This window comes from Bos javanicus, chromosome 21, assembly GCF_032452875.1.
Source record: "Bos javanicus breed banteng chromosome 21, ARS-OSU_banteng_1.0, whole genome shotgun sequence".
In the NCBI taxonomy this organism is placed as follows: domain Eukaryota; kingdom Metazoa; phylum Chordata; class Mammalia; order Artiodactyla; family Bovidae; genus Bos; species Bos javanicus.
The window spans coordinates 55,979,930-56,110,494 of record NC_083888.1 but is presented as its reverse complement, the minus strand read 5'-3'; the positions used below and the strand labels follow the sequence as shown (position 1 = coordinate 56,110,494).

Genomic DNA, 130,565 nt, shown 5'->3' with positions numbered 1-130,565 from the left:
TATGCATCAGTGGGCTCGTGGTTTTTCTGCAAAATGATCGGCTATGTACTCAGTTTTTCTTAGATGTGGAACTTGGTTTTTTGGTTCGTTTGGTTTTTTGGCTGCACTTTGTAACTAGCAGGATCCTAGTTCCTTGACCAGGGATTGAACCCCTGCCCCTTCTGTTGGCAGCTTGGAGTCTTAACCATTAGACCACCAAGGAAGTCCCAGAACTTGTATATTTTTAACTATTCATGTGGTAGGATTGGAAGGAACATGAGTTTTAAAGTTGAGAGATGGATTGGAGTACAGATTTTGAACCTTTCTGTGTGACCTGTAACAAACTACTTTCACTGTGTAACTGATTTTTCTTGTCTCTAAAATAATGCCCACTATTCAACTTAAGGGGTTATAAGGAGCAAATGACCTGTTCATTCATTTCCTGTTGTTCAGTCACCAAGTCATGTCTGACTCTGCGACCCCATAGACTACAGCACACCAGGTTCCTGTGTCCTTCACTGTCTCTGAGTTCGCTCAAATTCATGCCCATTGAGTCAGTCAGTCAATAATTGAGTTACCTAACAAACTCATCCCCTGCCTCCCCCTCCTCCTTTTGCCTTCAGTCTTTCCCAGCATCAGAGTCTTTACCAATGAGTCGACTCTTGGCATCAGGTGGCCGAAGTAGTGGAGGTTCAGCAATAGTCCTTCCAATGAATATTCTGCGTTGATTTCCTTTAGGATTGACTGGTTTGATCTCTTTGCAGTCCAAGGAACTCTCAAGAGTCTTCTCCAGCACCACAATTTGAAAGCATCAATTCTTTGGAGCTCAGCCGTCTTTATGGTCCAACTCTCGCATCTGTACGTAACTACTGAAAAAAACCATAAGCTTTGACTATACACATCTTTGTTGGCAAAGTGATGTCTGTGCTTTTCAATATGATGCCTAGGATTTGTCATAGCTTTTCTTCCAGGGAGCAGGCATCTTAATTTCATGGCTTCAGTTCCCATCCACTGTGATTTTGGAGCCCAAGAAAAGAAAATATGTCACTGCTTCCACTTTTCCCCCTTCTATTTACCATGAAGTGACAGGATCAGATGCTATGATCTTAGTTGTTTGTTTGTTTGTTTTTTATGTTGAGTTTCAAGCCAACTTTTTCAGTCCCCTCTTTCACCTTCATCAAGAGGTTCTTTAGTTCCTCTTCACTTTCTGCGATTAGAGTGGTATCATCTGCATATCTGAAGTTGATATTTCTCCCAGTAATCTTGATTCCAGCTTGTGATTCATCCAGCCCAGCATTTTGCATGATGTACTGTGCATATATGTTAAGGAGGGTGGAGTATACAGCCTTGTCATACTCCTTTCCCAGTTGGGAATGAGCCATTCTATGCCTCGTTCTATCTGTTGCTTCTTGACCTGGGTACAAATTTCTCAGGAGACAGGTAAGGTGGTCTTGGTACTCCCATCTCTTTAAAACTTTTCCAGTTTATTGTGACCTGTACACTAAAGTCAAAGGCTTTAGTGTAGTCAATGAAGCAGACACAGATGTTTTTCTGGAATTCCCTTGCTTTTTCTCTGATCCAACAGATGTTCACAATTTGATTTCTGGTTCCTCGGCCTCTTTGAAAGCCAGCTTGTACATCTGAAAGTTCTCCTTTCATTTACTGCTGAAGCCTAGTTTGAAGGATTTTGAGCATAACCTTGCTAGCATGTGAAATGAGCCCAATTGTATGGTAGTTTGAATATTCTTTGGTATTGCCCTTCTCTGGGATTGGAATGAAAACTGACCTTTTCCAATCCTATGGCCACTGCTGAGTTTTCCAAATTTGCTGGCATATTGAGTGCAGCACTTTCACAGCATCATCATTTTAGGATGTGAAATAGCTCAGCTGGAATTCCATCACCTCCACTAGTTTTCGTAGTGATGCTTCCTAAGGCCCACTTGACTTCACACTCTAGGATGTCTGGCTCTAGGTGAGTGACTGCACCATCATGGTTGCTTGAGTCATTAAGACTTTTTTTGTGTAGTTCTATGTATTCCTGCCACCTCTTTTTAATCTCTTCTGCTTCTGTTACCTCCTTACCATTTCTGTCTTTTATCCTGCCCATCCTTGCATGAAATGTTCCCTTGATATCTCCCATTGAAGCGATCTCTAGTCTTTCCCATTCTATTGTTTTCCTCTATTTCTTTGCATTGTTCATTTAAGAAGGGTTTCTTATTTCCCCTCGCTATTCTTTGGAAGTTGGCATTCAGTTTGGTATCCTTCCCTTTCTTCCTTGCCTTTCACCTCTCTTCTTTTCTCAGCTATTTGTAAGGCCTCCTTAGACAACCACTTTGCCTTCTTGCATTTCTTTTTCTTTGGGATGATGAGGTCACTGCCTCCTGTAAAGTGCTACGAATCTCTGTCTGTAGTTCTTCAGGCACTGTCTACCAGATCTAATCCCTTGAATCTATTCATCACCTCTACCGTATAATCATAAGGGATTTGATTTAGGTCATACCTGAATGGCCTAGTGGTTTTCCCTACTTTCTTCAATTTAAGTCTGAATTTTGCAATAAGGAGCTCATGATCTGAGCCACAATCAACTCCGGGTCTTGTTTTTGCTGACTCTCTAGAACTTCTTCACCTTTGGCTACAAAGAATATAATCAGTCTAATTTCAGTATTGACCATCTGGTGATGTGCATGTATGGAGTTGTTGTGTTGTTGGAAGAGGGTGTGTGCTATGACCAGTGGGTTCTCTTAACAAAACTCTGTTAGCCTTTGCCCTGGTTCATTTTATACTCCCAAGGCCAATCTTGCCTGTTACTTCAGGTATCTTGACTTCTTACTTTTGTATTCCAATCCCCTGTGATGAAAAGGACATCTTTTTTTGGTGTTAGTTCTGAAAGGTCTTATAGGTCTTCATAGAACTGGTCAACTTAAGCTTCTTCAGCATCAGTGGTTGGGGCATAGACTTGGATTACTGTGATGTTGAGTGGTTTGCCTTGGAAACAAACTGAGATGCTATATTTCATAAAATTACAGTACTTGAACAGCTTCATCTTTTAAGATTTTAAATAGCTCAACAGGAATTCTGTGACCTCCACTAGCTTTCTTCATAGTAATGCTTCCTAAGGCCCAGTTGACTTCACAATCCAGCATGTTCATTCATAATATTTATTAAATGAATAAATGTATCACTAGTGGAAATGCCTACTAAAGTCTGTAGTTCTACACAGATGTTAGAAGTTGTGATAATCACTGCCAAAAAGTGGATAAGAATGTCAGGGATGGGGGTGTTACTAAATCCAAGTGTTGTTTCTAGAAGGTAAGGAGAGGTGAAAAGCGTGAAGTGCTTGTTGCTCTGATGGGATACGTTGTAAGAAGAATCAGATTTAGGAACTGGCTCAGGAAGTTGTTGGTTTTGACTTAGAGACGTGATGGTGGAATGGTGGGAACAAAAGCCATGTTAAGTAGGTTGAGTATGTGCTGAGCAAGTGATAATGGTGTTTATAGGCAACTCTTCTGAGAAATCAGGTTAGGAAAGGGGATAATGGGAGAGGAAAGTAGGGTGGAGGGAGTTGTTAGTTGGGAGATTTGAACATCTGTCAGTGCTTTTGGGAAGGACACATAGATAAAAAACAGTTCTTGCCCAAACCCATTCTACTGGAATACCAATTATTACTAACTTGAACCTTGTTTTCCTATCCTTGGGATTTAGGTCACGGGAATATATATCATATATATGAGAGTTTTATGGCATGTTATTATTATAATTTAATACATCCAGTAAATTATTAGTCCATTATAATTACAACAATATTTGTTTTGGAGATAGAGAAAAATTCAAGAATGCTCATAAATGCATCCCCCCTTAAGGCAAATATTTGAACCCTTAGTTGGTTTTCTGCCTTGGCTATTGCTGTGTATCTGCCTTTTAGCCCTTCTTGGGTTGAGAAATTAATACTTTGCACTATAAAGATATTTTGACTGTGATCATTTTCAGCTGTGACTTTTTTTTTTTTTACAAACATACTCTCCTTTTCACCTCTGATATTCTTAGACTTGAGTGAACTGTTTTTGACGCTCAAGAATTAAATCTCAGTGATTGAAAATACTTGTGAACATAATGTAACTTAAGAGTTTGGTAAAGTTGTTTTCTAGATATACTTGGACTGTTAAAAATGTAAGACACATTATTTTATCTTGTAAACTATGAGGCATTTTAGATGTTGAAGGACATTATATTGTGAGAAGCTTCCCTCCAACAATGGTGAATCAGTCTCAAGCCCTCTGGACCCATGGGTAAATGGATATGTATTTGAAGGGCATTCATATGCCAGAGCAAGGAGCATCCCAGGTGTTGCAGGGAAATATGATTTCATTTAAGGAAGAGTTGGGGGACTTCCTAGGTGGTCCACTGGCTAAGACTCCACACTCCCAATGCAGGGGGCCTGGGTTTGATCCCTGGTCAGGGAACTAGATCCCACATGCCACAACCAGGAGTTTGTATGCTCCAACTAAAAAAGATCCCATATGCCAAACTAAAGGATCTCACTGGTGCAACCAAATACATAAAGTAAATGTTAAAAAAGAAAGAAGAAAGTTGGAAAGACAGTAACAAATTTGCTCAGGTTTCCTATGCAGCTCCTTCCGTTTAGCTGTATTTAAAGAATCACCATGTCATCTAGGAGTTAACACATTAATCCCTTTATAAAAGGATTTTCAGGCACTCTCTGTGAATAAAAAGGGGATAGTGGTGATAAAGTTACAAGTTGCAGACTAATGAGGTAATTTTTTATTTTTGAAAACTCATATGGAATGTATAGTCTTTGAAAAATGTTGGAAGCATTTCAAAGTCATTTCTCTAAGGCATTTGCAGGGCCTCATGCAAATTTACTACTAGGATAGTCTGGATACAGGCATTCAAACTGTGTAGTTCCCTTTAGGACCGCACTTGCCAACTGTAGCTCCTGTGTTGAAAAATATTGATGATGGTAAACATCAATTCTCCACAGAATTGCTACTTGAAGAAATTAATACTTCCATTTTTAGAACTCTTTTTACTTTTGGTGTTTTCCCTTCAGACATTAGTTTTACATGGTGAAAAGTAATTTTACCCCTGCTGTCATCCTTTAATTTGTATCTCTGTATGTGTGAAATATTCTAAACATTTAAGAAGAGACAACAAGGATATTAGGAGGGATGTCTGGGCAGGGCAGTGTGAAGATGTCAGCCAATCCTCCCTACAAAAAACAAATATAAAACTAAAATGGTCGAAAACAACCATCTAGGGGCTCTGGTAATCGACCAACGGCAGACAAGAAATTGAAAAATATTGATATTTGAAAAACCTCTAGAGCTACAGGTTAAGAACACTGACATCTGTAGCTTTCCTGCCTGCAGCTTCCCCACTCACCAGACCTCCCAGTGTCTCTAGTACCAATGAGCTATGGAAACCAGTGGTCCAAGGGGGTGAACTCAATGACGGGGGCCGGGGGTGGGGATGGAGGCTGCAAAAAATATGACTTTGTCACTCACGGGTGGTGAATGGGGAAGGAAACGTGGCGAAGACCCAGTGTTGCTAGCCTGAGGTTTCCCTTTACACAGGGCAAAGTGGCCCATCAGTAGGAATTTAATGGGGAGTCCCAGGAACTGAGGAAGCCATGGAAGGGCCCTGGCTGATGGGAACCAGGAGAGCCTGGTGGGAAGAAAAGCCTTAAGCCATCGTGAGACTGGCCTTTGAGAGTTTCTCAGTCCACACGCAGATCCACTGCCATGGACGGAAACAATTCGGGCTCGAGGAATTTAACGAGCACAGCCTCTACTGACCACTGAGCCATGCGGGAGCACCCTCTGGGAAGCCAGAGTAAAAAGAGGAAAACAGCAGTGCTTTTTTGGGCTCCGTGCTCTGTTGCATGTGGGATCTTAGTTCCCCAATCAGGGATTGAACCCTTGCCCCCTACATTGGAAGCACAGAGTCTTAACCACTGGATCACCAGGGAAGCTCCCCTAAAAGATAAAAATAATATAAAAACAGCAGAGCCATCAGCAGTTGCAATCTCTCCTGAGGGACACGGATTTCTCAGCTTAAATCCAATCAAGTTTTTAAAAATCAGAAAAATATCAGAATCATTAGCACAACAAGTATAATCTAAATTGTCCAGATTTCAGCCAAAAATTAGGAGTGAAGCAAAGAAGAAAGTGTGACCCATACATAGGAAAAAAGCAGTTAGGAGAAACTGTGTGGGTCTAAGTTTTGAATTTAGCCCACAAAAACTTGAAAGCAGTGATTGTAAATGCAAAAATTAAAGGAAAGTGTGTTTAAAGGATACAGAATAAATACTTGCATACTCATTACCCAGCTTTATCAAATCTTAACATTATGCCATATTTTCTAAAGAATTTTAAAAACTTTTTATTAACATTTTGGATGTAGACACAAAAGTAGAGAGAGAAGCATAATGAACCTGTATATCCATCACCAGCTTCAATGATTATCAATTCAAGATTGACTTTCAACTCTCATTTCACTTACTTCCCTTTTTCAGTTTGAAAGCATTTTCACATACCATGTCTTAAAACTGTAATAACTAAAGAGCCAGTCTTGCTCCTTTTAGTAGAACAATAGACGGTCAAATAATGTATGCCTCTCCTGTTCAAGAATTCTCTGGGAGTGTTGTTAAAATTTGACATTCCATCTGCATCCATAGAGAAGTTTCCACAGTCTCTCCTACTTTTGGTGTTAAAAGTCCATTCTTTTGTATAACATGGGGACATGATATAGTTGTATACATTTTTTATTTTATTTGGCAATTAAAAGCTGACAGCATAATAATATTCTCTCTAATTTGGGAAGGGGTTGATTTTACTGGTCTGGTAAATTCAAGAATCTAAGAGTCACTTGTTTTGTGTAGACCGTAAATAGGAAATGAGATAATTTGGACATCATTCTATTATAAAGTTATATTTAAAATATTAAGTTTGCCCCAAACCTCAATCCATTATGTGTCGGGAAGCAAACAGGCCCAAAGGAAACAGAGATGACAAATTAGCAGAACGCTATTAGCTATATTTTTTGTGTGTTGCTCTGGTGGGGCCCCATGGCAAAGAGTGTGCTTACCTAAAATCTTTTTGTAAAGATCTCATATTTTATACTTGGTTATATGTTAAAACCACAATCAGTTAAAACAATCCATGAGAAAAGTCCAAGTATTTTCACGATTTGCTGAATTTCCTGAGAATTTCAAGTATGTGCAAAAAATCCTGACATCCTCGAAAAGTTGGTTACATTAAAGTACACGAGACCACACGTATCAGGAGAAGAAATCTGGGAGCAAAAGTTCAGAACCCTGTGTTCCAGTCCCTATTCTGCTTCTAATGATATGAACTTGGGTAAAATTGGATCAATTCATCTCTCTGGGCCTTAGTTTTCACGTTTTTAAAATTAGGGGGTTACAGTAAACGAGTTATAAGGTTCAGGACTTGGTTCCCTCCTTGAGACAATGTTCTTTTTTAACATTCTCAAGACTGGTAGGGGTTAGTACTTGCACTGCTGACCAATCAGTGCCTCATGGGAAAGAGAAAGAGGGAGAGAGGAGGAGAGAGAGAAAGAACTAACCTTTTCTGAGGGCCTACTGTGCCTCGGCATCTGCTAGGTGCTTTATGAACACTATCTCCTTTACAGTACCGTGATATATTTTTGCTCCCTGCCCCTTTTTTTTTTCATTGCCCTGTGAGGCATGTGGGATCTGAGTTCATGACCAGGGAATCACCCATGCCCCCTGCTTTGGAAGTGTTGGATCTTAACCACCGGGCCCATTTTACAGCTGACAACTTGAAGCTCAGCAAGGTTAAAAGCTTTAGCTTAGAGTCCTGTATTTGTCCAGCCTCTCCAGAGAAACAGAACCAATACTTTTAAAGGTCATTGTGTGTTTAACATAAGCATGTCAAGGAGGGCAGAAACCATGAAGGATGGGATGAAGTCATCTAAATACTTAAAAATGCAAAAAGTTTTGCAAAAATATCATAAAGAAGATTAAAAGGCAAAAGACAAACTGAGGAAAATATTTGCACTACAACCTGTAGAGCATAATATGAGAACATGTGTCATTTTATTAGCAAACATAATATTGAGCTATTTCTATTAAGAAGAAAAAGAAATCACAAACCACCACTCTTCAAAGTGAAGTGAAGTGAAAGTTGTTCAGTCATGTCCGACTCTTTGCGACCCCATGGAATTTTCCAGGCCAGAATGCTGGAGTGGGTAGCCATTCCCCCCAAACCAAAAACCACCACTAGGGTGGAATCATTTTAATTTTTTTATTAGTTCATGGAAGTAAACTAATACGTGCCTGATAAGACAGGAGATGTGTCCACTAAGTCAGGAGTAGAAATGGATTGGGGGAAATACTCCACAAGTAGTTGAACATTTGGGTCTGCAGAGCAAGACACAAGTCAGGGATGTGAGAGGAATTTATTTAGAGTTGTGTGTAAAATGCTGACAGTTTATGAGACCTAGGTCCTGTAGTAGCTATGGGACCAGTGATCCCAGGACAAGAGGGTAGTACGAAAGAGTAGAGAGGCTGGATCTAACTTTGTGGAACTCTTTGCTTATTAGGGAGGAGGAGATAAAAGGGGCTGTGTCTGGAGAAAGTGTAGTCAGGGTCACATGAGGAAAACCAGGGTAACTTAGAGTCGTGGACACAAGAGAGAAGATGGGTCATCAACGGTCAAACACTTCAAAGTGAGACAGGAAAGGGGCACATCCTTTAAAAGAATGACATAGCCCAAGGACATGACATAAACTGATTAAAGCCAACTAGGTCCAAGATGGCGGGCGAGTTGTCTTTCACTAGACTTTGAGCCTCATTATACGCTCACTGTAACACATCAGCATGCTCAATGACACACCCACAGGCACTCGGACTGTACAGGTCAAAAAGTTCACTCCCGTGAACTAATAAAATTCCTGGAAATCCCCACCCCATCCCTCAAAACAGCTGGAATACTCATCCCACTCATTAGCCTATGTAATTACCCATCCCTATAAAACTTGACAACCCCATACCCTGGTGCTTCCTTTACCCTCCGAGATGCCCCACACTCTGTTTATGGAGTGTGTTTCCTCAGAGTAGACCTTCTTCGGCTTTACTGTGGCTCTTTCTTGAACTCTTTCCTTCCAGAAGCCAAGAACCTACACTCGGTGGCAGTCCCAGGGACTCAGACGTCACCTGGGAAGGGACCATTCTCTCATGCCCCATTCTCTTTCCTGCAACAAAAGAGACAAAGGAATATTAGAACGGAGTAAAGGTCATTGTTTCGGCCGTGAGATCACTAGGAGACTTAGGGAGCACCATTTGGGAGAATTGGCGGGACATGGTGAGATTTCAGAGGGTTAAGTCGGGCCTAGCTGGTGAGGAGGTGACTGACTGAGAAGTCTGCTGGAGGGAGGAGGAGAGCGGAAGCCACTGGGGCATCAGGACAACAACTTCCCGCCTCCCAGGGTAGGAGGACCTGTGCAGTGGAGCTGCTGCCTGATGCTATTCTTCAACACTGGCTGTCATTTTAGTTTTTGTGCTGTTTGGGGCCAAGTTTGGACAATATGAGAAGAAAAGACTATTTTGGTGCTAAGAAAATAGAAACAGATAGTAATGATAGAAGAGCCCCGGGAGTTCCGGGGTGTTCCTGAGGAGCTAGGGCGAAGGGTAGGAACCAGCTGTATAAGAGCAAAGTCGGGGAAGCAAGGCTTGGTCAGCTGGAGCCAATGTTGGTTCTAGAACCACCTGGCTTGATTTTGGCTTGAATCTGGACTCTTTAGTGTCTGTGTGGCTCTGATCTCTCTGGGTTTGTTTTTCCTTCTGCAAAAAGAAGAGTTTTCCTATTTGACAGAGTTATTGTGGGAGTCAAAGGAGAGGGTGTGTGGAGAGCCTAGCACAACAGTGGACATTTAATATTACCCCCTTCTCCACTTTGAATTTGTTTCTATAAAGATATTGCAATGTAGTTATTTTTTGACAGTGAAAAAATAAACAATTTAGTATTAATCATCAAAATCTATCATTGTCTAATTTTGTGAATCCCCAGCCACCAATTTGAAGCATTATCTTTTTTCAAAAAAAACAAAAACAAACCTTTTTTTGATGTGGACTGTTTTTAAAGTCTATATTGAATTTGTTACAATATATTGTTTCTGTTTTACTTTTTGTGGTCATGAAGCATGTGGGATCTTATCTCCCTGACCAGGGATCGAACCTGCACCCCCTGCATTGGAAGGTGAAGTCTTAACCACTGGACTGCCAGGAAAATCCTAAAGTATTATCTTAAAAAAAAAAAAAAAGTCCATCTGTCTTCCAACCCATGGCCTTGTGAACAAATTGAGCTCCACTGGAGCCAGGAAAGTTCCATTCAGCAGGTGATAACCATTTACATTTATACTACAGTTTACATGTTGTATGCTGTTCTGTAGTTATGATGTATTTGATTCTGATGATGGGAGGTGGGGCAGAGGTTCGGATCCTTATTTTGTAATGAAAAACCAAAAACAAAGAACTCTTAGGAAAAGAAGTTCTGAGAAACCGACCACAATCACTTGGCAGTTCATGCTCAACAAATCTCATTTTCTTTTTTAAAATAGAATTGCTAAATCAGGAAATGTGATTAAAAAAAAGTGAATTTTGATGTTAGCAGGACATCTGACAAAGTCTCTCTCACCCAGTCTCTGTGGACAGGTTGCAGAAATGTAAGCTGAGTGAGAGGAGTTGGTGGCACCCCAAAGTAGACAATCAGCAGTGGCCCCAAAATGTTGACAAAATAAGTGGATCTGTGCCAACCTGGACTGAGGGCTTCACTCCAGCACCTGTCCCAGTAAATTTTTCATTGATAATTCTGATAAAGTTATGACAGTCAAGATCAACATATCTGTAGTTGTTAAAGCTGAGAGTGATACTTAATACTTTAGACAGGAGAAGTCATCTTGAAAAAAGATCCTGAACAATGGATGAAAACTTAATAGAGATGTGTGCAGAGCTTGTCTCCCTTAAAAAAAATTAGCAACCCAAGTGTGGGATGGAGGAGACGGTGTTGAACAGTCTGTGGACTGCAGGTTATTTCACTGGTGCAAGTTCAGTGTGAACCAAGAGGCAATGCAGCCCAGGGAGGAGACAGACTCAGCTGCTGCAGGGTCATGTGACATGGGCAGGGTTGGTGGGGAGGGTGTTGTTCAGCCTGGGGAAGAAGATACCAGTAGGGGCAAGGGGCAGAACTGTTTTCACGAAAAGGAAGTTGATTACATAGAAGAGGGAATAGCCCATGACTGCAGAGGGAAGAATTATTAATAGAATCCATGGAAGATAGTAACCCATTGCTGTTGTTCAGTCTTTCGACTCTTTGCAACCCTGAACTGCAGCACACCCGGCTTCCCTGTCCTCCACTATCTCCTAGAGTTTGCTCAAACTCATGTCCACTGAGTTGGTGATGCCATCCAACCATCTTGTCCTCTGCCACGCCCTTTTCTCCCTGCCCTCAGTCTTTCCCAGCATCAGGGTCTTTTCCAGATTTGGGTTCAATGCAAGACAGAACTTTCTAGCAATTTGACCTGTTCAACAGTGAGTGGGGCTGTTTCACCCATGGAAGTGGATAATTTACTAGTTATTAAAGGTATTTTGGAGAGCAGTGTGTATGGGTGGGAATTTAGATACAGTGACATCATGAGGGTAAAGGGCTTCCCTCGTCACTTAGTCCGTAAAGAATCTGCCTGCAGTGAAAGAGACCAGGTTCGATCCCTGGGTTGGGAAGATCTCCTGGAGAAGGAAATGGCAACCCACTCCAGTATTCTTGCCTGGAAAATCCCATGGACAGAGGAGCCTGGTGGGCTGCCGTCCATGGGGTCACAAAGAGTAGGGCACAATTGAGTGACTAACTCTTTCTTTCATTCCCACAGCCACCGAGACATAAATAGTATCTCCATTTTACAGGTGAGGAAACTGAGATGTTAAGTGACTTGTCCAAGGTCACCCATCAGATAATCGGCAAAAATCAAGACTCAGACTTTCATTGGAATGCTTATTCTCTCCTCTATTCCAATCCCACAGTTTTAAGGCGGGAAGGATCTCTGGTCCAAGATGGATCTCTGGGCGGTTTTGCCTTCAAGACTCCTTTTGCTCATGCAGAAAGCAGTCATATTGATTTCCTCTCTCCCCTTATCCTTCAGAAGGGCTGACAATAGAACTGAGGTAACGGACTAAGTCATTTAAACCTCTTTCTACCCCACCAAAAGCTGTACACAAATACCGTATACTATTAAATTAGCCTCATATTTTAAATAGGTACAATATGGTACATGGTACACAATTCAAATTATAGCAAAAGGTAAGCAGGAAGGGGCTAATTCTTCTCTTATATCTCCTTCCCATCTGCCTACACAATTTCCTTCCTAGGAGACAAAAAACGCTAACAGTTCTTCCCATATCCTTCTAGAGTAGTCTTTTCTATACATATGCAAGCTAGAACTTGTGCCTATACATTTTTCTCAAATGGTGACATGCTTTACACACAGTTCTACAATGTATTGATACACTTATTAATATATTAGTTTGATCTATGTGAAATTACTGATATTCTTCCATTTTGATCTACAAAATTTATTAGAAACCTTTCATTATTAGTCCATAATGACTCACAGTTCCATAAGGAACTGTTTCAGTCTTTTTTAAAATAAAGTGCAACATACATAAGACTTCACAGATCTTTTTTTCTTTTCTTTTTTAATATTAATGAACCTTACAAATCAAAGATTTCACAAATCTGAAGTGTACCCACTCCTGTGGAGCCAGCATCTAGACGACTAATTAAAATATTACCAGCGTGGAGTAGTTCCCTTGTGCCCGCTCCCAGTTACTGCCTTATTTTGAATTCCATGTTAAAGTTGTCATCCAGTATGTACTCTTATATGTCCACTTTTTTCTATTGGTTTCTATTTTTTCTATCGGTTGCACATTATTTAACCCTATTGATACCTAATTGATTGATGATATGTCTCTTTATACTTTTTGCTATTCCAAGCAATGAACAACCTTGTAAATATATTTTAAAAATACTTTACTATGGGAAATGTCCAACACATATAAAGTAAATAGAATAGTATAATGGACACTCAGCTTCAACAACCATCAACATTTTGCCTTTCTTGTCAAATGTATTTTCATGAGGAGGACTCCATTTACTAACCAAAAAAAAGCCCTTTAAAAAGGCTAAGTATGCAGTCTTTGGAGTCTCAGTGGTATCAATAGCTGTGTTATCATGGGGAGTAAACTAACCTCTCTTAACCGCCTCCAACACAGTGGAGATAATAGTTCCTATGTGCAGACTTATAAAGAGAAAAAAGAATCTCATCAGTGCTTTCTCAGCTGGAGGTAGGGCTGTGTTGAGGGGCCCAAGGGAAGATGCAGGTGGGGAAGGAGGGGCTTGGACTACTACCAATCCATTTTCATCTTTTAAAGTATAGAGACTGAGACTTCCTGGTGGTCCAGTGGTTGAGACTCCATGCTACCAATGCAGGGGATTCAAATTCTATCCCTGATTGGGGAACTAAGATCCCACATGCCATATGGTATGGCAAAAGAAAGAAAAGAAAAGAATAGGGTCTTTAGTAAAATTTCATTTGATAAAAAAGGATCTAGTGCTTAAAAAGGAATTCCCAGGTGGCATAGTTGGTAAAGAACCCGCCTGCCAATGCAGGAGACATAAGACATGCAGTTCGATTCCTGGGTCATAAAGATCCCCTGGAGGAAGAAATGGCAACCCACTCCAGTATTCTTGCCTGGGGAATCTCATGGACAGAGGAATGGGGTTGAAAAAGAGTCGGACACAACTGAGGGCACAGATCCACAGACAATGCTTAAAAAACAAAGGAAAAGAAAGAAAAAGAAATAGTATGAAACCACCAATGTAACGGATGTAAAGGACTCAGAGTAGTGCTTTTATTATTATTATTGGCCGTCATTCTGCTTTACCCTGACTTTCTCTTCAAATCACCTGGTTACTTGTTAAAATCACTTTCAAGCCAAGGGACACCTTTTTTCAATTAAAAATGTTTTCCCAGATTTATTGAGATGTACTTGATATACAACGCTGTGTTCCTTTAAGGTGTCCAAATCATTGATTTGGTACAGGGACAAATTTTGATTCAAGCAAGAACATGGCCCTGAGAATCCCAGGATGAGGCCGGGCCTGAGCGTGTCCTCTCCGATCTGCATTGCACAAGCTGACGTCTGGAGTTCGTGTCAGCCAGTTTCCATCCTCCTCCTCTCTCCCACTCCCTCAAGCTCCCCACCCCTTCTGGAAAATCGTTGAGTCTCCCGCGGCTTACCCCAAGCCTCTGCTTCGATGGGTCTGGTTTCCCAATAAATCAAAAGACTCTAGTCCCTGTCGCTGTTTGTCACGAGTTCGAGTCAGTCTTTTCCCAGGGTGGGAGTTACTTTCCCGGGTGTCCCGACGGCTCGGCGAAGTGCTGATGCTCTAGATCGTCGCCCCCGCCTCGGCCCACGACTGCCCAGCCACGGGGACCTCCTCCCCGGGTGGGAAGTAAAGGGTCAACGGGCCCTCCCAGCCACCCGCCCACCCACCGCCCCGCACCCCACCCTCCTGCACTTGCCCGCCAATCGCCTCCATAGAGATGCTGGGAGCCCAAGCGAGGGCGACTGCTCCGCCGGGAAAGGGCTCTCCTCCCAGCGCTGAGCACTTGGTCCTGGCAGACGCCCCAAGATTGTTGTGAGGAGTCTAGCCAGTTGGTGAGCGCTGTAATCTGAACCAGCTGTGTCCAGACTGAGGCCCCATTTGCATTGTTTAACATACTTAGAAAATGAAGTGTTCATTTTTAACATTCCTCCTCCAATTGGTTTAATGCTGAATTACTGAAGAGGGCTAAGCAAAACCAGGTGCTTTCTCTGTAGGCTCTCCAGTGGCTCGGAGGACCCAGGCTCTCCCCTTGTTCCTCTCCACGCCTCGGCTCGGCCCCCCTGGAATAAAAGTCTCGGCGAGCCCCACAGGCCCAGAGGAGGCCGAAGTTCAGGAACTGCTCCTCCGGGGTCCCGTGGCGCTGAGAGCTCTTCCTCTTTTTCCCCACCAGCTGCTTCTCCTGCCCACGCATCTTGGACATGCCAGGATTCAAAAGGTACGTTCTCTGCTCCGGACTTTTTTTTTCCCTCCAGGGTCTGGAAACCTTACTCAAAACCCGATGGGTGGAAAATGGCTATGGCCGTGATTCAGGCTGTGTCAGGATATTGGAAAAGGCATTAGCTAGTGATGCAATGATATTGTTAATTATAAAAAGCTGCGCCTCTGTAATTTCCATCTTGAAGTCTTCTTTTGGGAGTGGGTATTTTATAAGACAGTTTCAGAAGCCAGCATCCGACAGAGCACAGCAAAAATCTCAGAGCTTGGTTTTCCTCTTTCTTTTCCGAAAGGGCCGCAGATTTGTGTGCCGTTTTTTTTGTTCTTTTTTTAATTTAAAAAAAGAAAAAAAATTTTTTTCTTAATTTGAGAGATCAGTTACTAGTTCACTAGCAGTTATTTTGCTGCATCGGCTGTTGGACCAGCGAACAAGCTAGCTGCACCTCCCAGGGCTGGATTTGCTCTATGTCTGTGTGGGATTCACAAAGGGCATGCGACCCAGAAGTCTCGAGCCAATGAAAAGTGGGGACTGCAGACAGAAACGCATGTAAGCAAACATTTTGATATTCTTTAAGGAAATTGCAGTTCCAGTCAAGTGATCCTTCAGACTTGAAGAACTTTATCTGGATTACATCTGCAGTTTTTATCCAGGGAACTCTTGAGAACGTAACTTCTTTAGACAGATTTTGTGTGTGTGTGTGTGTGTGTGTGTGTGTGTGCTGAAAATGGAGCTGTAATCCTGTCATCCTGGATCGGGGACCAGAATTTCTCTGACAGACAGTCCTGAGATTTGAGATCTGGTTGGTCCCTCTTGGTTTTCCTCCCAGTTGAGGATGGAACACAAAATAGGTGGACCCACCTGTTTTTGAAAGTCCCGGGGACCAGTTATGAACATCAGAGGATCCCCAGGGTTCCTGTAGTTAATTTATCTTGGAGTTTTCTGAAGTTTTTCATGACAAACGTAACTGTTTGTGACACTGTCAGAGCAGGGATGCTTGGATGTTATTTCATTTTTGGAAAACTGTCTCATTTAGCCTGGAGCTTACTTGGCCCCCAGGCCCCAGCTGGGGCTCTTCCAGGAGGCTGGGCTTGGGGCGGGATCTCTCAGGGGAGACCTGTCCTGGGACTGCCCTCTGGCCAAAGGGAGCGGGGGAGTCAGGGGTAGGGGAGACGTGGGGTTAGCATGCCTTTTCTACTAGGTCTTGAAGTCCACTATGTGCAGTCAGCCTGTTCTGTCTCCAACAAAAATGAGACAGGGTTTTATAACCAACCGAAAGGAAACTTCATGTGAAGAAACAGGAAAACATTGAAATTCATAATATACAGCCTGGAAAATAAATTTGTTATTGTTCTTTCATTCCTTCCAGATATAAATCTGGCCTTTGCAAATATCAAAAAGCCCTGGGATTTGGCTCTGCACTTTATAAGGTCAGAGCTGTCTCCGGCGTTCTAGAACCTGTCTCGTGCAGGCGCTGAGATGAAACGAAAGCTTGTGGACTCTTAGGGTCATTATTCTTCAGGTCGAGGATTAGATGAAGGGAGTGGGCTTGCCTCTCCTAGCACCACATCAGGGTCCTGTTTCCTCTGAACCTCACCTTAATTCTGGGGCTCTCCAAGTAGCCCAGCGTTGCTCGTTCCTATGAACCTTGTGTCATGGATTGAGTGAGCTTTGTAGTCTTTTGAACTCTCTTTTTCTAAAGGGAGGGATTGTAAAGTGAAGGTGTATATTGATCGTAACAGGTCACTAAATTCAAACAGGTCCCAGGTCCACTGCTTTACTGAAGAAGCCTTTGAGGTCACCTCCTCCAGGAAGTCTTCCCTGACCTTCTCTAGCCCCAGCCTGGCTCTCCTGGTGCTCATTGGGTGTTTCTATCCATGCCCTAACCAAAGTGTCTAGACGTTATTGTTTCAGATGGCCCCTCAACCCGCTCTCCAGAGCAGCGTCTGTGCCAGTTTTGTAGTTTTTCTGCCTGCAAGTAGTAGTTGCTCAGATAAACCCTCTATTGAACTCAGTAATAATAGCACCAAATAAAGCTCTGTATTTGCATAGATTATTTTAAAAACCATTTTAACGATTTTTAAGTGTCCAGTTCAATAGTGTTAAGTACATTCACACTGTTGTGCAATCAATCTCCAGAACTCTTTCCATCTTGCAAAACTGAAATTCTATACCCACAAACAACAACTCCCTAATCCCTCCTCCCTCCAGCCCCTGACGCCCACCATTCTGCTTTCTGTCTATGATTTTGATTGCTCTCGGTCCCTCATATAAATGGAATCAAACAGTATTTGTCTGTCTGTGACTGGCTTGTTTCACCTAGCATAAGATCCTTGAGATTCATCCGTATTGTAGCACTTGTCAGAATTCCTTTTTAAGGCTGATAGTATTCCATTTATGTGTGTAACACACTGTTTATTCATCTGGTGATGGACACTTGGGTTGCTTCCACCTTTTGGCTGTTGTGAATAATGCTGCTGTGAACAGCGGTGTACAAAAGTCTCTTTGAGCTTGTGTTTTCAGTTCTTTTGTGTGTATACCCAGACGTGGGATTGCTGGATCATATAGTGTTTCATTTTTAATTTTTTGAGGAACATCTAGACTGCTTTCCATAGTGGTTGCATCAGCATACCTTCTCAGCAACAGTGCACAAGTGCTCTAGTTTCTCCACAGCCTTACTAGCTTTGAGCTTTTTTGGCTATAGCCACCTGATGGATATAAAGTGGATGCACAGTTTCTTGGCACCTCCTTCTAAGTGTCCACTGTGTTCCTTTTTCTTGGGGCTGCCTGGGTCCTCATGTCCTGTCCTCCATCTGGGTCTGTGTGAGGTGCACTCTGGGAGCGTGTGTCTTCCCTGTGACACCTCCATTCCAGGGAACTCACATGCTTCACATTTGTACTTTCATCATCCGGGGGCACAACGGCTCCTTCACGCTGTAGTCATTTCAGAGTGAAGATGTTCAAAATGCAGGCAAGTCCCCTTGGGTCAGGAGTGAAGGTCAAGCAGTGGTGAATACATTATTAATACCACAGTGGTGGGTGTTAGGTTTGTTCTTTGAAGCAGTCAAACTGTTTATTTTTAAAGTGAAGTGAGAGTTGCTCAGTTGTATCCGACTCTTTGCGACCCCATGGACTATATAGTCCATGGAATTCTCCAGGCCAGAATACTGGAGTGGGTAGCCTTTCCCTTCTCCAGGGGATCTTCCCAACCCAGGACTGAACCCAAGTCTCCTGCATTGCAGGTGGATTCTTTACCAGCTGAGCCACAAGGGAAGCCCAAGAATACTGGAGTGGGTAGCCTATTCCTTCTCTAGCAGATCTTCCTGACCCAGGTATCAAACTGGGGTCTCTTGCATTGCAGGCAAATTCTTTACCAACTGAGCTATCAGGGAAGCCCTGATTTTTTTGTTTGTTTGTTTTTAATGCCACCTGAAGTCATACACTGTGGCAAACAAACAAAAAAACCCAAGGTCCTAGTGTATAGCACAGGGAGCTATATTCAATATCTGGTGATAAACTATAATCGAAAAGAATATGAAAAAGAACATATGTATATAATTGAATCACTTTGCTACACAGCAGAAATTAACACAATGTTGTAAATCAATCATGTCATTAAAATTTTTTTCAATTATTTAAAAAATGCCATCTAACACATTATGTTGTGTTGATATGTTGATATGAAACCAGTGGAAGGGGCGTAGTTCTCTTCGGGATGGTTGGGACATCTGGCATGTCCCCGGCTACTCGAGCACGCCCCTCACCCTCCAAATACAAGCACAAGGTGGGGTCACCATTGTAAACACACGGGCAGCACAAGATGCAGATATAACCCCAGACCCGGGCGCTGGAAGTGTCTTGGGCGTTTACGTCAACTTCTTACTTCCCACAGGATACTCACCGTGACCGTTCTGGCTCTCTGTCTTCCAACTCCTGGGAATGCACAGGTAAGATTTTTATTTTGTTACTTGTCGTGAAGTATGTTAAAAAACAGGCTGAGGGTGTCCAGCCATGCATTTTAGAATCCTAGGATCGTGTCGTTTACCTGAGCCTAGCTCTTCATTGTACAGAGGTTAAGGCTGGGGCTCAGGGAAGCTGAGACTTGCCCCAGCTGGTGCAGTTTATAAGTGGCAGGGCTGGGACCTTGGTGTCCTGATTTGCCATCCAAGGCTCTTATAATCAGATCATGCTGCCTCATTTGTGTTCGTTGGGTAAGTGCTAAAAACTCAAGCATGTTCTAGTGTTTCTGGGCAGTGGTGCCTCTCTATTCTCCCCGTGTTGCCCGTGTGTGTGTATGTGTCCTAACTGGAGGAGGTGGGCAGAGGAAGGGTGACTCAGCTCCCAACCAGTGAAGACCCGGCTCTGGCCCAGACCCCTGGGAAGAGTGTGAAGGGGGATCTTAAGCTCCTGCGGGGCTATGTGGAGAAGCCTGCAGTATCCCTGACTTTACAAAAGTGATGTTTGTGTCAGCTCTTGAGAAATGTGGCAGATCCCTCCTAAGGAGCTCAGGGCAGCCTTTCTGCATCTCCAGCTCAGAAATGAGAGAAGCCCCACCTCTGAGCAGGGCTGAGGGGCCACGTAGTCAAATGGAAATGCACATGCATGTACATGAACATATAGAAGTCAGGACAAAATCACCAACACAGCCCCTCCAACTGTTGGTTTCAGCTGTGTACACCAGAGCCCTGAAACAGGACCAACCAAACACTCAATGCTCTCCCAAACTTTCAGGGTCTAGGAAGGAGATCTTAGAATTTTAATTCACATTTGTTTTGATCACATCTTTTAAATGTTTTTTCAAAATTAAGAATTTTGAAATAGATTTCATTGGTGGTGGAAAGAATCTTGAGAAAAGTAGCAAAGATTTAATTTTTTGATGTGGGCCATTTTTTTAGTCTTTATTGGATTTGTTATAGTATTGTTTCTGTTTTACATTTCATTTTTTTCGGCCACAAGGCATATGGGAACTTGGCTCCCTGACCAGGAAATAAACCCACACCGCCTGCCTTGGAAGGCAAAGCCCCAACCACTGGACCACCAGGGAAGTCCCACCAAAGACTTTTAGGCCTTGGAAAGGTCTTTGCATTCTCCATTATAGCTCTGTGGTGACAGTTGGCATCTAGATCCAGAGAGGGCTGTTTTTATAATATAGTGTTTATTGCATTATAGGCATGTTAGGCACATTAACAATTTAGTCCTTACAACCACTCAGATGTAAGTACTATCATCCCCATTTTACAGATGAGAAAACCGAGGCATAGAAAAGTTATGCAGTGAGTGGGGGCTGGAGTGAGAGTTGGAAGCCAGTCAGTAGACTTGAACCCACACCTGCACTTAGCAAACGAAGGTTGAGACTTACCACATATACTGGTTTTCTGAACTTTATGGCACAGCCTCCTGGCTCATTCATTCCATTTCTTTTGCCCCAAGGCCCTAAGATACCTGAATCTACTCCCAGGAATGCAGCTGAATCTACCATCTCCACATATCAACCCATAGCTCAGGGAAGTTTAACTCCCCCCAAACCATAGGGAAAGCCAGGCAAAACCACACCTCCTTGACTTATTCCTGTAACATGTCAGCTCTAGAGGTTGATTGTTGAGCCCATGAGATTTTTCTAAATGCATGAAGTTGTAACTCAAGTTGTATGGGAAGCCTGCAACCCTCGGGAGCTGTTGAGACCTGGCTATCTCTGGAAGCATCTTTGTGTAATTGTCTTCCTGAGGTTAAAACGGAAGAACTTCCCCAATTCTGTTTCTCTTAGAAAACTGACTACATCACTGTGTAGATTTATTTTATACACAGACCCTGTAATCAGGTACAAGATTTCAGAGGGGCCAAAGAACTCATGCTGGGCACTGGAAAGGAGTTAAATAGCCCCCAAAGAAAGAGAGTAGTTGACCTTAAAGCAATAATATTCTCTCCCAGGAAGGGGTGAGTACAGGGCAAGCCTCGCTGGGCACATCAGATGTGATTAGTATTGCTCTTCAGAACTAGAGCAGGAAAAGGCCCCAGTAACCATTTGCTAAAACTGGGCATTTTGATACAATGATGCGGGAGTTTAAAAAGTGATGCTAGGTGTAAAATGATTGTAAAAAAAATACCTAAGTTATAACACAGATGTTGGTGTTACAAATGCCTTGTTTCTTTACCCATTTCCTGTACTTTCTGTGATGCAGTTAGAATGCTTCTGTAGTAAAAAAAAAAAAAAAGTAAGTAAAATGACCTCTCCTTTTTCTCTTCCTTCCTGCAGCAACAGTGTACTAACGGCTTTGACCTGGACCGCTCGTCAGGACAGTGTTTAGGTATGAGGCCCTGAAGGTCCTTCTCAGGGCGGGGGTGCAGCCACAGCGCCATCGCAGGGCCGTTTCTCTCTCAGCTGGTGTTCAGTATTGTCAAGTCTGTACCAGCCTTGCCCACAGAAATGGGCAGAAACAGTGCCACGGGATGGTTGAAATCAATGAACTCTTCCGCTGGTCACCTTCTTTGTGCCCAGCACTGGTAAGCCCTGTGCGACAGGGCGAAGATGAGGAAGGCTTGATCGCCGCCATCAAGGAGCTCCCCATCTGCGTCAGTTTCCTAGGACTGCCTTCACAAATTGCCACAAACTTAGGGGCTTACACAGTACAACTATATGATCTTATAGATATACAGGTCAGAAGCCTGATGGGGGTTCTACCAGGCTAACACTGAAGTGTTGGCAGGGCCTTGTTCCTTTCTGGAGACTGGAGGGAAGAATCCATTTTCTTGCTCATGATGGTGCTGGCAGAATTCAGTTTCTTTTTTCTTGTATTTTGATTGCGATATAATTGACATACGATGGTGTCCAAGTTTAAGGTGTACAGTGTGTTGACTCGATCCACTTATGTATTCCAGTGTGACGACCATCATAGCTTAGAGCTCACACCTCCCTCCTGTCACATAATTACCTTTTTTTTTTTTTTTTTGTGGTGAGAACATTCAGGATTTATTTTCAGCATTTTTCAAGTACACAATAGGTATTGTTCATAATACTCACAATACTGTGCATTAGTTCCTTAGAACTTATCTTCTAGCTGGAAGTTTGTACCATTTTACATCTCCTCATCTCTCCCACCCCCAAGCCCCTGATGACAACCATTCTACTCTCTGTTTCTTTAAGTTTGGCTTTTCTGGATTCTACATATGTGATATCTTGTAGCATTTGTCTTTCTCTGTTTGCCTAAACTCATAAATTCTGTTTGCATAATGCCCTCAAGGTTTATCCATGTTGTTGCAAATGGCAGCTTTTCCTTCTTCCTCATGACTGAATAATAGTCATATGATTATTATTAATATTATATTATTCATATGATGATGATATTAATTGATAATAATATCACATCTATCATTATGAACTTTATCCATTGATGTGCATTTTGGATATTTCCATAATTTGGCTAGCCTGAATAAATGCTTCAGTCAACATAGCAGTATAGATATCTCTTTAAGATTCTATTTTCATTTCCTTTGGATATATACCCCAAATTGGAATTGCTGGATTGTATGGTATTTCTAGTTCTAACTTTTGGAGGGACCTCCACACTGTATTCTGTAGTGGCTACACTGATTTACATTCCACAGAATTCAGTTTCTCGCGGTTGTAGGACTGATGGCCCTGTTTCCTTGCTGGCTGTCAGCTGAAGGCCTTTCTCAGTTTCTAGAGGCCACCTTCTTCCTTGGCCTCTTCCTTGGTCTTCCGCCTGCAGAGCCAACAAGTTAAGTCCCTCACATGTTTCTAATCACATCTTTTTCTGTTGCCTCATCTCGCTGACCAATCCTTCGCCTCTTCTTCCACTTTTAAGGATTTGTATGATTTCCCTGGGCCCACCCAGATAATCCCAGATAATCCTCTCATCTCAAGGTCTTCTGATTAGCTTTAAATCCATTCTGTGAGTGCATGCATGCTCAGTCACTCAGTTGTGTCTGACTCCTTGGAATTGCAGCTCTGTGGACTGTAGCCCTCCAGGTTCCTCTATCCATGGAATTTTCCAGGCAAGAATACTGGAATAGATTGCCATTTCCTCCTCCAGGGGATCCTTACGACCCAGGGATTGCACCCACATCTTCTGCATCTCCTGCATTAACAGGCAGATTCTTTTACCATTGAGCCACCTGGGAAACCCTTAAATTCACTCCATCCATGCCTAATTCCTCTTTGTCTTGTAACCTAATGTAGTCACAGGTTCCAAGTGAGTGAGTGAAATTTGCTCAGTTGTGTCTGACTCTTTGCAACCCCATGGACTGTACAGTCCATGGAATTCTCTAGACCAGAATACTGGAGTGGGTAGCCTTTCCCTTCTCCAGGTTATCTTCCCAACCCAGGGATCAAACCCAGGTCTCCTGAATTGCAGGCAGATTCTTTACCAGCTGAGCCAGCAGCAGGGATGCAGGTTCCAAGGAGGACAATTTAGGGCTCTTCTCCTAGCACGCCATCTAGTGGGGGTGGTAGACCTAGGCGGAGTGAGCTGTACAGAGTGGAATAAAGTCATTGCCAAGATGAGGTGATGTCCCCTCGAGAAGTAAGGGAGAGAGTGATGCCTTCTGTCTGAGGTCAATAAAGAAAGCCTTCATGGAGGTCACATTTGAGTTGGGTGTTGAAGGATGAATAAGATCCCGAGAAATAGCATCCCAAGTGGTAAGAACAGCATCAGCAAAGACCAGGAAGGCAATCGAGTATAGAATAGTGTGCTGTGGATGAAGCATAGAGTTGGGTGTTGAAGGATGAATAAGATCCTGAGAAATAGCATCCCAAGTGGTAGGAACAGCATCAGCAAAGACCAGAGAGACAATCAGAGTATAGAATAGCGTGCTGTGGACGAAGCATAGAGTATAGAAAAAGAATACGGCTCCCATCTTGGGAATATATTTATCTTTTAAATTATATTTGATTTAGGCCAAATCATTTGTAATCTCTGAGCTTAGGGTTGAAAAGAATGATGGGTAGTGAGGAACAAAACCATGACTTGGAAGCTCCAGGCTCCTGCTTTGACTCAAGGTGAAGGGGCGTGAGGATGTGCCAGTGGATGCAGAGAAGGATGACAGCCGTCTTCCCTGGCCCCCCAGTTTTAATGATGACTTCAGGCTTACAGCTAGAAAATGGAGCTCCATGTTTCCCTTTGCTGAGGGGGGAGTTGGCACGAGTCTCTCAGAGGAGGTGGCGGGGTGAGCTGTCAGGATTCAGGGCCCTCTCCCCCAGCCTCTGGTCCCACGGAGAACAGACCCCCCAAGGTTGGTGAGAGGGTCAGGTCAGCTGCTCCTGCTGGCAACCCAGTCCGGGCCTCCTCTGTTCCCCGCCCAGCAAGGCTGATTTTCTAGAGAACTTACCCCCACCCCCAAACCCCACCCCCAACTCTAGACACAACAGACTGAGCACCAGCCTGGCTGGAAGCGGGCCCTGTTTGTTGGCATCGTGTGAGCTGACTCTCAAGTAAGTCTCCACTTTCCTAACAAGTAACTCACTCTTGGCCAAGCCTTGTCTTTCTGGACACAAGGGACTTTTTCTCCCTGCCTAGCTGTTATTTGGAATAGAATTGAGTACAATGATGAGAACCATCCCAGTGTTTCCTGAGTGTCGTATGGACACACAAGAGTACCTGAGATGCTTTTGGGTGATACATCCACAGAAAAACACTCTTTATTTTAATAGTTTTATATTTTATTTTTACTTTTACCTTCTATTTTTCACAATTGATAGTGTTTTTTTTTCATTTGCTATCATCATGTAAGATGAAAAAATATGCACACTTGGGTTTACAATGTGGATTCATTTAGAGAAAAGTGCTAAGTATGTGGGGCTTCCCTGATGACTCAGTCAGTAAGGAATCTGCCTGCAGTGCGGGAGATGCAGGAGATGTGGGTTCGATCCCTGGGTGGGGAAGATGCCCTGGAGGAGGAAATGGCAACCCACTCTGGTATTCTTGCCTGGGACATCCCATGGACGGAGGAGCCTGGTGGTTTACAGTCCATGGGGTTGCAAAGAGTTGGACAGGACCAAACACATGATGGATTGGTTAATTGGATTAAGCATGTGACAGTCCAGGGTAGCGGGTATTTGATGACTTGTCAATTTGATTCAGTTCAGCTAATATTTGGGTAGTACCAGATGGTGATGGGCCAGGTACTGCCTTACGTATTTGGGAGCAGATGCTGGTAAATCATGGTTGGGGTCCTTCCTGGTGCTGTCAGCACAGAGCTCTGCTTCAGTTTGCACCATGTGGCTGAGGGGCTGCTAACACCTGTCCTTTCTGTGGCCTTGCAGATGTTGATGAATGCCGGACCATCCCTGAGGCCTGCCGAGGAGACATGATGTGTGTCAACCAAAACGGCGGGTATTTGTGCATCCCCCGAACGAACCCCGTGTACCGAGGGCCCTACTCCAACCCCTACTCCAACCCCTACTCAGCTTCTTACCCAGCAGCTGCACCCCCGCTGTCAGCTCCAAACTACCCCACCATCTCCAGGCCTCTCATATGCCGCTTTGGATACCAGATGGATGAAAGCAACCAGTGTGTGGGTGAGTAGCCCAGCGTCCTAGGCTTCCTCTAGGCTGGCAAAGCCACGTTCCTGTCCAGCAGGTCCAGCCCAAGGTCGTCTCCAGAAAGCCACTTTGTCTTCGCTTTCTTTTCATCTATATATTCACCTATCTATCTTATCTATCATCTACGTATTTATTATCTACCTACCTGTCTTTCAATTGTATCTATCATCCATCTATTTGAAGACCAAGCTCATGTTTTTTCTCTGTTCAATAACAAATATATTTGGTCAAACATACTAACTGAATCCCAGAGAGAGGATCTAAAGATCTAAAAGGGACCAGCTTTCTAGAGCCTTCAACATCACACACCCTTGAATGGAATGTTTGCTCCTGAAAGAAAAGAAGCCTTGAGGGACAAGGCCAATTGTTCTGGAAAGAAAGTGGGTTCCTTGGCTGGGGACCAGTCTTTTGACCAAGCGGAACCTTGTAGATGGGAGTGCATAGTGTGAGTGGATCTTGGGGAAGAAGGAGATGCCATATGCCATTAGGTCCCCAGGCTGTTGGCAAGTGTTGTGATGGTGCCTGGGGGAGTGCTGGAGCTCTGTGGGCCAGTGTGGCTTTCGTGGAGGGTTACCCAGTATCCCCCCTCGTTGCTTAAGCTTTGGTTGGACCAAAACTTTGCAACTGTTTCCAACATTGGAAGGTGGGTCTAGAGTGATGATCGCTCCAAAGTTTTTTGATCATACGCTCCATCTGCAAAATCTTTTTGAACCTGGACCCTTATTACATGCATGTTTATAAATTACATACATATCCTGTTAGCCTCATATGGTTTGAGGAGTGTAAAGCATATGTGAGACGTAGAAAATTTTAAAGAATGTGATCAAAATAAAATATGAATTGAAATTCTAATATTTCCTTCCTGTGCCCTGGAAGTTTGCAAGACCATCAGGGTACTTAATGAGATTGATGTTGGTCCCATTCCAGGGCTCTGAAGGTGGCGTTGTAACCTACTGCTGGGGAGGTGTGTTGGTGATTTTGTCATGTCTTCTATATGACCATGCAAATGAGTGTGCATTTTCATTTGACTACATGGAAATAATATGCAAACAAAGTGTCTTTCAGAGCAAAAGGGAAAATTGGATACGCCTTGTCCAAACTTCTCTATTCTTACTGATCTCAAAATATGTGTGTGTGTGTGTGAGAGAGAGAGGGACAAGGAGCTGAGTGATGGTCACGTTGAATATAGATGAGTGTTCAAGGAAAAAGAATACAGGACCCAATCAAGTCACGGACTGAAGTGCTGGTGGGGAAGATAGTAATGCACTTCCTTATGACCACTAGGACAATAGGCCAGTGTAACTGAAAGGGACTTTAACAGTCTTTAACCACAGCCTCTTCATTCTATAAAAACGGGGATGTGGACTCCACCAAGAAAGGTAATTACAAGGGTAGGATGGGGGTCCTGCTCTGCTGACAGCAGCCTACGTTTTCCTCACTCGTCTACGTGACTGCTCTCATTTGGTAGAAAAGGAATAATCTGGAAGAAAAGGCAGAGAAAGAGAGTTGGGGAGTGGGGAGCTGCTCTTCAGGATGTCCTGTGGGGCTGGAGAAGCCGAGTGACCACGTGCACATCTTGAAGTGAGGAAGGGGTTGTCAGGACCCTGTGAGTCACTCCAGGATTTCAGCGGGGGCGGGTCTCGGTGGCCGTGAGGCAGTCCCGCAGACCCCTTCTGGGGGACAGCTGGGAACTCCAATGCGACCCCTCCCCTGAAGCCCTCTTCCCAGGATCCCAGCACTGGAGAATAAGCACGCGGCTGGGAACCCTATTCATCTCCCGGTCCCTGTGACGTCAGCACTTTTACGGCCTCCAACCTGTCTCACGGGAGATGCGGAGCCTCATAATGGCCCTTTTGTAAGGAGAATACAATCCAGGAACCCTAGCGAGGACTGGCACCGGGCCGTCCACTTCCGAAAAGTTCAGCCTTATGTATTTATAAGTCCCGGGTTCCTCCCCGCCTCCCTTCACCCCACCCCGCCTTTCCTGGTTTACACTGGTTCTTCTGGGCATTGTGAGAGGGGACGTCAGAGGGAGGAGGCCCCAGGAGGAATGAGAGAGGCGGGGCCTGGGAACAGGCCACGGGGAAGCAAGGCTGGGGCGGGGGTGGGGGGTGGGGGGTGGGGGGTGGGGGGTGGGGGGTGGGGGGTGGGGGGTGGGGGGTGGGGGGTGGGGGGAAGGTGGGGAGGAACCGAAGGAACCCAGAGGGGGATATTGCTGGGAAAAGAGGAGGTGAGGGGGTGAACGTAGGTCTGATCCTGTGGAGGAAGCTAGAGCAAGTGGCGTGTGATGTGGAGAATTGAAAAGTGTTTCTGAAACTTGGGTATTCTTTTTTTTTTTTTTAATGTATTTATTTCTTTGGCTTAGCAGTGTCTTAATTGCAGCAAGCAGGAACTTTAAGCTGCGGCATGCAAACTCTTAGTTGTGGCATGTGGTATCTAGTTCCTTGACCAGGAATGGAACTTGGTCCCCCTACATTGCGAGCAGAGTCTTAGCCACTGGACCACCAAGGAATCCCTCTTTTTTCTTAAGCTTTTATATTGGATTATAGTTGATTAACCATGTTGTGATAGTTTCAGGTGTACAGCAAAGTGATTCTGTTGTACATATGCATGTATCTATTGTTTTTCAAACTTGGATGTTGTGGGAGAGGAGGACCACATGTCCAAGGGGCCTCTCCTCCTCCTCTTCAACACAGAAAATGCTCAACAACAGGAACAGCAGCAGCAGTAGTAATAATAGCAAGCACATGGTGCTGTGTGCTGGGATGCTTACCTGAATGAACATGTTGAATCCTCACCACAAGCCTATACAGCAGGCCTGTTGTTATTCTCTTTGGCCCTGAAGCACAAAGAGGTTAAGAATCTGTCTAAGTACATACAGCAGGTGGGGGCTGACCCAGGGTTTGAATCCATTCAGGCTCTGGATGAGGAAGCTGAGGCTGAACAAGGTCAAGGTTCAAGCCTCACAGGAGTCAGTCCTGGATCCCTGATGAAAAACTAGGGCTTTCTCTTGCCTTTTTTTTTTTTTTTTTTGGTAAATAAATTTTTGTTCTGTAAAACTTTGAACCTAGACAAAAGCAGAAGAAACAAAGTGAACACTTACCTACTTGTCACCCAGTTTGGTAATTGTCAATATAGACCCACTCTTGTTTCTTCTTTACCCTGACCCAGTGGATCAATTTAAAGCAAATATCAGGAATCGAATCGTTATATCCTTAAATACTTCAAAATGTATCTGTCTCTAAGAGATAAAGCTTCTTTAAAAAAATAATAGCCACAATACCATTGTCAAACCTATAAAAATTAACAATAATTCCTTTTTATCATTTAATATCCAGATAAAGTTCAGATTTCTATTATTCTTTCATAAATGTCCTTTTTTTCTTTTTTTTTTTAGAATCAGATCCAAGTAAGGTCTACAAATTACATTTGATCAACAAGTCTCTTAACAGCTTCTTAATCTTTTTTGACTCTTTCGCACTTATTTGTTGAAGAGGCTGAGTTGTCTGTCCTGTAGAATTTCCTACATTTGATATCTTGCTTGCTGTGTTCTTGGAGTGGATTTAGCGTATTTCTTCATCCTATCTATTTTTCTGTAAACTGGTAATAGTTAGATCTAGAGACTTGATCCAATTTAAGTTTAAATTTGGGGCCAGTTGTTTTCTAGGTAGTGTCCTTGTTCTTCTTTGCATGTCCGGTTTCTGCATATCAACTGTAAGTAAGTCCAGCTTAAAGAAGCAAGTGGACACTTTCACTGAGGTTTGCTCCTTCTGGGTTTTGTACCCACTTCCAAGACAGCAATTTCCTTCCTTGTCCTCTGTCTCTGCAGGCTGGGCAGGGCCAGACTCAGAGCCCAGGTCCCCTGAGCCTCTGAGCTTCCTTCTTGACCTCTCTGTTTTCGGTTCTACTTGGGAGATCCGTAGACCCTGCTCCTTCTGGAACAAAGTTTGGCCTCAGGTTTGAGTCCACAAACCCCTAGATGTAAACCTGGATCACTCAGGACCTCTGCAGGCTTAGTGAACAGTGACACAAGAATTACATGAACTAAGAAAGTTTTGTGTCATCAAGAAAACCGGCATCTTGGCTTGGGGATGTTCAGCACCAGGGCAACCTCTGTGAGGGTAGTGGGACCCATGGCTGGTTAAAGTGTGTCCCTTGGATCCTGGCCCCTTGGGAGAGCTGATGGTCAGCATCTCAGAGATTGGAGAACCAGATGGACTTGGTTAATTGGCAAGGAGGATGGAACTGGTACCTAAAAGGCAGGATGCTGTGGGGCTAACAGGGTTGATGCTGAGGACTCAGGGAGGGGTGAGCTAAGCTGAGTGGTTGAGGCATTCAGAATATGAACCCCTACTCAGGAACCTTTCTACCATCACACTGCCTCTGAGAACAGGACTTTGGCTAAGGTTCCTCATGTTGATGCCACTCTTTTAGGCTTGTCTGTTTCCTTTGTGGCTTAACTTGTCACCTCTCTGGGTGGACATTCTTCATTCTGGCTTTGCTAATCAATTTGGCTCTGTGGCCAAACTAGGGACTCCACCAATAACTAATGCTCATGAGACGTTTCACAATTGAGAAAGCAGCCTTTTACTAGAACCACACTGCCCCAGGGACTACAGGAATTCCTCTGGTCATTTGTGAAGTTACAAGCAATATCTTTATTCTTCCTTCTGGCCCAGGGTTTTCTCATTGATCAAAGCGCCTGAGCAGGCAGAGAGGAACACATATGGATCCTTTTGGAAGATGAATGGCATTGGCCTGAAGCATTCTCTTGAGTTATTTTTCCTGAAAGTCAGCCAACATGTAGTCAATCCCTGTTTATAGAGCACCTCGTTGGTGCCAGGCTCTGGCTTAGGCGCTGAGGGGGGCAGGGAGTCTGGGCACAGCCATGGGACTGTCTTCAGAGCTTACCGTCAAGGAAGGGCGATTAGTCATGGAACAAGCAACTGAAATACTTGGCGGCCTCTGATAGGTTCCTGAGATTTTTCGAAGAGAAGGCAGACAGGAAAAGGCTCTGTTTCCTGGAGTGAAGAGGGCTGGGCTTAGAAGCCAGTCAGGCCTTGATATTCACCTTGGTTTGGCTACTTCCTAGGTATGAGACTGGGGCCTCAGTTTCTTCATCAGTAAAATGGGTACAACAATGCGTATTTCACAGATAACATGTGAAAATATCTCACCCAGTGTCTGCATAGGGTATCACTAGGTAAATGTTAATTGAGAAAAGAAAGATTCTCAGGTCTTGAGATGATAACTTGTAGAGAGTCATCAAGTCTGAAAATGTATTAAGTGCCTTAATTTTTTTTTTAATTGATATCTGGTCTTCTTTTTTCTTTTGCAAGGAAGCTTTAATCTTTATAACTTAATTTATTTAATGTCTTAGGCCAGGCTGTGTGTGGCATGCAGGATCTTAGCTCCCCGACTAGGGATTGAATCTGTACTCAGTGGTTAAGGGAGAAGTCTTAACCACTGGACCACCAGGGAAGACCCAAGGTCCTAATTCTTGAAAACCTTTAAAATGACCTAAAACTGAACTTGGTACTCACTCACCTTGCAGACCTTGTTGGGCTTTGCCCAGTTTAGTACTTTATGAGACTTCAGTCAGGTTGTGCTTTGAGATGCTGGTGAACCCTGAATTTATTTAATTGTGAAATAAAACAAACTACCCAGCTGATAAGACAAGGGCAGGAGTGCTTGGATGGGGCAGCTCCTGCAGGCTTTTCTTCATATTTTTTAAAATACAGGTTTGAAACCAAGTCCTCAGGATGAGACCAGGAGGGAAGCACAGGAAGCTGAGACACTGGGCTGTTTAGCTGCTGAATTGGGACCAGACCAGGCAGGCCCAGGGAGGAGGGGACCCAGGTGGAGGCAGGATACAGATTTGTTCAGATGTCCCTGTGAACTGGGCCTTAGGAAGCCTGATCATGTGCAGTGCCCGCACTCAGGTTGTCCCATCTTGCTTCAGATCTTTCCTAGTCACTGGCTGGGATAGTGAGCAAACATTTTCACTTCTCTGAACCTCAGTTTTTCCATCTGTAAACCGGGATGACAGTATCAATTATTAGTATAGGATATTTGTGAGATTTCACTGAGATAGTTCACATAACTTGTCTAGCATGGAGGCTGGCTTTCTGTAAGGGTTAATAGTTGTTATACTGTTTTGGGTGTGTCAGATCTTATCATTCTGTGATGAATTCTGCTACTCCGTATTCCTAGTCTTGTTATTCTGCTATTGTTTATTCTTTCCTCTGGGAGTTAGACTTAAGAGCAGGAATAGAGATGCAGATGTAAAGAATGGGCATGTGAACGGAGGGGAAGGAAAGGGTGGGATGAATTGGGAGAGTAGCGTTGACATTTATACCCTACCAAGCAGAAAATATATAGCTAGTGGGGAGCTGTTGCATAGCACAGAGAGGTCAGCTTGGTGCTCTGTGATGACCTAGAGGGGTGAGATGGGAGAGTGGTGGTGGAAGGGAGGCTCAAGAGGGAAGGGACATGTGTACATGCAGAGCGGATTCACTTTGTTATGCAGCAGAAACAGCAACAACAAGAAGAGAGTACAGGCCTTTTAGAGAATGGAGGGTTGAATTCTTACCACTTTTGGTGGCAGGAATTGGCATTACTTGTGCTTCCAAGGGGAACTCAGCAGAGAAGGGACTCCAGGAGGGTGTCCAGGACAGCTCTTCTCACATACGAATGTGCCCCAAAGTCACCTGTGGGGAAGATCTGACTTGGCATGTCTGCTGTGGGGCCTGAGGCTCCACATTTTGCAGAAGCTCCTGGATGATGAGATGCTGCTGGTCCAGGGAAGCTACCATCCCATCTATCTACCCTTAGATAGGCCTGTATTTGAAGAAAGGTAGAAACTTTATTTTTAATGTAATTCCCATATTGTTCAAATTTGTTAGAAGAATGTTTTATTTTTGTTGAAAAACAAAAACAAAAAGCCCCAAAGAAATGTTTTTAAAGCCTAAATTGAAGCATCATGCTGTAGCGGTAAAGTTAGGACATCAGTAAGAAATGTTCTCTGATTCCCAGATTAGCTAGTGATATTAAGAAAGTCACTTGGCTTCTCTGACCTAAGGTTTATTATCTGTAAAAAGCAGGGATTAGAGGTCTTACTATGGGATCTGTGGATAGAATTTAGCAGATCGGTTTTCATCTTTTTTTCCCTACTAACTTCTAATGAAATTTAACATTATCTGCCTTTATATAGGCAATAAACCACAGGACGCTTAGCAATACCTGTGGCAGTATTGACAAGAGAAGCACAGATATTTATACATCACATTAGAGCTGTACCAGTTATTCTGACACACTTTGAAGATCTTGATGTATTTTGAAATAGTCCCACTTGCCATCACTGCAAAATTGTGGGAGATACTAGACCTACTACTCAACCTTGTCATTTCTAAGATATATTATACATTTGTTTAAAAAATATTTTGATAACTTCCAGTATTATTGGTTTCTTTCGTAATCCTATGAATATAATTTATGCAATTAAAAGCATTACTCTGAGAAACAGGTCCATGGCTTCACTGGTCTGCAAAACACATGCCCTAGACCAGATGATTTCTTCAATCCCTGGTCCTTGGGGAAGATGATGGTTGTGTCCAGGCAGCCTGGGTTTTCTGTTAACTTCTTCCCACCTGGATTGCTTGTAATGTGGTCCTTCTCTACTTGTGTGTTTCAACCAGCCCACGTACTCAGTGACATCTTCTGCTGGGACCATGCCAGTCCTCCACTTATGAGGAAGCCCGACCTACCCACAGCTGTAGCTGGCTGCAGGGATTGGCCTAGGTGAGGCCTAGGTGACCTCACCCTGACCGCGGTGAGGTCAGGGCACTGGCTGGCCTTGGGGCTGAACGGGAACTCTCTGGGCCTTTGTGTGTGTGGTAGGCACTTCCCTGCTGCCTAGCATGGCCATTTTCTCAATGAACCACAACTTTTTCTTGGCTCTCACCTTATGTTCCTTGGTCTGGTCATGTTTCTTTTCATCATGTTCCATTCTGGGATTAGCCAGTTGTGTGTGAAGAGCAAGCGGTATTGCAGGAGGATGGGGAAACGTGGACTCTGAGCCGCGGCAGCTCCAGCCCTGCTGTGGTTGTTTCTGGCGAAAGCGAGTGTCAGGCCAGGTCTCCAGCAAGCCCTGCTGCAGGGCAGGAGGGCACGAGGTTGCTGTCACCTTCTGGGGCCAGGGCTGAGTGGACCATTGCAGCCTGTTTAGCTACATGTGTTTGAAATTAGTGGTAGGTGCCTGGTACTGTGGTTCTCAAAGATGTTCAGTGGTTCCCGATATGTAGGAAGATGATTGTACCTCCTCTTTCATCGTTGAGGCAGGTTGTAGATTTCTTTTCAAAGATCCCTCTGATGAAGTGGGGTGAGCACACCACTGGACACCCGGGAGCAGAGCTGCTTGCAGAGGTTTTCTGCCCACCTCGCAGCTTCTGCCGGAGCTCCATGTGGCTCTGATCTGCGTGTGTGGGCGGGGTCCACAAGGCATGTGTGCGGCTCCTACACCCAGTGTGATGCAAGAAACAGTGATCTGGGAATTCTTTGTGCTGTTAGGAATGGATTAGATGAAATAAAGAAGTAAAAATGCCATATGAAAGCAAAGTGTTAGTGTTGTGGAGAGTGTATGCATGTGTACAAGGAAACTGATTCAAGCCATAAATGAGGAATCACGTTTAATGCTGCTGATAACAACATCCTCATGTAAATACCATCTGATAGGCCCGAGGTATATCTGCTGTTATGCCAAGAAAGGGGATCTTTGTGTTCTCAAAGGCCTGGAGCGACTGGGTGACAGGCTGGGGAGTGGTGGAGGGCAGTGTGATGTGTGGGGAAAGCGTGGGCTTTCGATTCAGAGATGCTGGAGTTCAAATGCCACCCCCAGCACAGGTGCCTGGCTCCAAGCTATAAACCCTTTGAGAGACCTCTCTTCCAGATGGGATGGTTTTGCTTACCCTTTGGAGTTGGTTTTAGCAAAGGATGTGCTGTCTACACCCCCCAAACAATTGCTGCTGTCTATCACTCCCACCACCCTCTCCACAGATGAGCAGTGCCTCTGTCACATCACATTTAGCCAATCCCTGCCCAGCACAGGGACAGACAAGTGGCAGCTGCTCACTGGCAGCTTATCCCAGGTGGGCAGCTGTCAGGAGGGAAGGGGATTTGTAACCATGTGCTGATGCTTCTTCCCAGCTCCACTTTGATCCCTGCTCAGCCAAAGAGGCTGCCTTTGAGTCATTCTCTGGGCTCTCTTACCTCTGGGGGTGCCGAGGAGCCAGATGGGTATACTTGTTCTCTTTCTTCGGCTGCCAGCCTCTCTGGACACGTGGACACGCCGACAGAAAGACAGACTCCAGACCACATTGCCCCAGGAGGTGGTGACTAGGAAGTGCTGGTGGGCTGGGCTGACCCATCATCTAGAGACCCCTGAGTCAGATGATCTTCGAGCAGGCTGGGTGGTCACCTGCTTAAGGGCAGAAAGGCTAGGCTTCTTGGCAGCCTCCAGGTATATGACAGAGGGCAGGCAGGAGTCCACGTGCTCTCACCAGGACATGGGTGCTAGGAGTTGAGACAGTGTCGGGGCTTCCTTGGATGCAGCTGCTGCTCCAGCATCCACTGTTTACCCTCAGCATCTGGCAGTGTGAATTCTCAACAAGCTGTGCTGTGCTTAGTCACTCAGTCATGTCTGACCCTTTGCGACCTCATGGACTGTAGCCCGCCAGGCTCTTCTGTCCATGGGGATTCTCCAGGCAAGAACACTGGAGTAGGTTACCATGCCCTCCTCTCTCAACAAGCTATTGGCAACTAATGAATGGATGAGTGACGGGATGAATAGAAGGAAAGCATGGGCACCGTTCAACCCAGGTGGCTGGGGGTACCTTCTCTCACTTCCACATTTGGTCTCTCATCATCCCCTCAAAGCATGCCCCTTGAATGGCTCCCACTGTGCTGGATGCCAAAGGGGAACCAAGATGACCAAGCATCTCTGTCCCTTGAGTGCCAGCACCGTGTTCATGGTGTGTGCCTGCACCCAACATGCTTCATTGGACCACTGGCACTTGGCAAGCATTGAACTGAATTGAATTTACACTGTAGCTGAGGGGCTGATGGGAAAAGATGCTTGTGAAGAATCATCTGCTCAGATTAACTTACCAAGAGACCTTACCTCCACCATCCTTTCTGCCCTGGGCTCTGCTAGGAAAAATCTGTGATAAGCTGTGTTCTCCTTGGAACCAGGGCTTTGTTTCTCTGCCCTGGGAGGGACTGGCTGTCAGGGATCCGCCTGTAGCCAGGGTCAGCTCCTCGCACAACTCCAAGGGGTGCCATTCAATTGTGCGGCCCTGCCATTGGCATCCTCTGGAGCCCAACAAGCAGCAGGAGGCTCCTATTTGTCTTGGAAACAGAGGTGCATGCTTGGGGAAGGGTCCCCGGGCCATCTCCTTGGGGGCTGGCAGGGAAAGGACATTCACAGGATTCCTTCCCTCCAGAGGGCCTCAGACATCAGACTGGATGTTAAGGACTGACCTCCCATTCCCCTCGGCTTGTCGGAGCTGGGCCAGAGGGGAGATGGGGACAGCCAGTGCTGGGCCCTGCCCCAGGCAGCCAGCATCGACAGGCTCCAGGGGACGGCGGGCGGGTCGAGGCTGGGAGGCGGTGAGGCGTGGGGGACTTGTCAGTGTGAACTGACTTTCCTTCAAACTAAAACGTTTGCAGAAACCCAGCCAGAGTTGATTTATGAGCCCCACATATTTCATAGGTCTTAACACATCCCCCAGGAATCAATGAGGTCAGACAGAACAGACTTTGCATCCGGAATCAGTATGAAATTGGCATCTTCAACAGTTCCCGTGGGAAGCAGGGGATAATAATTTAAGGGAGATTATATTAATAATGCAAAGGCACAAAAATCCCAGACTCAGCTTCATTCCCATTGGGGAGAAAGACAAATCATCTGTTTTCTGCATCTGAGCTGGGTGAGGGGTGGCCACCTCTGCTGGGGCCACTGTGAGCAAAGTGAAGCATGATGGGATGCCGGCGCCATGGCGGACGATGAACTCAGTGCCAACAGCAGTGACCACAGCCTCCCGCACTGTGTCTGGTGCGTGCTCCATAACTGTGATAAATAGATATTTGTGATTATGTATTTAACATCTCTATGTCGAGCAGGAACTTTCTGTCCTGTTCACCTTGTATTTTTAGTGCTTGATAAATATTTGCTTAAAACTCAACATTCAAAAACCTAAGATTGTGGCGTCTGGTCCCATCACTTCATGGCAAATAGAAGGGGAAAAAGTAGAAGCAGTGACTGATTTTATTTTCTTAGGCTCCAAAATCACTGCGGAATGGTGGCTGCAGTCATGAAATTAAAAGACGCTTGCTCCTTGGAAGGAAAGCTGTGACAAACCTAGATAACGTATTAAAAAGTAAAAGCATCACATTACTTACACAGGTCCGTGTAGTCAAAACTATGGTTTTTCTGGTAATCATGTATAGATATGAGAGTTGGACCATAAGGAAGGCTGAGCACTGAAGAACTGATGCTTTTGAACTGTGGTGCTGGAGAAGACTCTTGAGAGTTTCTTCAACTGCAAGGAGATCAAACCAGTCATTCCTAAAGGAGATCAACCCTGAATATTCATTGGGAGGACTGATGTTGAAGCTGAAGCTGCAAGACTTGGCCACCTGATGCAAAGAGCCAACTCATTGGAAAAGACCCTGATGCTGGGAAAGATTGAAGGCAAAAGGAGAAGAGGGCACCAGAGGATGAGATGGCTAGATAGCATCACAACTCAATGAACATAAATTTGAGCAAATTCCAGGAGATAGTGAAGGATAGAGGAACCTGGCATGCTGCAGTCCATGGGGTCTGAAAGAGTCAGACACAACTTAGTGACTGAACAATAGCAACAAAATATTTGTTTAATAAGCGGAATTATGTATAGAGGTGAATTGTATTTACTAATAGGTATAGAGGTGAATTGTATTTATAGAGTCAAATGAGCCAGAGAAATTGATTACTTCTCAATAAATAATAAATTAACCACAAGGGTTAACTTATTATCATTAATGGACTTTATTCATGTATCATTTTCATGTGGGAGCTGTGCTGTGCACAGAAAGGTAAATCAGGCATCATTGCTGCTCTGGAGAGTTCTGTTCTCTTGCCAGGAGTTGGGGTAGGTTGGCAGGAGGTAGGGAACCAACACATACACAATTACAGCTCAAGGAAATGGGACAGCAGTCAAAACAGATATGAGATCCTCTGTTGGCCCTGGCTGGAGTGGTTGCAGAATCCTTCCACAAGGACAGGTGTTACACATCTGTGCATTTATTTGATTAAACAGGTATTCACTGAGTATGTCTCTGTGTTAGATATTGCCAAGTTCTGAGAGGAGATCTAAAGATGAATAAGACTCAGTCCCTGCCCTCAGGATCTCACAGCTGAGCAGATGTGAGTGGGAGTTGGGGAGGGGTGGATACATGTAACTCATCAGAGTCTTTCCATGAGCTTGAGTGTGGTGAGAGCAGTATGGGCAAGTGCTGTAGGACTGCCCACAAGGAATAGGGATTCTGCTCTGGCAATGGATTGTTATTGTATAGTCACTAAGTCATGTCCATCTCTTCTGTGATCCCATGGAGTGTAGCCTGCCAGGCTCCTCTGTCCATGGGAGTCTCCAGGCAAGAATACTGGAGTGAGTGCCATTTCCTTCTCCAGGATATCTTCCCGACTAAGGAAGTGAACCCATATCTCCTGCTTGGCAGGTGGATTCTTTATTACTGAGCTACCTGGGAAACCCCTGGCAATGAATACAATGGCCTTTGAGTCGATCTTTGGAGGCTTGAGTAGGATTTTCGTGTGGAGATGGGGAAGGGCTTTCCGAGTTGACGGAACAGCCTGGACGAAGACATGGAGGCAAGAAACTTCTTGATATGTTGAAGAATACTGCTGAGGGACAGCCTTGGTCATGAGCCCATTGGTCACTTGCCCATTTGTGATACCCAGTGCATGGCTGCTGCATGGAAATAAGGTGGGGCAGGGGAACAGGCAAAGAGTGACAGATGAGGCTAAGATATTTGGCAGGAACTATCATGTATGCCATGATAATCTCGGGCTTTGTTCTATGAACACTGGTTTTGAAGTGGAGGAGTAGTGTCTTGATACCTATTTGAAGAAGATTCCTGGCTTAGGAGGCCAGTGGACTGGAGTCTTGATTTAATCTCATTATTGCACAAGCCCGGGGTAGAAGGTGTCATGGCTCCTGAACCTTCTCTTTCTAGGCTCCATTTCCCTGTCTACACAATGGGGCTGGACCACAGTCTCCAAGGCTCCCTCCAGCCCTGACTGCTCTGGATGTGGACATGATTGTGACAGCTAAGTGGAGACTAGCTTCTTGAGGCAGGTAGACTTAGAGGTGGTATCTTTTCATTGGAGGCAGTGATTTTACAGTGAGTCTGAACTTTGGGGGTTAATTATCGGACCACCTCCAATGATATCACCTCCATGCTCCACAGAGTCCTGGTTGGAGCCTTCTTTTTTTTTAATTAATTTATTTGAAGTGAAGTGAAGTCGCTCAGTCGTGTCCGACTCTTTGCGGCCCCATGGACTGGGGGCCCACCAGGCTCCTCCATCCATGGATTTCTCCAGGCAAGAGTACTGGAGTGGGTTGCCATTTCCTTCTCCAGGGGATCTTCCCGACCCAGGGATCGAACCCGGGTCTCCCGCATTGTAGGCAGACGCTTTACCGTCTGAGCCACCAGGGAAGTCCAATTTATTTTAATTGGAGGCTAATTACTTTACAGTATTGTAGTAGTTTTTGCCATACATTGACATGAATCAGCCATGGGTGTACATGAGTACCCCATCCTGAACCCCCCTCCCACCTTCCTCCCCACCCCATCCCTCAGGGTTGTCCCAGTGCACCGGCTTTGAGTGCACTGTTTCATGCATCAAACTTGGGCTGGTGACCTACTTCACATATGGTAATATACATGTTTCAATGCTAGTCTCTCAAACCATCCCACCCTTACCTTCTCCCACAGAGTCCAAAAGTCTCTTCTTTATATCTGTGTCTTTTTTGCTATCTCACATATAGGGTCATTGTTGCCATCTTTCTAAATTCCATATGCATTATATTGGTATTTTTCTTTCTGACTTAGCTCACTCTGTATAATAGGCTCCAGTTTCATCCACCTCATTAGAGGTGCATTAGAACTGATTCAAATGCATTCTTTTTAATAGCTGAGTAATATTCCATTGTGTATATGTACCCCAGCTTTCTTATCCATTTGTCTACCAATGGACATCTAGGTTGCTTCCATGTCCTAGCTGTTACAGTGCTGTGATCAACATTGGAGTACACTTTAACTGGAGTACAATTTCAATTCTGGTTTTCTTGGTGTGTATGCCCAGCAGTGGGATTGCTGGGTCATAAGGCAGTTCTATTTCCAGTTTTTTAAGGACTCTCCACACTGTTCTTCATAGTGGCTGTACTAGTTTGCATTCCCACTGACAGTGTAAGAGGGTTCTCTTTTCTCTGCACCCTCTCCAGCTTTTATTGCTTTTAGACTTTTCGATAGCAGCCATTCTGACCAGCATGAGATTGTACTTCATTGTGGTTTTGATTTGCATTTCTCTGATAATGAGTGATGTTGAGCATCTTTTCATGTGTTGTTAGCCATCTGTATGTCTTCTTTAGAGAAATGTCTGTTTAGTTCTTTGGCCCATTTTTTGATTGGGTTATTTATTTTTCTGGTATTGAGCTGCATGAGCTGCTGGTATATTTTTGAGATTAATTCTTTGTCAGTTGCTTTGTTTGCTATTATTTTCTCCCATTCTGAAGGCTGTCTTTTCACCTTATCCTTCGTTGTGCAAAAGCTTTTAAGTTTAATTAAGTCCCATTTGTTTATTTTTGCTTTTATTTCCATTCCTCTGGGAGGTGGGTCATAAAGGATCCTGCTGTGATGTATGTTTTATGTTGCTTATGTTTTCCTCTAGGAGTTTTATAGTTTCTGGTCATATGTTTAGATCTTTAATCCATTTTGAGTTTATTTTTGTGTATGGTGTTAGAAAGTGTTCTAGTTTCATTCTTTTACAGGTGGTTGACCAGTTTTCCTAGCACCACTTGTTAAAGAGATTATCCTTTCTCCATTGTATATTCTTGCCTCCTTTGCCAAAGATAAGGTGTCCATAGGTGTGTGGATTTATCTTTGGGCTTTCTATTTTGTTCCATTGATCTATATTTCTGTCTTTGTGTCAGTACCATACTATATTGATGACTGTAGCTTTGTAATATAGTCTGAAGTCAGGCAGGTTGATTCCTCCAGTTCCATTCTTCTTTCTCAAGATTGCTTTGGTTATTCGAGGTTTTTTGTATTTCCATACAAATTGTGAAATTATTTGTTCTAGTTCTGTGAAAAATACCGTTCTTAGTTAGATAGGGATTGCATTGAATCTATAGATTGCTTTGGGTAGTATACTCATTTTCACTATATTGATTCTTCTGATCCATGAACATGGTATTTTTATCCATCTATTTGTGTCATCTTTGATTTCTTTCATCAGTGTTTTATAATTTTCTATATATAGGTCTTTGTTTCTCTAGGTAGATTCTTTCCTAAGTATTTTATTCTTTTCATCACAACGGTGAGTGGAATTGTTTCCTTAATTTCTCTTTCTGTTTTCCCATTGTTAGTGTATAGGAATGCAAGGGATTTCTGTTTGTTAATTTTATATCCTGCAACTTTACTATATTCATTGATTAGCTTTAGTAATTTTCTGGTGGTGTCTTTAGGGTTTTCTATATAGAGGATCTTGTCATCTGCAAACAATGAGAGTTTTACTTCTTCTTTTCCAATCTGGATTCCTTTTATTTCGTTTTCTTCTCTGATTGGTGTGGCTAAAACTTCCAAAACTATGCTGAATGGTAGTGGTGAGAATGGGCAGTGTTGTCTTTTTCCTGACTTTAGGGGAAATGCTTTCAATTTTTCACCATTGAGGATAATGTTTGCTGTGGGTTTATCATATATGGCTTTTATTATGTTGAGGTATGTTCCTTCTATGCCTACTTTCTGGAGGGTTTATAAATGGATGTTGAATTTTGTCAAAGGCTTTCTCTGCATCTATTGAGATAATCATATGGTTTTTATCTTTCAGTTTGTTAATGTGGTGTATCGCATTGATTGATTTGTGGATATTGAAGAATCCTTGAATCCCTGGGATAAAGCCCAGTTGGTCATGATGTATGATCTTTTTAATATGTTGTTGCATTCTGTATGCTAGAATTTTGTTGAGGATTTTTACATCTATGTTCATCAGTGATATCGTGGAGCCTTCTTTTAAGCTTGAGGCAGAGATGAGTCCTTTTTGAGTACCTCCAGGAAAGGGTCATCAGTGGACGGTGATGAAATTGGCTTTGACTGTGATGATAGCACACAGCCTGGTTCTGTAAGAAATCTGGCATTGCCTTTGTAACACCTGGGGAGAGTCTGCAAGCAGCTGGAGCAAAACACAGATTCCTTACAGAGCCAAGACTCTTCTGAGATTGACCAATGGGCTAAGAATGTAAGAGTTCTACAATCACGCCTTTCAGGGAAATCCCCCCCCTCCCCAGTTCTTCTAAACAGACCCTTTTAAAGGATCATCTCAATCTCATTCAGCTGCAGAGAGCAGGAGTTGGCCAGGGACCAGGTGGTGCTGGCCTGTGGTCTGATGGCCACTCACTGTGAGAAGCTCAATCCTGTGGTTACATCCTTAAGTGACTCCCTTTATTGTAATAATTCCCACTTGAACACTGCCTCTCCATTTTCCAAGTGCTTTCACATCCAATAACTCACTGAGTTCTCAAACAGACCAGTAGGCAGGCTTAGAATCATGTCCTCATTTCAGAAGGATGACTTTGAAGGGCTGCATGATTGTCGCAACATCTCACAGTTTGTCCATGGGAGAGGCCAACCAGAGTGTAGACTTGCTGATCTTCAGACCCAGCTCCTCCCATAAGATATATGCTGACTACGTTGGCCTCCTTTGTCTTCTCAAACAGAGCAGGCTCTTTCCTACCTCAGGGCCTTTACATTTGCAAATCCTTCTGTTTGGAACGCTCCCTAGCTCATTTCCCCTTTTCAGGCTTCAGCTCAGTAGATGTCTTCTTAACGAGCCCGTTCCTCTCCACCCTGTATGAAGTCACCCTGCTGTCATTCTGTCACAGGTCTTATCATTATCTGCTCTGAACTTGCTGTTGTGTTGTTGTTCAGTCACTCAGTCGTGTCCAACTCTTTGTGACCCCGTGGACTATAGCACGCCAGGCTTCCCTGTCCTTCACCATTTCCTGGATTTTGCTCAAATTCAAGTCCACTGAGTTGGTGATGCCATCCAACCATCTCATCCGCTGTCTTCCTGTTCTCCTGCCTTCAATCTTTCCCAGCGTCAGGGTCTTTTCCAATGAGTCAGCTCTTCACATCAGATAGCCAAAGTATTGGAGCTTCAGCTTCAGCATCAGTCCTTCCTATGAATATTCAGGGTTGATTTCCTCTATTCCTTTAGGATCTCCATGCAGTCCAAGGGACTCTCAAGAGTCTTCTCCAGCACTGCAGTTCAAAAGCATCAATTCTTCAGTGCTCAGCCTTTTTTATTGTCCAGCTCCCACATCCGTACATGACTACTGGAAAAACCAGAGCTTTGATTATACAGACCTTTGTAGGCAAAGTAATATCTCTGCTTTTTAATATGCTGTCTAGGTTTGTCATAGCTTTTCTTCCAAGGAGCAAGTGTCTTTTAATTTCATGGCTGCAACCACTGTCCTCATGATTTTTGAGCCCAAGAAAACAAAGTTCCTCACTGTTTTCACTGTTTTTCCATCTACTTGCCATGAAGTGATAAGACTGGATGCCATGATCTTCATTTTCTGAGTTTTAAGCCAGCTTTTTCACTCTCCTCTTTCAGAGGCTCTTTAATTATTTTTCACTTTCTGCCATAAGGGTGGTGTTTTCTGCATATCTAAGGTTATTGATATTTCTTTTGCAATCTTGATTCCAGCTTGTGGTTCAGCCATCCTGGCATTTTGCATGATGTGCTCTGCATATTAGTTAAATAAGCAGGGTGACAACATGCAGCCTTGTCATACTCCTTTCCCAATTAGAAACCAGTTATTATGTGTCCAGTTCTAACTGTTGCTTCTTGAACTGCATACAGATTACTCAGAAGGCAGGTAAGGTAGTATGGTATTCCTGTCTTTTTAAGAGTTTCCCACACTTTGTTGTGATCCACACAATCAAAGGCTTTAGCATAGTCAATGAAGCAGAAGTAGATGTTTTTCTGGAATTTTCTTGCTTTTTCCTTGATCCAGTGGATGTTGGCAGTTTGACCTCTGGTTTCTCTACACTTTCTAAATGCAGCTTGTACATCTGGAAGTTCTTGGTTCACATAGTGTTGAAGCCTGGCTTGGAGAATTTTGAGCATTACTTTGCTAGCAAGTGAAATGAGTGCAGTTGTGCAGTAGTTTGAATATTCTTTGGCATTGCCCTTCTTTGTGACTGGAATGAAAACTGACCTTTTCCAGTCCTGTGGCCACTGATGAGTTTTCCAAATTTGCTGACATATTAAGTGGAGCACTTTAATAACATCATCTTTTAGGATTTGAAATAGCTCAGCTGGAATTCCATCACCTCCGCTAGTTTTGTTTGTAGTGATGCTTTCTAAGGCCCACTTGACTTCACACTCCAGGATGCCTGGTTCTAGGTGAGTGATCATAGCATTGTGGTTATCTGGGTCATTAAGATCTTTTTTTGTATAGTTCTTTTGTGTATTCTTGCCACCTCTTCTTAACATCTTCTGCTTCTGTTAGGTCCATGCTGTTTGTCTTGAAATGGAGCAGGTTTAAAATCATCTGGAGGACTTCAAGCACAGTATCAAAATATATTGCATCCCCACAGTGAGTTTAGTTAATGTCCATCACCACACACAATTAAAAAAATTTTTTTTTCTGATGATGAGGACTTTTAAGATATACACTCAACAACTTTCAAACATGCAATACAGTATGATTAACTCTAGTCACCATGAGTTATATTACATCCTATGGCTTAATTGTTTTATAACTGGGTATTTGTACTGTCTGACCCTCTTCACCCATTTTGTCCACCCTCCCAGTGCAGTCTCTGGCAACCACAGTCTATTCTTGTATATGGGAGCTTTTCCCCCTTGATTCCATGTGTAAGTGAGATCTAAGGAATGTGTCTTTCTCTGACTTATTTCATTTAGCTTAATGCCTTCATGGTCCTTCCAATGTTGTAGCAAGCAGCAACATGTCCCTTTTGATGGCTGATCTCCTTATCCATTCATCCGCTGATGGACGTGTGAGTTGTTTCCATATCTTTGCAGTACTTGTTTGTTTATTGTCTGTTCGATCTCTTATCTTGTTTTTGCTGTATCCTTGTGTATGCCTGGTCCATCTTTGGTGCCTGACAAGTATTTGTCAAATGAGTGTTGACTGAAGACTCAGATGAACTCTTTTACTGTGTTGTCTTCCCACACCTAAGAAGGAAGGTGAAACATTGACAGAAACATGGAGTTATATGGTCTGATCTCTTCTCCCTGTTACCTTTTTCTTTCACTTTTTCACTCTTAAGCTTTTTCTGAGGGTTATTATTACTATTAATGAATTATAGATGATATACAAAAATATATGTTTTATGTGTACCACATAGTGATTCACCATTTGAAAGGATATATTCCATTTATAGCTATTACAAAATGTTGGCTATATTCCCTGTGCTGTGCATTATATCCTTATAGCTTATTTTATGCACAATAGTTTGTATCTCTTGGTCCCCTATCTCTCTCTTGCCCCTCCCCACTTCCTCTCCCCACTGGTAACCACTATTTCGTTCCTTATATCTGTGAGTCCGCTTCTTTTTTTTGTTGTTGAATTCACTAGTTTGTTGTTCTAAGGGTTATTATTAAATTGGTATATAGTTTTTATGGACAATTTTCTTGAAATTCCAGATGAATGAATGAGGCTATCTGAGTTGAAGGAGGGCTGTCCAAAGTCCAACCAGGATATCCAGCCAAGTGTGGTTCCCTGAGTCAGCCATGTCTCTGTGCTGTACTTAAACTTTGATACTTACCTCACCTCACCTGTCAACAGGTGGGGAAGAGCACACACATGCTCACTCTTCCCACTTGGGACAAATTACTAGCAAGCCAGCTGTGGTTGTGATGGAATGGGGGCATGCAGGCTGTGACCATGGCTCAAGGTTTTCCTCTGTGATGAGCAGATTGAAAGTACAGGAAGAAACCTTCATCTTGGGCTTGTCAGCATTTTGTTCAAACAAACTATGACCCAGCCAGATATCACAGGTCTAAACCTCTTGGGAACTTTCTGGGTGAGTGAATTAGAATTTTAGGACTGGCTTGCATGGGACACTTCTAATTGCCAGAGTGGTACTTTCAGAACCTCAAGTGTCTGAGGCCTCTCCTACCCTGTGGTTTCAAGAGAAAAATGTTGAGATTTTGCCAGACTGGAATTGGGTTTTAAAGGTAAAATTTGATTTTCCTGGTCAAAGCAGAGTAGAAGATGAGATCTGAGGTGTTTATGGAGTGCTGAGAGGGGGCTGGGGCCAAGATAGCCCACGCTTCATCCTCCAGTTGTGGGCAGGACTCCTTCAAGGACCCATGGGAAATGGAGAGAGAGTGGGTGTGTGTACGTGTGCAGACACACATGCCCGCACAAGAAGGGATGGGTTTGCAAACCACATGGCTGCTCTGGAATACATATTACAGGGGCAACTACCTCTGCCCAAGAGAGTCAAGAAGTCTACCCAGAGAAGGGACAGGCATAGTTTAGATGGGAACCTGGAGACCAGGGGTGAGATGTAATTTGCCCAAAGTCACCTTACCTGTCATTTGCAGAGGAGGGATAGAGCCTAAACTCACTGGATTCCTGATTCCAGAAAACCATATGATGCTGTGGAAAGAGACTGGATTTGAAGCTGAGTGACCTTGAACAAGTCCCTTCTTGTCTGTGGGCCTCACAGAGGACAGTGATCTGTAGGGTTAGTTTAGACCCTCACTCATTGTGGGGATAAGAGATGAACATTATATGATCTCAGATGGACAGACTGGGGAGCTCTGGTTCTGGCGCCGGTGTTAACTTTTATATTCTAAGCAGTTTGGGCAAGCTAGTGTTTGTCAGGATAAGGTGAGTCAGGGCATAAATGCAACTGTCTTTCTAAAGCAGACTCATTGCATTGGCCACAGTTGCTTTCACTAGAGTCTGGTTTCATGGGAATACTGCCCCAACCCAGCTGCATGGACAGGCTGAGCTGAATCTTCTTTGTGAGTCATACAGCTCTGTTCTTTCCATGTTTAAGCTCCATAAAGAGTTATAAATGGGGGATTTCCCTGAAGGTCCAGTAGTCGAGGCTCTGCATTGCCAATGCAGGGGGCGTGGGTTCAATCCCTGGTTGGGGAACTAACATCCCACAAGCAGAAGAGCATGAAGAACAACAGCAACAACAAAAACCAAATAAGCAGTTTTAAAAAATCCAATTTGGAAAAGAGTGTTGTAAATGGAATAAATCTGACTGTTAGCGTGATCTCCCTCTGAAGATGAAAAAAAGAAAAAGAAAATAAAAAAGGTGGCAGGAGACCCTGGTACTTCAGAAGCAAATGAGTCACAAAAGAGTTAATAAAATAGAAAGCGATTATAAGACAGCAGGAGATAGTGTGACTTGGCTTTTAGCTCTCATGAGGAGGGCAGGCTTGCCAGGATCGCATTCCAGGGCAGCCTACTGGCCTTGAGGAAGAGTGTGTGGGGTTCGAGTCGAGTCCAGTGACCCACACGCACACTAAGAACCCTGAGACCGGGCAGAGGAGAGGGGAGGGCAAGCCATCGCGTCCCTCTGGGAGTCTGGGGAAAGTCTCCAGGGCGGGAGGTGTTCGGGGCCAGGAGGAAGCACACAGAAAGTCCGAGGGCACTCGGGCTGCTGTAACAAGTACCACAAACTAGAGGGCTAGGACAACATTTGTTTTCTCACAGTTTTGAAGGCTGGAAGTCCAAGGTCAAGGTTCCAGCAGAGCCAGATTCCTCTGAGCGCCTGAAGGGAGGGGTCTGTTCTAGACTTCTCTCCTTGGCTTGCAAAAAGTCATCTTCACATCATCTTCCTTCTGTGTGCATCTCTGTGTCTAAATTCCCCCATCTTGTGAGGACTCCAGTCACATTGGACTAAGATCCACCCTAATGACCTCATTTTAATTAATCCCTTCTTTAAAAACCCTATCTTCAAATACAGTCACATTCTGAGGTCCCAGGGCTTAGAACTTCAACAAATGAATTTCAAGAGACACAGTTTGACTTCAACATACAAATTTTGGGGGGAGCACAATTCATCCCGAAACATAGGACACAGTCCTTTTCCTCCCAGGGTTGGTGGAGGGTACCCTTGTGACATCAAAGGCCACTGGGAAAGCCGGTTTTTGGTCTTATCCGTAATGACCCAGCTGTTAGGTGATTTCCCCCAGGAAGCCTTCTTAGATCTTTACCGCTCTGTCCCAAGCCCATTGGATTCCCTCCCCACAGCCTCTTCACTTCCTCAGACACTTAGCTGGTACCTCTGTTGAGCCATTTATCATCATCTCCCTTATACTTCATTAGAAATGTGTCTGTGCTCCTGATTTACTGAAGCCTCATGTCTTAGGCATCTTTGTGTCTCTCTCATAGCCCACCACCTCCTGTCTTGCATATGGAGCAGGTTTGGTAATATTTGTTGGCTTGTTGATGGTCTGGCTGTCCAAGGAAGTTGGGTAATAAGTGCTGGATAAACAGGAAGATGCAGCTATTAATAAAACAGCCACAGCAACATGCCTTTCCTCAGAGTCTTTGCACTCATGGACAAAGTCGAGCTCCTGGGTTTATCAAAAAAAGAAGCTCCTTCCACCCTTCTATCCTTGTTTGACCACAAGGGTCAACAGAGAAGTCTGCCATCTGGGTTCTCAGCATTCCTAAACCCCCAGAGTTCAAAGAGAATGACTCCTCTGGCCAGTCTTTAAGAAGTGCTTCAATCATGGCTTGAATAATGGCATTCATTTGGCCAGGCTCTGTGGATGCTCCTCCCTCCACCCCCAGTCCTGTGACCTTCTGTCCCCTTGTTTCTTGGCTGAGCATCTGGGTCTGCTGTTGAGAGCAGAGGCAGTTTCAGGAGAGTGAGGGTCCTTCCCACGGACCCAGAGCCACACAGCCCAGAAAGCCTGACTATGCAGAAACAGCTGGGTTTTGGCAGGCTGATTCTGAAAAACAATGCTGATAATTTAAAATCACTATTTCAGAATGGTGTACAGAGGATGAGGAATGTACTATTAGATAAGGGAGGTCACCCGTCTTGTTAAGAGAAGACTCCTTGGAGGACTTGCTCTGAAACATGTTCCCTCCCCTCCTTCCTCTACTTTCTTCAGTAAAGCTTCCTACCTGGTTCCTGGAGGGTAGGTGTACCTGGATATTGGTCCCTTCAGCTCCTGGGATGGTTTCCAGGGCCTTGGGATGCTTTGAGTCCTTGGACCAGTTACCTTGGTTCTCTCCATTGTGCCTTATACACTTTTAGAATTTTCTATGTATGCCCCCAATGGCAAAGGTTGGTGAGGACTGCTTTAGACTGATGTGTTCTGCAGAGATGTCTAGGATCACTGAGTAGGTTTCTCAGTGTTTACCTTTTAAAATGAAATACATTCACTTATTACTTTTGGTGCTCTGACTTTGGACAAAGTGAAAGCCAACATTAGGACTCTATGGTTCATTAAAGTTGTAGGGCAATTTGATTACATTCAGTGTATTAATATACAAAAGGGTCTTAATGACCCGGATAACCACAATGGTGTGGTCACTCACCTAGAGCCAGACATCCTGGAGTGTGAAGTCAAATGGGTCTTAGGAAGCATTATTATGAACAAATTAGTGGAGATGATGGAGTTCCAGATGAGCTATTTAAAATCCTAAGGGGTGATGCTGTTAAAGTGCTGCACTCAATATGTCAGTAAATTTGGAAAACTCATCAGTGGCCACAGGCCTGGAAAAGGTCAGTTTTCATTCCAATCCCAAAGAAGGTAATGCCAAAGAAAGTTCAAACTATTGTACAATTGTGCTTATTTCACATGCTATTAATAACAAGGTTATGCACAGAATCCTTTGAGCTAGGCTTCAGTGGTACATGAATAGAGAACATCCGGTTATACAAACTGAATTTTGAAGTGGTGGAGGAACCAGAGATCAAATTGCCAACATTTGTTGGATCATGGAGAAAACAAGGGAGTTCCAGAGAAAACATCTACTTCTGCTTCATTGACTATGCTAAAGCCTTTGACTGTGTGGATCACAACAAATTGTGGAAAATTCTTAAAATGATGGGAATACCAGACTGCCCTACCTGTCTCCTGAGAAACCTGTATGCAGGTCAAGAAACAACAGTTAAAACTGGAAATGGAACAATGGACTGGTTCAAAATTGGGAAAAGGAGTATGACAAGGCTGTATATATTGTCACTTGCTTATTTAACTTATATGCAGATACATCATGCAAAATGCCAGGTTGGATGAATCACAAGCTGGAATCAAGATTGCTGGGAGAAATATCAACAATCTCAGACATACAGATAGACATACATACTATCCCAATGGCAGAATGTAAAGAGGAACTAAAGAGGCTTTTGATGAGCGTGAAAGAGGAGAGTTAAAAATTTGGCTTGAAACTCAGTATTGAAAAACCAAGATCATGGCATCTAGTCCCATCAATAGAAGGGGAAAAAGTAGAAGCAGTCACAGATATTATTTTCTTGGGCTCCAAAATCACTGTGAACAGTGACTGCAGCCATGAAATTAAAAGATGCTTGCTCCTTGGAAGGAAAGCTATGGCAAACCTAGACAGCATATTAGAAAGCAGAGATATCACTTTGCCAACAAAGGTCTGTATAACCAAGGCTATGGTTTTTCATAACTGAGAAGTCCATGAGCAGAATTAGCCCCAGAGATGGCTAGATCCAAGGGCTCATGTGGTATCATATGGACTTGTTTTTTTTTTTTTTTTTTTCTCTCCTGGTCTCCTGTCTCCAATACAAAGGCTTCTTCATTCTTGGGGCAGCTGTCTTAAGAGGTAGTCCCTAGCAGCTGCAGGCTTTTCTCTTACCGGGTTAGCAACATGAGAGATTGCTTCCATCTTTGGAACTCTGGTAAAAGGGTGTAGTGGGATTTTATTAGCTAGTTTGGGTCACATGCCCAGTCCTGAGCCTATTACTGTGACCAGCAACAATTTGGGCTGTGATTTACTGAGCCTACATCACCAGCCCAATGCTGGAGCCAGTACTGGGTTGTAAAGCTCTCTGGAACACTGCACTAAAGGTGAGTAAAGATGGTTTCTCAAAGGAAATTTAGAATACTGTTACCTTGTGAAAGGAGTTTGGATGTTGAGTGGGCAAGAGCTGTATCTGGGATCTCCTGTCTCCACTATAAAGGCTTCTTGATTTTCAGGGCAGATTCTGTCTTCCACATAGAAACAGAGGAAACAGAAGGACCGTAGTTTGTTCTGAGTCAACAGTGATAGATAAAGGAGAATGTGCTCCCCAGCTAATTCAGCGTCCCTTGTACATGCACCTTCTGTGACATGGAGGGATGGTCGCCAGTAAAGAAAGAAGTCAGGGGCTGGAACTGTCCAGATGCTACCCATCTGTCCTCATGTAGCCAGGTATCCACACTGCCCCTTGAAGACGATTAATGCTCTTAGTCATCAAAAATTGCCAGGGAGACAATAATACAAATCCTCTTTATAGAAATACCAGGCTGTTACAATTTTCTGAGTCAAGGAGAAATGCCTGTTGTCTTGCTCAAATCATTTGTGCTGCTCTTTCTTATCCTGTGCTTAAGAAAAACAAAAAATAAAAAACAGGTATGGCAGATTAGTTCTCAGTATAACCATTTTCATCACCATAGCACATCAAGGAACCTGTGTGTCTCTGATTCCATTTTTATTTTAATGGTGGTGATACATTAATTCTGGGCTTCCCAGGTGGCACTAGTGGTAAAGAATCCACCTGCCAATGCAGGAGACCCAAGAGACATGGGTTTGATCCCTGGTTCGGAAAGATCCCCTGGAGAAGGGCATGGCAACCCACTCCAGTGTTCTTGCCTGGAGAATCCCATGGACAGAGGAGCCTGGTGAGTTATAATCCATAGCGTCACAAAGAGTTGGACATGGCTGAAGAGAATTAGCACTCACCAGCACTGATACATTAATTGTTTGTGTACATTAATTGCCTCTACTCACATGGACAGAGTTTTTGATTCTTTTTAATCTCCTGCCCCTTATCATGGTAAATCTTGGGAATGGCCTTGGTTTTCTTAACTATAAAATAAGGATAATGCCTATCTCATGTTTTTCTGTGAGGATTAAAAGAATGTATAAAAAGTATGTGATGTTAGAATAAGTAAGAAGCGTAGCTCTAGGTAGCCATATATTCCCTAAGACTTGTTTCATTAGAGTAATTAACTTCTGTCCTAAAGAAAAGCCCCACTGATCACTTACAGAGTAAGGATAGCTTCTTAGAGCTTTTGAACTGGAATGATGGTCCAGGGATACACCACTGCCCCATGACTGAGACAGAAAATCCGAAGCAATTGAATACTGCTTTTCTGGAAAAGGACCTGAGTTACGCTCAGGGCATAGTCCTGAGATGTCAGAAGTAGACTAGAATATTCCCTCCAAGTATTTAATGGAGAAGCATCTATAGGAAGACCTTAGAGCCAGGGCCAGGATATCTGGGCCTGACCCTAGATCTCACTAGCTGTGTGACTTTGAATATGTGTCTTAAGACACATATCCAAGAAGGTATGGAAATTTCAATTTTAGAAAGCAATGCTTTATTGTTTTCTAAGATAGTTATACCAGTTTACATACTAACTAGCAGTGATAAAGATTTTCTGTTGATCTTCAATCTCACCAACATTTGGTATGATATACTTCCTAATTTTTTACCATTCTAGTAGTTGTAAAATGGTATTTTTTGTGTCCTAAATTGCATTTCCTAGGTTGCTAATGAGGTTAATCATATTTTAATATATTTATTGGCCATTTGTATTTCTTCTTTTGTGTAATTGTCTGATCATATATTTTGCCTGTCTTCCTATTGGATTTTCTTTCCTTTTTGTACTTGCGATTTGTATGAATCTATATATCTAGATACTTATCCTTTTTTAATTGTATGAGTTGCAGTTGACTTCTCCCAATTTATGGCTTATCTTTTCAGTATCTTCATGGAGTTTTTTGAAGAACAGACATTCCCAATTTTAATGAAGTCAAATGTTTTTGTGGAGGCTTGCCTGAAAAATCTTTCCCAATCCTAAGATAATAAATATGTTTTCTTATATTGTCTTCTGAAAGTTTTAAAGCTTTGTTTTTCACATATAAACCTCAAATCCATTTGGAATCTATTAGTGTATATGGTGAAAAGTATAGATCCAGTTTCACTTTTCTCCACATGGACAATCGCGAACTACCCCCACACCTGTTACTGAGTAGCGCCTCCCTTCCCCATTGCTCTGTACTGCCCCCTCCGCTGCCTATCAGATATCAAAGAAACAACTCTTGTGTTGTTTCTGTGTTCTTGTCACTCTCTTCTGTTGTCAGTTTCTGCACCAGTACCTCTCAGTGTTAATTAGTATAGCTCATAAGAAGTCTTACTATCTAACAAGGCAGGCTCCTTTTTCAGGAGTGTCTGGGATATTCTTAGGTCAAGTGCCTTAAAAAAAACTTTTTGAGACTTTGATTGTAATTCAGTGAGTTTCTAGATGCATTTGAAGAGAACTGACATCCTCATTTTACTGTATCTCTTTATCTGTGTACATTAAATCTCTTCCCTTTTTGCACATCTTTGTCTAGATTGATTTCTTGGAAGTGTATATATATGTGTGTATATAATACATATTTTTGTTGTTATATTTATGATATCTTAAAAAATTATGTCTTTCTTTTGTTGCTAGTGTATAGAAACAGTTTATTTTAAAATATTGATCTTATATCTAGATAGCTTGTGAAATTCTCATATTCTTTCCAATACTTTGTAGAATCTTTCGGGTGATTTTGACAACTGCACTATCTATGAAAACTGAGAATTTTGTTTCTTCTCTAATTTTTAAGCCTTTAAACCTTTTCTTTGTTCTTATGTCTTACGGTACTGGCTGGTACCTTTAGAATAATATTGGACATAGGTGTTGACAATAGAATTCTTGTGCCTTTTGATGGTAAAAGGACTGTGTCCATTGCTTTTCCTCATTAAGAATGTTTTCTTTTCTTTTAAATAATTAATGGTTATTGAATTTTATCAAATGCTTTTTCTACAACTATGAGATATTTGGAGAAACAGTGGAAACAGGGTCAGACTTTATTTTTGGGGGCTCCAAAATCACTGCAGATGATGACCGCAGCCATGAAATTAAAAGACGCTTACTCCTTGGAAGAAAAGTTATGACCAACCTAGACAGCATATTCAAAAGCAGAGACATTACTTTGCCAACAAAGGTCCGTCTAGTCAAGGCTATGGTTTTTCCAGTGGTCATGTATGGATGCGAGAGTTGGACTGTGAAGAAAGCTGAGCGCCAAAGAATTGATGCTTTTGAACTGTGGTGTTGGAGAAGACTCTTGAGAGTCCCATGGACTGCAAGGAGATCCAACCAGTCCATTCTGAAGGAGATCAGCCCTGGGTGTTCTTTGGAAGGAATGATGCTAAAGCTGAAACTCCAATACTTTGGCCACCTCATGTGAAGAGTTGACTCATTGGAAAAGACTCTGATGCTGGGAGGGAATGGGGGCAGGAGGAGAAGGGGACAACAGAGGATGAGATGGCTGGATGGCATCACTGACTCGATGGATGTGAGTTTGAGTGAACTCCGGGAGACCGTGATGGACAAGGAGGCCTGGTGTGCTGCAATTCACGGGGTCGCAAAGAGTCGGACACAACTGAGTGACTGAACTGAACTGATGAGATAATTATATGCTTTTGAAATCTGCTTTTGTGGGGAATCGCAATGACAGATTTTCTTATTAATCCACCTTTCATTCATTCTTAGTATAACCAGCTTTTTCATGATACAGTATAATTTGTTTCAAATAAACTGCTGAATTTGTTTGGCTCATATTTTGTTTAGAATTTTCTCATTACTGTCTATATATTAAAATGACTTGTATTTCTTTTAAAAATTACTCTTGCTGTGTTTGATATCTTGATAGCGTGATATTCTTTTCTATTCTCTGGAAGGCTAGAATGATTCATGGAAAGTTATTGGAATTTTTCTATAAGATCATTGAGGTCTGATTTTATATGTGTGTGTGAGGATTTTTAGCTACTGATATAATTTCTTTAACAGTTATAGGACTTTTGGACTTTTTACTCTTTCTTAAGTCAGTTTTGCAAAGTTATGTTTTTCTAAGAATTGTCTAAGTTTTCAAATTAATTTGCATGAGCTTTTGCATAGCATTCTTTCTATTTTCTTTTAAATCTCTGCTGAATCTGTTGCTATTCTGTAGTTCTGTTGCTATTTTCATTCCCAGGATTTTAGTGCTCTTTTAAAAATATGCTAAAGTCATATCTATTTTATTAGTCATTTTCGAAGAACCAGTTTTTGGCTTTGTAGATTTTTTTTTTAGCTTTTGCTTTTTATTTCATTATTTTTCTGCTCTTGTCCTTAGTATCGTCTTTCTAATTTTTAAAATATTTCTTTGTTCCCTTTCTAATTTCTTTTGCTGGATACTTAGCTCATTAATTTTAAACCTTCCTTCTTTCCTAATATTTAAGACTATATATTTTTCTTTGTGTTATACAAATTTGGATATGTAGTATTTTCATTGCCATTAAGTTCTAGGGATTTTCTGATTTATTGTGACTACTTCTTGTGGTCTATGATTTACTTAGTGATGAGTTTTAAAATTTTACGTATTTATGGGGGTTATCTTTTTTGTTATTGATTTCTACTTAATTGCACTGTCATCAGGGAATATGATTTGTGTGATACTGTGAGATTTGCTTGGAACATGATTTACTCACTTTGTATCCACCAGTGCCTAGCATAATGCCAAGAATGTGGAAGTTTTTTGGTAAATGTTTTCTGATCTGATGAATGACAGATAAATGAATGTCTAGTGACCAGGCATTAGAGAAATTAGCTCTTTCTACTCAGCCAAGTTGTCCAATCCTGCCAGCTACATCTTATTCCAAAATACCCTTGCAAACGCGCACTAGGAATATGATGGCCCGCCAAAACTGTCTCCTCTCCTGCTCACACCCTTCCTCCTTTGGCCTGGGAAATAGACACTGAGTGCGTGGGTGAGAGGTTGCTTGCAAAACGGATAGTGTGAGACCATCAGACCCAGTCTTCAACATAATAGAATTAGATAATTGCTTTATACTTATTTCTGGAGAAAAATATTTCTTCTATAATGGTAATAGTCTCTAAAATATGTACGAGTTGGCATTTCTTCCAAAGGAAACTCGTATTTCACTGAATCCCTGAAAGAAGTTAGGCATGATACACCCATTTAAAAAACAGAAACACTGACATAAACCTAGGGAGCTTGAAGCTGGAATATAAAGGAAAAACTAATTAATTAGAAGCTTCTCAGTCTTTTCCTAAGCCCCCGAGAAGGGCCTTCTGAAGATGCCTATTCAACAGGTCTTAAAAGAGTTCCAGAGGAAAATATGAGACCATTCTTCTTTCAGAGTGTATCTCAGGGAAGATAGCAATGTTTATACATTAAAACAGCACTCATATATTGTAACAACACTTGCATCATATTATGATAATGTTCATATACTGTAACAATGGTCATCAGTTCAGTTCAGTTCATTTCAGTTGCTCAGTCGTGTCCGACTCTTTGCGACCCCATGAATTTCAGCACGCCAGGCCTCCCTGTCCATCACCAACTCCTGGAGCTTACCCAAACTCATGTCCATTGAGTCAGTGATGCCATCCAGCCATCTCATCCTCTGTCTTCCCCTTCTCCTCCTGCCCCCATTCCCTCCCAGCATCAGGGTTTCTTCCAATGAGTCAACTCTTCACATGAGGTGGCCAAAGTATTGGAGTTTCAGCTTCAACATCAGTCCTTCCAATGAACACCCAGGACTGATCTCCTTTAGAATGGACTGGTTGGATCTCCTTGCAGTCCAAGGGACTCTCAAGAGTCTTCTCCAACACCACAGTTCAAAAGCATCAATTCTTTGGTGCTCAGATTTCTTCACAGTCCAACTCTCACATCCATACATGATCACTGGAAAAACCATAGCCTTGACTAGATGGACTTTTGTTGGCAAAGTAATGTCTCTGCTTTTGAATATGCTGTCTAGGTTGGTCATAACTTTTCTTCCAAGGAGTAAGCGTCTTTTGATTTCATGGCTGCGGTCACCATCTGCAGTGATTTTGGAGCCCCCCAAAATGAAGTCTGACACTATTTCCACTGTTTCCCCATCTATTTCCCTTGAAGTGATGGGACAGGATGCCATGATCTTTGTTTTCTGAATGTTGAGCTTTAAGCCAACTTTTTCACTTTCATCAAGAGGCTTTTGAGTTCTTCTTCACTTTCTGCCATAAGGGTAGTGTCATCTGCATATCTGAGGTTATTGATATTTCTCCCGGCAATCTTGATTCCAGCTTGTGCTTCTTCCAGCCCAGCGTTTCTCATGATGTACTCTGCATATAAGTTAAATAAGCAGGGTGACAATATACAGCCTTGACGTACTCCTTTTCCTATTTGGAACCATTCTGTTGTTCCATGTCCAGTTCTAACTGTTGCTTCCTGAGCTGCATATAGGTTTCTCAAGAGGCCGGTCAGGTGGTCTGGTATTCCCATCTCTTTCAGAATTTTCCACAGTTTATTGTGATCCACACAGTCAAAGGCTTTGGCACAGTCATACCTGATAACAATGTTTATATATTGTAGTAGACACTTGACATGGGGACAACCAGAAAGTAGAAGTTAACTTAGCTGTGCTCCCCAAGAGTATCAGGTAAGAAGCCCTTCCCCATTTAAGTGTCTCTCTTATCCTGTGTCTTCTCCCAACCTTGTAATAGTCTGTTCTACAAGACCATGTCCTTATTTTGTATGCAGAGTCAAATTGTGAGCCTCCAGCCATGTTTATGTCTTTTCCAGTTGTGTCCTCTAGAGGGCCTCCTGAGCCCTGCATAGGTAAGAGGTGTAAAGTGAGTGATGAGAGGAGGGAACTCCTCTGGAGCAGAGGATTCAGATGTATCAAACTTTCCAGATGAAGGAGACTCCAGATCTCGTTTTTCAGAGGAGGAAATGCTGGGAAGGACTCACCTGGGGCCACCATTGAGCTAGTGGAAGGTTCTGGACTAGGATTTGGCTTTCAGTCCCTTGTTTTTTCTCTTCTTTTAGAAGGTGAGCTACCCTCCTCCCATCCCTTTCCTCCCCTTCTTCCTCCTACTTTTTGACATGAAGCTGGAATAGTCAGCCTTGGCTGAGGGCCATTTCTGTGTTGGGCACTGATTTACAGGCTTTACTTATATGGGATCCTCAGAAAACACCAGGAGTTGTGTATCGTCACCAACTCCTTTTACAAATGAGGAAAAACAAGGCTTTTAGGGGCTAAAACAAATCAGCAAAAAATAAGAAAAGACTTGCTTAAAATCACATAGCCATAGGATTTGAAACAGGTCTGACTCCAAAGCCAATATTCCCACTGACCTCTGTTGTCCTTTGAACCTAGTGCACAGAAGTGCGAGATGCCCCATGCCCTAGTGCAGATCTCTTTGTTCCTGTTCCACTCCCCTCCCCCTATGCCTTCATCATTCTCCCCCTCCATCCTTGTTCTCCTGATTCTCTGCTCCCATCCAAGGATACTCAAGTCTTGATTCCTTTGTGGAGATATGGGCTGATAGGCAGGGAGGTAAGCTCGTCAGAAGCACAGGATGCTACTGTCTGCCTCTTCTCTGGGATTTTATTTCAGATCACAGGTCAATTATGTCTTCCAGTAGGAACAATTGATAAAATTTAGAGTCAAGGTCAATGAATATGTTTTAATTTACAGATACTAACTTTATTGGGGGTAAAAACACATAACATGAAATTTACCATCTTGACCGATTTTAAGAGTAGAGTTGAATACTGTTAAGGACATTCACATTATTGTGAAATAGATCTCCAGAACTTTGTCATCTTTGTACGCATCGAAGAATCACTCCCTTTTTACCCTTCCCCTCAACCCCTGGTAAGCACCATTATACCTTATGTGTTCTGTGAATTTGGCTACTTTTAGCTACTTCATATAAGTGGAATCATTAATATTAGTCTTTTTGTGACTGGCTTATTTCACTTAGTGTAATGTCTCACTGGGTTCTTTCATGCTGTTGCATGTCAGAAATTCCTTTCTTTTAAATGTCGAATAATATTCCACTGTACGTATAGGCCACATTTTGTTTATTCATTCATCCATCGATGGATAGTAGGGTTGCTTCCATCTCTCAGCTATTGTGATTATTGCTGTAACAATCCACCCATGCTGACTACCCATAATATGTCCTGACCCACCCATACTGACTACCAGCATACCCTTAGGAGAGAACCCAAACCAGAGAAAGGTGTGATCATGAAAGTCTAATGAAGAAAGTCTTGAAAGAAATAAGGAAAGGATGACTGTGCCAAATGCTGAAGGGAAGTAGTGAAGGATAAAGACTAAATCTTTGGATTTGATCTTGTGAAAATCATTCTTGACCTTGTGGAAATCATTTGTGACTTTGAACAGAAAGGCTATAGTAAAATAAAAAAGATAGAAGTCTGATTGTATCAGGTTAGAGAGAGTGGGAGGTGGGAAGGCAGAGCAGTGACTATAGACAATTACTTCCAGGAAGACTGTGACAGAGGGACCCAGAGAAATTCGGTGGTCACAGGGGAGTTACATCGGCTCATGTGTTTTTATTAGCATTTCCTTCACTACGGCTACTATTAATCAAAACATCATTTATTACGAACTCAACTGAGCATACTCTTAACCCAACCATTTAGAATCAGTAACTATATTTTGGAGGGTTCATCTTATTGTGTTATTTAAAAAAAAAAATAAGTCAAAATTTTCTGATTGAGGCCAACTCAGAGAGCTCATTAAAACATGAAGCTTAATGCTAATTGTTGCAGAACCACAAAGGGCTAGGACTTCTGTGGTGTTAACTGAGAACTGATGCAAGTTCCCACATGCAGGGAAGGATGACTATGGCTTTTTTTTTTATCCTTCCTCTCACTCCTCCTTTGCCCTCCTTATCATCTCTTCATTTTTTCATTTTATTTTCCCCTTTCCTGTTCTTTCTGCTCATCTTCTCTTCCCCCTTCTCCAGCATCCTTAGCTTGGTACATAGTCATTTTACAAATGGGCTCCTATCTTCCCTTCCCACCCCTGCACTCACCCACATGTTTGCTTGTGTTAACTGCTCTTGGCTGTCTAAATGTTTTGCGGCTCTTATGCCTCAGTGCCTTTGCACATGCCATTCTTTTGGCTGATTCCTACTCATTTGTATTGAGAAACAAGGTAAGTTACAATAACAAAGAGACTTTCAACACACTGGTTTAGATAGGAGAGAATTAAAACTCTCTCTCATAGTACAGTCCAGAGGCATGCAGTTCAGGGCTAGAGGCTGGCTAGACCAAGCTCAATGTGTGACTTTCACCTCTGGATCCAAAATAGCTGCTCCAGCTCTTGCCATCACACCTGCATCCCAGCCAGAGGGAGGAGAGAGGTGACAAGGGAACCATACATTGTTCTTTTAAAGCATGACCCAGAAGTTGTTACATATTATTTTTACTTATATCCCTCTGGCAAGAGTTTCATCACATAGCCACATATCACTGTGAAGGAAAATGAAAAATGTAGTCTTCAGTTGGGAGAATGGGTATCAGAAGACTGTGTCTGATTGGGGTAGTCCCTGCCACATCATCCGTCTAGATTCACCCCAATGTCCTATTCCAGGAATCCATCCCCTATTGCAAGATGTCTCTTCCTCCCGGAAGTGCCCACGTTCTTTTCTCCAGCATGGCACTTACCATACTGAATTGGGATTATCTGGTCTCTTATCCGTTGCCTGCTAGACTGTAAACAGACATGGCCCATGTGTCATTTATCTTTGACTCCCTAGTACCTACAGCAGTGTTGGCTCATGGTGAATGTCTGTTGCATAAATGAATCCTGAATAGCTGTATTACAGGCCCTGGGTCTTTGGTGCTGTGCTCTTGATGGTTGGAGGGAGGGCTAGACTGGTCGGCAGGTCACTTACTTGATTGCCCTCAAATATTGCTCCTTCACCTCCCTGCCTTCCGAAGAAGAGAAATCCAGACATCTGCTAGTGACCCCAGAGGGGGGATGGAAGAGAGCAGCCCCTACTCCATCAGCTAGGTAAACACACAATCCTGGGAAGTATTTAATCAGTTCAAATATTTATTTTAGGTTTAAGTGATACAACCCAAGGCTTACCAAGTCCAAAAGGTTGTGTGGAGCTGGTGTGGCTGTTGCAGTCCTGCGCCATTTGGGGTGGAGCTCTCCCTTCCAGACTCTCAGGACATGCAACCCCTCAGTCACGAGACAGATTCTCTCTCTTTCTGGCATCCTCTCCCCTAACCTCAGAGTCCCTCTGTATTTTGACCTCTTCCTCCCATCCTGTGGGGTTTCACCTCCTCTTGAGTTGTAGCCTCAACAGTTATTCTCTGATGTGCTGAGGTCATCGGCTGGAGATGAGGAACAGGGAACTTTGGACCAAAGCAGAGTAGGGGGTGGGGAGCAGGAGAGGAGATCATCAGAGGGAGTGATCTCAGGATGAAAGAAAAGTGAAAGTGTTAGTCCCTCAGTCATGTCTGACTCTTATGTTACCTCATGGACTATAGCCTGCCAGGCTCCTCTGTCCATGGAATTCTCCAGGCAAGAATACTGGAGTGGGTTACCATGCCCTCCTCCAGGGAATCTTCTTGACCCAGGGATTGAACCCAGGGCTTCCGCATTGCAGGCAGATTCTTTACCGTCTGAATCACCAGGGAAGTCTCAGGATGGAATATCTATATCCTTAATCACCTCCTGGCCTGCTGCTTGTAACTTATGTGGAAAGAGCCATCTGTCTCTCCCCTCCCTTGTCTTAGGGCTCCAGGAATGGGTGTATATGGAGGACGCGTTCCCCTATGTCACTGTCTGGGGTCAAAGCCTGCCCTCACCTCCCAGGTGTGGGACACTCACTGTTATGTGTTCCCATAGCCTTCCTCAGTGCACTCCTCATTTCTGTTCACCACCTGTCTTCCCCACAAGCCTACAAGTCCTCTGAGGCCCCATTTCCGAGACAGGGAAGCACAGGCAGGCCAATGGCATACACACGGGCATGCTGGTTAGTTAGTGATGGCGTCAGAGGTGGTAGCAGAGTTTCTGATCCCCTGTGTGGGGAGGCATATGCAGATTCCTTTCTTGTGCTCTGGGAGGGATTGGCAGGGAGTGTTTGATCCTGACAACAGGATGATTGATTTCTTGGGGTGAATTTGCACACCTGGGTATTCTCACAGCTGGCACCAGACTGAGGGTCTGCAAAGTGGATTGGGTTTCCTGGTTGTGCCCTACGAGTTCCTGTTGCTGCCCATTTTCAAGCCAGGAAAAGGTGTATCTTTTCTCTCCTCTGATGTCCCTCCCTCCTGAATGTTGAGAATAAACTTTTTGCTTGTCTAGGTTGTCTGGCACTCCATCAAGCCAAGCACATGGCATGTCAAAGCCTTTGGAGGTCGGTTGTTCAGTCACTAAGTCATGTCCGACTCTGCGACTCCATGGACTGCAACATTCCAGGCTTCCCTGTCCTTCACTATCTCCTAGAGCTTGCTCAAACTCATGTCCATGGAGTCGGTGATGCCATCCAACCATCTCATCCTCTGTCAACCCTTTCTCCTCCTGCCTTCAGTCTTTCCCAGCAACAGGGTATTTTCCAATGAGTCAGCCCTTTGCACCAGGTGACCAAAATATCGGAGTTTCGGCATCAGTCCTTCCAATGAGTGTTCAGGGCTGATTTTCTTTAGGATTGACTGGTTTGATCTCCTTGAAATTCAAGGGACTCTCAAGAGTCTTCTCTAGCACCACAATTTGAAAGTAGACACTTTCAAATCAGCCCTCGGCAAAGACTGGACAGGGGTTAGGACACATCCCAGGCGGGGGCCTGAGGTCTGCTGGGCAAGCACAGTCCCCAGATGTCCTCCATCTGCTTAGGACACAAATGTGAATAAGACCCACTTTTTGTTTTCAAGAAACTCACAGTTTAGTGGAAGGAGATGGAGCCCTGCACAGCTAATTATATAATACGGTGTGAGATGCTGGAAAACCTGATATGCTTAATTACATCACATCACATCGTGTGCTTTGCCAAAATGTAAAAAGAAAGCTTTGAGGTTTCTAAGGAGGGGATATACAGTGTTGAGTAGTAGGGGCCACACATTCTGTGTCTTGCATGGTTCTGGAGGTTGCGTTTTGCTTGCTTTCAGGGGGAGAGGCTGGAGGCCAGCAGACTAATATGGAGTTATTCAGAGAAAAGACAGTGAGGCCTTGGAATTTTAGGGTATAAGGGATGGTAAGAAAGAATTTGCAAGATTTCCAGAAGGAGAACTGTGTGAGAGTCGTGCATGGGTCGGGGAAAGGATTTAAGGAAGTCTGAGCTTTTTAGCCTGGGGTTCTGCAAAAGAGAGAGGAGGGTGTGGGGATCAGGGACAAGGAGATCCCAGCCTGGGGCACTGTGGATGACGTTGAGCTGAGGGTGTGGGGGAGGAATAGCTCAGAGGGAACTGGGAGATGGAGCCTATGGGAGATGCAGTGGAGATGACACAATTTAAAAGCTAAGTATTTATAGACTGTGTTCATGAACAAGGGATGGTCTGCACTGAAGGAAAAACCCTGTCTTTTCTCCTAATTGGAATCTTTTGCACTTTTTGTCATCACTTTGGGGGCAGTATTTTCTAAGAACTTAGTTAAGATTTAGGGAACTGAGTTAACTCTTAGGAAATCAAAACACCACCAGCAAATTGAAAGGAGAACCTTTTGTAGGTACACAGTGCTCACAACCATTGCAGGTGGATGTGAGTAATAGCTGTTGTTTGTACTCCCAGGAAAGCATTTTTAGACTGTGGTTTTGACTGTGTTGAGAACTTCTTAAATAAGGCTCTAAAAATCACAATACTGTTATAACTAACAGGTTTGATCTTAGAGAAGAATCTGGCTAGGGATTGCCAGTTTGACTTTTGAACACTTAATTCCTTCCCAGACTCTCTTGAACAGCTTCTTAAACTCTGAGCAGGTTGCGTGGTTACAGAACCAAACACCGCTCTCAATAATCCAGCACCTTGCCTCGTGGAGTGAGGTCCTGGAGCCAGGAGTATTGGCGTCACCTGGGAGCTTATTAGAAACGCAGAGAAGATGGAATTGGAGCCTGCGTTTCAACAAGATCCTCACTGAGTTATGTGCACATTAAAGTTTAAGAAGTTTTAGTCTGGCACGGCAAGCTCCAGATATGGTTTTACATTGGAATCACTTAGGTCACTTTAAAAAGTTTTTCAAGCCTCCACCCCAGACTTTCTGTGTTAGCCTGGTAATTCTCTTGGGCAGCTAGGTTTGTGAACCACTGACTTGTATAGTTGCAAAAATCCTTCTCTGTTGATGGACAAATGGCAAGAATTTTGGCAAATGGGAATCTTGTTTGAGCTCCACGTTTGTTGCTTTATAATCACAATAATAGCTAAAGTCTCGTGCTCTTTTGAAAAATACCATTGTCTACATTGTCAATAAGCAGCCTTGTCCCCTTACTCTCAGGACAATTTTTTTTTAAGTCTAGTAAAACAAATTTATTCACACTATTTTGTGTAATGTGCTCCCAAGTATGAAATATTTTTCATTGCTGTAAGTTTATAATTTTTTTAAAATCTTCAGGTAGTTAATCATTTGGGGAATACCTAGATTCTTAGAGAACATAAATCTGAAGAATGCTAATGATAATGTTAGCATAAAGAATCTTACAGTATATTTCTACAAAATACTTTAAAGTCATTATTAATAAATACATTAAGTAATTAACTCTGCAGTGAAGAGACCTCTCAGGACTATTGGTGCATGATACTCAGGAAGGAATGTATGTGTCGCTCCCCCACTCCCACCCCCATGCCTGAACCTGCAGTGATCATTCACACGTTGTCAAAACTTGAATGAGCCTAGCCAATTCACTGCCCAGTTTGAGAGCAGCTAAAGTCAGCTGATGTTTACCAAGCACTCTGGATGAAAAAAATTAGCCAAGAACCAAACAATGTGATCCCCATTAGTTGCATAGTTTGTTTCTGTAGAAGGTCAGGGCTAGAAGGGCCTTTCAGAGCTCTCCTCCAAGCTCTTGCTTTATGGATAGAAAAATTGAATCCACGGAGAAGTTGGAAGCTGCAGCCCAGCTGGTTTCATCCGAGAGGATTTTTTGTTGTTTGGAAAATGGACCACATATTTGTTGCTTAATTAGAGGCACGAAACGAGCAGGCTTTGTGTTCTAAGCTTAATATCAAGCATTGGGAAAAGTGCTGTAAACACAGAAAGAGCTGGCTTCTGACGACTGCCCCAGACCCATAAGACACATGGAATGCAGATGTCCTGGGAATTCAACAAGAGAGTTCTCAAACGCTGAGGTCTTTAATTAAGCAGGTGTTTGGGAAGTCGGTCCTGTGTAGCTTCCAGCCTTGGCTGAGCTTGTCTCGCTGAAAAATGGCCCCGATCCAGCCCAGCAGCAGGCCTGAAACTGGCTTCAATTGGAGGCATTGGAATGTGCCATTTTTATTTTCTTCTTTCTTATCAAGCCCCATTAGCTTGAGCAAGGAGGGAACAAAAACGGGCTGGGAAAACATGTTGTTTCACTGGGTAAAAATTTACTACCAAGGAAATGATTTGGCCGTGTCCAAAAAAGGACTCATGGAGGCCTTTGGAAAGGTGCAGGCTTCCAAAGGCATTGGACACTTTCTCCTGGTGTCACCCAGTGAGAATGTTTCCCTTTGGCTGATGGCCATTCTCACACAAGACCCGAGACGCTCAGCCGAGGGTGTGTACACAGGCTCACAAAGGCAGCCCTGCCTTAATCACAGTATCGGAGAAGAGAAAACACAGGAAGAGGGAAGAATCACGGAGTTAAGGTATTTGGCTGTGGACTTCAGTAAGACACACGCACCCTTAGGCTTCCGGACATCCTCAGTTACAGAATCATGGACAGTTGGTGACTGTGGTTGATTGAACCATAAGCTACCTGTGTCTCACAGCCCACTGAGAGCTGTCATCATTGTGTCTTCTGAATCCCAGGACAAAGCCTGCAGCCGGCAGAAGACAAGCTTCCCCCATCTTTCACAACTCTTAGAAACAGCAGCTCACTAAGGAAGGAAACTAAAACCTCCCAAGTACCTCCTGTGCGCCAGGTGGCGGCAATAGCACCTGCAAACACAATTATTTGTGAACTCTCGTAGCAGCTGTGGAGGCAGGCTGTTGCAGCTCTGTTTTGCAGAGCATCTGAGCATCCCTCAGATGAATCAACTTGTCGGTAATATTCAGTTCTTAAGTGCAAGAACTGGATCCACACCCAGCTCTGCCTGCCCTCAACGTTTTTTGTTTGTTTGTTTGTTTTTAACCCAGCAGCCCTTTCTGGGGAGGTCTCAGACCTTTGGTCTTTTTTTCCTCTTAAGCTTTGGTACAGGCAGCATGACTTGGGAAATCTTTTCCCTGTGGGCATGGGGGAACCATTAGTTTTTGTTTTGGTTTGCTTTGTTTTACAGTTTTCAAGGGACATTTATTTCAATGAGAATTTGTGTTGTGAGAACAGTTTAACTATTTTCCCTTGAACTTTTAGGAATAAATGCTGAAATGTAAATACGTGTAGGTACATAATATGCATATTCAAATATAATAAGTACTTGGCTTATGTATGCATATTATTTGTATTCAAACACGTTTATGCACGGGCTTCCCTGGTGGCTCAGATAGTAAAGAATCTGCCTGCAGTACAGGAGACACAGGTTTGATCCCTGGGTCTGGAAGATCCCTGGAGGAGGAAATGGCAACCCACTCCAGGATTCTTGCCTGGAGAACCCCATGGACAGAGAAGCCTGGTGGGCTACAGTCCATGGAGTTGCAAAGAGTCGGACACGACTGAGCAACTAAGCACACACACGTTTATGCGTGTTTATGGCGGCATGTTGTCCATTTTAGCTGCCTATAGAGGTTTTTATATAATAAACTGTGAGTTTACCCTAAGATTATACTTGGAACCATTAGTTTTATAGGGAATGAGAAAGTGGGTTGTATGCTGAGAACTCACTCACTCCCGGGGAAGGACGTATGAGGCATAAAGCAACAGCATGATAGTCAGGGTGCCCTGTGAAACTCCATCTGACAAGACCGGGGGGACCTGTCTATTGCTACTTGCTTCTATCACAGATTCCAGCTCCGAGGGCTAACCCTTCAGCAGCTTTGTAGACTGTGGCCTTTTCCCATGCTGTCCCCGAGTGCCTGGAAGATTCTAATTTTATATTTTTTATTGAAGTATAGTTATTTACAATGTTGTGCCAATCTCTGCTGTACAGCCAAGTGACTCAGCTGTGCACATATCAGATCAGATCAGTCGCTCAGTCGTGTCTGACTCTTCACGACCCCATGAATCGCAGCACACCAGGCCTCCCTGTCCATCACCAACTCCCGGAGTTCACTGAGACTCACGTCCATCGAGTCAGTGATGCCATCCAGCCATCTCATCCTCTGTCGTCCCCTTCTCCTCTTGCCCCCAATCCTTCCCAGCATCAGAGTCTTTTCCAATGGGTCAACTCTTCGCATGAGGTGGCCAAAGTACTGGAGTTTCAGCTTCAGCATCATTCCTTCCAAAGAAATCCCAGGGCTGATCTCCTTCAGAATGGACTGGTTGGATCTCCTTGCAGTCCAAGGGACTCTCAAGAGTCTTCTCTAACACCACAGTTCAAAAGCATCAATTCTTCGGTGCTTAGCTTTCTTCACAGTCCAACTCTCACATCCATACATGACCACAGGAAAAACCATAGCCTTCACAGACGAAACTTTGTTGGCAAAGTAATGTCTCTGCTTTTGAATATGCTATCTAGGTTGGTCATAACTTTCCTTCCAAGGAGTAAGCGTCTTTTAATTTCATGGCTGCAGTCACCATCTGTAGTGATTTTGGAGTCCAGAAAAATAAAGTGTGACACTGTTTCCACTGTTTCCCCATCTATTTCCCATGAAGTGATGGGACCAGATGCCATGATCTTCATTTTCTGAATGTTGAGCTTTAAGCCAACTTTTTCACTCTCCTCTTTCACTTTCATCAAGAGGCTTTTTAGTTCCTCTTCACTTTCTGCCATAAGGGTAGTGCCATCTGCATATCTGAGGTTACTGATATTTCTCCAGGCAATCTTGATTCCAGCTTGTGTTTCTTCCAGTCCAGCGTTTCTCATGATGTACTCTGCATATAAGTTAAATAAACAGGGTGACAATATACAGCCTTGACGTACTCCTTTTCCTATTTGGAACCAGTCTGTTGTTCCATGTCCAGTTCTAACTGTTGCTTCCTGACCTGCATACAAATTTCTCAAGAGGCTTATCAGGTGGTCTGGTATTCCCATCTCTTTCAGAATTTTCCACAGTTTGTTGAGATCCACACAGTCAAAGGCTTTGGCATAGTCAATAAAGCAGAAATAGATGTTTTTCTGGAACTCTCTTGCTTTTTGCCTGATCCAGCGGATGTTAGCAATTTGATCTCTGGTTCCTCTGCCTTTTCTAAAACCAGCTTGAACATCAGGAAGTTCACGGTTCACATATTGCTGAAGCCTGGCTTGGAGAATTTTGAGCATTACTTTACTAGCGTGTGAGATGAGTGCAATTGTGTGGTAGTTTGAGCATTCTTTGGCATTGCCTCTCTTTGGGATTGGAATGAAAACTGACCTTTTCCAGTCCTGTGGCCACTGCTGAGTTTTCCAAATTTGCTGGCATATTGAGTGCAGCACTTTCACAGCATCATCTTTCAGGATTTGGAATAGCTCAACTGGAATTCCATCACCTCCACTAGCTTTGTTCGTAGTGATGCTTTCTAAGGCCCACTTGACTTCACATTCCAGGATGTCTGGCTCTAGGTCAGTGATCATACCATTGTGATTATCTGGGTCGTGAAGATCTTTTTGTACAGTTCTTCTGTGTATTCTTGCCATCTCTTCTTAATACCTTCTGCTTCTGTTAGGTCCATACCATTTCTGTCCTTTATCGAGCCCATCTGTGCATGAAATATTCCCTTGGTATCTCTAATTTTCTTGAAGAGATCCCTAGTCTTTCCCATTCTGTTGTTTTCCTCTATTTCTTTGCATTGATCGCTGAAGAAGGCTTTCTTATCTCTTCTTGCTATTCTTTGGAACTCTGCATTCAGATGTTTATATCTTTCCTTTTCTCCTTTGCTTTTCACTTCTCTTCTTTTCACAGCTATTTGTAAGGCCTCCCCAGACAGTCATTTTGCTTTTTTGCATTTCTTTTCCACGGGAATGGTCTTGATCCCTGTCTCCTGTACAATGTCACGAACCTCATTCCATAGTTCATCAGGCACTCTATCAGATCTAGGCCCTTAAATCTATTTCTCACTTCCACTGTATAATCATAAGGGATTTGATTTAGGTCATACCTGAATGGTCTAGTGGTTTTCCCTACTTTCTTCAATTTCAGTCTGAATTTGGCAATAAGGAGTTCATGGTCTGAGCCACACTCAGCTCCTGGTCTTGTTTTTGCTCACTGTATAGAGCTTCTCCATCTTTGGCTGCAAAGAATATAATCAATCTGATTTCGGTGTTGACCATCTGGTGATGTCCATGTGTAGAGTCTTCTCTTGTGTTGTTGGAAGAGGGTGTTTGTTATGACCAGTATATTTTCTTGGCAAAACGCTATTAGTCTTTGCCCTGCTTCATTCCGTATTCCAAGGCCAAATTTGCCTGTTACTCCAGGTGTTTCTTGACTTCCTACTTTTGCATTCCAGTCCCCTATAATGAAAAGGACATCTTTTTTGGGTGTTAGTTCTAAAAGGTCTTGTAGGTCTTCATAGAACCATTCAACTTCAGCTTCTTCAGCATTACTGGTTGGGGCATAGACTTGGATTACCGTGATACTGAATGGTTTGCCTTGGAAACGAACAGAGATCATTCTGTCGTTTTTGAGATTGCATCCAAGTACTGCATTTCGGACTCTTTTGTTGACCATGATGGCCACTCCATTTCTTCTGAGGGATTCCTGCCTGCAGTAGTAGATATAATGGTCATCTGAGTTAAATTCACCCTTTCCAGTCCATTTCAGTTCGCTGATTCCTAGAATGTCGACATTCACTCTTGCCGTCTCTTGTTTGACCACTTCCAATTTGCCTTGATTCATGGACCTGACATTCCAGTTTCCTATGCAATATTGCTCTTTACAGCATCGGACCTTGCTTCTATCACCAGTCACATCCACAGCTGGGTATTCTTTTTGCTTTGGCTCCATCCCTTCATTTTTTCTGGAGTTATTTCTCCACTGACCTCCAGTAGCATATTGGGCACCTACTGACCTGGGGAGTTTCTCTTTCAGTAGCCTATCATTTTGCCTTTTCATACTGTTCATGGGGTTCTCAAGGCAAGAATACTGAAGTGGTTTGCCATTCCCTTCTCCAGTGGACCACATTCTGCCAGATCTCTCCACCATGACCCGCCCGTCTTGGGTTGCCCCACAGGCATGGCTTAGTTTCATTGAATTAGACAAGGCTGTGGTCCTAGTGTGATTAGATTGACTAGTTTTCTGTGATTATGGTTTCAGTGTGTCTGCCCTCTGATGCCCTCTTGCAACACCTACCATCTTACTTGGGTTTCTCTTACCTTGGGCGTGGGGTATCTCTTCACGGCTGCTCCAGCAAAGCGCAGCCATTGCTCCTTACCTTGGACGAGGGGTATCTCCTTACCGCCGCCCTTCCTGACCTTCAACGTGGGATAGCTCCTCTAGGCCCTCCTGCGCCCGCGCAGCCACGGCTCCTTGGACGTGGGGTTGGTCCTCCTGGCCACCACCCCTGGCCTCAGGCATGGGGTTGCTCCTCCCGGCCGTCACCCTTGGCCTCGAGCATGGGGGCGTGGGGTAGCTCCTCCGGCCCGCAGCCCCTGGCCTCGGGCTTAGGGGCATGGGGTAGCTCCTCCCGGCCGCCACCCATGACCTCGAACACGGGGTAACTCCTCTCGTCGCCGCCCCTGACCTTGGACGCTGGGCATCTCCTCTCGGCCGCCCGCCCACCCCCACTCCCCGACCTCGGACGCGGAGTAGCTCCTCTCGGCCGTTCCTGCGCTGTCGCAGTCTGGTAGTCTCGGCCGCTGCCCCTGACCTCGGACGTATGCACATATAGACATTCTTTATTCCTGTTCTTTTCTATCCTGGTTCATCATGGGATATTGAGCATAGTTCCCTGTGCTGTAGAGTAGAACCTTGTTGTTCATCCATTCTGTATATAATAGTTTACACCTGCTAACCCCAACCTCCCCCTCCATCCTTCCCCCATTTCGCATCCCCCTTGGCAACCACCATTCTGTTCTCTGTGTCCTTGATTTTCTTTCTATTTCATAGATAAGATCATTTGTGTCATACTTTAGATTCCACACGTAAGTGATATCGTATGGTATTTGTCTTTCTCTTTCTGAACTTACTTTGCTTAGTATTAAATATGATAATCTCTAGGTCCATCCATGTTACTGCAAATGGCATTATTTCATTCTTTTTATGGCCAAGTAGTATTCCATTGTATACATGCATCACATCTTCTTTATCCGCTCGTCTGTCAGTGGACGTGTACACTGTTTCCATGTCTTGGCTATTGTGAATAGTGCTGCTATGAACTTTTCAAATTATAGTTTTGTCCAGGTATACGCTCAGGAGTGAGATTGCTGGATTATATGGTAATCCTATTTTTAGTGTTCTGAGGAACTCTGTACTATTTTCCATAATGGCTTCACCAACTTACATTCCCACCAGCATTGTAGGAGGGTCCCTTTTTCTCCACACTGTCTCCAGCATTTATTTGTAGACTTTTTAATGATGGCCATTCTGATTGGTATGAGTTGATACCTCATTGCAGTTTTAATTTTCATTTCTCTAATAATTGTGATGTTGAGCATCTCTTCATGTGCCTAATGGCCACTTGTATGTTCTGTTCAGAGAAATGTTTATTAAGGTCTCAGCCTGGAAGATTCTGTTCCTTTTGTTGTCCTGGTTTGTTGGGCAGTTGTATTCTGATGTCTTGAGGCCAGTTTCTCCACCTGGTGCCCCTGTGAGATCTTGCTGCCTTAGTGCACCAGCTGGGGGCATGGGACACAGCTATGGATATGACCTCCTGAATGAGTATGTCTGACATGTGGGCCGCTGTACCAAGGCCGGGAGCCCACTTCTGCCTCCTGGAAGCGGGTCAAGGAGATGAGGTTGACTGCTTTGAGAACTTTTCTAAGTGAGCAGTTGTTGTTTGAGATTGCTGTACTTTTAAAATCATTTTTATATGCATTTATTTTGGGGCTTCCTAGGCAGCAGCAGCAGCAGGTGCTACTAGTGGTAAAGAGCCTGTCTGCCAATGCAGGAGGTGTAAGTGACACGGGTTCGAATCCTGGGTCGGGAAGATCCCCTGGAGGAGGGCATGGCAACCCACTCCAGTGTTGTTGCCTTTAGAATCCCATGGACAGAGGAGCCTGGTCGGGGAGGCTATGGACCATAGGGTCGCAGAGAGTCAGACACAACCGAAGTGACTTAATATGCATGCATGTATATTTATTTATTTTATTATTTATTGGGTGCCAGGTCTTAGTTGCAACACACAGGATCTTCAGTCTTTGCTGAGGCATAAGATTTTCTTTTTAGTTGCCACATGTGAGATCTTTTAGTCGTGGCGTGTGGATTCTTAGCTGCAGCATGCGGGATCTAGTTTCCTGGCTAGAGATCGAACCAGGGCCCCCTGTATTGGGAGCGCAGAGTCTTAGCCACTGGACCACTAGGGAAGTCCCAAGAATGTTGTAATTGACGGCCACCCTGGGGAGGTCTGCAGGAAAGGGCAACAGCTCAGAGCTGCATTGGGCAGCAGGGATGTGTTGTTTAACACGGAGAATGATTTCTTCCTGGACAGGTGCAGTGCTGGGCTGTGATCTGGTTCTGGAGGTGTCAGGGAGCTCTGTCCTCCAGTTATCGGGGTGCTGGATGACAGTGGGTAGATGTCTTCCCGGCGGAGGAGAGATGAGCCACAGCTGCTGTGCTAGAGTCCTCGAAGGGCCCAGGCAGCTGCCCGGGACTACAGCCCCAGGAGAGACACTGTAGGAGTCACATGGTTGGAGGGACTGTGCTCCCCACTGGCTCTCTCAGCAGCCTGGAGGTTTGGGAGGAGACACACACACACACACACTCACAGCCACAGTAGAACAGAAAGAATTAATAGATGAGCAAGGGCATGAATGATTGAATGAACCCAGCATCCTCTTCTCTTAAGGGACGTTTCCTAAACATTACACAGAAAAGGGAAGAAGTAACCAGCACAATTTGCATCTGAGGATAATGGTACTTACTTAGGTTGCCCTAACTTGTACTTTTCCACTGGTGCAGAAAAGGCCCCTTTGCCAAAGAATGTCCTTGGGAGTGGTTCGACGTATTTTTTCCCTTCTGTTATTTAAATCAAAGGTATTTAATGTAAGCAATTCAGCTGTGAGCTGGAATGTGTGATGAGTCTTTTCACCTCGTGCGGAACCCAAGGCGTGAACGTTCTCAGTTTCAGCTCCTCAGGTGTGCAAGCTGATGGGGGTTTTCAGTGGAGGTGGTTGTTTTTAAAGTCTACACACTTGTCAGCAAGTTGGCTGGAAAAACTTGTCTGGGGACTCAAAGGCCTTAATGTGTGTTGCCCATGTGTTCATTCATTCATTCATTGAACATTTACTATGGACCCGAGGTGGGGACTTCCCAGCTGGCTTAAGTGTTAAAGAACCCGCCTGCCAATGCAGGAGACGCAAGGAGGAGACATGGGTTCCATCCTGTGGGAAGATCCCTTGGAGGAGGAAGATCCCTTGGAGGAGGAAATGGCAACCCACTGCAGTATTCTTGCCTGGAAAACCAATGGACAAGAGGAGCCTGGTGGGCTACAGTCCATGGGGTCACAAAGGATCAGACATGATTTAACACATGCATGGACCCAAGTTAAAACCAGGTATATTTTGAGGATATAAATATGGGACATACTTCCCCCAGAGACTCCCAGACTTACTGAGTTCTCAGAACATATTTAGATTGACCATCCGTTCAAGGTCAATCAATTGACAATGAATTCAACCCGTTCAAGACATCCAATCAGTCAATTCAAGTAGTTTTTTGAATGTCCATCAACAGATATGCAGTATAACTGAGTTAATTGTTTAACTGAGTAAAAATGGTGGATTTAAAAAAAATAAACCTTAGAGATTTTGTTTCTGGATGATTTGAATAGTTTGTACCTGCCTACACATTGAGGCCTCCCACGCTCCTCTGGGCCCAGTCTGGGCCTCTCCCAGTTTGGTGGCTGTCTATCAGGCTACCGGGGGCACGTCGTCTCCATGCCGGTTACACAGCACAGAGCCCTGGAACTTGCTGTCCCCAGGGCTCTCTGACGGCTCTGCTGCTCCTTCACCCTCCGTTCCCCTTGAAGCAGGATAAAGAGCACACATTCCTAAGGCAGAGTTGTTCCCAGGGTACAATTGTCATCCATCACTTCCCGCCGGAAAAATGTAAATATGTGCTGGCCGATAGTGGCTTTATTTATTATCCTAGGCTTCGATACGGATTTGAGCAGGAGCGGCTGCTGGCCAAGCATTATTTGCGGGATCCCCTGGGAGGCTTTGCTGGGTGGGCAGAGCTGGGGCTGGAGGCGATGCCTGGGGCCAAGGCAGGAGCTCTTGCAGCTGAGAACGGCCCTGGGTCTTTGCCATCAAGGCTGTACATCGTTGGGGTGCAGCAGAGATGGCTGCCACCCTGGAAGTAGGTTCTTGGAGGTTGTCCATGTTGAGACAGCTGGAGCCTGGTTCCATTTGATGTCCAGACTCTGGTCACTGGGGCTGGGGTGGGAACCAACCAGCGTCCTTGGTGTTGACTGATGAGGCACGTGGTGGTGGACTGTGGTGGGTGGTGTCCTTGGACCCAGGAGACCATCACTTACCTGGCTGAATGTTTGTTTCACTGGATCAGTTGTGCTCGCTTCCTGAGTGCACCCCTGTACTACCTATGGAGCTAACACTTTGGAATCCTCGGGGCCCCCCAGCGCTGCACCACCGCCCCCTCCCCCCACCCCCAGTCTGCCATCTACAATGTTAAGAGGCAGACAGTTTCCCAGGTGGGGCAGGAAAAGGCAGCAAAAGCTCAACCCTCTCTCCTCTGCGTGACCTGCCAAGGCCCGGCAGCATGAGCCCTGTCATCCCTGCACAGACCTCGATGCTATAGCATGTTTGGCAACATTTTCTCATCTGTAAAATGGGAATCACGAGCCCACTGCATGGGGCGACTGTGAAAGGAAAATGAGGAGCCAGGTGCACGGCTCAGTCTCAGTGAAGTGCAGCTTTTAATGCTACTGGGTTGGCCAAAATGTTTGGGTTTTTCAGAAGCTGTTATGGCAAAACCCTAACAAACTTTTTGTCAACTTGATATTTCTGATGGTGCGATGGTCCATTCTGGAGGGGTAGGGTGTAGATGAGCAAACCCTGATGAGAGGGCAAAAGGCCGGAGCCCTACTAAGGATGCAGGCAGGTGAGGGTGGGAGTGAAGGGGAGAGGCAGGGCCAGGCCAGATGAATTAAGTGTGCGGGGTGAATCTCTGTGGAGTTTTGTCAAAGTGAGGGCGTGGTGTCAGGAGCACCTGTTCCAGGACTCCCTAAGGTGCAGTGTGGGGAGAAAAGAAAGTAGGATTCGTTTCAGCTGAAACAGTCTTGAGTACTGCGTACACCATATGAGAAACGTGGGCATAATACAGCTTGGTCTCTGCGCTTTGATGGTCCCACTGAAGGAGAAGGGACTGACTTGGCACAAGTACCTGCCCGGCAGCAGACAGATGGGCATGTGTAATGACAGCATGGAGAAACCCAATCTGAGTACAGGGCAGCAGGAGGTGAGCCCCAGAGCTCTGGAGTGGAGGAGGGAAGGCTGGAGGGCTCCTAGAAGCTTCCTGAAGATGCAGGGGCCCCAAATGAAAAGATTTTCCTGTGTGGATGCAGTCAAGTGACTCGCAAGCTTCCACTAACGAGGGATGTTTCTCTTCCTTCTGTTCTTGTTCTCAGAGGTGTTTATCATGGCTCTGTGCACCCAGAAGGTACACAGCAGACCTGTTTATATGTGAATGGATGAGCCTAATACAAAATACATTTCTAAATCAAGTAATGGTTGTCATCAAGGTGAACTTGTTTTCAGAGAATGTTGGACAGGATGGCAGAACAGTGCTTAAGGATGTGTGTTTTCTTTTTGGCCATTTCCCTTGTAGATTTTCCAGGGAGCAGATTAGCTCTGCCCCCTCCAGAAAAGCCAGGGTCTCCTAGTGGTACCTGTTAGGGAGGTGATGTAATCCAGGGACATAATCAACTGCCTCCCAGCCAGACAAGCAAGCAGTTAGCACCTCTGGTGGCTCCAAGGGCTCTAAACAGATGTAGGTGACATTCTTTGGAATATGTCTGTGTTACAGATGTGGATGAGTGTGCAACGGACTCCCACCAGTGTAACCCTACCCAGATTTGCATCAACACCGAAGGAGGCTACACCTGTTCCTGCACGGATGGCTACTGGCTGCTTGAAGGCCAGTGCTTAGGTAATACAGAAGCTCTTGAAAGTGAATGATTGCCTGGGGGTATTGTGAATCGTGGTCATGGCTGGGTGGCTTAAGGGCAATGGGCTTTTCTTTGGGGTTGTGGGTGGCAGAAGATTGTTGAGCTTACATGGAGCACCACCCTTTAAGATCACTTGTCACCATCACCGCATGACAGCATGTCATCACCAGGAATTTTTTCCCCCCACTTTCTTATTTTTGGGCTTCTCTGATTGCTCAGTTGGTAAAGAATCTGCCTACAATGCAGAAGACTCCGGTTTGATTCCTGGGTCAGGAAGATCCACTGGAGAAGGGATAGGCTACCCACTCCAGTATTCTTGGACCTACCCAATCCAGTATTCCCTCATGGCTAAGCTGGTAAAAAATCTGCCTGCAATGCAGGAGACCTGGGTTAGATCCCTGGGTTGGGAAGATCCCCTAGAGAAGGGAAAGGCTACCCACTCCAGTATTCTGGCCTGGAGAATTCCATGGACTGTATAGTCCATGGGGTTGCAAAGAGTCGGTCATGACTGAGCCACTTTCACTTTCTCTTATTTTTATTATGACAATGGTGGTGGTTTACTCACTAAGTTGTATCTCTTGCAACCCAATGGACTATGGCCTTCCAGGTTCCTGTATTCATGGGGTTTCCCAGGCAGGAATATTGGAGTGGGTTGCCATTTCCTTCTCCAGGGGATCTTCCCAACCCACAGATCGGATCTGCATCTCCTGCATCGCAGGTAGATTCTTTACCACTGAACCACCAAAACATGTTTTTGTCCAGTCCCAAATGCAGACTTGTGGCAAATCCAAGCTTGTGGCAGCCTGGCTCCCTGCTGTTGACAGTTGGGATCGATCCATCATGGCTGCAGCTGCTTACCCTGCTTTTCAGGCCCTGAGCCTTGCGGTCTTCCTCCCTTTCACTGCCCTGTTTATATAGAGTTTAATAAAGACTCTGCCAGGATAAGAAGGTGCTTTTCAGGCCTTCGTCACTGCCTCTCCATCATCAGGATTTTTTAATGTAATTTTTAAAGGTTCATATTTGGTCTTACCTAGACCTTTTTTCTGCCTTTGGAAATTTATAACAGAGGCAGGAAGTGGTAGAGGTGAGGGTTATTCTGTCCCTAATTAGAAATCCTACCGATAGAAGGGAGTGCTTGCTTTGTCATAGAAATGTCCCAGGTTTCAAATATGAATCAGGGGATTCAGATCTAACATCATCTCCTTCCAATACCCCACCATATCCCCCACCCCATGCCCACCCGTCTAGCTCTGGTCTTTTTTAAAAAGTCAGTCAGCACCTATTGAGAATTTTCTCCCTTGCAGTTGGCATTGGCTATATGATCCCTCTGTTTATTTTTCCTGGAGGGCTATTTTTCTTTCTTCCCCTCTAGTCTTTGGTTTAGCCAAGTGCACGCACTCATAACAATCTCTAGTTGTCACTGCAATTTCTCTTTCTAGGGTGTGATTTCTTTGCTGTTTCTTGGAAAAGCCCTTCTAGTTTAAAGTCTCAAGACGCTGCTGTTGCCTGAAAGTCAGTCCTGGAGGTGCTTAGAAATAAATCCAAACAACCTCATGGAAACAAACAGACAAAAAGATTCTTTTTTCCCGTTTTCTCTTGATTGAAACTGTGTTGAGGTCGCCTCTAGAGCCCTGCCCAAAGGGGCCTGACAAGCCAGCCTGGACCTCACTTGGTTCTCCTTTCCAGGCACCGAAGAGTTGGCTGCGCATGGGCATGTGTGAATATGATGATTGCTTTGCATTTTAACCAACCTCAGCTATTATGGAAAATCTGAGGCCACTGATTTGAACATAAGCAGATCAGTGTGAGTTATTTGTATGGGAACTCAATATGTAGCATTTCAGAGCTGGAAGGGATGTTATATATTATGTCATCCACCTTTTATAGAGTTGGAAACTGAGACGCATAGAGGAGGAACATGTTGGACAAAGAGTTCAGTTCAGTTCAGTTGCTCAGTCGTGTCTGACTCTTTGCGACCCCATGAATCACAGCACGCCAGGCCTCCCTGTCCATCACCAACTCCCGGAGTTCACTCAGGCTCACATCCATTGAGTCAGTGATGCCGTCCAGCCGTCTCAACTTCTGTCGTCCCCTTCTCCTCCTGCCCCCAATCCCTCCCAGCATCAGAGTCTTTTCCAATGAGTCAACTCTTCGCATGAGGTGGCCAAAGTACTGGAGTTTCAGCTTTAGCATCATTCCTTCCAAAGAAATCCAAGGGCTGATCTCCTTCAGAATGGACTGGTTGGATCTCCTTGCAGTCCAAGGGACTCTCAAGAGTCTTCTCCAACACCACAGTTCAAAAGCATCAATTCTTCGGCACTCAGCCTTCTTCACAGTCCAACTCTCACATCCATACATGACCACAGGAAAAACCATAGCCTTGACTAGACAGACCTTTGTTGGCAAAGTAATGTCTCTGCTTTTGAATATGCTATTGGGTCTAAAATCTGTGTCCTGTTTTTCAGTCCATTTTTTCCACCACCAGGGGGTGCTAGAGAAGACCAGGTGACCGGGACACACAGGCTGGATTGCAGAGACCTTGGGGCCAGGAAACCCCTCCCCGTCTGAGTGGGGACAGTAACTGGGACATTCCTCCACCAGGAGGGTTGTTCTTATTCACAGGGCATGAAGCTTTAGGAAGGATGCTCCTGGAGGCCTAATTGGTGCTGCACGCACAGTCTGCTTACAATTGACATCCAAAGTGAGGACCTTTCTCCAAGAAGAAAGGAAATGGAGAAGGAAATGGCAACCTACTCTAGTATTCTTGCCTGGAGAATCCCATGGACGGAGGAGTTTGGTGGGCTACAGTTCACAGGTCTCAAAAAGTCGGACACGACTGAGTGACTTCACTTTCACTTTCCCCAATATGGCTAAACTTGTGCCTTCTCCTGGCCAAACTCTTCTTTTGCTTTCAAGGTGCAAGTTCCATAGCCATCCACCACCCTTTCTGCATGACTTTGGAGGCATTGCCTTTGCAGAAAAAGAAGGGCCAGGGGATTGCCTTTCCTCCAAGCCACCCCTAAGGCAGAAGATGCCCTCTTTTCCCCCTGCTGCCTCTCTGGGCTTGGGGATGCACCCAACTGCACCCACATAAGAGGCAGGACCAGCAACTGCACAAGTCAATGTGCTTTCCACGTGGGAGCTGCATGCCACTCAGCGGTGGGGTGAGCTGGGTTAAAAGTAGCTACCACTCAGAGATAAAACAGAGTGACAAGGGCAGGGCACAGCTTCTGAGGGGGGCTGAATAATGAGTAATGTGGGGGTGGGGTCCCTTCTGGCAGTTGTTCAGTCATTCAGTCTTGTCCAATTCTTTGTGACCCTATGTATTGCAGCTCACCAGGCTTTCCTGTCCTTTACTCTCTCCTGGAGTTTGCTCAAACTTAAGTCCATTGAGTTGGTGATGCCATCCAACCATTTCATCCTCTGTCACCCCCTTCTCTTCCTGCCCTCAATCTTTCCCAGCGTCAGTCTTTTCCAATGAGTCAGCTCTTCTCATCAGCATCAAAGTACTGGAGCTTCAGCATCAGTCCTTCCAGTGAGGGGCTACTGCTTTCTGGCAGTAGGTGATAGAAGCCAGGCACAGAGAAAAGTTCTAAGCTGGTCTTCAAAACCCTGAATGGACCCTGGTTCCAAAGGAACTGGGATACCAGAGGGAAAACGTTTAGGAGGAGATGAGCATGAAATAGGGACCCGTGATAGGTATAAATCAAGTGAGAGCTTAGTCCCCACCTGGAGGCTTCATTCAAAACATCCTATCTTGCAGGAGTGGTTTCTCCAGCCCATCAGCTTGGGGTGTTGGGAAGTGCTTTCCCATAACCTCAGACTCCCCACTGACTGGCACATGTCAGCCTGGCTCTGCTAAAAGGAACCATTCACCCACATAGCTGCTTGCTCAAGAAAGGCTGGTTGTAGTTTTAAAAAGTGTGTTTATCCAGAGTTTGATGGCTGCTGTGCTACAAGGAGGAGATTCAAGGCGAACTCCAGCATCCTTGTGCTCCTGGGTTCACAGGTCTCCAGACTGCAATGCTCCCCAGCTCAGCCTAGACTGTACTCAGTCTTGTTCCCAACAGCCAGACATATTCATTATTTATTATTATTTTTAGAGAAATGATTATTTGGCTGTGTCAGGTCTTAGTTGCATCATGCGGGGTCTTTCGTTGAAGCAGGCAGGCCTGGTTGTGGCGAGTGGCGGCTTCTCTAGATGTGTGCACGCATTGAATTGCCCCATGATGTTTGGGATCTTAGTTCCCTGATCGGGGATTGAACTCATGTCCCCTGCATTACCGGGTAGATTCTTAACCACTGAATCACCAGGGAGGTCCCCATATTCATTATTAGTGGAGCTGGCAAAGAGCCTACAGGAACCAGGCTGTGGAATCCTTTTACACTTTAACTGGTCTGTTCCCAGGGCAGTGACATGCTTCTGTAGAATCTTAGAGCACCTGTCAGGGTTGGATCCGTCTTAGCGTTAAGTCTTAGATTCGGATGAAATCCTAGAGGTCACCTGGACCAACGTTCCTCTCTAAGCAAAAAATTGTTTTCTGCAACTTTCAAGATAGATTCAGGTGTTCACAAGACTGAGACAGGTCAGGGAGGATGGTGGGGAGATTGAGCCTGGAATCCAGAGGGGTGTTACCCTCCCTGAGGCTTAGTCGGTGCTGTCTTTGCGTTAGCTCCCCTTTGCTTCCCTTGTGATCCTGTTCCAGAAGAGACGGGCAATAATGATGCTGGGGGTGGCATCGGTGATGGAGAAGAAATATCTTATCTTGCTTGCAATTCTGTTTCCAGACATTGATGAATGTCGTTATGGCTACTGCCAGCAGCTGTGCGCGAATGTTCCCGGATCTTATTCCTGTACATGCAACCCTGGTTTTACCCTCAACGAGGATGGAAGGTCTTGCCAAGGTATGTGATGTGAATGATAACTTGAACACAGTGTGAAACCCTAGATGCTGTCTTCTTCAGAGTCTGACAGCTTATGTCGGTGGGAAACGCCTTTGTTAAAGTGTATTTCCACTCACTGCCCGCTCATGCCGTTGCTTACAGAAACCTGAGATCCTAACTGAGCTTATGTGAAACATGTCAGGATGTACTCTGCGCATTTACTGAGATTAGAACCACATCATCCACCAGCTGGGAGCTTACGATTTCATGGATTTGCTTCTCTCTGTGTATCCGCTGTCCACAAGTAGCCTTGCCAACATTTTTGATCAGTCAGAAGCTTTCTCACATGTCCTCTTAGCCTGACTGAGTTCAACTCCCAAGGCCCAAAGAGGGATAAAGAAAGAGGGCTCCTGATTCCTGATGAATTGCGAGGTATTCACATATACTTTATGCAAGGGTTTCACAGGAAACTTTTAAAAAATAATAATTTTCTTCATTTATTTTACTTTTGGCTGTGCAGGGTCTTCATTGCTGCACAGGCTTTCTCTAGTTGCAGCAAGCAGGAGCTACTCTCTAGCTGTGGTGCGTGGGCTTCTCACCGTGGTAGCTTCTCTTGTTGCAGAGGGCGTGCTCTAGGGCTTGGGGGTTTCAGTAGTTGTGGCACACGGGATGAGTTGCTTAGTGCCATGAGAGATCTTCCTGGATCAGGGATGGAACCCTTGTCTCCTGCATTGGCAGGCAGATTCTTTACCCCGGAGTCACAGGGGAAGCCCCACAGGCAACTTCAATGCCTGTCATTATAGCTTTCCCTTGTCCATGCTAAGAGGGCCTATTATTTTAAAGAGTAATAGGATGGTGATGGTGGTAACTTCCCTTACAACCCGACATTCCCCGCAGTAACAGAATGAAACAAAGGCATTTTCTGACTTTCACATGATTGTGTCACATACTGATAAGTAAGAAAAACAAGTTCCAGGCTTATGGCAGTTTCCAGCTGAAGGTATCTTCTGCTCAGGAAGTGAACAGGGGACTTAAGACCCAAAGAATTAGCACAAGTCCTGCCTGGCCCCCAGCTCCTCTCCCCCAGCCCCCAGCCCGGGGCCTCCAGTCCCTGGCAGCTGCCCCATCCAGGGTGGGGACAGCGCCAGAGACTCAGAATGAGGTCTTTGTTTGGAGCCTGCCACCAGCTTTTGCAGGATCCATTTCCTTGTCACAGCACTTGAGGTCTGGCTGGCAGGCTCCTGGCCAGCTAGTTGGAGGATATTATGTCTCCATTAGTTTAATCGTATCTAAATCATTGAGTAAACAGGAAGGCATCAGCGTTAAAGAGCTGGATCCTGGATTCTTTGTCAGTCTCTCTTCCAAAGCTGGTTCTGCTGATTGTTCCAAGAAGTCTCGACTGTGTTCCTCTCGCCAGGAGAGGTCATTTTCTTCTGAGAGCAGAGGCTGGCCTGGGAGGTTGAGGGAGCTGATTGGGCAGGGGAGCAGGCGCCTGGCTCCTTTGCTGCTGTGATAAGTGGCTTAGCGCAGATGCAGGCTTCTCTGTGCCAGGGCTGGAAGTTCGAGATGCCAGCCCCTCCTAAGGCACAGCCACACACAGAGAAGCCCAAAGGCCCTTGTGTCCCATGGAGAGCATCCTCTGACAAGGAGCAGTTAACATACCTGGCTCCGGGTCCAGCAGTGTGATAAAGCGACAGACACAGCACCCAGGCCTGGATGCAGGCACTCAGCCACTGGGATATTGCATCAGCAGGGCCCACGATGACACAGGATGTGACAAACTCCAGCGAGCTTTTGTATTCCTAACACCTCAAGCAAGGTAGAGGGCTTTGCCCTCGTCAAAGGATTGTCACATTTGTTCATTTCACTGAGCCCCAACAATAGCCTTGTGAGGTAGGCAGGGCAGATGAGGAAACCAGGCTTCAAAGAGGTTAAGCAACTTGGCCAGAGTCACACAGTTAGGTGGTGGCAGAAAGGAGTGTAAAGCCCAAGAGTCCAGTCGTCCTGTCCAGCAGGTTGGAGTCGGGAGCGGGGGATTCAGAAGGGCCCTTGGGTATGTGTGGAGGGCAGGGCTGGCCAGAGAGGGCCACCAGGGCCCTGGGGGCAGAAGTGCAAGTAGCTGAGGCTGTAAGAGGGCAGGTCTTGAGCTTGCTGTCCTTGCACAGCCAGCCTCTGGCTGGAAGCCGAGGACTCGAGCTCTCCTCCTTGGTGCAGTCCTGCCTGGACAGCCTGGCATCACGACATTTTCCTGGCCTCCTGGGTGCACAGCCTCTAGACTTCCTTTGCACTGGTGGAGACTGGCATCTCCCTGGACTTGCCCTGCATGGCCATCTATTTTTTTTTTTTTGCCCCTCTGAAAGTTTCAAAGATGCCAGGATGTGGGAGCAATGTAGATACGGGCTTGCCCTCTTCTGTAAGGAAAACTTCTCGAGCCACTTCCCTTTTAATTCTGAAAGCATTCAAATCTCTATTAAGAGTCTGAAGAGGTTTCCCTGGACTTTGAAAGGGATAGAAATTTCCTCAGCTGGCACTTTGGTCATTGTCATATGGAGTATCAGGGAGAGGAGTTTAAAATGGGCCAGCCAGTGCCATTGTAGCAACGGCTCCCTCCTTGCCTCCCCTTCTCTGAGCTCTGCAGGATGAATCCTGTATATTGCAGAAAGACCCTTGACTCACGTCCCATTTTCAACTGTGCCCTTGCTAGCTTGGGGACTTGGGCACATCTCTCAACTTCAAAACCAAGATAAACATCTTTGTTGATGTATAATTGACATAAGATGAACTGCACTGTTAAAGGCACACGATTTCATGCACTTTGACAAACATATATCCCCACGAAACCATCGCCAGCTCAAGACAGTGAATATCCCATGCGTGTGTGCTAAGTCGCTTCAGTCATGTCCGACTTTTTGCAACCCTATGGACTGTAGCCTGTCAGGCTTCTCTGTCCATGGGCTTCTCCAGGGGAAAATACTGGAGTGGGTTGCCATGCTCTCCTCCAGGGGATCTTCCAGATGCTGGGATCAAACCCTCATCTCTTATGTCTCCTGCATTGGCAGGTGAGTTCTTTACCATTGGTGCCACCTGGGAAGCCCAACGAATATCCCATCACTCCTTAAAGTTTCCTTGTGCCCTTTTGTGGTTCTCTCCTTAACCTACTGAACTTGTAACATGGGGTGAAAGGATTCGGTGAGTACGAGATCCTTCTGTAATAATCAGTGACATTATTTAAGTCCATCTATCATAGTCGGCTCAGGCTGCCATGATAAAATATTATACCATAGACCGTGGTGGCTTAGACAACATAAATTTACTTTCTCCCAGTTGTGGAGGCTGAAAGTCCAAGGTGAAGGTACCAGCATGATTGACTGCTTGGGTGCTTCTTGGCTTGTAGGTGGCCACCTTCCCCCAGTCATCACACAACAGAAAGAGCAAGAGCAAGAGCCCCAGTGCTTCTTTTCATAAGGGCCCCGCCTTTATGAATTCATTTAACCTTAATTACCTCCCAAAGGCCCCAACTCCAAATATCATCACATGTGGGGATGAGGGTTTCAACACAGGAATTTTAGAGGGGACACAGTTCAGTCCACAGTGATAGTGAATGGTTATCTTTTGTAAATTATCATGCTTATTTACCTCTTTATCTGAAACTTCAAAGTCAGTGGGGGTGAGGTAAGAGCTAATTGCGGATGGGAAGGAGCAGATGTAGCCTAGAAATTCCTGTTGGCGAGCCTTGGAGAGTAGACTTCCTTGGAGGTGTAAACGTGTACATGTCTGCACACGTATATGATATGTATACACGCCATTTCCACCCTTCCTAACTCGCAGCCCCAGAGGGAAAGTATGGATGGAGCCCAGGCTTCTTCAGTGAACACTCTGGGGTCTGAGTCTTCATCCGACAGGTCTTAGATAGAGATCCTTGGCATCTGTGGATCTGGTGGATGGAGCCCAGGCTTCTTCAGTGGACACTTTGGGGTCTGAGTCTTCATCCAACAGGTCTTAGATAGAGATCCTTGGCATCTGTGGATCTGGTGGATGGAGCCCAGGCTTCTTCAGTGGACACTCTGGGGTCTGAGTCTCCATCCGACAGGTCTTAGATGGAGATCCTTGGTATCTGTGGATCTGGTCTCCTGGTGGTAGTGAATTTCGTTGCTGGTGCATCCTTCTGCCGAGTTAATACAAACGTTCTCTTGTGGGAATGGTCAGTGATATGCTTTTGTTTTTCACAGACGTGAACGAGTGTGCAACTGAGAATCCCTGTGTACAAACCTGTGTCAACACCTATGGCTCTTTCATCTGCCGCTGCGACCCAGGATATGAACTCGAGGATGATGGCGTTCATTGCAGTGGTAATGAGCTTGGCTTTGGAGACTTCCACTTGTCCTAGGGGCACTGGGACAGGGGTTTCTTCACAGGTGTTTCCTCTTGTTTCCCAGACAGATTTCCAGTTTGGGACATTTTCCAGTGCAGCAGGGTTACAAGCACACAAAACAGATGAGTCACTTCCCAAAGGTGGCATGCAACTGCACGTCCCTTGTTATTTGACCCTTAATGCAAAAATCAGTGGAGCTAACTTTTAGGATCTGACATGGGGTTGAAGAGGAAGAGGAATTGCCTAATTTTGCATGCTGGTTTGAGTTATCTGTCTTCACCCAGCACTGAGTCAAGTCATGGGAATAGGGCAGATAGTACTAACAGAATGATAGCAGGAATAAAAGCAAGTCTCACAGGGTAGGGTTGGGAGGGGGAGTGTTGAATGAATGAGATTATGTATGTAGACTATTAAAGTCTCTACAATCAGTGCCTAACTTCAGACCTGGCACATCATGAACACGCAGTAACTAGTTTTCAAATCAACTAATGAATGATTGGATGTTGAATGAATAAAATCTTAATTTATTGTGAGAACACATATGGCTCAGTTGACCTTTTGTAAATTCTTTCCAAGCCCAGGAAGCTATGACTCTTTGCTCATGCTAGCTTGTGGACTCTTATAATTATCTTAGAAACTTGGACTCATAATTATCTTAGAAACTTGTAAACTCCAGTAAACTCCTTGGGAATAGGAGTAGCTTCTTACTCCTATCCGTTCCTATAGCATTCTGCAGAGGGCCATGTATATTTCATTCTTTGCTTCATTTTTCCTTCTCTTCTTTCTTTTCCTGTTTTTTTGTAAATGTTGACTTAAACTCCATTCTATTCAGTTTTAGCATCATCAGCAATTGTGAAGGAGCACAGTCCAAACTAATGATGCTTCACTGTATTTTTCAAAACAAGTAGGCCATATCCTAGAGTGTGAAAATCTTTTCATCCTCCAGAATAGAAAGTTTTCTAATCCTGGATTTCATCGTAACAGGAACTGACCCAGGCCATGAATGGAACGTGTGTGATAGCTTCAGATAGGACCAGAGTGTTTTGGGGACAGAATTCTCTGAAACAAACGAGCTCTTCTCCCCAGGGCCTGGAAAGATACGGCCACAAGTAGCCTTAGGCCGATTAAATGTCAGTCCCAGAAATAGCCGTAAGATACCCTCAGGCATAAAAAACTACTTTCTTCCTAGATTTCAATCCCCGTCTCTCCCCACCTCCTGTAGTACTCCTTTGGGGAATCTGGGCTAAGGAACTAAGAGGTGAAACGTTTAGCATTACGCAGTGGGGTCATTCATTTTTGGAGAATTGTCTGCACATCCACAAATGTGGCCACCTGCAGAGAATAGACTGTAGAGTCAGAAGGAGCCAGTTTCAAATTCTAGCTCTCCCGTTCAGTGCCTTCCCTGGCCAAGTCACTTTCTGAGCCTCAGTTTCCACATTTGTTAAAAAACAAACCAACCAACAAACACCTTCATGGGCAGTCATAAAGATGAAATGAGCTGGGGTACCTCAGTGTCATTTGTGTTAACTTACTTTCTCTAAGCCTAAGTGTAAGAAACTTTTGGTTTGTCAAGAAGCCATCCTTGGTGTTTTGGCAAAAATTTTCAGTTGACTCACTTTAACCAAAATGGTCATCTTTTTCCCCATATTCGTGATGATGCACACTTTCTGAAATCTTTAGGTAACCCCTGTCCACTGTGGGCCTGGGCTTCCCTGATGGCTCAGCAGGTAAAGAATCTGCCTACAATGCACGAGACACGGGAGACATAGTTTTGATCCCTGGGTCAGGAAGATCCCCTGGAGGAGGAAAATGGCAACCCACTCAAACATTGTTACCTGAAAAACCCCATGGACAGGACAAATCTCCCCTCTGCTGAGGAGCCTGGCGGGCTACAGTCCATGGGGTCGCAGAGAGTCAGACAGGAGTTGCGGGGATGTTTGCTGGGAGCTTGTTGTCTGTCCCTTCCTACTTAACTCCCTTTCTGTGCTGCTTGTTTCCTGGCCAGGATCTGTGACCTTTGCTGTGTTGTTCCAGCTGCTGTGGCCCCTCTGTGCAGCCCCATGTCCCTTAGAGATTTGCTAAGTGAGCTAACCCAGGAAACCACGATGGACTCTCATGTGGATGCTTGAAACTGTGCTCCTTGCCAGAAACTGGCCTGTATTTCTTTTTTATTCCTGCTTCAGTCTTTAATAGTAATTTTTATTGGAGTCCAGTTGCTTTACAATGTTGTGTTCATTTCTGCCATATGGCAAAGTGAACCAGCTATATGTATACACATATCCCCTCTTTTTTGGACTTGCTTTCGTTTTCAGTCACCACAGAACACTGAGTAGAGTTCCCTGTGCTATGCAGTCTGTTCTCGTAAGCTATTTATTTTATACATAGTAGTGTACATACTGGAGAAGGCAGTGGCACCCCACTCCAGTACTCTTGTCTGGAAAATCCCATGGACAGAGGAGCCTGGTAGTCTGCAATGGGGTTGCTAGAGTTGGACACGACTGAGCGACTTCACTTTCACACTTCACTTTCATGCATTGGAGAAGGAAATGGCAACCCACTCCAGTGTTCTTGCCTGGAGAATCCCAGGGACGGGGAGCCTGGTGGGCTGCCATCTATGGGGTTGCACAGAGTCGGACACGACTGAAGTGACTTAGCAGCAGCAGCAGCAGCGGTGTATATACATTAATCCCAGTCTCCCAATTCTTCCGATCCCAATCTTCCTCCCTTGGTATCCATACATTTGTTCTCTATGTCTGTGTCTCCATTTCTGCTCTCCAAATAAGATCATTTATACCATTTTTCTAGATTCCACGTATATGCATTAACATATGATATTTCTTTCTGACTTACTTCACTTACTTATTGTTGTTCAGTTGCTCAGTAGTGTCCGACTCTGCGAACCCATGGACTTAGCACACCAGGCTTCCCTGTCCTTCACTATCTCCCAGAGTTTGCTCAAACTCATGTCTATTGAATGGATAACCTCTGTGAGCCTCACTCTCCCCTCTGTTGAGTATGGTTAGTAATAGCACCTCTTTCTAGGGCTGAGGTGAAGATTGAATGCCATCTACCCATCTCATTCTCTGTCATCCCCCTCTCCTGCCCTCAATCTTTCCCAGCATCAGGGTTTTTTCCAACGAGTTGGCTCTTCACATCATATCACATCACATCAGGTGGCCAAAGTACCGGAGCTTCAGCTTCAGCATCAGTCCTTCCAATGAATTATTCAGGACTGATTTCCTTTAGGATGGACTGGTTTGATCTCCTTGCAGTCCAAGGGATTCTCAAGCATCTTCTCCAACACCACAGTTCAAAAGCATCAGTTCTTTGGCGCTCAGCCTTCTTTACAGTCCAACTCTCACATCCATACGACTACTGGAAAAACCATAGTTTTGACTAGATGGAGCTTTGTTGGCAAAATAATGTCTCTGCTTTTTAATATGCAGTCTAGGTTTGTCATAACTCTTTTTCTCTAGGTCCATTGTATTTCTGCTTATGGAGGATGGAGCCACAGTCCTTAGTAAAGTCTGGGGATTGTGACTCTAACATAAGCAGAGGGGTCTGTTAGGTGGAGGTGGTTGCTATCTCTCCATCTGCAGTGGGGCGAGCCCCAGCCAGGGAACTTCCCAAGCCCAGGACTCCCCAGATCCACCAATTTGGAGTCCAATTCAGGCAGGATTTACTCAGAGAGACATTATGGCATTGTGTTGATGAGTATAGAATCCGGAGTCTGGCTGGCCAGGTTCAAATCCCAGCTTTACTGCTTACTCGTTATCTGTAAATTTAGTCAAAGTCCCTAACCTTGGGGCTTCCCTGGTGGTCCAGTGATTAAGACTCTGTGCTTCCAATGCAGGGGGCAGATTTGATCCCTTGTTGGGGAATTAAGATCCCACATGCCGCATGGTGTGGCCAAAAAGTAAAAAAAAAAAGTTACCTAATCTCTGTGAGCCTCAATCTCCTCTCTGTCAAGTATGGTTAGTAATAGCACCCCTTTCTAGGGCTGAGGTGAGGATTGAATAAGATGAGGCGTGTAGCGCATGTAACCCAGGGCTTGGTACACAGCGAGCTCTCAGGAAATGACAGGTTTTACCACTGCCTTCTACTAAAAGTATGAATGGAATCTACACGCTTAACAGAAATAAACAGGACACTCTGTTAGGATGGCTGGGGCCAAGACCAGACTCTACGAGGCTCCCCAGGGAGCGGGAGTGGGCAGGACAGAGCAGATCTGACTCACCGAGCGTGCTTTAACTTTTCAAAGCAGCATCTCAGTTCTGCTGGCTCTTAACCCATCGCCCGGAGGCCCCTGGGAGAGAAGGAAAGGAGTTTTTCCTTCTCAAATGTGAGAGCTAGCAGGCATGTAACACAGGAATTATCGCATAGTGGAGGAGCAGCCTCCCATGCGCTGACACCCTCTCTGGGTGATTCCAGAGAGCAATCCTAGGACATGTCACATGGGGAAGCCAGTGAAAGCAAGTTTTCGGGAACACAACAAATGAAAGAAAAACATGTTTTCTTTGGCGTGCTTATCGCGTGAGGCTCAGATAGGGGTTCTCTTGCCAAACACTGTGTGTGATGAAGAGCTGGCTCTTCTGGAGCGCCTGCTTTTGTATCCCTGGCCACAGTCTACAAGTTCAATGGCTCCCTCTTCAGGTCCCCACCTCTGTGGCTGGAGAGTGGCCCAGCGCCAGGTCCTACATCCCAGGGACCACCTGAGGCAGGCGGGCCACCCCATGCCACACAAAGTTTTCCCTTTCAAGGAAGTTTTTTAGTATTTATTTATTTATTTGGCTGTGCCAGGGCTTAGTCGCAGCACACAGACTCTTCGATCTTCATTGCAGCATGTGACATCTTTAGTTGCAACATGTGAGATCTAGTTCCTGGACCAGGGATGGAACCTGGGCCTCCTGCATTGGGAGGACAGAGTCTTAGCCACTGGACCACCAGGGAAGTCCTTCAGGGAAGTTTTTGGATACAATGAAGTTTTAATAAAATTCACACCCCCTGGCCTTCTGGAGATGTCCCTTTTAGTTGTGATTTTAGGAATAATATTGTTTCTCAACTTGCGGGCGATTAGAGGGGAGTTGGCACTGGTAACTAGGGCTTTCCAGGAAGCGCTAGTGGTAAAGAACCTGTCTGCCAATGCAGGAGGCATAAGAGGCGTGGGTCTGATCCCTGGGTCAGGAAAGTCCCTGGAGGAGGGCATGGCAACCCACTCCAGTATTCTTGCCTAGAGAATCCCATGGACAGAGGAGTCTGGCGTGCTGCAGTCCATGGGGTTGCAAAGAGTCAGACATGACTTAGTGACTAAATAACAACAAGGCACTGGTAAAGTTGCCCTTTCAGAAGACTAGGTCCAGTGAATGTGTTTTTTAGGTCTGGGGAAGAGCTCTGCACCCAGAAAACTCCAGCAGACAAACAAATCTCACCTCCAGATGTAGAGGGTAGATTCACCTACAGGGCAAAATGAGACAGTGATGAGTAGATGATGTAGCTGAGCCAGAGGCAAACGGTGTTGGAAGCTTGAGGGAGACAGAGTTTAGCTTCATGAAGGAGAGAATTTTCTACCAATTAGAGCTGTCCAATGGGCTTCCTTGGTAGGTAGTGAGCTCCCCATCACCAGAAGTGTTCAAAAATGAATTGGAAACTTCTTGGCAGAGAAGCTATCCTATGTGTCAGGAGAGTGTGGCTACTATTGTTCGTTGCTAAGTCATGTCTGACTCATTGCGACCCCATGGACTGCAGCACACCAGACTTTTTGCTGTCCTTCCCCGTCTCTCTTCATCATGCTCAGACTCATGTCCATTGAGTCCGTGATGCCATCCAACCGTTTCATCCTCTCTCATCCTCTTCTCCTGCCTTCAGTCTTTCCCAGCATCAGGGTCTTTCCCAATGAGTCGGCTCTTTGCATCAGATGGCCAAAGTATTGGAGCCTTAGCTTCAGCATCAGTCCTTCCAATGAATATTCAGGGTTGATTTCCTTTAGGATTGACTGATTTGATCTCCTTGCTGACCAAGGAGAGTGTGCAGGCTGGGATAAATAAAGCTAGAATAGCAGTAAGTTCCCATGCCCAGGTAGTTTATGATTATAAATGGCGTGTGTAACTTGTCTCCCCCAGATATGGACGAATGCAGCTTCTCTGAGTTCCTCTGCCAACACGAGTGTGTGAACCAGCCAGGCACATACTTCTGCTCCTGCCCAGCTGGCTACATCCTGCTGGATGACAACCGGAGCTGCCAGGGTGAGGCTGCTAGAGGGACCCAGCTGGGGGAGGTGTGAGATGGGGCTGGCTCAGAGGGCCACCTGGATGTCTTTGCCTGGGGAAGGTGGCAGGGGTGAGGGTGTGAATGGGTGCTGGTGACTCCCAGTGTGGCAGGCTCTTGGCAGGATGCCTGGGCTGGTACCTTCCTGCCCTGCAACCCCATCCTTTGGCTTCAGAAAGGACAAGGTCACTCTCCTTGCTGGAATACCCTCTGCAGGTACACGCAGCTGGTCCTGCCTCCCCAGGCAGGTCTCTGCAGCCCCTCTGAGGAAGGCTCCAGACCCCACCAGGACCTCTGATGGCCGGGTCGTGGTCCATGAGCCGGTTTTCTCATGGTCCCTGGAGAGCAGCCTGGTCAGCCTTTCTCTACCAACTTCCTAGAGAATGGACACAGGCGGGGGCCACCTGCATCCTCTGACTGCTGCCTGCCTCAAAGGGTCGTGACCCTGGCTGTGAAGGGGGTGGGATCTCCCCAAGATTGGCTGCTCAAGATGCTTTCCAGCCCATGCTCACCTACTGGGGCAGATGGAGGAGGCTGTAGCTGGGCAACAGATTCATTTTAAGCTCCTTGGGACTTGCCTTATCCCAACACCAAGCAAGAATTCTCCACACAACAGTGCCAAGCAGTAGAAATATATTGTGAGCTATAAATGTGAGCCACATATGTAATTTTAAATGTTCTAGTAGTCACATTAAAACAATAGAAAGAAACAGGTAAAATTAATTTTAGAGCATATTTTATTTAGAGCTATATATCTAAAATATTACCAGTCTACTATGTACTCAATATAAAAATTATCAGTGCTTTACATTCTTTGGCTTTACTAAGTTGTTGGACTCTCATCTGTATTTTCCACTTACAGCACATCTCAGTTTAGACTAGTCACATTTCAAGTGCTCAGTGGTCACGTGTGGCTGGTGGCTGCCATACTTGCTGGTGTAGCTCTATAGAAAGACCCAGGCCGCCTCCACCCCAACTCCCACCCGTCTGGCCCCGGGACCGGCACCTCGGAAGTGCTGCCTGGCTTCAGCCTCTTGTCTATCACGCATTTCAGACATCAACGAGTGTGAGCACAGAAACCACACGTGCATCCTGCAGCAGACCTGCTACAATTTGCAAGGGGGCTTCAAGTGCATTGACCCCATCCGCTGTGAGGAGCCTTATCTGCGGATCAGTGATAAGTAAGTCATGGCTTCCCCTGGGGAGATGGGAATGTGGATGAGGAGCCTGTTTCAGAAATCTGCCGGTGAGGTGTCAAGGAGAGAGTACCTCCCAGGGTAGTGGGAGATGTGGTCTACTGTCTCCTATACAACAAGGGAGGCCTGGCATGCTGCAGTCCATGGGGTCGCAAAGAGTTGGACAGCGCTGAGCGGCTGAACTGAACACAACACATGCACGCCCGCCTCCCCCACCACACGTCTCTACCGTTCCCCCGCTCATGCCAGAGCTATATGAAGATTCTCTAGAAAGCTAATCAAGAGGAGAGCTGGGGTTCATGAATCTCCTTTTCCCTTTAATGACTTTGTCCTGGATGTTGTTGCTGTTTTGGTGGATATACAGGGTCTTTAGAGCTGGGCTTCTCAAAGATCACATGCATAGAAACCACCCAGGGATCTTGTTAGTGGCCCAATTCTGATTCTGTGGGCCTGATCTGGTGTGAGACTCGGCCTTGCAGACAAGCCCCCAGGTGAAATGGATGCTTCCAGCCTTCCTGGACCTTGTTGGGAGTAGCGAGAGGCTGGACAGATCACTAGAGAGTTCTCATAACTGAGGGTACCTAGCTTGCTCTAATCAAGTTTTTGAAGTCATAATAGTGATTGAATGAAATCACCAGATGGCAAATATTTCGTTGAGGTGAGCACCGAAGTGAAGACAACCTCTACAGAGTGAATACACTAGAACAGTGGTTTTCTGCCCCCGTGTACTAGGAATTCCTTTTCTTACTGTTTAGTTCCTATTTAACTGTTTTAGTTCCACTGCAGCCTGTGTGCATTGCAGTAGGCACGCACGCGCGCACGCTCACACACACACACACACACGGATGTCTTCTGCCCTCCTCCCTTCCAGTCACCTGTTTACTACCCCCACAGCTCCCAGCCCTCCCAACTGGGATACAGGGATGAAGGGACACGTCCATCATGCATGCCCTCTAAGGACACAGCTCCTAAGAGGAATTCACGCCTTACCAGTGTGCTTCCTGCTCTGATCAAAAGCTGGCAGAAAAGGACAAAGCAGGAACAGACAGGTCCTAAAGGAGTCTTTGCTGGCTGCTAAGAGCTGTGCTTCTAAGTAGCCCTGTGGAACAGCATTCTTTGATTTCTGGTTCCAGGGCCCTTTGTGGCAAAGCAGAACTCCACCCTCACCGACTCCCATTCCTGGTTGTCCCTGGGTTTCTCCAGGTCTCACTTGTCTGTGGTGGGGACCCGCCCTGAGCTGGTGTTACTGGCAGGGCCCCGACGAGCCGCTGAGAGCCCTGGGAGACTCCTGCACCCTGCCTTCAGGCCCCATTCCAGTTTCACTTCAGCCGCCCTTATCCAGCTCATTTTCTTGTTCAGGTGTCCTGTATTCCTGCCAACCTGAGCATGACCTGCCCTCACCTTCACCCACACCCCGGAATGTCCTGCCTCCCGGCTTCTGTGCACACGTTTTCTGCACATGGAAGGCTTTCCTGCCATTGCCACCGGGACAGACTTGCCCCATCTTTCAGATCTGGGTGCCAGTGCCACCTCCCAGCTGTTTGCAATCCTCTTCAGCTGGGAGCCATCTCTCCCTCCTCCACATCTCTTTTAGAAAACAATTAGTTTCTGTGTGACATGTGACATTTTAATGTGGCTATTTTGGCACCCGGAACATCTTGACTTGGCTGTTTAAAAAAACAAAACTTTAAAAATTCCTTTTTAAAAAGTAATTTTATTTATTTACTTATTTTTGGCTGTGCTGGGTGTTTATTGCTTCTCGGGCTCTTCTTTAGTTGCGGTTAGCAGGGGCTACTCTTTATTTGCAGTACGAGGGTTTCTCATTGAGGTGGCTTCTCTTGTTGCAGAGCACAGGCTCTACGCACATGGGCTTCAGTAGTTTCAGAGTGAAGGCTCCGCAGTTGTGGCTCCCAGGCCCAGGCTCAATATTTGTGGCAATGGGCTTAATTGCTCTTTGGCATACGGGATCTTCCCAGACCAGGGATAGAGCCCGTACCTCCTGCATGTGGCTCCAACCTCTCCTGCAGGCAGATTCTTTACCACTGAGCCACCAGGGAAGCCCCTAAAAATTCTTTTTATACCCTCATTTATCAAGTGTTAGTCAAACTCCTGGTCTGTGCCCAGTGCCAGGTGCTGTGGTGTTTGTTCTTATTGCTGGTGGAGGAGAAAGACGATGAACAAATGGTCACATAATGAATGCATGATCCTCAATGGTAGTAGGGGCTGTGAACAGGAAGAACGGAAATTTACAAAGTGAAAGAGTAGGCTGGACTTGGTCTAGTCTGGGGAGTCTAAAAGCCCCTCTGGATAAATGACCCTTGAGCTGGAATGGAAAGGTGAGTCGATGTTAACAGAGTAGAAGAGCAGAGGGAACAGCGTGTTTAACGCTATGAGGCAAGAGTGACCTTGATGTCTTCAGGGACGGGAAGAAGCTGCAGCCTCATCAATGACATGGACAGTGACCTGTGAGGAAGTTAGAGAAACTAACAGAGACCAGACCTCATGAGGTTTTAGAGGTTAGAGTATGTGTTTAGTTTTTATGCAAGTTGCAATGGGTGCCACTGTAGAAGCTTTAAAGCAGGATACAGACATAATCTGATTTATGTTTGACGAAGGGCACTCTGCCTGCGGTGTAATAGGTTGGAGTGGGAGAGCCTTCTGTTCCATCAAGGAGGCTGTCACAAGATTCAGGTGAGACAGCAAGGCGGTGCACTGACAGTGGAGATGGAGTAGCTGGATTTGGACTACATTTTAGAAGTAGAACGGATAGATTTTGAAGATGGATTGGAAGTCAGGGGAGAGTGACAGAAACAGAAAAACTTACTCCCAGTTTTGGCCACCAAGGCATAGATCAACAGATATCCTCATCCTGTTATGCACTCGGACCCCTAGGGGGAATCTCAGGAATGAGGGGAGAGATGGGGGTGGTGATTCAGGATAAATCCAGCGGTGTCTGTAAAATGCATACCTTGGTAATGAGTCAACTTTATACTATGTTATACTATGTTAAATATATACATAGTTAGACTATGCTATTACTAGTGTCTCAAATGAGATGCTTTGTATCAGACATTTGCGTCTATGATTTATTTCTCCTATTAAAGAGTGAATTTAAGATAATTAAATTTATCATTGCAATAAGTGTCCTAACATCTGAAAGTCCTGTCCTAATGTATCTTGTACATAGCGAGTTCTGATGTTTTGTTTAAAGAAAGGAAATACCCAATTCTATTCCACACAGACTGGGGTAAGTACAATAGAAAATGTAAAAAAGACCAGTCAAGACCCATCCATCTATTGTAATTTCTCATTTTTAAAGCTTCTCAATGAGTATGGATGGTTGGGAAGTGAAGGGCTATGAAGCACACTTTTGCCAACTAAATATGTGACAAACATGAAGTGTATTACAGGATGTCCCAGTGTTCTGAAAACCAGGCAACTCAGGTTTATGCTTCAGTAGCAGGACTATCTGATTGGCCAGAACAGGCCGTTCTCTAGGAAACAGAGGGCTCACCTACATGCTGGAGAGTTTTTAGACCAGAGACAGAAGGAGAGGGCCTCCACAGCCACAGCATTTGGATGGTAGAAAGGGGGTGTCCTTCTTTTCCATGTTTCAAGCACAGAGATATGTACAACCAGCATCTGGAAAGGATCTGCCGCTTTCTCACATGATTTCCCTTCCCAACAGCCGCTGTATGTGTCCCGCGGAGAATCCTGGCTGCAGAGACCAGCCCTTCACCATCTTGTACCGGGATATGGACGTGGTGTCAGGACGCTCTGTTCCTGCTGACATCTTCCAAATGCAAGCAACGACCCGCTACCCTGGGGCTTATTACATTTTCCAGATCAAGTCTGGGAATGAGGGCAGAGAATTCTATATGCGGGTAAGAGGGGGTGCTAAGTGGTGGTCACCATCTTCCACAAGCTGTTCTGTTGTCTAGCCCGGAGTGTGCTTCTAGAAACAGGCCAGAGTGCAGTTCGGAGGGGTGGGTGTGGAGGCAGGAGGGGAAAGTGGATGGGAGTCAGGACTCCACTGTCCTGGTTCCTCTCACTTTCTGAGCGGCCTTGAGAACGTTGCTCCTCCTCTGTGAGCCTCAGGATCCTTATCTGTGCAATGAGAAATTAGGCCAAGATGCAATGGTAGGTCTCTTTCTCCCTGCACTTCTTTTTTTTTTTTTTTTTTAACCATTTAAAAAAAAATTGAAGTATAGACAATTTACAATGTTGTGTTAGTTTCAGGTGTACAGCAAAGTGATTCAGTTATATTTACAGATATAGACATATCTATATCTATGTCTGTATATGTATATGTATATTCTTTCAAGTCCCTGGGCTTCCCAGGTAAAGAATCTGTCTACTAATACAGGAGCTGTAGGAGACACAGGTTCCATCCCTGGGACAGGAAGATCCCCTAGAGGAGGAAACCCACTCCAGTATTCTTGTCTGGAAAATTCCATGGACAGAGGACCCTGGCAGGCTACAGTCCATGGGGTCACAAAAGAGTCCAACACGACTGAAGCAACTGAGCATACACTCAAACACGCATCAAGTCCCCACTATTTGCTTCTAGAAACTGACTACAGCAATGAACAAAAAGGTCCCGAATGCCTGCCTTCATGGCACTTACATAGCAGTGAACTTAAAGGTATTCCTCAAAGAAGTGGGCTCTACTTGTGCTGTCCAACACAGTAGCCATATGGTTCTTTAAATTTAAATTAATGAAAATGAAGTAAAATAAGTAAAATTAAAAATTAGTTTCCTTTGTTGCACTAACTACATTTCAGGTGCTCCGCTGCTGTATTCGCTTGGATACAGAACATTTCTATCACTGTAGAAAGTTTGGTTGGCTAACATTGATTTAGCCATATCAGGATAAATTGATGTGGATTTATCAGGAACAAATTTTAGAGCACACATCCTAAATGCATGTGCTTATTTGTAAATTGCACACGTGGTACTGTGCCATTTCTATTACTGAGCTTCGTTTCCCTCAGCCTCTGGAGTGGTCACGTGTCTTTGGAGCCCACTGTCTTACAGCTGTGCTTTTCACATTTCAGTGTGAATTTGGATGCTTGTTGAAAAAGTGAATTCCAGAACTTCCTCTCTAGAGACTTTATTTCAGAAAATGGTGGCTAAGACCTAGTGTATCGGTTTCTGATGGCTGCTGTAACAAATTGTCACCAGCTTGGCGGCTTAGGACAACAGGAATTTATTCTGAAAGTCAGAAGTCCGAAATCATTGTCACTGTGCTAGAATCTACCCACTGCTCTGGACTTCCAGGTGGAGCTAGTGCTAAAGAACCTACCTGCCAATGCAGGAGATGTAAGAGACGTGGGTTCCATCAGTGGGTTGGGAAGATCCCCTGAAGGAGGACATGACAACCCGCTCTAGTATTCTTGCCTAGAGAATCCCATGGATAGAGCAGCCTGACAGGCTATAGTCCATGGGGTCAAAGAGTCAGACACAACTGAAGTGACTTAGCACACCCACGCACGCGCTGAAATCAAGATATCAGCAGGGCCGTGCTCCCTCCAGAGGCTACAGAGGAGAATCCATTCCTTGTCTCTTCCAGCTTCTGGTGTTGCCAGTCTTCTTGATTCGTGACCACACCACTCCAATCTCTGCATCTGTTGTCACAGTCCCTCCTCTTCTGTGTGTATCAAATCTCCCCGTTTCTTAGAATGTCACTTGTGATTGTGTTTAGGCCTACCCAGATAATCCAGCGGAGAAGGCAATGGCAACACTCTCCAGTATTCTTGCCTGGAGAATCCCAGGGACAGAGGAGCCTGTTGGGTGCCGTCTTTGGGGTCACACAGAGACAGGACTGACTTAGCAGCAGATAATCCAGATAATCCAGGATAATCCCCCTGTGTTGAGATCCTTAACTTAATCCCATCTGCAAAGATCCTGTTTCCATATAAGGTAATATTTATAGGGCCCAGAGATTAGGACTTGATACCCTTGGGGGCCATGGTTCACCTTGGGAATCTGCATTTCTAATGAACACAGTATGTGGTCCTCCAGGGTCAGTGTGGGGCACTCGACTCAGAAGTTCACAGCTTCAGCCTGTGGGCTGGTGAAAGAACCAAGTGTCTGAGCTCTCCCCACCCTCTCCCAAACCCTTCTCTTCCAGTCTTTGCCTCTGGGGCTGGGACCATCTGAAAACAGAGAGGTTTCAGAAGCAGGATTATAACAGATTAGAAAGGCCTCAGGAGCGAGTATTATGTCTGTTTCCTCACTAATATGTTTTTGGCAAGACTCTAACAGGGCCAGGTCACATGTGATAACGCACCTGTGGACCCAGCATCTGTAGAACACTGTAGTGGGGTCACGGGCTTTGTAAAAAGACGGAATGAGTTGAGGGTAGAGGAACTTCTCAAGATGAAAAAGATGGAGCTGCGTCTCTGTCAGTCCTTCTCGCATTCCCATCAGCCGTGGCCATCCAGCGGAACCCACCTCTGCCTGCCTCTGTGGGCTTGCTGCCCCCTTGAGCATAAGCCCAGCCCGCCAGCATTCTCCAATCTGGCCTCTAGTGTCTGTACAGACACAGCAGGTCCCAATCATAAGGTACAAAGATGCCCCTCTCGGGGATTTAAAATACCATCACGTATATCAGCTGCTTTAGGTTTTCCCCCCAGCAGAATAGGAGGTGGCCTTGTCTTGGCCAGGTCACCACCTACTAAAATCCTCTTGATCCAAATGTTCCCCATGTAGCTGACTTGTAAGAGCTGCCCCTTCATGGCAGGGGAAGAAGATTGTCTTCTGCAGGCGAGTGACCAGGAGGTGGGGCCCCTTCCTTCGAGCTTCCTCTAGTGCCTGGATTGTTATGGCGATGAGGGGACCCTTGAAACTCACAAAACTTTGAGCTGTATGTGGTTTGCTCTCTCTCTGGAGAACATTGAGAAGGGCCCTAATTTGTTAGCATTTATTCAGCTGAGGATGCCAGGACACAGAGGGGATGAGGGCACATAGACCTGCCCTGGGAATGGCTGAAGGAACTTAGGGATGGGAAGCTGGATCCTGGCTAGAAAGGTCCTAAAGGCTGCTCTTGGGAAGAGAAGACAGGCCCGGTGTAGGGGCCCTGTGAAGCCAGGCAGCCTCCCTGCAGGAGGAGGTAGGGTTTCCCTCCCGACACTGTGCAAAGCAGCAGTGCCCTCCTCAGGAGGCCACGCAGTCATGGGCTGTGGAGCCAGGCTGACCCACCTCATTTCCTTCTACAACTCACCAACGCTATGGCCTTGGACACACACTCTAACCTCTCTGAGACTGTTTCCTCATCTGTGCGTGCTAAGTCACTTCAGTGGTGTCTGACTCTTTGCAACCCTGTGGACTGTAGTCCACCAGGCTCCTCTGACCATGGGATTCTCCAGGCAAGAATACTGGAGTGGGTTGCCATTTCCTTCTCCAGGGGATCTTCCCAACCCAGGATCGAACACGCACCTCTTATGTCTCCTGCGTTGGCAGGCAGCACCCCTAGTGCCACCTGGGAAGCCATCCTTATCTGTATAGAGGGGATAATGATAGTTTCAACTCTGGGATTGGATGAGATCATCTACTTAGCCCAGTGCCTAGAGCACAGAGCAGCTGTTTTTTATCAAACAAGCAGGATGAAACTTTCAATACCTTTCTATTTCTCCTCTGGCTATCTTGAACCTGCACACACCTGAGTGAGCTCTCAGGCGGAGCCCATTGGATTCACAAATGCTCTCAGTTACTATTGAATTGCCTCTCTCCCCCATATCAGAAGTCCCAGCTGCTAATTTAGGTAGAAGCCAACCACCGAGTCTCTCAGTGTAAAGTCCCCGCCAGCTTGGCCTCTTGCCTGCCTTCCTCTTCCCCTTTCCTCACTGATGGTGCTGACCTGGCTCCTCCTCTGGGGTTTTGGGGGTACAGATGTGGAAGGGAGGCGGTGAGGGGAGCCAGGGTCATACTCCCTTGTCGCCATTGTAGGCAGGACCTGGTGCTCTCTTCTGGGACCCAAATGCTCTTGCTTTCATGGGATGCTTTGTCGGTTCTTTGGAGACTTCCCTGAGGACTTTGCACTGACCATTCCCAGGTGTGGGCGAGGGCCTCTGGTTGGCTGCTTGCCACCCCAAACCGCTGTCTCAGAAAGTTTGCATGTGTGGGTGTTGCCTCACCCTGGCGGGCAGACCTTGCACTGGGCCTTCAGGACACCAATAGCCAGCTCCCCCACAGCCCCCTGTCCCCCGCGTGGTACACAGCATCTCTGGGCTCTCTTCTCTGAGAGAGTCCGGTATACTCTCTGCATCCTTAAGTTCAGAGGACCCACATTGAAAGCTTGATTTGGGGGCTGGTAAGTGTGTCTCATACACTTATATAGGCTGGAGGTGACAAAGTGAGAGAAACAGATCTGGCGCTGGGCCATGGCCTTCAAGTCCTCTATGACAACAGCAGGAGAATCTACACAAAGAGCAGTGGCAGCTGACCCTGTACGGTGCGGGACATACGCCAAGTATTTTCCATATATCACTGCTCTCATCTTCATCACAGCCCTGTTCTCTAGGGCAGGGGTCCCCAGCTTCCGGGATCTACTGCCTGATGATCTGAGGTGGAGCTGATGTAATATAGTAGAAATAAAGTGCATAATAAATGTAATGCACTTGAGTCATCCTGAAACCATCCCCCGGCTTCCCGTCTTCCACAAAACCAGTCCCTGGTGCCCAGAAGGTTGGGGACCACTGCTAAGTTTGCTTGCCCTCCCTGACTTTACAGACGAGGGCACTGAGACACCGAGAGGTGAAGGAACTTGCCCCAGATCTTACAGCTTAGGAAATCCCAGCGCAGCATTAGAACCCAGACAGTGTGCCACTAGTATCTATACATACTCTCACATTTCTCTTTAGGATGCGGAGTACTTGTCTAGCTTTGGAGTCTCAGCCAAAATTGAGATAACAAAAATCTCTCCTTTAACATCTAATCAAAAAAAATGAAAGTGTCCAATAAGCACTGATTATGATTGTATTGGTAGAGTCATTTCTGTGGCTGCTGCTACTGTTGTTAGGAGGTTGTGAGCTGTTGGGCCCTGGCGAAGTTGGCGAGGTTGGCGATGTTGGAGATGCCCAAGGGACTGCAGCATCTTGTTGGGGGTGGGTGTTGATGGCTGTTCAGGCTCTGCTACCCTGAGTGTCACTGATGGTGTTACAGTCTCCTGGGAAGAGCTTCATTTCACACAACAGGCATTCCCCACACATACATACCCACAAATGTACACACACATGCACACATGCCTGTACATACACATGTACACTCACACAGTTGCTCATGTGCACAGGTACATACACACATGCAAATACATGCACACGTTCACACACAGCCCTTTTATGAGCCCCCACTGGCACTCTCTCTCCCACTGAGACCTGGACAGACAACTGGTGACTGGCTTTGGCCAGGTGACTTAGGGACAGTTAGGACGGGAAGAAGGAGCACGGTCACGGGGCATAAACTGTGCCAAAGGGCGTGGAGATCAGGTGACGGGATCACGGAAAGCTGACTTGCTGTGGCCTGGCTGCTTGCCCTGCATCAGACAATGCCACCTCGCTGGTTGACTCAAGACAAACCTGAGCCTCTGTAGGGGCGGGCCCAAGAAGACAGACGGTCAGGTGGGCTGTTTGCAAGCTACTCCTCTGCGGGCCCCTTCACCGGCATCGCAACTTCGCATCCACCTTCGGTCACTGACATTAATTCAGCTCCACTACATATGCAGCTCTGAGAGTTTAGGAACTCACGGCTTCTGCCCTGAGGAATCCACACTGTGAGGGGAGGGAAAAACAAGCAGGCAAACATTTACAATTCAAAGGAGTGATTCTCAAGTAGACTAAGTGCCTGGGATGGTCTGGAAATGGAGAGATACTGAGAACTTATCTGAGTTTAGTAGCTAGAAGCTTGATTTTTGGAGTCAGATGCTCTAGTACCATGTGCTAATGTACTTAACCTACTTACTTTGTAGGGTTATAAAGATTAAAAAGGAGATGTATGCAAAAGAAAGGGAAAGTGTCAGTCACTTGGTCATGTCTGACTCTTTGCAATCCCATGGACTGTAGCTCACCAGGCTCCTCTGTCCAGGGGATTCTCCAGGCAGGAATGCTGACGTGGGTAGCCTTTCCCCTCTCCAACGAATCTTTCTGACCCAGAGATCAAACCTGAGTCTCCCACATTGCAGGCAGAGTCTTTACCATCTGAGCCACCAGGGAAGCCCAAGTCATAGCCAAATGCTGAGTATCAACTATGACCACCATCACCATCATCATTTTGTACCAAGTGATCACCAAGTCCACTAATGACCAGAGCCTCTCAAGGGGGCCTATCTCATTAATGCCCTGGGTCTGCCCTAAAAGCCTAGTGCGGAGTGGAGATATTTGTCCTCAGCAAACTTGGCAGGCACTTGAGTCCTCCGTGTGTTTGTGGGCGGGCCTTTCTCAGGCTGCTGCAGATCTGATCCTGCTGGGGATCAGACTGGTTGACCTCTAAGACTACTTCCAAATAGAAGAGGCAGTGATGCTCTCACACTCTGGAGACATTTTCAAGGACAGCCCAAAGGAACAACTGGGAAGTTTCCAGCTGTTCCACTCCCTGTCCCCGGCTCTGCAACTCTCCCGCCCACAGCTTGCCCACAGCTTGCCCAAGCCTGTCCACAGTTCAGGGTCCTCAACCCCTGGCCTTTGTTTGTGCAAATAGTGAAAGCTGGTGAGATATTTAGATCTGTAAGTGCCCTGGGCATTTCCATGTATGGCTGTACCCTCTGAAGTCCTAGCCCAGAGCTCAAAGGGTTTTCAAGAGTTGACAAGGAAGTCGGAACAATCCTCTGTATGAGAGGGTGCCAAGTACATGGATGCTGACAGGAACAGAGGGAGCTGATGCCAAGAGGAAGTTGTGTGGTGTCAGGCTGCTGATAGCCCAGAGGACAGGGGAGGTCCCACTACTGGGTGAAACCTGTCTGCCTGCCCTGCCCTTGTCATACCTGTGGCAGCTCTTGGTGATGTCCAGAACTTTATGGGGAGCTCTCCCTTCATGGAGACAGATAAAATGTCTGGTGTGGCTTTCAACAAGCCAAGTTTCTTGATTTTGCAGAGCTTGTTGCTTTGTCTGGACATAGCGCTGGGCTCTGCAACTTGTAGGAAGGGATCGTCCAGCATGTCCTGTTCCCTTGTGCTATTTCTTTTCCAGGTACCTACTCTCTGGCCATTGCACTGGCCCTCTGAGTATTTGTCCTTTAGGGCAGTGCTAGGGAGAAATAAAACACATATCAGTCTTTTCTGATAATTGTTGTGCAGTGACAAAGGCCTGGAGTTTGTGGTCAAAAGCATTGGAATGGAACCCCATGTCCCTGCCCATAAGTGGTCTAGTGACTCTAAGCAGTGACTTAACTTATGGAGACTCAGTTCACAAGGAACAACAAAACAAGGGGATAACGAGACATACCTTTAGTATGACAGCTGGGGTCCCCAGACTGGGTCCTGTGCTTTTAGATGCTGCTGCTGCTGCTGCTAAGTCGCTTCAGTTGTGTCTGACTCTGTGCGACCCCAGAGACGGCAGCCCAACCAGGCTCCGCCGTCCCTGGGATTCTCCAGGCAGGGACACTGGAGTGGGTTGCCATTTCCTTCTCCAATGCATGAAAGTGAAAAGTGAAAGTGAAGTCGCTCAGTCGTGTCCAACTCTGTGTGACCCCAGAGACGGCAGCCCACCAGGCTCCCCTGTCCCTGGGATTCTCCAGGCAAGAACACTGGAGTGGGTTGCCATTTCCTTCTCCAGTGCATGAAAGTGAAAAGTGAAAGTGAAGTCACTCAGTCATGTCTGACTCTTAGCGACCCCAGGGACTGCAGCCCACCAGGCTCCTCCATCCATGGGATTTTCCAGGCAAGAGTACTGGAGTGGGGTGCCATCGCAATTGTTGATGTGCCCATGAATCACCTGCAGATTATATTAAGCTACAGATTCTGGCTTAGCATGCCTTAGGCAGGTGCTGAGGTCTTGCATGACTCATAAGTGCCTTGGTGATGCTGATACTGCTAGTCCAAGGACCACACTGAGTAGCCAGGCCTTTCAGAGCTTCTACAGGGATTAAATCAGAATATGTACATAAACGTGGCCAGAAGAGTACTTCACACATAGCAGAAGCTCAGTTATGTCAGTCTTCTCTCCTTACCACCTTAAAAACTTTAGGAAAAGATTCAGTGGAGGAAGAAAGCTCACATGAAGTTATCAGGATGACAGAGATAGATTCACAGAGTGATGAAGCTGCAGGGCAGGGGGTGTGGTGTGTCCAGCCAGAAGCTCCAGCAGAGGCTGCACTTGGAACCAGCTGGAGTCTGGTAAACAAGTCACACTTCCTCAGGAATCATCAAAAAAATCCACTGCAGCAGAAAATCTCAGAATGGGCCCCTGGAACTGTTAGTTTAAAAAGTATCCTGGGTGCTATGGAGCTGTTTACTTGGCAACTACTGATCTGGTACAAACTCTCCTTTTAGAGAGGAGGTCCAGAGAGGTGAAGTGACAGCCTGGAGTCACATAGTTCGGGCAACTGTTTCTTCTTTCATTCAAGACACAGTCACTGAACAGTTACCATGTGCCAGGCGTTATTCTGGGTTCTGGAGGGCTCAGCGGTGGAAAACCCACCCCCAGTCTAGTGTGGACCTAGACACCGGACATGGACTTGGTAAATAGCGTGGATGATGACACGTGGTAATGAACACTTTTCTTCCTTGCTAAAGTAGGGGGTGCACTGGCAGAGGGTCACAGGGACCTGAATTAAATTGGGAAAAGCAGAGAAGCTCATCTGAGGAGGTGATATTTCAGTGAGACCTGAAGGGGCAGCAGGGAGAAGCCAGGGGAACATGAGCAAAGTCAGGGAGGAGGGCATCAAGGGATGCCTGTCTGCTGGCAGTGGGCAAGGGGGAGCACCCCGACTGGGACTACAGAGGCTGGCTGCGACCAGACCACTTGACTTCGGCTTTGGTGACTGTCCCAGAGGCCATGTCACCTGAAGGACAGCTTTCCTCACCCTCTCTACCATTGTTTGTTTTCTTTTTCTAAAAATTTTATTATTGGAGTATAATTGCTTTACAATGTGTTAGTTTCTACTGTACAACATGAATCAGCTTTATGTATACATATATCCCCTCCCTCTTGAGCCTCCGTCCCACCACCCTCATCCCACCCTTATAGGTCATCACCGAGCACCGAGCTGAGCTCCCTGTGCTATACAGTAGCCTGTCACTATCTTGCACATGATATTGTATATATGTCAATACTTCTCCCAAGCTCCCTTCCCCACTCTGTGTCCACAGGTCTCTATTCCTGTTCCTGCAAATAGGCTCATCTGTACCATTTTCTGCTGTTTGACAGCTTCCAGAGTCAAGCTTACCCTTGGCTCCTTCAGCTGGTCAGATCTTCTCTAACTAGTATGCCTGGTTCCGTCCACAGCAAACGGGCCCCATCAGTGCCACCCTGGTGATGACTCGCCCCATCAAAGGGCCCCGGGACATACAACTGGACTTGGAAATGATCACGGTCAACACCGTCATCAACTTCAGAGGCAGCTCTGTGATCCGACTGCGGATATATGTGTCCCAGTACCCGTTCTGAGCGCCGGGCCGCAGCCTCTGACACTGCCTCCAACTGCACCAAGGGACAGAGAAGCAGAGAAACCAGAGAGAGCACGAGAGTGAGACAGACGTGAGGCCTTTTCGGCTGAACGTCTCCTGAGGAGTCAGCATGAGTCCCGACCACGCCTCTATTATTACAGACCCATCACTTTGAAGGACATACTTCCCCAGTTTCTACGACGCAGTTATCGAAAAGCATTATCATTGGCACACTGACCTGAGATCGACGGTGATTTTTCAAGGCCTTCAGTTTATATCCATAGTTTTCAAAGAAAATAGATTAGGTTTGCAGGGTCTGAGTCCACGTTCAAAAACTGTGAACCACTTCCTCTCACCTCCTCCAGGCCTTCTCTCTATCTCTCCTTGATTGCTTCTTTGCCAAGGCCCCCCAAAGCCCCCGGGGATTCTAGGTGTAGCTAGCTTGCTTCTTGCATGTACAGAAGGCTATAGAAAGAAGCCACAGAATGATCTAAAGGTTTTTAAAGAGTCTATTTCAAAGCCATGTCTGGTATTTTCAGCCATAAGAGTTTTAGTTGTCCTTAAATTTGTATAACTGTTTAATCCTTTCCTGTTCATTTTGATGATGATTATTGTTTTTAATCCAAGGTAGAATGCCTTCAAAAGGTCATAAGGCACATGTTATATTCTGTCTTCCCAAACCCAGTCTGCTCTCCATTTTAGTCCAGTGTTTTCTTTGAAGACCCCTTCATCATGCTTTCTTTTGAATTTTTACCCAACTGGGTTGGAAGGCAGAGGTCTCCAAACTGATTAAATATTTGAAGAGATCTTGTGTTTGGTTCATTTTGACATGGGAGATGATTCAGCCTTTGGGGTTGGTTCTAGTTCTCTTTAGTTTATTGGGTACTGGCTTGAAAAGCTCTCCAGAGAGCATGATCACCATTAAAAACATAATGGGAGTGAGGGAGAGGAGAGCATCAACTCCAAATCCTAGTCCATTTCATTAGGAGACAATGATCAAACCCTCTGTGATGTGGATTATTTCCAGGTACTTTTCCAGAACAGGAAAGTATTCAAGTTGCTTTAAATCGGTGGCCCTCACCCCTGATGGCGTAGTAGGATAACCAGTGGAGTTTTCAAGACAAAAACATGACTTCCTGGGCCTTACCCCTAGAGATTCTGATTTACTTGTTCTTAGGTAGGGCCTAAGAATTTTTAAAACTTGGTGAGTAGGTGGAGTTGAGAGTGCATTGTATAAAGAGAAGGAGACAAATGGGAGCAAGCCCTGGCCACTTTATCTTCCACATCTTTTCAGTAACTTGTTCAGTTCATTGTCCTTTTCCTAGTTAGTGACCTGGATTCCTTTCAGTCTTGGAACCCCAGCCAGGATTAAAGGGAGTCAACAGAGCAGGTCACAGATGGGAGAACGGACTGGGGCAGCTGCCTTTGTGTCCCATCCCGGAGATCAAACCTGTTACTGAGTCCAGGCTCATACTGCTGGCCTCACTACAGGTCAGTAAATTGAGAGACCAGTTGTTGGGGCAAAGAATGATGACTTTGTTCCAAAGTCTGCAGACTGAGACTTTTGACGCGTATCCCAAAAACCATCTTGCCTGATGGCTTCTTTTATACTAAAAGGAGAGGAAGCAAAGTCAAACATTTCCTGGTTCTGGTCAGCCGCTGGAGGGGATATGTTTTCTTCCTCCCTAAAAGGAATCCTTTCCGAACCATTTCCCACTGTGCCTTCTCTGTCAGGTTCAAGGATGTTAACAGTAACACCAGCAACAAATCAACAACTGAACGGCCCAGTTTTGCAGCTCAGATGAAAAGAGCAATTTCCTACAGACTTGCCAGGTTGCAGGCCCAGCCCCGCAGAGCAGAGAGAAGAGGTGGCCCTGGGCCTGGGGCTCCCCTTGCATGTTGGAGTCCTAGGTGTCAGGAATGGGTGTGAAGTTAGAATGCTAAAGGCTTGTGTGAGCTCTGCACCAAGCCACTCCGAATGACTGATTCAGGCTCATAACACTGCTAGGATAAGGTTTCCTTTAATTTCTGAAAAAGTAGGAGGGGCAGCCTTGTCTTGGTGATTTGAGGACCCTTGGGTTTCAGAGGGGCCACCTTTGGAACCAGACCTGAGTCTCAAGGGCTTGCATTCTATTTGTTCATGTCAAGACGTGGCTTCCTGTTTCTAAGAAAAAAGGCACATAAAAGCAGTCTCAAAGGGCTTCTTGGCCTTCAGATTGCTCTTTCCAAACATAGCCTGATGAGTTCAGTGTAAATGAATCAGAAGCATGTGGGATCAATTTACCTTAAAATACACTGGGGCCTAAAAATTAAGGGAAAGATGCCTTGGGGCAAAGCGTGTATGTGCTGTAGGGCTAAACCCCAAACATTTGAGAAACAGTTTCAGAGGCTCCCAGAACCCAAAAAGCTGTTGGTTTCGGCCGCCCTTTGAGAATAGTTGGGTGTCACTGTTTTCACAAGACCAGGAATAAGTCTGCTCTTCGAATCTCAGCACTGTGCCCCACTCTGCTTGAGTTTGCAGGGGCTGGCTGTTACCTTGGACCCTGAGGTATTAGGCCATTCCCCCCACCCTCCACCCCATCAGCTCTACCCCATCTCTGAGCTGGGCCAGTAGCTTGTCACATGAACCCTGCTCTGTTCAGCTCCGTCAGAGGAATGAAGGGTTATGTGGTGGAAGAAATGCCAGATTAAGAATTGGGACACCTGCAGAAGTTCTTGTGTTACCACCTAATCTTCTGGGTTCAATATGGATGAAAACTTCCATTCAGCTGCCTTTAATTCTAAAGTTCTGCGATTCCTTGAAATGTACTTTGGGGATGACAGCCAGCGTTTCCATTAAACTGCAGTTTTAGAGTTTTACAGCGGTTTGCCAATCATAACACTTTCTAATTGGCATGGAATCCACCTACCTGTTGCCTCTCAGGCCTGGGTAACGTACTTAGAAGTTTTCTTAGGTAACTGTCTTGGCGCTTGGGGTGTTATTTTCCCAGATGGTGAAAATTTTTCAGCTGGTCGGATTACTTCATTTATTTGGTGGTTTCAATGTATTTTTGTGGACTGATTGTTTACTGTAATATGTACAAACTCTTCATCTGGGTAACCCAAGAGGGTGGTCTGAGGGTCCCCCAGAGAGAGATGACATGACCAAAGAGCAACTATTCTTTTTCCTCTCTCAACACATGAAATCCTATTTGTAAAAAGTCTTTATTGTAAGAGGAGAACACAGTTTGGTTAAGCATCCACCCAGTCCACTTGGGTTGGGCCAGTTTCTGGATTCAGAGAGATGAATGAGATAGATAGAGGTCCCGATAAGAAATTTGTGAATATCTAAGGGTTGATGCAGCCTCTGAGACAAAACTAAGTGAAATACATCGTGGTGGATGCAGTTTAGCAGTGTGAGCAAAATGATTTGGGTTAGATTTTCATAATTATTAAGACATCTATTTCATACAACAAAATTTCTTATGAACGCCCTCAGGCACGTGTTTAAAATTTAGACTAAGATGCCTCTGCTTCAGTTCAGTTCAGTTCAGTCGCTCAGTCGTGTCTGGCTCTTTGCAACCCCATGAACTGCAGCGCACCAGTCCTCCCTGTCCATCACCAACTCCTGAAGTTTACCCAAACTCATGTCCATTGAGTCGGTGATGCCATCCAACCATCTCATCCTCTGTCATCCCCTTCTCCTCCTGCCCCCAATCCCTCCCAGCATCAGGGTGTTTTCCAGTGAGTCACCTCTTCACATGAGGTGGCCAAAGTATTGGAGTTTCAGTCTCAGCATCAGTCCTTCCAATGAACACCCAGGACTGATCTCCTTTAGGATGGACTGGTTGGATCTCCTTGCAGTCCAAGGGACTCTCAAGAGTCTTCTCCAACACCACAGTTCAAAAGCCTCTGCTTAGGAGTTACTAAATACACTGAAAGGAAACACAAAATCAATGTTAGCCAAAAGTTTTCTCTCTCTAGGGTACTGAGGCTGGATTTTTTTCTCTCTCTAGGATATGAGGTACATACTGTGGGTATGTACTTTGAAATGCAATGTTTTCATCTCTAGGGGAAAAAAAGCAGACTTTTAGTAAAGCTCTTCATTGTTTTGAAATTGACCAACATCCATCACCTATCACAGATATACAGATTGTTCCTTCTTGTTGATGTTTTTGTTCTCAAATGTCTTAGTGCCTTTACTTAACAGATCACTGATAGCTTCATTAGAATCCCTGACATAAATAACTAAAAGAAGTTTTCTAAAAAAAAAAAAATAATAATAATAATAACCAAGAAGCTTCAGGACAAAAAGAGTGCACTGAGGCAAGATTTATTACTTTTGTAGTGTTTTTTTTTTTGTTTGTTTGTTTTTGGCCCTGGGTGGGGGAATGACAGCATCTAGTTAGAATCTTTGATTTGCTAATGATTCCTGGTGAGGAACCTTCGCCAGCATCCATCAGTAAAACTGACCGTTAGGGTGAGAAAACAGGTGTCAACACAGGAATGGTCTATTATTTTGTTGTTGGTGTCCTCTCAGAGGGAAAGACATGTTGACAGGCAGTGACTAGCAACCGTTTTGTTTTCAGGAATTTGAAATATTCTTGAGCATTAATGTAAGGTGAATGTAGGAGTAAATGGTGCATAGATGCAAATATTAAGATCTTTATGATATCTATCAAGATTTAAGTTGGTAATTTACTAATCTGAATGGCACCCCACTCCAGTACTCTTGCCTGGAAAATCCCATGGACAGAGGAGCCTGGTAGGCTGCAGTCCCTGGGGTCTCGAAGAGTCAGACACGACTGAGCGACTTCACTTTCACTTTTCACTTTCATACATTGGAGAAGGAAATGGCAACCCACCCCAGTGTTCTTGCCTGGAGAATCTCAGGGATGGCAGAGCCTGGTGGGCTGCCGTCTACGGGTTGCACAGAGTCGGACACGACTGAAGCGACTTAGTAGTAGTAGTAGTAGGACTACCCGAGAGTCACTGGATTGCTGAATGCCATTTTAAAGTAATTTTTGTTTGGAAAGGGTTGTTTTGGTTTCAACCGAGCCTTTTTTCTAATTCTTGCTCTCCTACTTTCTACTGAGAATACATTTGATGTTGCAGAACTGGCTTCTATCACAAGATAGCTACTATACTTTCAAACACGTGTCTTGAGTTCTGAGCTTTAATGTACAAACCGTTTATAACTTACCCTATTTTGGATTGCCCCTTTCTTTTTTAAGTTTATTTTAAATTGGAGGATAATTGCTTTATAATGGTGTGTTGGTTTCTGCTGTACAACAACGCAAATCAGTCATAACTATACGTATATCCCCGCCCCTGTGAGCCTCCCTCCTGCCCCACCCCCACCCCACCCCCTAGGTTGTCACAGAGCACCGCACCAGGTTGAACTCCCTGTGTTAAATAGGAGCACAGATCACTCTTACAGTCTTCATTCTCTGCTCTTAAAAATTTTACCGAGAAAGTACTCATCATTTAAACCAAGCTGTGGTATTTGCAAATAAATTAGCTCTTTACAGTGATCCTGTAGCCTTACATTTTTCTGTTGTCTTACTTTATTTCGTTTCCTTCTAGTTCCACATTGAAAGAGACCCCACAGAAGTGTACACCCCAAGCTTGGCGTTTCCATAGAGCATCATCCCAGTCTTTCTGAAAAGCAGAGCTGTGGGCCAGTAACACTGCAGCAAAGGCAGCGTTTTTATGCGCAAAGGCACTATTGAAATCATAATTGGCATTTTTCAGTAAAACCACAGTTAGTCCAGAGGATCCTTTCAGATCAGAATCTAGCCAGAGTTGGGGAGAGCTAGCCCGTCTTGCTTCCTGCTTTTTTCCTGTTGGAACTTTGGAATGTATAACCTTCTCAGAGCCCTCAGTACCACTTTTAAAGACTCATGGCATCATTTTCCATCATAAAAAGCCAGGACTTTTCTCAAGTAAGTGCTGAAGACCTTGCAGGTGTGCTGCAAGAATTTGTGACCATAAGGCAGTGGAAAAGCAGCGATTTGCTCCTCTGGAGCAGCTGGAGAGATGGGGCAGGCTCTGGAAAGGAAGGAAGTTCCTTCTTCCAGCTAATCCCGAGCCAGCACACTGCTAATACTCAGCTAATAAATACTCTGCTCGTCATACTCACTCCCTCCAGCTGCAAGCTTCCATCTTGGGAGACTGCCTCAAGGCTGCTCTTGTTTGTAACTTTCACCAGATTTCACTCAGCTCCGCTCCACTCCTTTGTTGATTCCTCAACAATCTGTTGAAGGCTGGGAGATGGGAAGAAGAGGGCAAGGATGGAGACAAGGATGGGGCTTCTTTTGTTCCTCCTCCCAAATAAGAACTCCGTTTCCTCATTAGAGTTCTGAGTAAGGTTGTGGGCTTAGGGTTTGGAGAATCCTTCATTCCCCTCCTCTTTCTCCTCTCATTGCTTCTCTTTATTCTCTTCCCTCTGTTCTTTCTTTTTCCACACTGTCCCCTAACTCCTACCCCCTGATCTCCATCCCAAAGTTGGAAGTTGGTGGTAGGGTCCTGTCCAGTGAAAGCAGAGCTGGGTCCGAGTGGCAAAGTATAAAATGATGGATATAGTTTGACATCTTCTCTCTCCACCTCCCTTCCTCTTCTCTCCCAAGCACACAGAACCTCTCTCCAGTCTCTGGAACATCCTTTCCTGAGCAAAGCCATGATTTCCCTTTCCTCGTTTTTCTCCTGTCTTCCCTGCTCAAAATAGAAAGAATCTTTATCCAGTGATTTGATTCTGGGTCTTCCCTGTGGATGTTCTTCATGAGGAGTCATTCTCAGGATCTTTTCTGACCTCCAGTTTCTCCCTTCCAGGCTTGACTTCCTTCATTCCAACAACACCCCTTGGTCAGGAGCCAGGCTACCCCTACTCATTCCCAGAAATGCACTTTAAAGAAATCTTTCCAGCACTCTCTTTGTCCCTAGTCCATCTTGTCATGGTGCCTATATTCTTCATGTAGTCAGGAGCAGAGGCTGGGAAAAACTGGAGTCTGTTTAAACACGGGACAATGCACTGTCTCTAAAGACCAGAGTTTCTTTGCCCATAACAAATAACTCAACATTCTTTGTAAAATGTAGTCTAGCACTTTTCATAGATTCACAATTTATAGAATTATTTATCCAAACAATTCTCATAAAGAACATACTGCGGTTTTATGGACACTAACCTTTACTCAGATCCACCTATATCTTAGCAACCTTTTCCTATACACCCCCTTTTCACAGTGGAGTTGAGACTTAGCTGCGATTTAAAGGAGGACCCCCTTCATGGATCACAGCCTTGTCACGGCGAAGGGGCTTGTGTAACTCAATGAAGCTATGAGCCATGCCATGCAGGGCCATCCAAGATGAATGGCTCATAGTGAAGAGTTCTGACAAATCGTGGTCCACTGGAGGAGGAAATGGCAACACACTCCAGTATTCTTGCTGTGAGAACCCCATGAAAAGTATGAAAAGGCAAAAATATATGAAGCTGAAAGATGAGCCCCCCAGAATGGAAGGTGTCTAGTACGTTACTGTGTATGAGCAGGGGGCAATTACTAACAGCTCCAGAAAGAATGAAGCATCTGGGTCAAAGTGGAAACAACTCTCAGCTGTGGATGTGTCTGGAGGAACCAAGAACGCTGGGTCCATGAATCAAGGTAAGTTCAATATGGTCAACCAGGAGATGGCAAGAGTGAACACTGACATCTTAGGAATCAGTAAACTAAAATGGAAGGGAATGGGTGAATTTAATTCAGATGACCATTATATCTACTACTGTGGGCAAGAATCCCTTGGAAGAAATGGAGTAGCCCTCATAGTCAACAAAAGAGTCTGAAATGCAGTACTTGGTGCAACCTCAAAAATGACAAAATGATCTCGGCTTGCTTCCAAGGCAAACCATTCAGCATCACAGTAATCCAAGTTTACACCCAAGCCATTGATGCCGAAGAAGACTGGTTCTATGAAGACCTACAGGACTTCGCTAATGGCTCAGATGGTGAAGAATCTGCCTGCAATGTGAGAGACCTGGGTTCGACCCCTGGGTGGGGAAGATCCCCTGGAGAAGGGAATGGGTATTCATTCCAGTATTCTTGCCTAGAGAATTCTGGACAGAGGAGCCTGATGAGCTACAGTCCATGGGGTCACAAAGAGTCAGACACAACTGGGTGACTAACACACACATACACACACACACACACGAAGACACACACCTTCTAGAACTAACACCAACAAAAGATGTCCTTTCACGATAGAGGATTGGAATGCAAAAATAGGAAGTCAAGAGATACCCAGAATAACAAGCAAGTTTGTCCTTGGCATACAAAATGGAAAGTTTTATTGAGAAAATATGCTGATCATAGCAAATACCCTTTCCCAACAATCCAAGAGACCACTCTACACATGGCCATCACCAGATGATGGTCAATACCAAAATCATATTGATTATGTTCTTTGCAACTGAAGATGGAGAAGCTCAATATAGTCAACAAAAACAAGACCAGGAGCTGACTGTGGCTCAGATCATGAACTCCTTATTGCAAAATTCAGGCTTAAGTTGAAAAAAGTAGGGGAAACCACTAGACCATTCAGGAATGACCTAAATCAAATCCCTCATGATTATACAGTGAAAGTGACAAATAGATTCAAGGGATTAGATCTGATAGAGTGCTGGAAGAACTATGGATGGAAGCTTGTAACATTGTACAGGAGGCAGTAACCAAAACCATCCCAAAGGAAAAGAAATGCAAGAAGGAAAAATGGCTGTCTGAAGAGGCTTTACAAATAACTGAGTAAAGAAGAGAAGCAAAAAGCAAGGGAGAAAGGGAAAGATATATCCAGCTGAATGAAGAGTTTCGGAGAATGGCAAGGAGAGATAAGATGGCCTTGTTAAATGAACAGTGCAAAGAAATAGAGGAAAATAGAATGGGAAAGACTAGAGATCTCTTCAAGAAAACTGGAGACATCAAGGGAACATTTCATGCAAGGATGCGCACAATAAAGGACAGAAACATTAACGACCTAACAGAAGCAGAAGAGAATAAGGTGGCAGGAATACATAAAAGAACTATGCAAAAAAGATCTTAATGACCCAGATAACCATGATAGTATGGTCACTCACCTAGAGCCAGACTTTAGGAAGCATTACTATGAACAAAGCTAGTGGAGGTGACAGAATTCTATCTGAGCTATTTCAAATCCTAAAAGATGATGCTGTTTAAGTGTTGCACTCAATGTGTTGGCAAATTTGGAAAACTCAGCAGTGGCCACAGAACTGGAAAAGGTCAGTTTTTTATTCCAATCCTAAAGAAGGGCAATGCCAAAGAATGTTCAAACCGTCATCCAATTGCATTCATTTTACATGCTAGCAAGGTTATGCTCAAAATCCTTCAAGCTAGGCTTCAGCAGCATGTAAACCGAGAACTTCCAGATGTACAAACTGGGTTTAGAAAAGGCAGAGGAACCAGAGATCAAATTGCCAACATTCATTGTATCATAGAGAAAGCAAGGGAAGTTCCAGAAAAGCATCTGCTTCATTGACTATGCTAAAGCCTTTGACTGTGTGGATCACAACAAACTGTGGGAACTTCTTAAGAGATGGGAGTACCAGATTACTTTACCTGTCTCCTTAGAAACTTGTATGCAGGTCAAGAAGCAACAGTTAGAACTCATCCGGGCATAGAACAACAGACTGGTTCAAAATTGGGAACAAAGTACATCAAGGCTGAATGTTTTCATCTACTTATTTAACCTCTATACTGAGTACATCATGTGAAATGCTGGGCTGGATGGATCACAAGCTAGAATATAGATTTCCAGGAGAAATACCAACAATCTCAGATGTTCAGATAATACCACTCTAATGGCAGAAAGTGAAGAGGAACTAAAGAGCCTCTTTATTAGGGTGAATGAAGAGAGTGAAAAAGCTGTCTTGAAATTCAAATTTAAAAAAACTAAGATCATAGCATTTGGTCCTATCACTTCATGGTAAATAGAAGGGGGAAAAGTGGAAGCAGTGACAGATTTTCTTTTCTTAGGTTCCAAAATCACTGTGGATGGTGACTGCAGCCATGAAATTAAAAGACACTTACTCCTTGCAAGGAAAGCTCTGACAAACTTTGACAACATATTAAAAAGCAGAGACATCACTTTGTTGACAAAGATCTGTATAATCAAAGTTATAGTTTTTCCAGTAGTCATGTATGGATGTGAGAGTTGGACCCTAAAGAAGACTGAGCACTGAAGAATTGATGTTTACAAATTGTGGTGCTGGAGAAGACTCTTGAGAATCCCTTGGACTACAAAGAGATCAAACCAGTCAGTCCTAAAGGAAATCAATCCTGAATATTCATTGGAAGGACTGATGCTAAAGTTGAACCTTCAATACTTTGGCCATCTCATGCAAAGATCTGACTCATTGGAAAAGACCTTGATGCTAGGAAAGATTGAAGGCCAAAGGAGAAGGGAGCAGCAGAGGATGAGATGGTTAGATTAGCATCACTGACTCAATCAACATGAATTTAAGCAAACTCCAGGAGATTGTGGAGGACAGAGGAGTCTGGCATGTTGTGGTTTATGGGGTTGCAAAGAGCCAGACGTGACTCAGTGACTGAAAAACAGCATAAAGGATGACCAAGAAATCTGCAAGCATAGGAAGGAAAGGACACTGAAAAGACCAATGTGGCTGGGGCAGAGGATTCAGGGGTGTCAGTATGGCAGACAGCAATGAAATTTTTTACATTACTGATGGCCTTGCTCATCTAAATAAGTTTGGACTTTGTGTAGAGGCCAGAATTTACAGAACACTAGTCCATGGAGATGCCAATAGTGCTCCAAGACTGAAGAGATAACTTGCTTAATAGATTTGGGAATCTGAATTCTGAATCCCTTTTAGAAAGATTCACAATTGACACTTGAACATTAAAGCCTCTGAGAAGTCCTACAATGAAAAGGACAACTGTTTAATTATTGTATAAAAGTGAATGAGACTTATTTCCAAGGGAATTGTGTTTTTTCCCCAGAACATCAACATCTGCAGGGATAATTTTCCTTAGAGTTTGGGAATTGCTACTGTCTGCTATAGGAAGCTATGGTAGGGTTTTTAGTTTATTTTGTTTTGCTTTTTAAGCAAAGAGACATGGTCTTATTTTTAGGAAGATCACTTTGGAAGTGGTCTATGGAGTTGAGAGAAATGGGCATCAAGAAAAATACTGAGTTGTTCACATAAGAGATCATTATCTCTAAATTGATCTTTCTAGAGAGAAGGCTGTTTAGTCCATTGCTTAAAAGTCTTTACTGACTACCCTCTTCCCATAGAATAATGTTCAAACTCTTAAATGTAATTGACAAAGCTTTCCAATGGTTCCTGCCCACCTGTTGGGCTCCATCTCCTATCACTTTCCTCTCCTTTGTAACAAATTCTCAAACAATGTCCCTACCTCTCTGCTGCTGCTGCTGCTGCTAAGTCACATCAGTCGTGTCCAACTCTGTGTGACCCCATAGACGGCAGCCCACCAGGCTCCCCCGTCCCTGGGATTCTCCAGGCAAGAATACTGGAGTGGGTTGCCATTTCCTTCTCCAATGCATGAAAGTGAAAAGTGAAAGTGAAGTCACTCAGTCGTGTCCGACTCTTAGCGACCCCATGGACTGCAGCCTACCAGGCTCCTCTGTCCATGAAATTTTCCAGGCAAGAGTACTGGAATGGGGTGCCATTGCCTTCTCCGTCCCACCTCTCTAGCCAACCTGAAAGGCTTAAATGTTCCCTCCAGCTGTTCTTGCTAGAGCTCTTCTCATTCGCAGTGCTTCTCTTTGTCCACTTGCTGGATGCCTATTCATCTCTCAGTTTTCTCCTAAGAGGTCAACTCCTCTCTGGGTTTTCCAGACCCATCCCTGAAACCCTGGAACTGCACTGCTCACTCTGAACCCTACTCCTTTGTAAATGAAATGCTCCTTCTGTGTTATCTGTGTTTCTGTGGTTGTGATTCCCACATGGAGTTCTAAAATGCAAACTCCTTAAAGACACCCTATGCATGTTGCTCATCACTATAGACATAAGGGCTAGCATAGTGTCTGTCTGGCCCAAAGTAGGGGGTCAGGGTCATTCAGGTGATATGATGATGGGAATTGACAAGAGAAAATGGAGAGAAGGGGAAAGAGTATAGAGAACTGTAGTGAAGTGAAGTGAAAGCCACTCAGTTGTGTCCAACTCTTTGCGACCCCATGGACTATACCGTCCATGGAATTCTCCAAGCCAGAATACTGTCATGGGTAGCCTTTCCCTTCTCCAGGGGATCTTCCCAACCCAGGGGTCGAACCCAGGTCTCCTGCATTGCAGGCAGATTCTTTACCAGCTGAGCCACAAGAGAAGACTTCCTCATTCTCGGTAGTAGATGGAATCAATAGGTCTTGGTGACTTACTGGGTGTGGAGGCTATGGAACTAAGGCACACCCTGACCCAAGTCAAGGAATACCTCAGGAGGAGGAGTTTGGGGAATGGGAGAAGATGAACTCCATTTTAAACTTGCTTCTTTATTTTTATTTATCTGTGGCATACAATTTATGTACAGGGAAGTGCCTGTATCTTAATTCCACAGTTAGATACCCTTGGGCAGGTAGAATCTGCTGAATTTGAGGTGGCTATGACACATCCAGGTGGAGGTCTTCTGAAGATGGTCAGAAGTGTGTGTTGGACAAGAGAGTTTCTTACTAGAGATTGAGTTCTCAGGGTCCTTTGAGATGTGGTCTTGGGGATGCAGATGAAGTGGCTCATTGGAGATGAGAAGCTCTGGAGAACTACCCCCTACTCCTTTTTTTTGGCTTTGGCTAGTGGCGTGTGGAATCTTAGTTCCCCGACCAGGGGTCGAACCCTCATCCCCTGCAGTGAAAGTACAGTCAACCACCTGATGAGCAAAATCCCCCAAGGACCCATTTTTTCACTTAAATGACCAAACATACTTATGAAAACAGTCATCCACTCACTGCAAGTCTGTCAATTACTTCCTGAGTGAGTGACAGTCCTCCTATTCCCAGTAATTATGGTCAGTACATACCACACCTGAGGGAAAAATGCTAAGATAAAACAAAGATGACTCATAGCCTATATCAAAACTGAAAATTATACTAACCATGCCATCTATTAGCTTCTGAAACAGAGAGTCATTTTCTTATTAACCCATTATTAAGATAATTAATAAGGCAAGTAAATATTCTTGATTGGAGGTTAGCATTCATTTCCTCCTAAAGTATACTGCATTTAATTAAATGTGTAAGAAAAATTCTGTTGGCCTTAGGAGTTATGGTGATATGGTAGGCATATCTCTAGTGTGGAAGTCTAGACATCTTTGGTTCCTTTCTCGCTCTCTCTGGAAAAAGAGAGAACTTTTCTAGGTCTCTTGACCTAAGGCAAGACACTTGGCCTCTCTGAATCTCAGATTTTTCTTGTAACCTGCAAAAAAGATTAACTCTAAACTCAGTATTCACTTAACTCAACAAATGTTTTTCAAGTTTCTACTCTGTTCTTGGCTTTGGACCTGCTAGCCATTGCTCTCAATTCGAAAGCATGCCTATGTTTTTTCTGCTGCTGCTGCTGCTAAGTCACTTCAGTCATGTCCGACCCTGTGCAACCCCATAGACGGCAGCCCACCAGGCTTCCCCATCCCTGGGATTCTCCAGGCAAGAACACTAGAGTGGGTTGCCATTTCCTTTTCCAATGCATGAAAGTGAAAAGTGAAAGTGAAGTCACTCAGTCGTGTCCGACTCTTTGTGACCCCATGGACTGCAGCCTACCAGGCTCCTCCATCCATGGGATTTTCCAGGCGAGGGTACTGGAGTGGGGTGCCATCACCTTCTCTGGTTCTTTATGCTAGAAGATGAAAAAGGGAGATATGCACCCCTCAGGTTCTTTATAGGAATTTTTTTTTTTTGGCTCAGACAACTGGGTGTAATAGCATCCATCTGGGGAGGCAGAGGGAACACTGGGATTGGAGTTGAATGGACCTGGATTTGGGTCCTATTCTGCCACTTACTAGTTTGCAACCTGGAATAAGTTGCCTAGGTTCTTTGAGTCTTAGTTTCCTCATCTATGAAATGGAGATAATGATACCTCCTTGTTTTGAGAAACAAGATGATGTGTGTGGAAATTCTTGCTGATATTCTTCTCTATTGTCCTAGCAGAAAAGCAATTGCCCTTTGACTTTCTTCACCTCAGATATTGCAAATATCCAAGTCATTTACCCAAGTGATAACTCACTTTATAAACAGTTCCTGGAACTTGAAGGACCGAAGTGCCCTCACTTCCCTCAGCATATGCTCAGCAGTTTCTTTCTCATTCCATTGCATTTCATTTCACTCCATGATTTGAAATCAGGTCCATTTCAGCTTCACTTTCTACAAGTGGGAATGTGGTTTCTAGCAATATTTTCATTCTCCCAATACACCATGGATGTCCTAGGGAGGTCATTTTAATTGAAATTTATTAGTAATTCCTCTACATAGACAATGACAGCCAAAAGGATCTAGAAATCATGCCATGACATCAATGAGGAATCCAAGGCTAGGAATAGGGGATTTACTTGCTTCAGGTAACCTGGTGGTATATTGGCATAGAGGTCTCCTGATTCTGGGTCTAGTAGTTCTCTTTCCCCTAAATCACAGAATCTTTGCTGTCCTGAACTATTTCAATTGTGTCTCAAGTGATCTGAAAGCTATTTGCTTAATCCACAAGGGTTCTCCTTGCCCTTCTGTGCTGAAAGACATTCACTAATTTAGACCATTGTCATACTCTTGCCTGGAAAATCCAGTGGATGGAGGAGACTGGTAGGCTGCAGTCCATGGGGTCGCTGGAAGTCGGACACTACTGAGTGACTTCACTTTCACTTTTCACTTTCACGCATTGGAGAAGGAAATGGCAACCCACTCCAGTATTCTTGCCTGGAGAATCCCAGGGACGGGGGAGCCTAGTGGGCTGCCATTTATGGGGTCATACAGAGTCAGACACAACTGAAGCGACCTAGCAGCAGCAGCAGTGGCATGTCCTTTCACGAATTCAGTAAGATAAACTCTGGCACAGTCAGGGTCAGCAAAAACCACAAAGAGACAAGAAGTATGCGGTAACTCAAACTAGAGTTGAAATGGAATATACATCATCAGAAAAGAAAAGATATCAGGGGCCTTGGGTGGAAAATGGACTTTGGCCTCTTTAGTCCACAGAACACTGATACAGAGATAGAAGCAACTAGGGTTTCCACATGTCACTCTGGTCTTTGAAACGGATTAGGGTTATGAGCACATCGCCATGGTATGGACAGCTCTGGGTGACTGTGGAGGCAATTTTTGGTGACATTACATAAGGAAGGGGATAGGCTACCCACACACCTCTCCCTCCCTCCCTCTCTTTCTTCTCTAAACTTCTCTTAGGCACTTTAAATATACCAGGCCTTGCCTTAGATTCTTAACCCTGCTTTCTTTTTCCTTGGTCTCCCTTTAAAAACTCATACGTCTTTCTTATTCATCTCCCCACCTTTTTTCTTTTGTTGTTCTTCTTTACCTCTCTGTCTTCGCCTGCTCCAGACCTTTTTCTTTTATTGATAATCCAGAGGGCTTCCCTGGTAGCTCAGCTGGTAAAGAATCCACCTGTAATGCACAAGACCCCGCTTTGATTCCTGGGTTGGGAAGATCCGCTGGAGAAGGGATAGGCTATGCACTCCAGTATTCTTGGGCTTCCCTGGTGGCTCAGATGGTAGAGAATCTGCCTGCAATGCAGAAGACTTGAGTTCAATCTCTGGGTTGGGAAGGTCCCTGGAGGAGTGCGTGGCAACCCACTCCAGGATTGTTGCCTGAAGAAACCCCATGGACAGAGGAGCCTGGCGGGCTACAGTCCATGGGGTCACAAAGAGTCCGACATGACCTAATGATTAAAGCACAGAAGTTAGCTGTGGTCTCCTGGCCCATGAGATCTAGGTAATATTGGCCTGAACTCCTCATTTCATGTCCTGTAAAATTCCAAAGTCTTTCTAGATTTCTGAATGTTATTGTGGGAGGTGGTCACCTCCAACTTCAAACTCTGAAATTTCTGAATTAATTCATTTGTTGCATAGGCCATTTGACCACCAACATGGCAGTTGATTCTGACATGAAACTGCCTTGCACTTGATTTGACACACAAAAAAAGAGGAAACATGGTAGTGGATTGAATAGTGTCCCCCCAAATTCATATCTGCCCAGAACATCTGAGTTGACCTTATTTGGAAATAGGGTCTTGGCACATATAATCGATCAAATTGAGATCATACTACTCCAGGAGCCTCCAGAAGTTGGGTGAGGGCAAGGAAGGCTACTTCCCCAGAGCCTCAGAGGGCTCACGGTCCTGCTGACACCTTGATTTGGGGATTCTAGCACTCCAGTGTTCTTGCCTGGAGAATCCCAGGGACGGGGGAGCCTGGTGGGAGGCCATCTATGTGGTCACACAGAGTGGGACATGACTGAAGCGACTTAGCGGCAGCAGCAGTTTCCAGAATGGGAGAGAACAAGTTTCTGTTGTTTTAAGCCACCCAGTTTGTGGTGACTCGGTAGGTTGTCAACTTTACTGAGGATTTGAGAATAGAGCATAGGACAGAGAGTAATCTACATTTCAGTTCTCCATTTCTGCTCTTTCACAAGCTCCTCTGCCATCCTCCATCCCCACCCCACCTGCCCTGCATTCTTTCTCTTATGTTCAACTTGATCCTTGTCCCTCCTCCCCAAAAAGTCCATGAATTCCAAATTCATCTTGCTCTAAGATATAGAACACTTACTCTCAAGCTCAGTTCCCAGCCCACCATTCAGGCCAAAACCCCTCCAAATGCTCAGCTGCACAAAGCACTTTGTAGGACTACTGGCCCCTCTTAGAAGAAAGAGGTGGATTTTGAAAAATGATTTCTGTACCCCTTTAAGAAGACATGTTTCTTCTTTACTTCCTGTCCTCCAGCCTGTTAGACCCAGGGGTTAAGCTGTCAGCCTTAACCCTCACCCTACCCTTTAGTATGCTCGAGTATGGACTGTGAAAGTTGAGAGGGATGGTTACATCTGTCATCAGCGGCTGCTGCCCTTGGCACTTTGTGCTAAGTTGCTCAATAGTGTCTGACTCTGCGACCCCATGGACTATAGCCCGCCAGGCTCCTCTTCCGTGGGGATTCTCCAGGCCAGAATACTGGAGTGGGTTGCCATGCCCTCCTCCAGGGGATCTTCCCAACCCAGGTATCAAACCCAGATCTCCTGCATTGCAGGCAGGGTCTTTACTGTCTGAGCCACCAGGGAAGCCCTGGGCACTTTGGGGAAATGCTAAAACATTCAAGCCCACCCTGAAGAATAACCTGGAAGACCAAGCTTGGCTTTTCTTCTTTAAAAGCTTTCTTCAACTTGTTCGATCTCTCCCATCTTCTAATAATAATCTCTTGAGTTCTATTTCCTCCTCCTCTCTCTGTGTGTTTCCTCTTCTCCCATGTTTCTATAGGAATAGTGCTTTTTAACATGTTCTGTCACCCTCATTATTCTACTTCTTTTTTTTTAATGCTTGTAAATTTCTAAGACCCGTGGGATGGTTGTTCTCTTCATTTTTTTATAGGATATAAGGAAAATCAAGCCTAGAAGTAAAGTAAATGGCCTAAGATCATCTGTGTTTAAGTGACAGAACTTGTCCAAAACCACAGACCAGTGCCCTTCCTGCCAATGTCATGGCCTTTCTTCAAGTGGTTGTGAACTGGAGCCTCAGCCTGGAAAAATCCACCTAATTTAGACTGTGTATGTGTTAGTCACTCAGTCGTGTCCGACTCTTTGCAACTTCATGCACTGAAGCCTGCCAGGCTCCTCTGTCCATGGAATTCTCCAGGCAAGAATACTGAAGTGGGTTGTCATGCCCTTTTTCAGGGGATCTTCCTGACCCAGGGAACGAACCTAAGTCTCCTGCATGGCAGGCAGATTCTTTACCATTTGAGCCACTAGGGAAGCCCTAGCCATCTTCTTGTTGGAATGAGAGCTCTGGATATGTCAGTTTGATTCCCTTTAGACATTGCTCTGTGTTTTTAAGACCAGATTTCTAGCCTGATTTTAAATTGAGCTCATTAATTGGTTTGAAGAACTTTGTATTTTGACTTGAGCTTCAGAGAAATAATCTTACTAGGTTACACGAATATTTTGAAACTCAGTCCTTACTTTTTTTTAATTCAATAAAAGTTTGCACAAACAAAGCATCCCACAGGAGAAACTTGTGCCAGGTCCCAGATGTTTAACACGTTTGCTTCAGATATTGGAGTTCATGGCCTCTTGTGCTTGTTAAACCAAAAAATGTAAGACTATGGAAAGGATTTTTAATATCTAGGAGTGCTGCAAGGTCAGGCTGGATTCTGGGCAATGGCAACAATTCAACAACCATTTTAAACACAGATTGTGTGTGTGTGTAATTTTTAAAAGAAATCCAACTAGACAGTTCAATAGGGGGAGAATGAACTCTTTAGGCTTGATTCAATGCCAGTTCATTTTGGTTGATCTATGCAAAAATGCTTTAAAAAAAGTTCATTTTCTAATTGTGACATTGACTCTCTAATTTGTAATCACTCACTCCGTTATTTCCACATTCTGTCATTTCCACATTACTCTCTTGGTCAATTAGTCACTATGGTTACCCTCGATACAGGGAAAGGACATGGATCCCAACCTTGACGAGAGGAATTTCAAAGAATTACAACATTATTTAAGCCATGACATCAGCCAATACATTTCCTGAAGTTTATGACTGTTCAAATTGGGTATTCTGTTATTAATAGCAGAAAAAATTCTTATTTCTAGAATTAGTGTCATCTCAGCTGTGTGTGTGTGGCAGGGGTGGGGGTGGGGTCTTCCCACGTCGTGCTAGTGGTAAAAAGCCCACCTGCCAATGAAGGAGATACAAGAGATGGGGGTTCAATCCCTGGGTAGGGAAGATCCCCTAGAGGAGGGCATAGCAACCCACTGTAGTATTCTTGACTGGAGAATCCTATGGATAGAGGATCCTGGTGGGCTATGGTCCATAGGGTTGCAAAGAGTCAGACTTGACCAAAGCAACTTGGTATGCATGCATGCACAGCTGTGGACAGGAGAATGTCTTAAGCATTCTCTCAAGCACAATACCAATTGTAAAATGTTTACTAGTAATTAGTTACTAGTAATTTAATACCTAGGTTTTGAAACTTTTTTTTTTGCAAGTCAGAGAATAATCAAGCTTACCACTATAATAGTGTTAAGAGGTCCATATAGTTAAAGTTATGATTTTTCCAGTAGTCATGTACAGATGTGAGAGTTGGACCATAAAGAAGGCTGAGCATTGAAGAACTGATGCTTTTGAACTGTGCTGCTGGAGAAGACTCTTGAGAGTCCCTTGGATAGCAAGGAGATCAAACTAGTCAATCCTAAAATAAATCAACCCTGAATATTCATTGGAAGGACAGAAGCTGAAGCTTCAATACTTTGGCCACCTGATGCAAAGAGCCAACTCATTGGAAAAGACCCTGATGCTGGGAAAGATTGAGGGAAAGAGAAGGGGGAGGCAAAGGTTGAGATGGTTGGATGGCATCATTGACTCAATGGACATGCGTTTGAGCAAACTCTGGGAGATGGTGAAGGACCAGGAAGCCTGGCATGCTGCAGTTCATGAGGTCGCAAAGAGTCGGACACGACAGCGACTGAACAGCAACAACAGGCTTCTTGGAATGGATGATAAGAGGATAGAATCAGAGCAAGAAAATGGTTCATGGGAGCATTACTCCAGGTTGAGATCTATTGGCCTGGATGCCTCTTTTAGGAAGATTTGGAAGAGATTTGGAGTTTGTGTACTAAAAGTTCAAATTTATTTCCTTCTCTGCATATGCAACAGCTAAGCTAGTGAGGGTAAAGACTCGGGATCACACTTCATACTCTCTTTTTAATTCCAGTGGTCTCTTTATGGGCAAAGAGGGAATAAAGAAATTCTTCTTGATCATTGCATTGTTCTGCCCCACAGTGAACTGTAATAAAACAGATCACTTTTAAGTGTTCACTGTGTTCTTAGCATTCTGCTAGGTGTTGCAGACATAATAATGATAAGATGTGGTTCTCTAGAAACCTAGAAAATTAATAGAGGGCAATAGAAGGCAACTGGAGAGCATCACCAGGCTACTTAAAACTAAGTGCTAAACCAGGTGCACAAACCAGCCTTAGAAAGAAATAGTGAGTGAAGATGAGCCAAGCATTTTCTGGACTTCAGAAGGCACAGCCCAGGTCTGATCCCCCCTCCCCGGCCACCTCTCACTGGACCAGGGTGAACATTTGACCCAGGGGCGCTGAGCAAGAGACCAGCCAACAACCTGTGCCTTATGTGGAAACTGGCTGGAAAATACAAGCTGAGCCCATCAGATTCCTCTCCCAGGAATCCAGAAAAGAAGAAGCAGTTAACTTGTCTGAGGTGGTAGACCCTGAGTTCAAAGACCTAGTAGATTTGCCATCAAGGAAATCATTGTGGAATTGTATGCAGACTACAACTCTGAGGGGCTGGAGACTCAGAGAAGTGGAAAGGATGTGTGGGTATGAGAGACAAGCAGTCTCCTTGAGGTGAGGGGACAAGGGTAGTTGGGCTGCCTCAGGTCTTGTCCTTTCTGAGTTCCACTTGTTGCTAAGTTCCTCTGTGTTCCCATTGTTCCCTTACAGGGCTGGGACTAGGATTCCATTTTCTTTCACTTGAATAAATCTGGGTGGGTTTCTGTTACTGGTAACCATCAAGAGCTTTGTCTAGAACTAGTCAAAAATTTACAGATGAGATGGCTATATCCCTGGGCCTTGAGGAATGACTTCACTTCAGTTCAGTCGCTCAGTCGTGTCCAACTCTTTGCGACCCCATGAATCACAGCACGCCAGGCCTCCCTGTCCATCACCAACTCCCGGAGTTCATCCAGTCAGTGATGCCATCCAGCTATCTCATCCTCTGTCATCCCCTTCTCCTCCTGCCCCCAATCCCTCCCAGCATCAGAGTCTTTTCCAATGAGTCAACTCTTCGCATGAGGTGGCCAAAGTACTGCAGTTTCAGCTTTAGCATCATTCCTTCCAAAGAAATCCCAGGGCTGATCTCCTTCAGAATGGACTGGTTGGATCTCCTTGCAGTCCAAGGGACTCTCAAGAGTCTTCTCCAACACCACAGTTCAAAAGCATCAATTCTTCAGCGCTCAGCCTTCTTCACAGTTCAACTCTCACATCCATACATGACCACAGGAAAAACCATAGCCTTGACTAGACGAAACTTTGTTGGCAAAGTAATGTCTCTGCTTTTGAATATGCTATCTAGGTTGGTCATAACTTTCCTTCTAAGGAGTAAGCGTCTTTTAATTTCATGGCTACAGTCACCATCTGCAGTGATTTTGGAGCCCAGGAAAATAAAGTCTGACACTGTTTCTACTGTTTCCCCATCTATTTCCCATGAAGTGATGGGACCAGATGCCACGATCTTCATTTTCTGAATGTTGAGCTTTAAGCCAACTTTTTCACTCTCCACTTTCACTTTCATCAAGAGGCTTTTTAGTTCCTCTTCACTTTCTGCCATAAGGGTGGTGTCATCTGCATATCTGAGGTTATTGATATTTCTCCCAGCAATCTTGATTCCAGCTTGTGTTTCTTCCAGTCCAGCGTTTCTCATGATGTACTCTGCATATAAGTTAAATAAGCAGGATGACAATATACAGCCTTGACGTACTCCTTTTCCTATTTGGAACCAGTCTGTTGTTCCATGTCCAGTTCTAACTGTTGCTTCCTGACCTGCATACAAATTTCTCAAGAGGCAGGTCAGGTGGTCTGGTATTCCCATCTCTTTCAGAATTTTCAACAGTTTATTGTGATCCACACAGTCAAAGGCTTTGGCATAGTCAAGAAAGCAGAAATAGATGCTTTTCTGGAACTCTCTTGCTTTTTCCATGATCCAGCGGATGTTGGCAATTTGATCTCTGGTTCCTTTGCCTTTTCTAAAACCAGCTTGAACATCAGGAAGTTCACGGTTCACATATTGCTGAAGCCTGGCTTGGAGAATTTTGAGCATTACTTTACTAGTATGTGAGATGAGTGCAATTGTGCGGTAGTTTGAGCATTCTTTGGCATTGCCTCTCTTTGAGATTGGAATGAAAACTGACCTTTTCCAGTCCTGTGGCCACTGCTGAGTTTTCCAAATTTGCTGGCATACTGAGTGTAGCACTTTCACAGCATCATCTTTCAGGATTTGGAATAACTCAACTGGAATTCCATCACCTCCACTAGCTTTGTTCGTAGTGATGCTTTCTAGGGCCCACTTGACTTCACATTCCAGGATGTCTGGCTCTAGGTCAGTGATCACACCATCGTGATTATTTGGGTCATGAAGATCTTTTTTGTACAGTTCTTCTGTGTATTCTTTCCATCTCTTCTTAATAGCTTCTGCTTCTGTTAGGTCCATACCATTTTTGTCCTTTATCAAGCCCATCTTTGCATGAAACATGCCTTGGTATCTCTAATTTTCTTGAAGAGATCTCTAGTCTTTCCCCTTCTCTTGTTTTCCTCTATTTCTTTGCATTGATCCCTGAAGAAGGCTTTCTTATCTCTTCTTGTTATTCTTTGGAACTCTGCATTCAGATGCTTATATCTTTCCTTTTCTCCTTTGCTTTCGCTTCTCTTCTTTTCACAGCTATTTGTAAGGCCTCCCCAAACAGCCATTTTGCTTTTTTGCATTTCTTTTCCATGGGGATGGTCTTGATCCCTGTCTCCTGTACAATGTCACGAACCTCATTCCATAGTTCATCAGGCACTCTATCTATCAGATCTAGGCCCTTAAATCTACTTCTCACTTCCACTGTATAATCATAAGGGATTTGATTTAGGTCATACCTGAATGGTCTAGTGGTTTTCCCTACTTTCTTCAATTTCAGTCTGAATTTGGCAATAAGGAGTTCATGGTCTGAGCCACACTCAGCTCCTGGTCTTGTTTTTGCTCACTGTATAGAGCTTCTCCATCTTTGGCTGCAAAGAATATAATTAATCTGATTTCGGTGTTGACCATCTGGTGATGTCCATGTATAGAGTCTTCTCTTGTGTTGTTGGAAGAGGGTGTTTGCTATGACCAGTGTATTTTCTTGGCAAAACTCTATTAGTCTTTGCCCTGCTTCATTCCGTATTCCAAGGCCAAATTTGCCTGTTACTCCAGGTGTTTCTTGACTTCCTACTTTTGCATTCCAGTTCCCTATAATGAAAAGGACATCTCTTTTGGGTGTTAGTTCTAAAAGGTCTTGTGGGTCTTCATAGAACCGTTCAACTTCAGCTTCTTCAGCGTTACTGGTTGGGGCATAGACTTGGATTACTGTGATATTGAATGGTTTGCCTTGGAAACGAATAGAGATCATTCTGTCGTTTTTGAGATTGCATCCAAGTACTGCATTTCAGACTCTTTTGTTGACCTGATGGCTACTCCATTTCTTCTGAGGGATTCCTGCCCACAGTAGTAGATATAATGGTCATCTGAGTTAAATTCACCCATTCCAGTCCATTTCAGTTCGCTGATTCCTAGAATGTTGACATTCACTCTTGTCATCTCTTGTTTGACCACTTCCAGTTTGCCTTGATTCATGGACCCAACGTTCCAGGTTCCTATGCAATGTTGCTCTTTACAGCATTGGAC

At 44.9% G+C, this 130,565-nt stretch overlaps 1 protein-coding gene across 3 annotated transcripts; it reads left to right on the top strand.

Annotated features, from left to right (window-relative positions):
* The first annotated feature begins 14,635 nt into the window (after nucleotides 1–14,635).
* Nucleotides 14,636–107,721, top strand: FBLN5 (fibulin 5). 3 transcript variants are annotated; one of them, XM_061395119.1, is made up of 12 exons: nucleotides 14,636–14,749; nucleotides 14,912–15,132; nucleotides 19,022–19,076; nucleotides 21,383–21,434; nucleotides 25,409–25,663; nucleotides 76,457–76,579; nucleotides 81,387–81,503; nucleotides 85,712–85,831; nucleotides 91,974–92,096; nucleotides 93,173–93,299; nucleotides 97,003–97,198; nucleotides 106,755–107,721. In XM_061395119.1, the coding sequence occupies exons 2-12, from the start codon at nucleotides 15,116–15,118 to the stop codon at nucleotides 106,914–106,916; spliced, it is 1,347 nt and encodes a 448-aa protein (XP_061251103.1). In that variant the 5' UTR covers nucleotides 14,636–14,749; nucleotides 14,912–15,115; the 3' UTR covers nucleotides 106,917–107,721. The 3 variants fall into 3 exon arrangements, with proteins under 3 accessions (XP_061251103.1, XP_061251102.1, XP_061251101.1); XM_061395118.1 differs by having other exon boundaries at nucleotides 14,636–15,132; XM_061395117.1 differs by lacking the exons at nucleotides 14,636–14,749; nucleotides 14,912–15,132 and adding an exon at nucleotides 15,321–15,678.
* The last annotated feature ends 22,844 nt before the right edge of the window (nucleotides 107,722–130,565 follow it).

Excerpts from the sequence above, each read along its gene's own strand:
- FBLN5 (XM_061395117.1), top strand. The coding sequence starts at position 15,623 with ATGCGACCCAGAAGTCTCGAGCCAATGAAAAGTGGGGACTGCAGACAG. Across the intron at positions 21,435-25,408 it reads CTCGTCAGGACAGTGTTTAG|ATGTTGATGAATGCCGGACC; the intron begins GTATGAGGCCCT and ends GTGGCCTTGCAG. Across the intron at positions 92,097-93,172 it reads TGACAACCGGAGCTGCCAGG|ACATCAACGAGTGTGAGCAC; the intron begins GTGAGGCTGCTA and ends CACGCATTTCAG.